This window comes from Amphibalanus amphitrite, unplaced genomic scaffold, assembly GCF_019059575.1.
Source record: "Amphibalanus amphitrite isolate SeventyFive unplaced genomic scaffold, NRLGWU_Aamphi_draft 000403F_arrow, whole genome shotgun sequence".
NCBI lineage: Eukaryota > Metazoa > Arthropoda > Thecostraca > Balanomorpha > Balanidae > Amphibalanus > Amphibalanus amphitrite.
This window is the reverse complement of record NW_024881897.1, coordinates 208,609-352,457: the sequence shown is the minus strand read 5'-3', so window position 1 is coordinate 352,457 and position 143,849 is coordinate 208,609. Positions and strand designations below refer to the sequence as shown.

General features: G+C 50.6%; 4 protein-coding genes and 2 long non-coding RNA genes across 6 annotated transcripts; 5 read left to right on the top strand and 1 right to left on the bottom strand.

Annotated features, from left to right (window-relative positions):
- Positions 1-16,546: 16,546 nt before the first annotated feature.
- On the top strand, positions 16,547-18,478 carry LOC122390623 (uncharacterized protein K02A2.6-like). Its single transcript, XM_043383770.1, has 2 exons — positions 16,547-18,181; positions 18,467-18,478. Exons 1-2 carry the CDS (start codon positions 16,547-16,549, stop codon positions 18,476-18,478), a joined length of 1,647 nt encoding a protein of 548 aa, XP_043239705.1.
- A 1,492-nt stretch (positions 18,479-19,970) lies between these two features.
- LOC122390633 lies at positions 19,971-23,061 on the top strand. Its single transcript, XR_006258189.1, has 2 exons — positions 19,971-20,328; positions 23,024-23,061. It is a non-coding gene; the product is annotated as an uncharacterized LOC122390633 (long non-coding RNA).
- A 5,997-nt stretch (positions 23,062-29,058) lies between these two features.
- On the top strand, positions 29,059-35,773 carry LOC122390634. The gene is made up of 2 exons (XR_006258190.1): positions 29,059-29,377; positions 35,368-35,773. It is a non-coding gene; the product is annotated as an uncharacterized LOC122390634 (long non-coding RNA).
- Positions 35,774-39,726: 3,953 nt separating this feature from the next.
- LOC122390622 (inhibitor of nuclear factor kappa-B kinase subunit beta-like) lies at positions 39,727-67,592 on the bottom strand. The gene is made up of 11 exons (XM_043383769.1): positions 67,392-67,592; positions 58,718-58,828; positions 58,111-58,225; positions 55,803-55,905; positions 53,252-53,410; positions 51,887-52,002; positions 47,482-47,580; positions 45,681-45,788; positions 43,002-43,197; positions 40,874-41,023; positions 39,727-39,783 (listed from the first exon to the last, which is right to left on the bottom strand). The coding sequence occupies exons 2-11, from the start codon at positions 58,818-58,820 to the stop codon at positions 39,727-39,729; spliced, it is 1,206 nt and encodes a 401-aa protein (XP_043239704.1). The 5' UTR covers positions 58,821-58,828; positions 67,392-67,592.
- LOC122390631 (F-box/LRR-repeat protein 15-like) lies at positions 67,253-98,145 on the top strand. The gene is made up of 7 exons (XM_043383776.1): positions 67,253-67,358; positions 68,097-68,528; positions 71,481-71,657; positions 94,216-94,373; positions 95,206-95,337; positions 96,632-96,788; positions 96,846-98,145. Exons 2-7 carry the CDS (start codon positions 68,340-68,342, stop codon positions 96,849-96,851), a joined length of 819 nt encoding a protein of 272 aa, XP_043239711.1. The 5' UTR covers positions 67,253-67,358; positions 68,097-68,339; the 3' UTR covers positions 96,852-98,145.
- Positions 98,146-140,544: 42,399 nt separating this feature from the next.
- On the top strand, positions 140,545-143,836 carry LOC122390621 (keratin-associated protein 19-2-like). Its single transcript, XM_043383768.1, has 4 exons — positions 140,545-140,555; positions 141,366-141,515; positions 143,068-143,208; positions 143,824-143,836. Exons 1-4 carry the CDS (start codon positions 140,545-140,547, stop codon positions 143,834-143,836), a joined length of 315 nt encoding a protein of 104 aa, XP_043239703.1.
- Positions 143,837-143,849: the final 13 nt, after the last annotated feature.

Sequence of the window (143,849 nt, the reverse complement as noted above, 5' to 3'; positions counted from 1 at the left end):
TGTAAAAACATGACCTTTTTCCTCGATAATTACCAAAACTAATGCTGTACAAATATATACTTTATTTGAAAGAATATAATATTTCGACCACAGAGGTCAAATATTTCACACTGTGGTTGAAATATTACATTCTTTCAAATATGTAAAGTACCCCGTCTCCGTCCCGTATATATTTGTACAGCATTAGCCCTCGCCCCGTTGGGGGGGCATTTTGGCCCCCCCCCTGTGGTTTTTCCTGAATAGCAAGAAAACGGCGGCGCGCAGCGCCGCCAAATTTTCAGTACCTTTCCGGGCATCAATTTGACACCTTCACACCAAATTTCAAGTCTTAGGTCACCTTAGGTCAGGAGTTATTGAGGTCAAACTGAGGTCATGTTCGAGCAAAAATGAGCAAAAAACATGCAATCTTGAAACGCTCACCAAATCTACAGTTATCAAGCAATTTCAAAGTTCTTTATATGGTCTAATAGACAAAAAGCGGCGCTACAAAACTGCTATCTCGGATTTTCAAAATTTTGGGTTTTTGACCCAAAAAATTTCAAAAAATTGATTTTTTTAGAAAAACTAAAAAAAAATCCAAAAATTTTCCGAATTTCGAAAAAACCGGAATATATGTGATAGTCCCTGCGCTCTTCTATATACATACCAATTTTCAGATCGATATCTTGTTTTTTGGCCAAGTTATAGCGAAAAAACTGTTCAAAAATGATGACGTCAAATTTTTGAACTCAATTTTTAGCGATTCTAGACCTCGTACGGCAAAACAAAGACCACCATTGAACTCCCCGTGACGAGCTGCATCGATTCGATACCCATTTTATGCAAAAATATCAACTTTGAAATTTGACCTTATTTGACCTGACCTTGACCTGACCTTGACCTGACCTTGACCAAAACGTGACCTAAGCTGGCCCCAAAGGCTGCCTGACCAACATAATCGCATTTGTCATGTAAAATGGACCATAAAACATGTATCACACGACACTTTCATATTGTGACCCCCCAGTGACCTGACCTCAGTGACCTGACCTGCCACCTGGTATCAGTGACCTCAACTAGCAAAATATGTGTTTGAAGAACATTTCCCCATCGATGATTTTCAATGAAATGCATTTTACTCGATTTTACAACGCATTTCTTGAAATGCCTGTAAACGGTGAAAATTCGACCTTTGACCTGACCTGTGACGTCATCGGTTTGACCTAGGTCAATAAAATTGGGTCACAAGGTAGTTCCCTGATAGGGCTATCCAACACCGTTTGCCGCTTGTCGCTACGTTGCGTGGTTCTCGAGATCTTAGGGGGGGGGCCAAAATGGCCCCCCCCCAACGGGGCGCGTTGCTCGGCAGAGCCCAACGGGGCGCGGGTTAGTTTTGGTAATTATCGAGGAAAAAAGGTCAAGTTTTTACATTTTCTACTTTGCATAAAAATGACTGTCAATCAATGAGTCATGCTGCCATTCAGTACGGTTATGTTTATGAACGAAATTACATTCTAATGATAATAAAAAACTAAGTGCCAATTCTAATATTCATTAGTTGTTGTACTCATCATCTCGCTTTTTCGTTGCCAGTGTCTGCAGCTGCTCAGCTGTGATGTGTTTTCTGTGGCTTCTTTTCTCACTCGGTTTTACTCTTTGTCCCCGTCTTCGTCATCCGTTTCTCATTTCCGTCCTCTTACCCTGTCATCTTCCCATAACCCACAATCTTTCACATCCATGTTGACGCCTTCGAATCCCCTTTACGTCCGCAGTTTACATCACTGGCGCGGCATTATCAAATCGGCCGTCTCTCGACAACACTTTATTCATACGAAATCTTCCAGATGTATTAACGTAAACGCGGCCCGACGCGGAAGCGGTGGCAAAAAGCCGTCGTCGACGGAGAGTTGCCGCACGATAGATGGCAGCTGCGGGCCGCCGAATGCCAATGAGGCGCGCCAGTCTGGTGTGCGCCACAAATGAATTCGGCGCGGCCGCCGGCCACCATCCGTCGCCGCTATCAGCGCGGCACCGACTCAATTGTCCGGCGGCTCGATGTTCCCCCAGGGAGGCAGCCCGTCGGCCGTCAGGGAGTGGGACCGCCGCCGCGCCGGCCGGCCGGCCGCTCTGACCCGCTGCCTCTGTTGCCCCGCTGACCATAGCGGCAGAGGGGCTGTGTCGGGTCGGCTTCAGTATGGTCACTGGTCATCATCATCAAGACTCGACTCGGGTTATCAGAGCGTTTACTTGTATCGACTTCTTGTTGACAAGTATCTGGAGAGGAGACTGTTTCCTTCACGGTTATGTATATATTTGCTGAAGGTTCGAGCCAATGCTCGATTTTTCGCTAGTAGGTAGGTATAAGTTCGGTATGCTACTTTAGATGCGTTTCATGAATATTCTCACCATTCAGTCAAAAAAAAAAAAAAAACGAATTGTGCAGAATGATGACAAAAGCTAAAAGGTTCATCCCATTTGCCGATCTCCGTAAGCAGTTTAACCAGAACATGACCGAGGATAATACCCGGCTCTGTTTCCGTTCATCCGATTGAGCCGTCTCCCCTCGCTGCCGCCACGTGCCCATCACGCGGCGGCGGCACGTGTCCGGCGGCGCTCAGCTGTCGGCACGTGGCGCGCCGTCCCCCGTGGTCGCCGACCGAGCTATCGCCGCCGGTCGGGATTGTCTCGTCAGCGAGCTCCATTCATCGGCGCGCTATCGGCTCACCGCTGCACGGCCGCCGGCCCGTCTCCGTCGACGGCACGTCATCGCGCATAATTACTCTAATGCGCCGCCTCCGCTCGCGCTGTGCTACCACAGCCACCTCCGCCGCCGCTGATCGACGGTGCCGACGATACCGATGATCGCCGATGCCGACGACGTGTCGGCTGTTATCGCGGCGCGGTGTCGACTGTGACGCGGTATCGGCTGCGTTTAGTGGGGCTATGAGCGTCTAATGACCCAGTATAGATGGCAACGTCGCCAGGACTGTAGAGATTGGAGTTCAAGTCTGCAAGGAACATGGACCAGCTTATTGCAATCACATTTAGGAAACTGCTTATAAATAAGAGACGTTAACCGTATATATTATAAGGTTGAAAGTAGTAACAGAGAAGCACGTCTTGTCTTACAGGCTGAACTATTGTTGGTTTCATGTCTACATATTCGTGGCTGACATCAGGCTCTAACCGGTGGCCATGGATGTGTGGAGCTGTCCAAATTTAAAGGTATGCAAATTATATACATGCATGCGTGCATATATCCGTCACGCACCCATATTGAACCAGCACATATCGAGGCGACATCCCGAGGCATCGTTGAAATTGAACGCCTGGCTAACGAGGGTCTGATTAAAATTTGCATATGAAGCATACTTTGGTATTTGCGTTGAGCCTGCTCCGGGCGGGAGACAGTGGAACCTGGCACTGTTCCACAGAGAAGCGTGTCTCTCACCATTCCACTCTTTCTATCCGTCTGCGGTTCATGCTGTAAATGAGGACGAATAAGTGCCACTATTCTTCTGCGGCATTAGAAACGGAATCTCGCCAGCACAGGCAATCTCACATGTAAATGAAGCAAACGAGAAAAATATGCAAAAGTAAACGACGCCCGGTAATAACGGGCCGGGACAATCGCGCGACGGGGATTTGGGATGCCAGATAGCGCCATCAAAATTAAAACCCAGAACAAATTCTGCATTTTATGGCGCGGACACAGAGCCCGGAAAGCTAGGAAATCCTCCGTTACAAATTGCCCCAGAGCGACTAATGTAAATAAGATGTGTTCTTCGAAATTGTCTCGTAAGTTGGACCGCCGGATTAGCTGAAAGAGACGCGCTCGGAAAAAGAATCCCTCAAAGAGAGACGGTGTGTTGTTGGCGTCTGGAAGAGAGCGTGTCTTGGTGTGCGGTGAAGCAGAGCTGGCCAATCTGGTCATTGGGGAGCTCTGCTACCACTGAACATACGAAGATAATGGGGACGTGCCCCACTGGCCCCTAGAAGAGCAAGCGAAAAGTGCCTTACCGAACAATAGCCGCGTTTACATAGGGCTAGTTGCCAGATAGTGGAATTTCCACTAACAGAGGGTTCACGAGAAATACGCCATGGCCAATATCCTGGACGCAATTCGGTGTGCAGACGAAAATATGCATGTGAGTGCTAGAAATTCGTAAATTGCATGATTTCATTGACTTTTTTTGTTAAAAACACGTGATGACAAGCTCAGCAAATCTATTCATGGTGGCTTACGTGGCAAATTGGCTTTCCTTCGTGGGATAATGCCATTCTCATTAGCTCTACTTTGATTAGCGTATGACTGGTGTTCGTGTAAAATAAGCAATTTTCCCTATTTCCTTCATCAATTTGGTAGCTGAAACAGCTACCAATTTACTTCCACTATGACAGTTTCCAGTAACATATGCTACTGATTGGCTAATATTAGCCAATCAGATCTCTGGAGATCCCCGTAGTGCGTTACAACTATGACGCGGCAAAGACATATTTGGATATATCATTTCTGTATTGATATGCCTATCTACATACATTGCATTGGCCTTGTGTGGATGTCATGAAGAGAAATATTTTGGCCTAAGGTCAGTGAGACGCTAGTTGCTACTCTTCTATACGCTATGCCCTTGATATGATTACGGTGTCGTGTTCTGACTGCAGACTCCTGGTAAGTTTGTGCAGGTCTCACGGAAGGGGCGAGGGCGCTCTTTCGCTGTTCGATCCAGCAGGCAACAACAATGATTTTTTGTAAGGGAGTATCAATGGAAGTCACAAATTTATTTAAAAGTTGGTAAAGTTGTTTTGGTTTAAAAGCTGGTGCATTTGCCTTGTCAAGGGTATGGAACCTCAATATATTGCTAAGTCTCATATTTCCAGGATGTTGATAGGTATGTTTGGAAAAAGATGTTTTGATAATGTCGAGAAATGTAGCAAGGACTTTTCTATCTTCAAATCAGTTGCTTGCTACAGTTTCATGATTTTAAGGTGTGCATGAAATTATGAGAAAAGGTAAAAAAATATGAACAAAAATTTCGTTAATTCATGATGCATGATAGAACAAATAATTTTCTTTTGTTGATTAAAGCAAGGCTTGCGACTGAACCATAATGTGCATTGACTGCTGCGCAGTGTCCCAAAATTTGTAGATGTGGGTGGGAAACGACATCCAAATGCAAATCATTTTCCACTCTCACCTCCAGTTTTCAAGCCCAATTTTCCACTCCCAATTCCACTGAGAAGGAGCAATTGCGGGAATGGTTGTTTTACATGTGCTTTGACACAGTTGCAAAATAGGTACCTTCATACGTATATCATAGAAGTAATTACTGGTTATTATTATTGGAGGTTTTTTTTTTTACAGCATTCTCGTCAAGTAAAATACATTATCTTCTTTAAAAGGACCATAGTGTGAGGTGTAAATACAGTCTGTAAGGTTGTCCAGACTAATTGTGCCCCTATTTGTACAGCCTCGGCTGGAGCCGCAGCAGGCGCGCTACGGGGTTCCGGCGCCGACGAGCAGCCGAGCGCAGCAGGCCCGCCACCGGACTCCAGCGCCGACGAGCCGCCGGCCGCAGCGGGCGGGCTCCAGGGTTCCAGCATCGATGAGCCGCCAGCCGCAGCAGGCGGGCTCCAGGGTTCCAGCATCGATGAGCCGCCAGCCGCAGCAGGCGCGCCACCGGGGTCCGGCGCCGACGAGTAGTCGAGCGTAGCAGGTGCGCCACCGGACTCCAGCGCCGACGAGCCGCCGGCCGCAGCGGGCGCGCCACGGGGGTCCGGTGCCGACGAGCGGCCGAGCGCAGCAGGCGGGCCCCGAGGTTCCAGCGCCGAGCCGCCGGCCGCGGCAGGCGCGCCCCGAGGCTCCAGCGCCGATGAGCCGCCGGCCGCAGCAGGCGCGCTACGGGGGTCCGGCGCCGACGAGCAGTCGAGCGTAGCAGGCGCGCCACTGGACTCAAGCGCCGACGAGCCGCCGGCCGCAGCGGGCGCGCCACGGGGATCCGGTGCCGACGAGTAGTCGAGCGTAGCAGGTGCGCCACTGGACCCCAACGCCGACGAGCCGCCGGCCGCAGCGGGCGGACTCCAGGGTTCCAGCATCGATGAGCCGCCGGCCGCAGCAGGCGCGCCACGGGGGTACGGCGCCGACGAGCAGCCGAGCGCAGCAGGCGCGCTTTTGGACTCCAGCGCCGACGAGCCGCCGGCCGCAGCGGGCGGACTCCAGGGTTCCAGCATCGATGAGCCGCCAGCCGCAGCAGGCGCGCCACCGGGGTCCGGCGCCGACGAGCGGCCGAGCGCAGCAGGACTCCAGCGCCGACGAGCCACCGGCCGCAGCGGGCGGACTCCAGGGTGCCAGCATTAGGGTGTCCCAAATTTCACGAAGTTTTCCAATTCACTTAGGATACACCGGGATCCCGTTCCTTGGTTCATTTGAACCTCACACACCAATTTATAGAGTAAACTACCGGTAAACAAGGTTGCCGCTAATACTCTGAAGTTTTATTTGCATTTTGGTGTTATATGATAGTGCAGCGTTGTAGTCTCCAAATACAAAATGGGAAATATGTGTAAGCAACGTAGCAATATTACCTTCTACGATGCTCAGTGATGCTCAGATCCCACGCACATTGCACAATGATGAAAATCCGGGTTTATGTACGCATGCATACGTGTGAAACTGTGTGTGTGCGTGCCCGTATATGCCTCTGTGCGTGTGTGTATGTGTGTGTGTGTGTGTGTGTGCGCGCGCGCGACTGCGTGCGTGCCTACCGGATATAAGGCAATGCCAGTTTTAATCTTGGTGTGGGTGATTTCATGTGCCGCTGATTTCGTTTAGGAGTAAGTGATCAAATAAAGGTCTCAGGTTAGTGCTTCAAATGTCTCGCTTCAGATCGAACCGTCTGCGGCAATGGCACACCACATAAACGCAGATTGAACAGAATCAAATTTACATTGCAGCTATGGGTATTAAGTTCACCGCACCCTGTCCTGAGACCGTCCACGCGTAACATCACCGTACCCTGCTCCGAGATCCGTCTAAACAAGCATCATGCTTTGCTCTGAAAACCGTCTGAAACATCGTACCCTATTCTGAGCTGCGTCTAAAACATCGTACCCCATTCTGAGATCCGTCTTAAACATCGTACACTGCTCTGAGGTCCATTTACACTCTACAGTCTACACGTAACGTCATCGCACCCTGTTTAATATCTGTCTACCACTACAGACCCATGTAACGTCTTTCTTCGTGTGACCGTAAAGCGACCTGTGCCATGCCACCACCTCACTGTAGGCCGGCAGCCTGAAAAAGCGCTAGAAATTCACCCAAACTGACTGTCCGCAATATGAACAAAATAGGTATCATTTAATCCCAAATTGATCGAAGAATACGATTCCGATGCTAGTTTTGCCCTAAGGTCAAAATTGAGGTCGTCAGTTGTCACCAAACACAAGACAATTTAGACTCTCTATAGGCCACCACATTTACCGATTTTAATGATGAACTTTAGTGGTAATTTATTAGTTGACCAATCGTCGTTTTGAACGAAATTTCCTGTCAGACTAGCTCAGGGCACTGTTGTTCACTGTGCCAACATCATTCTGACATATTGCATCGCTTTTCTGCAAGATAAGCTAGCTGTTTGCAAGCAGCTGCAAGACGTAATTTAAAATTATATCCAATTTTTTAATTAGACTTTTATAAAAACGTTATTTCGAGCGGCTAAAAATGAACATTTCATACTAGCCTCTGATTACTCATCTTTTGTTCCATATAGGTGCTTTGCTGCTTTTCCCTGCTACTTTTCGAGATATGCGCCAGTAAACCACATGATGTAGGGGCAATTGTCACCTCGCCGCTCTACTGAAGGCCCGGCGCTCTTTAAAACGCTGGAAGTTGTGAAAAACAAACGCTTATAATCTAAATGAAATATATGTCCCTGAGCTCAGAATTGATCAACGCACACAATGCTGTCAACATTTTTGGGCCAAACTCAAAAATTCAGTCATTATTAACCCCTAAACACAAGTTAGTGGTAATCAACAACAACTTGCTCTTTAGTTAGACTTTTTGAGAAATGTTATTTCGAGCCGTTAAAAATGGCCATGCCATACAAACCACCAATCATCTTTCTATCATACCCTACTCGCAATTTTTGCTAATGCCTGCTACTCTTCGAGGTCACGTGACCTCACCATTAAAAGTGAATGGGGAAATAAGGAAACTGTTGTTTTTGCGCATGGAATGATTTCAAACTATCTCAAGCACACGGAATCGTGATTTCGTGCACTCCTTGCAAGATCCGATGCTTTACTTTTGCATTTTTGACCTTCCGTGACGTCATTGATGACGTCACACCGGTCATAGGAGTTTCTCGTCAATAACTCATGATCAAATTGAGCTAGCGACTTGGGAAAGCCACCAATGGACTCGGGAAGACCTCCCGAATCGAATGATATGCGATACGACCTCCTTCGATTAAGTTCGTGGCCTGATGGGCTCTGAGCTGACCTTGACTCGAGGTCAATACCTTAAGTTGACCTCACCCGAACAAAAAGTATACCATTCGACGCGCCTGAGCCAGGCGAACACGATGGTGCCAAAATCGCTGCTCTGCGGCCATTTTTTGCGAAATTATTTGCCAAAAACCAAACCCTACCTTGGGCTTTTTGACTTCACCTCAGAGGTTACCGGTTGACCTGGGACCTTAAAATCGGGTATCAATCGTTCCGCCTTGAAACGGCGCACACGCTTGTTTTTTCCGCGAGGCTCTAGCTCCATTAGGGGCGAAACAGCAAAAAGGGGTCGTACCAACCCTCCCCCCTCGGCCGGCCGAGGGGGTGGGGGGTCCGACAATAGGTTCGGCGAGGGTTAAGCAGCCCCACTTCGTTTTTAGCATGTTTGCTTGTCACTGAGATCAACAACTCAATCACAAATAATTTCTAGCACTTTTCCGGACCCCCGGCCCAGTGTGCACCTGGGCCAGCGCCTGCAGCTGGTCCTCATCTTTCGTTATGTCCATCATCTCCTGTGCCAGCTTCACTCCGCGATCTGCTCCATCATTCACAACTGCCAGGCTGTTGACGTATTTGTGAACTGCGTTGTAACCTGAGATACTTTTCCATTTTTGACAGTCTCTTGCAACCATTTGAGGGCGCACTCATCCATATTATGGATGAGTGCCTATGATTCTCATAGCCGAGTGCCCGGTGCAACCATTCGAGGGCGCACTCATCCAGATTCTGGATGAGTGCGCCCTCGAATGGTTGCAAGAGCCTGTCAAAAAATGCAAAAGTATCTCAGGTTACAACGCAGTTCACAAATACGTCAACAGCCTGGCAGCTGTGAATGATGGAGCGGATCGCGGAGTGAAGCTGGCACAGGAGATGATGGACAGAACGAAAGATGAGGACCAGCTGCAGGCGCTGGCCCAGGTGGTGGCATGGCACAGGTCGCTTTACGGTCAAACGAAGAAGGACGTTACATGGGTCTGTAGTGGTAGACAGATATTAAACAGGGTGCGATGACGTTATGTGTAGACTGTAGAGTGTAGATGGGCCTTAGAACAGTGTAGGATGTTTTAGACGGACCTCAGAGCAGTGTACGATGTTTAAGACGGATCTCAGAAAAGGATACGATGTTTTAGACGAATCTCAGAGCAGGGTACGATATTTTAGACGGATCTCATAGCCGGGCACGATGCTGTTGACGGATCTCAGAGCAGTGTATGATGTTTAAGACGGATCTCAGAATGGGGTACGATGTTTCAGACGCATTTCAGAATAGAGTACAATGTTTCAGACGGTTTTTAGAGCAAGGCATGATGTTTGTTTAGACGGATCTCGGAGCAGGGTACGGTGATGTTGCTACGCGTGGACGGTCTCAGGACAGGGTACGGTGAACTTTATACCCATAGCTGCAATGTAAATTTGATTCTGTTCAATCTGCGTTTATGTGGTGTGCCATTGCCGCAGACGGTTCGATCTGAAGCGGGACATTTAAAGCACTAACCTGAGACCTTTATTTGATCGCTTACTCCTAAACGAAATCAGCGGCACATGAAATCACCCACACCAAGATTAAAACTGGCATTACCTTCTATCCGGCAGGCACGCACGCAGTCGTGCGCGCGCGCGCGCACACACACACACACACACACACATATACACACGCGCACAGAGGCATACGGGCACACACACACACAGTTTCACACGTATGTATGCGTACATAAACCCGGATTTTCATCATTGTGCAATGTGCGTGGGATCTGAGCATCACTGAGCATCGAAGAAGGTAATATTGCTACGTTGCTTACACATATTTCCAATTTTGCATTTGGAGACTACAACGCTGCACTATCATATAACACCAAAATGCAAATAAAACTTCAGAGCACTAGCGGCAACCTTGTTTACCGGTAGTTTACTCTATAAATTGGTGTGTGAGGTTCAAATGAACCAAGGAACGGGATCCCGGTGTATCCTAAGTGAATTGGAAAACTTCGTGAAATTTGGGACACCCTAGCCAGCATCGATGAGCCGCCAGCCGCAGCAGGCGCGCCACCGGGGTCCGGCGCCGACGAGCGGCCGAGCGCAGCAGGCGCGCTACTGGACTCCAGCGCCGATGAGCCGCCGGCCGCAGCAGGCGCGCCACGGGGGTCCGGTGCCGACGAGCAGCCGAGCGCAGCAGGCGGGCCCCGAGGTTCCAGCGCCGAGCCGCCGGCCGCGGCAGGCGCGCCCCGAGGCTCCAGCGCCGTTGAGCCGCCGGCCGCAGCAGGCGCGCTACGGGGGTCCGGCGCCGACGAGCAGTCGAGCGTAGCAGGCGCGCCACTGGACTCAAGCGCCGACGAGCCGCCGGCCGCAGCAGGCGGACTCCAGGGTTCCAGCATCGATGAGCCGCCAGCCGCAGCGGGCGGGCTCCAGGGTTCCAGCATCGATGAGCCGCCAGCCGCAGCAGGCGCGCCACCGGGGTCCGGCGCCGACGAGCAGCCGAGCGCAGCAGGCGCGCTTCTGGACTCCAGCGCGGACGAGCCGCCGGCCGCAGCGGGCGCGCCACGGGGGTCCGGTGCCGACGAGTAGTCGAGCGTAGCAGGTGCGCCACTGGACTCCAACGCCGACGAGCCGCCGGCCGCAGCGGGCGGACTCCAGGGTTCCAGCGCCGACGAGCTGACGGCCGTAGCGAGCGCGCTCCAGGATTCACGCACCGACGAGCCGCCGGCCGCAGCAGGCGCGCTACTGGACTCCAGCGCCGACGAGCCGCCGGCCGGAGCGGGCCGGCTCTAAGATCCACGCACCGACGAGCCGCGGGCCGCCGCGGCCGGCCTCCATACGGAGGACGACACAACATCACCGTTCAGGTAATCCGCGCTCCAGCTGCAAGGCGCGGCCGACTCGGGGTAAAGTGGACGTACAGAGGTACGAATCACTCTCCGCCCACCCCCGCCAGCCGCGCCTACTGAAAATGGGCCGCGCAACCCTTAGCAAAATGTCCAGGCGTATTGCATTTGAAGCAAATAACCTCTGCAGCACTTGTCTGCTGTCGATCCTTACTGGGCTTGGTACATTCCCTACGCCAGTGTCCCTCCAGGCCACAGTTCGGACACGGCCCCGGCGGTGAACGTCTGTGAGTCCTTTCCTGTCGTCCTGCCTGGAGTGCATCCACCTTCTTCTCCAGATTCGCCACAACCAGGGACAGCTTGCAGATACCTCATCCTCCAGGCGGTGCTCTTGAGACTGTTCCTCAATATGACGTACACGAGGTCCCATTACCTGCTCCAGCTGTCGAGCTCTTTGCAGTAGGTCCCTGTAACTTTCTGTTTCCTTCAGGGTCAGTAGTAACTGCACTCTCATAGCTTCATCAACATTGTTCAGAAATGTGGAGCGACAAACAGTTCCCAACTGTTCTTCACTGAAGGGAGCATATGCTTTCCTGCCAAGGCTCTTCAAAGCCTCGCCATACTGCATGACAGTTTCTCCAGGCATGCGTGAACGCTTGGACAGCATGATGGCATAATCTGTAGGGAGAGCTGGTGTATGATACTCAGCTTTGAGCGCCTTTTTCAGTGTGTGAATGTCAGTACACTCCATGGCAGGCAACTGGCGACAAAAATCAAAAGCTGGTCCAGTCAGGCAGGCAGGGAGCTGCAGGAACTGCTTTTGTTCTGACCACTCATTGGCTTTTGACACCACTTCAAAATGGGCCAAGAATCTTTCCACATCACCAGAACCATTAAATCTGTCTGGCTTAACAGGGGCACACGCCATGTCCTGTGTCCGTGGCTCCTTGGCCGCTACTTTAAAGAGAGTGCTTGAACTTTTTCATCCACGCTATCACAAAAACTCATTGACTTGCTGGAATTCTGCCACCTCAAGCGTCTTCGGAAGCAAGAGTGGGTTCCAGACTGGGTTGAATGGCTGCCTCCAAATGTGAGAAACTGTTCACTCAGAAATACAAGTATATTCAACCCAGTCGACGCTGTGGGCAAAGCGGGACAAACAGATAGTTAGAACACCTCCCAACAATGCCAACCACCGCATGCAAGCAATGCAAGGCGCTGCCATCGCATTCGCTTAGCATGCCAGATTAATCCAAAGTGGACGTGCAAACATGCCAACAGTACATGCTCCAGCCCAGACCGTACAAATAGGGGCACAATTAGTCTGGACAACCTTACAGACTGTATTTACACCTCACACTATGGTCCTTTTAAAGAAGATAATGTATTTTACTTGACGAGAATGCTGCAAAAAAATCCTCCAATAATAATAACCAGTAATTACTTCTATGATATACGTATGAAGGTACCTATTTTGCAACTGTGTCAAAGCACAAAAGAACAGCATTCTGACAGCTCACTGTGTTATGTTGAAATGGCAAGTTTGGTTAAACTTCGTCAGTGCTGAACTTTGATTTTAATGGCTAATTATTTTGTCATTTCAGAGTGTTAATGGAAACAGACGATACTGAACTGGGGCCGGACGCGGCAGACGACGTACGCTGTGTTGCGCTGGGCAAAACAGTCCAAGATGCTGGTAGCGGGTGAAATACGCAGCTGCTCGTCGTCTCCTAGAGCGCCGCGGACGCCGTGGACTGTGCCATCAAAGTCGACGGAAAGTCGGTTCCAGCAGCCGACCGTCTCAAACTACTCGGAGCCACCCCCTCAACCTGCTCCTTCACTTCGGGGCCCATTGCCGCAGTCTCCGCTCCCGAGTGCGCCCCGGATCCAGCAGCTTCGCAAGCTGACAGCGCGGCGCTGGGGACTAGAGGAACGACAGCTCTGCGCTGTAGCGTCTGGATACGTCCGTGGAGTGCTGGTGCACGCGGCCGCCACCTGGCTCCCGGTGACGCCACAATCCCACGTGGAACTCCTCCAAAGGGAGATGCAGGCGGTGACCCGTATATCACCGGCTGCCCCTTGTTTATCCCAGCCCACGCAGTGATGGTGAAGTCCGGACTGATGCCGGTGCCCGCTGGCCGCCCGGCGAGACGTGCTGGTAGCGAAGCTCTTCGCCAAGGCGCACGCGCTCCCCGAGGGCAAGCCCTCAGGACTATCGCGGAAGATGGGCCGCCCAGCCGACTGAAGTCGGTGACGGGCTGGCGTGGGGTGGGGCACGAAACCTGGCGAGCGGCTGGGATAATCTCTGATTCATGCTCGTGTCGCCAGTCGCGAGTGACATCTGTGTGCGGCGCGCGCGTCCAAGATGGCGGGCGGCGATGAGGCGCAGTCGGCCGCCGCCGCCGAGAAGCCGTCTGAGATGGAGCTACTTCGGGGCATGCTGCAGCAGCAATTGGAGCTGGCTGCAGCGGCAGCGCGACGTGAGGAGCGGATGGCGGCGCTGTTGGAGCGGGTGCTTCCCGGCCCGACGGCCGTGCAGGACGCCACGGCACCCGCCCAGGCAGCCGCGGGGCCCGATTCCGGCGCCCGGCCGCGTGCACGCATGACCGCCGCCGGCACGCCCACGCCCCGGCTGGCGGCTACCGCTACCCTCAAGGAGTTTGAGGCCTGGAAAGAGAAGTTCTCCGGCTACTGCCTCCTCACCGTCGTCCACGATCTCACCGAGGCTGAGCAGCGGGCCGCCCTGCTCGCTGTTCTCGACGACGACTGGGCCCGCGTGGTCCGGTTTGGCCTGCCCATCCCGGCCGAGGCGTCCATGGCCGATGTAATCACCGCCATGCACACCCACCTTCGGCGGCAGCGGAACGTGGTGATCGACCGCTGCGAGTTTAACATGCGGATGCTGGAGCCAGGCGAGTCAGTGGACGATTTTATCTGCGCCCTGAAGGAGATAGCGTCCTGCTGTGATTTTTGCCCGAACTGCACCGATGATAGGTTCCGAGACCATCTGGTGGTGGGCACCAGTGATGACGAGGCCAGACGCCGCATGCTGGAACTGCCCGATCTGACCTTCCAGATGGCCGCCGACCTGTGCCGGGCGTCCGAGAGCGCCCGTCTCAACAGCTCGGCGATCCGTGGCCCGGGCGAGCCGTCTCTGCGCCGGCTCTCCGAGTACCGGCGACAGCGCGGTCGGCCGAGCGGCGCGGACTCGCGCTCGGCCGACCAGACCCGGCGGTGTGACCGCTGCGGTGCCGCGCAGCACACGGACGGTCGTGCCTGCCCCGCCCTGGGTCGCACCTGCCACCGATGGCCACGAACGGGACCACTTTTCCTCGGTCTGTCGGCATGCCGCGGGCACTGAAGAGCGGCGCCGGCAGACGCCTAGTTCCGAGCGCAGCCACCAGGGACAGGACTGGCGCTTCCGTAGCGCGAGCAGCAGCCGCCAGGGGAGGGGCCGGCGCCACCGTAGCGCAATCAGCCGCCGCCGTGTCAGCACGGCTGCCGACGCGTCGCACCGGCAGGTTTCGGTGCTGGCAGCGAATGTAACCACGAGAGACACGGGGAACCGGCAGCAGTCAGCGCCGCCGGCAGCCCGGACGCCGGGCGCGCGCCTCAACAGTGTGACGGCCCACCGGTCGCCGCAGGTCCGGCTACAGCTGCACCTGCCAAACGGAGTCAGGCGGACGACCGTATGGACGCCCGACACAGGCGCCGAGATATCAGCCCTCTCACTGCAACAAGCCGAGTCCATGGGAGTGAGCAGAGCGGACCTCACGCCCTCCACGGCTGTGCTGTGGGCCGCCGACAGCCGCCGGCTGGACTGTGTGGGCACGTGCGCCCTCACCCTGCAGCTCGGTGACGTCATACAGACCGTGCAGGTGTCCGTTCTGCGAGCACTGCACTCACCACTGCTGTCGTGGCACGATTGTATCGGCCTGGGAATTCTACCGGCGAGCTTTCCCCGGCAGATTTGCCAGCGCGGCTCGGCAGCCGAGACTGGGACGGACGGTGGGGCACCGGAGCCGCCGCCGCCCGGCGAGCCGCCTGAGGCCCCCGCCGCCGGCAGACAGCCCGCACTACGGCGCTGCAGCGGCACGACGGCGGCACCTGAGGAGACCCGGGACATAAGCCGCGTCTCTGCCGCCGACCGGCCGGCCGCCAGCTCGGCCGGCGCCGACCCGACCGGGCGGGCGCCGCCGCCCGGCCCTACGCGCGCGCCGCCGCCCGGCCGCCGGTGGCACCCCCTCCGCACGGCAGCGGCGGGCAGATTTCGACAAATTGAAAGCCGAGTTCCCGAGGGTCTTCGATACGGAGTCGACCCTGCGGAAGATGACGGGGGAGCCGATGAAGATCGAGCTGACGGACGACGCCGTCCCTCACGCTGTGACCACCGCCCGGAATATCCCGTTCTGTTGGCGAGAGGACGTGCGACTGCAACTCGACGAGCTGATGGAAAAGGACATCATCGAGCCGGTGGAGCACCCCACAGACTGGTGTCATCCGATCGTTCCTGTGGCCAAGGGGTCGTCAGACGGCACAGTGTCCGGCTGTCGGCTGACCGTGGACTTCACGAAACTGAACCGGTTCGTGAAGCGACCGACGTACCCGGTCCGCTCGCCTCAAGACGCACTCGCCTTCGTCTCACCCGGCGCTGCGTACTTCACCAAGCTGGACAGCAAGGCGGGGTACCACCAGGTCCCCATCCGGCCAGAAGACAGAGACGAGACCTGACGTGTTTTATCACGCCGTGGGGCCGCTACCGGTACCTGAGGGCTCCAATGGGAATCGTCAGCTCTGGCGACGTGTACAACCAGCGCGGTGACGCCGCGCTCGGCGACATCCCGCGCACGTGTAAGGTCGTGGACGACGTCCTGGCCTATGACGCTGACTACGCCGCCCACCTGCAGCACGTGCGGCAGATTCTGCTAAGGTGTGACCAGCACGGTATCACACTCAACCCGGACAAATGTCAGTTCGCGGAAGACGAGGTCGAATTCTGCGGCTTTCGCATCAATTCGGCTGGCTATACCGCCGACGGCAAGAAAGTCCGTGCCATCCAGGCCTTCCCCAGGCCGGGCAACATCACCGACCTACGGTCGTTCCTCGGCCTGGTGACCCAGCTCGGCGCCTTCTCCCCAGAGGTCGCCGCCGCCGCCTAGCCGCTGAGACAGCTGCTGCGGCCGCGGAACGCGTGGCTGTGGACGCCAGCGCACGAGCAGGCGTTCAGCGCGGTGAAGATGGCACTCACGTCGCCTCCCGTGCTCGACTTCTTCGACCCTCGCCGCCGCACAGTCCTTGAGACTGACGCCGCTCGCTCCGGCGGCCTGGGCTACTTCCTGCTGCAGCAAGACGCCGCAGGCCGGTGGCGACTGATCCAGTGCGGCTCACGCTTCCTATCGGACGCCGAGTCGCGGTACGCCGTGATCGAGTTGGAGCTGCTGGCCCTGGCCTGGGCCTGCAAGAAATGCAGCATCTATCTCGGCGGGATGCAGCGGTTTGAAGTCCTGACCGATCACCGGCCGCTCATCCCGATCCTCAACAGTAAGAGCCTTGCGGAGATCGAAAATCCGCGGCTCCAGCGGCTACGAGAACGGCTGGCGCCGTTCAACCTGCTCGCCATCTGGCGGCAAGGCAAGCTGCACGCCATCCCGGACGCGCTGTCGCGCGCGCCGGTGGATGACCCGGCGCCTGAGGACGAGGAAGCCGAGAGGGACGCCAGCCATCAGCTCGCCAGCGTGCTCTCACGGCTGGCCACCGACGGGGCGGACGACGGTCCCAGCCCGTTCAAAGACGCGGCGCTGACAGAGGTGCGCGCCGCCGCCGCCGCCGATCCGGAGCTCATCGCAGTCACTGACCTGATCCTGAACGGGTTTCCAGAGCACCGGTCACAGCTGGACCCGCGCCTCCGACCGTACTGGGGAGTTCGGGACCGGCTGGCCGTGGACGACGGCCTGGTGGTGTGCGGCCAGCGGCTCGTGATACCGCCCAGTCTGCGGCGCGCCACGCTCGAGCGCTTGCACGCCAGTCACCAGGGCGTCGAGCGCACCAAACGCCGCGCGCGGCAGGTAGTCTACTGGCCGTTCCTGGACAGTGACATTGCGAACCATGTCGGAGCGTGCCCGGCCTGCCAGCAGTACCTGCCCAGTCAGCAGAAGGAGCCGCTGATGCCGGAAAAGACGCCATCACGAGTGCTTGAGGCTGTCTCCGCTGACTACTTCGCCTGGGCCGGCCGCACGTTCCTGGTATACGCGGACCGGCTGTCCGGGTGGCCGTTTGTGTCGCACGTGGCCGGCGAGGCGACTGCCAGAGACCTGGTCTGCAGCCTGCGCCAGATATTCGCGGCCACCGGTGTGCCCACCACCCTCCGGACAGACGGTGGACACCAGTTCACCGCCCGGCTCACCCGAGAGTTTCTGCGCCGCTGGGGAGTGGAGCACCAGATCTCTACACCGCACTACCCTCAGTCTAATGGGCACGCCGAGTCGGCGGTCAAGGCCGCCAAACGGCTCATCCAGAAGGCGACCAGCAGCGGCGAGCTCGACACGGACGCCTACGCGCAGGGGCTGCTGGAGCTGCGCAACACGCCGCGCGCCGACGGCCGCTCTCCGGCTCAGGTCCTGTTCGGCCACCCGCTGAGATCGGCAGTGCCGGCGCACCACCGGGCCTTCGCCGACTGCTGGCAGCGGGCGGCGGACGACTGTGACGCCAGGGCCGCCGCGCAGCAACAGGAAACAGCCGAGCGGTACGACACGACAGCCCGCCAGCACAGCGCGCTCACCATGGGTCAGCGTGTGCTCGTCCAAGACCCGCGGTCGGGGCTGTGGGACCGCGTCGGCGTCATCACGGCGGTCGGGCAGCGGCGCGACTACCTGGTCCGGCTGCCCAGTGGCCGAGTCTACTGGCGGAACCAGCGCTATCTGCGACCCCAGAGATCTCTCATCTCGGAGGGCGCCGCCACACCTGCACCCGGGCGCCGGCAGCAGCTCGCTCCGAGCTCGGCACCCGACGGCACGGAGGAGACCGCCGCCGCTGCGCCGGCGGGCGGACAGCCGGCACCACCGGTGCTGCGGAACAGCGCCGACGACCCCAGCTCAGTGCGCCGTGGGACGCGCCGCCGTCGCCGTCCGGCCCGACTGACCGTGCGCTGGGCGGACCAGACGTACGACTGAGTTCGTGCGTCCACACCGTGTGTGGTGTACATTTTTGTTTATGTGTTAGACGCAATGCGTATCTTGTACCGACGCATGCGTCTTGAGGGGGGGTGTTGTGATGGGGCACGTTTTCCTTTCCCTTCATTTGGTCTCACCCCCCGGTCATATGGAAGCACATAAAAAATAAACAGTTCCATGGTCGCCGCCATCGTGTTTCGGTCGTCCTGTGTCGCTCCAAGGATATCGCCGTGTTAATCGCCACTACCGACCATAACAGAACTGACGCATCGGCGGAAGCGGGAGTCCGCAGCGGAGAAGCCTTCGTGGAGTGTACACGGGTGTGGGAAATGAATGCTAAGTGTATCCAAATTGAAGGCACTGCTCTCGAATGATATAAATACTGAACAGCTTTGGATTGTTTATATTCCAAATGTTTACTTTCAGGACGAGTACTCGCTTGTCATTCGGTCGTCAACTCTCTCCGACCCCGGCTTAGCGCAGGCACGTATAACCTAGAATTTGGCCGAGGGGGGGGGGAGCGGAGGAATCCCGTAGAGAGAGCCTCCTACCTACAGAGGGCCCTCTACCCGAGGAGTCAGAGGGGTCCAGGGTCCTAGTGGTCAGACACAGACACTAGCGGTTATTCACAGGAGGCCCCACGCAGTAAATTGAAGGGCCCTAGGTGGCAGGCGAGTCGGAGAGCCTTGATTGTCCTGAGTCCTGACGTGATTTTTTGGGGGATTCCCATGAATTTCGTTCGTCTCCGACGTGATTTTGGCCAACGTTGGCCTTCTGCCAGCATGGGCCCTGAAAACCCCTAGGGGGAGGCGCACCCCGTCCGTCCCCCCTTGGGTACGTCCTCGGTCGGTCCAGCGACTCCACACGCGCCTACCGACACACAAGAAACTCTTGCCATTATGTTTGCTTCTGACGCAATCACGACAGAATTACGCTCTAATGATATGCATGCTGCCAATTGCCATTGCTTTGGAGTCGGTGTTTTGAATTTCTGCGTTTTTTGGATCGGCTCCACTCTCCAGACAGCTGGCTTAGCCTAATCGACCAGAGCAATGCGACACCTATACCAACTTGATACCAACCTACTTGGCGGGGTGGTGAATTCATGAAGTGCGAATGCGAAACATGGCAATAGATGGCGGAACAAACAGCATGGGGAACGCTGGGACACGCATTGAGGAATGAAATCCGTCACTTCCCAGATTTCGAACGCATCCTTAGAGTGCATTACTTTTATGTGCTTGCGTTCGGTCTTGGGATTTCTCAGCAGATGTCGCCAACAGTAGAGAGATTGATCTAGAATGTCTCGTTATCGGAAAAGTATGGTAGCCATACACCAAATGGTTTTTGCGTTTAGCTACCATATTACTTCCGATATGACTGTTGACATCACTGCCGATATGACGGAGCAGTGCATTTACAATATGCCAAGGGCAGTAACATGCCGTCAGTCACGTCAGTCATCGGTCTTGGCTATCTGTAAGAATCTTGGCAGGAATCTTGGCCTTTTCTTGGACCCATAGCCTCGGCCTTCGACCAATCATATCGCCGAATTCGCAAGCGGTGAGAGACAAATACGGCGTGCCAAAGACATATTGGGTGTCTCAAAATCACTGAGAACTCTGTAGCTCAAAACTTAAGCCCTGCACTCTTTTAGATCTACCCCGTTGAGTGGCATTCTTGTGAAAATTATGTAAAGATATTTATCAGAATAAGGTAGAAGTGTAGGGGGTGGCAGGTGAGGTGCAGAAGAAGAAGAAGAAGTTGTACCTATCCAGTAATTTTATCTTGATTTGTGGACTAGACGAAGACTAGATTTTGATGAAGAAATCGACAAACTTGAACTGCAGGTAAGGTGTTGGTTTGTCATGCCGATTGTCTTGAAACCCTTTCCCATAGGCGCGGGAGCCGGGGGGGGGGGGGCAGTGGGGGCAGCTTGCCCCCCCAACTCTGGGGCCGTGGGGGCGGTGCCCCCACATCTTTGAGACGGAATACCACACTTTTTTTGCAAATGTTTTCTTTTTTGTTGAAAAAGCCGAGGGGTGAAAAATAAGTGGCCTAAAACCGGTGAGAAAACTAGATTTGGGGGTACCCTAGGTTGATCTCTATTATGGTGTGCCCCCCCAGTCGGAAAGCAGTTCCCGCGCCCCTGCCATTTCCTTTTAATCTTTCAATTAAAATCATCAACTCCTATCCAAACCACCAAAGAGCCGACATCTCACTCAGTCAAAATTTTCGTTCAGAGGCCAGTTTTACTTTACCCGATTTACCAACAAAAATAGCTGCCTGGAATTTTTCTCCTCATATATCCATTCCACGTAGGTACAACATACAGAGGGTAAACGCGATAGGCATGTAAGCAGTGAGGGCTTCACCATTTACCTACACTCCATATGTGAATTAGCCTTTAGGCAAAATAATCCGGCAGGTGGCTATTTTCTGTTTGTAAAACTGGCCTCAGACGGAGTGCTATCATTTGATTTACCATCACACGATCAGGCAGCAACAAAGTTTGTGGTTTTAGAATCTTGAAAAACTTTCTTGGGAGTGGCACTTGGTAGACATCCGTTTGAGATTCTGCTAGAGCAATAGCATCGCGCTCAAGCCAGCCAAATTTTAGACTGCCAACACAAGAAAAAAATGTTTGGTTAATCAGATTTCAGGCTTCAAAATATTAGGTAAAGCATCAATAGGCATTTAATTCAATTCTGGTGGTAAAAATCATGACCATATGTTGGCATGACATCAATTTTTATTTTTTTTTGTGGTACAACTTGTAGATTGAGGCTTGAAGATGCTCAAATAGCTGATATTTTTGATGCGTGTGTTGATGAAGACTGAAGTCCAATGAAAATAAAAAGCAGAAATTATCCTGACCTTACCTTCCCTACTAACCTTCAACCTCCAACCTATCAGCCTACAAACCACCGTTCAGACTTTATCTACACGCAGGTTTAACCCGCGCACCGACGGGGGGGGGGCGGATATCCGCCCCCCCTGAGGTTTTTCGCGAATAGCGGGAAAACCGCGGCGCGTAGCGCCGCGAAATTTGGTATGACTATAACCTCATCAATTTTACACATGGTGTGCAAGTTTAAACCTCCTACCTTTTAAGGTCAGGTCACCAGGTCACTTTGAATGACCCAACCTCAAGTCACTTTTTTGCAACTTTGTCCCCGTGCCAGAGCTACAGTAGATGTCTGAGGCCTTTGAAAGTCGCAGGATATTATTAGGTCATTAGTATCTACAATTTGTATATCTCGGAATTTTGATATCGGTGACCTAAGGTCAGGTCATTTTCGCGACCTCCCCATTATAAGTCAATGAGGGAAAAATCAACTCCCTGTTTTTACCACTAAAACGGGTCGGAATGGCCCCATATACCATACATGACTTCATATACGATCAACCTTCACTACCTTGAGGTCTGTTTTGCTGTTGGGCAGCTGTGAGGTCATGTGACGTCATCAAAGGTCACCAAAGGTTTTTGGCCAATAACTCCGTACAGGAACAAGATACAGACGCGTGGATGGTCTCATTGTGTTCAGCTCGTCAAGACGCATCGAATGATATACATGATGACCTCGAGGTCACGTGACCTGAGGTCAACCTTTGACCTTGACCTTTCGAGGTCAACATATACATCATTCGATGCGGATTGACGAGAGGATCACGATGATGCCCTTAGTTTGTTCCTATCTTGACTAATTCGAAAGTTATTCGAGAAAAACTCTCTCCATATCTAGCGCCGCCATTTTGACTTTTTCGACCCCTGTGACGTCATCTTTGACCTGACCTGAAAATGACCTTAGTAAAAATTGTAGATCTTGGCCGTGCGTATCCGATGCCGTCTACCGCTTGTCGCTATCTTGCTTCGTTCTCGAGATCTCAGGGGGGGGGGCGGTCATCCGCCCCCCCCCCCCCCGTCGGTGCGAAGTTGGCGCAGACCCCCGTCGGTGCGCGGGTTAACATTTTATGATAAAGTAAAAAATTCTCAGCTTGTAATCCAATGTCTTTCAAAACCAATTGGCCTTTTTGGCCTTGCGAATGGTAAACGGAGAGAGAGGGAGAGAGTTGCCTAACTCTATCATGTAAAAACTGTTTTTAGAAAATAGCACTGTGTTTTATCCTGGCTTCATGACTCTCTAACGCTCCTTGAAACCGCTTGTTTTCTGACAATTGGTGATACAGAGAGGGTCTGCATTAATGTCCAAGTATGGTCATTTAGGATCAATTGTTGGTGCCCTCGTTTTATATTATTCCATCAGCCTTAGTTTGCCCAACTGACATGCGCTGAATTTGTCGCATGTGACGTTACACCTGACGTGCGCCGAAATTTTAGGTGGAACCCTGGTACTACGCCAAACATAAGTTATAGCATGATCACTGCTCAGTTGCGCAGGTTCACCAGAACAGCTTCATGGGTGCAAAATGACCACCGCAGCGCCCGTAAACCCTAATAAACAAACAAGCAAACATCAGTTGCGCAGTTAATGCCAATTTTTACAGTTTTGATTGTCTATTGATATTGTTTGGTCTTTTCAGGACTCGTGGCGCTGCTCGCCTCCTCGCCAATGCGAATGCGTTCTCTGAGGACAACCCGCCCAAGGCTACCATGGCGAAGCCACGCCACCGCGCCGGCTATAGACTCACGGCCTGAAGCGAGTTTGGGCGCGACGGCTGGCGAGCCAAGGCGGCGGAAAGTCGTCTGGCGGAGCTCCCGTCTGAGGCGAGCTTGATCTGGTCAGACAGCTCCGCCACCGATGGTGTGCTAGATGGAGGAGGGGGGGCCACCCCCCCCCGAACCGCGACATCCGAGAGGTGCGTGTCGCGGCAGGCGCCCTCTGCTCTAGCACGCGCGGCGAGCTATTCGCCCTAAGAGCGGTGTTGGAGGAGCTGGCCGGACGGATGGTACCGGTCGATATGGGTCGACCGCCGTCTATCCGGTCCATTCTGCTGTTCCAGCTCCAGGACCGGCCGCGCCGTCGCCACCCGTCCGGCGTCAGTGGAGGACCGCTCATCAGCTGTCGATTTTCATCAGTTTCGCTTGGACCACTGGTCGGGCTCCTGCCAGTGCCGACATTGGGTTGGGCGGAGTCCTACCGATGAATGCCGCGAGTGCTGCAACATTGGCTCGGTACATCTCGGTACATTTTCCCGAGTCTGGTGTGGCTACGGGGAGACGGATTTGGTGACCCTGGCTGCCGCCGTGAGAACCATCCAGAACCGTACGGCTCTGCTGCCGCAGCAGCTGAAAGGAACGCAACAACAATAACTACAACAGCAGCTGCTAATGAAAGGGGAAATCATGGAGCCGGATGACCCGGCACATGGCGCTCAGCCAGCTGAGAATGAGAGCAGCTATCAAATCGCCAGCAGGGTGCTGCGGCTGGTAACTGACGACCTTAACAGAGAGAGCGCCTCCGCTGATGCGGATGAAACTACCCCCTCTCGGGTTTGTTTGACGCCGTCTCCGTCGACTCTTTCGCCTGGGCCGGCTGGCGACCGCGACATTTCTTGTGCAGTGACTCGTAACTATGTTCACCAAACTTTTAAAACTCCTCACGTTAGCATCTTTAAAGAATGTTTCCCTTGTACACTGCTGCAATGTCTTATGTAGGCATATGGTAGGTACAGTCTAAACGAGTGTGGAATGCTTTGTTGTGCTTGCTTGTTCTGTATTTCGTTTGCTATTTATCACGGTGACTATAATTTATTTTGACCAACCCTTGCCTTGTTGCAATTTTAGTGGATGGTTTCTGAACTGCTGTTTGCATTATAGATGTTGCTAGTGCGTAGACGCCAAAGATTACTTTATACTTATTGACGCGCCAGATAAAGGAGGTGAAGTATTCCTCTGATCTCTACCTACGAAATTCCTTTATGTGTGTTTTGTAATCGATATTGGCGGTTTTCTTATGTGATGCGGTGTAGAGCGTGGCTGAGGAAGGCGATGTTTAAAGTTGCTAGTTATTTTTCAATACATCTATGATCGGACTGTCGTGCTTGCTGTAGGTCGGACTTCCGTTCTTGATGGTGATTGGACGCACGTGCCGGTAGTTCACAACAATGCGGCTTTCGATTATAGTATAGATTTAGATGATTTTAAAGTGTTTGTATACGTAGTCCTGAGTTTCGAGATATTATCCTTGCGGGCTCCTTGCCAACAGATTGTCCACTTCTGTGTCCAGTACTCATCCCACTCACGAGGCTCAGTTGTGTTTGCCAACCCCTATACGGAAACATTGGCCAGATAACTGACTACTACTGAAATGTTAAGAAGCGTGGGCAGTAGGGCATAACGAACGGTCATCAGGTTCAGTAGCCGCGTAGCACCTTCAATTAAGGGGGGGGGGGGCACCGCCGACTTTTGGTCCCATTTTTTCCATGCAGCGCCCATAGGGCTAATGTTAAAATGCCAAAATCAAAGGGGGGCACGGTGCCCCGGTGCCCTCCCCATTCCGCCGCCTATGCTCAGGTTATTTCTGACCTGACAGGCTCAGGGAGGATTGCTCTTTGTTGTTTTTCTCCGATGAACCCTCTTGCTGCACACTGGCTGATCCAAAGGATGGAAGGGACGGGGGGGTGCAGACGTAAGAAAAAAGAAGACAATGTTCTTTCCCTAGCGCACGAAATCAATTCTTAAATGAAAATAAAACGAATAAGCTTCCGTTAAGAAGCCCCCGTTCCGTATCTTCCGTTCCATTCCACGACTCGTACGTTCCAGTGACTTGCTGCAGAAGCGTCATCTATATCTCGCCCTTACTGCCGGGAAGGCCGCGAGTTGCGACATCTATACTATGTCTAGGCCTGAAGTACCTCTTTAGTGTTCATCCGCCACGATGTATTTATTTTTGTCAATCGGTTTGGTCCTTCTGGCCGGATAGGTCGTCAGAATTATCTGAAGGTGCCTGAAATGTCTCGTTAGTGGAAAAAATGTCTCGTTAGTGGAATTCCACTATCTGGCAACTAGCCCTATGTAAACGCGGCTAATGTTTGATGAATCAAGACAATAACTGTTTGTCCATCAAGTAGAATTTTCGGCTTATTTATTAAAGGCCGCTGAGACATAGGCCGTTATTGGTCGCCCTGCAGGACAGTTGGTAATACAGTTTCGTTGATGAACATATAAAAATGAAGAGAACAGCACACTTGAGAAAACTGTATCAGATATCTGCATGCAGTCATCATCTCTATGTAGTCATTTGCAAAACACAAATTTGCCACGATGCGGGCTATATATGTATATTTTATAGATTCATAAGGCACACTCTTTAGATACTGGTTACAAATGAAATCTAGCCGTGGTATCCGCCGTATCCGCCGTATCCACCGTGTCCGTAGCCTCCATGATGACCTCCGTAGCCTCCGCGGTGACCTCCGTAGCCTCCACGGTAACCTCCGTAGCCTCCACGGTGACCTCCGTAGCCTCCGCGGTGACCTCCGTAGCCTCCGCGGTGACCTCCGTAGCCCCCACGGTGACCTCCGTAGCCCCCGCGGTGACCTCCGTAGCCTCCACGGTGACCTCCGTAGCCTCCACGGTGACCTCCGTAGCCTCCACGGTGACCTCCATGGCCATAGCCTCCACCGGGGGCAGCCAGGGCGGCGGCCACCAGGGCAAAGAGCAGCACGATCAGAGAGAAGGTCCTCATGGTGTGTGTTAGCTGTCGGGGCGAGCCGGGGTGTGAATGACTGGCCGCTCGCTGACCGTCACTATATAGTCGGCAGGTGACCGTGGTGACGTCACAGGTCGTGCCGTGGCAAGAAACGGCACCCGGGGAGCATGCGCGCAGTCAAAAGGTCGACGCATTGAACCGATGAATGGTTATGAAACTGGAGACAGAACTCGTATTTTGCCCTTTGAACCCTGATTTTGTGCAAACCGTGTTTTTTTTTCTCATTGCCCATTTGAGCTGCTAGTCCGTTTTTAATATCAGCTGTCTTATCCCAAATATCTCGTCGTATTGTGCACAAAAACGACTGTAAAATCCAAAAGCAGTCAACTATTGCAGCGTTTCAATGGGGTATTGCTTAACCTATAACTACGAGTATGCTTCGCTCAGGTTGGTTGATTTGGGGATTTTCGGGCCACATTTTCTAGTTTTCCTTCTGTGTTTGTGGGAAACATCGTGGCACGTAGATCAACGAAAGTTGGCATTGCTTAAAATACATTCATATCACTTCCGTGCTAAAATGTTGACCCCAGGTCGCCTTAGGTCGGGTCACCACTCACCAGTTCAAGTTAACCTTCGCCCCAGTGGGGGGGGGGGGGGCATATGTTACCACCCTGTCGCGTTTCTTGCGTGTGAATAAAAAACCGGGCGCTACGCGCCGCGCCGCTTGGAGTATCTTTCTGTTCATCAATGTTGGACAATGTGTGAAATTTTTGACCCCAGGTCATGTCAGGTCAAGTCACCAGGTCAAGTTAACTGACCAAGTCTAAAAAAGTTTGCAATAATGTCCAGCCTGCAGTGCTTGTCAGAGACGTTTCAAACTTAGTGGATTGCATGATGTTATGGGCACCTATAAAGTATAATTTGTATACCTCGTTTTTTATATCCGTGACCTAAGGTCAGGAAAGTGGCGTGACCTTTCCATTATAAGTCATTGGAGAAAAATGAAAATGCCTCTAGATCCGTGTGTACGCATAGGAACAGTCCAAATATTTCAGAATCACAATGACATGGACCATCTGTGACGACCAGGTGTCTTTTTTGCTGATAGCCTCTACAAAGGTCATCCTAGGTCATTTGACGCTACAAAAAGATATTTGCCAATAACTCCCGATTGGAAAAAGATAGAACGCTGGGGATGGCTTCATTGTGTTTGTCTTGTCGAAACACATCGAAAAATATGCAAAAGTACCTATTTGGGTCACCACGTGACCTTGACCTTTCCAGGTAAAAAAATATATGTTTTGAAGCGGCTGAATGAGAGAAACACGATAGTGCCATCGCGAACTCTTCATCTTTGCTGGTTCAAAGGTTATTCGTGAAAAAAGTTTTATAAAAAACAGCTACTTTCACAATGTTTGACCTATGGAGCCTTAACCGTTGACCTGAGGTTAATTTTGATGATGACATTATCAAAAGAAAAGGTCAAAAGCTATCGATTTCTTTTCCATGCGTTTTTCTAGCTATCATAGTTCCTGAGATAACTGCATGTGTTCTGAAAAATGAAATTACATTTGGCAAATTTTGACCTTTGGTGACCTCTGGTGACCCCAATATTGCTCTAAGATGAAAAATGACTAACATACTTTCAAACGTATGCATCGAGAGCTATCGACTGCTTTTTACCGCGTCTTTCTAGCCCTCTTAGTTTTTGAGTTAGAGGAGGGTGGTAACATATGCCCCCCATAGATGCCCCCTCCCCCTCCCCCACTAGGGCGAAGCTGGCTGAGAGCGCCACTGGGGCGCGGTTTAAGTACTCTTGTCTCTTAAAATGCAATCCTGGCAATGCTAATTAGTTAATCTCATACTTTTGATGCATCGTTGGCTTAGATCAAATATGAAGAAACATTATGATTCATAAGTTACATATGTTCCGATTTATCCAAAAGTGGTGAACTCGGGAATATTTGATCTCTGATGATATATGTGGGTACATTGTACTCAGTATTGGCCTCAGCGAAAAATGATCTGTATACTTTCAAAACGGTTGTCAAGAGCAAACGATATTTTTCTCTGCGTCTTTTTTACTCTACTAGTTGTCGAGGTAGTTGGCTTTGGACCCCCCCCCCCCAACCATGCCAAAGTTGGCCAACACCCTCAAAATACAGTTGATGTGCACGTAAAAAGTCAGTCATCAGGCGCTTACAGGGCCCTAATAGATTTACTCTTCTTCAGTGATCATATAGTTGCTCACCATAGTTAATTGTAACACCTTTCCATTGAAATAAATATGCTAAACCATAACATAAACGAAACATAGACAATATATCGCGGCCAGTTCACAGCGATTTCGGATGACATTTACCTCAAGTACTCGTACACGAACTAAAATCAGGCGCGCAATAAACGGATTGTGGCTGATGTTGAAATACTCGTTTATATACTTGCCCAGGTATCTATGCACGGCTAATGGCAACTTATCAAACCTCTCCCACAAATACCATAAAATAACTAGAGCAAACACAATGAGGCAATATGACTATTGAAAATCTTTCTATTGGCATCCATAATTTATTAACCTCAAGTATACGTCATTAGGCAAATACAGCGCTATCGACAGCTCTGTCTGAAAACTTCTTACTATACAAATTTTCAATAGTTTTTTTGCTCGCTGTCCTAAAAAGGAATCTCGCAAAAGAAATAGGCTGGTAGCAAAAAAGTATCATTCAGGTTTCATCGAAAATCAATATTTCTACATGTTTTATAAATGGAGAATGAAGAGACATACGAACATTGCTCACCAGCGATAATTGCGTGTTCGGTTGTCGGGACTGTCCTAGGTAAAATGAGGGCGCGGCGGTCACCGCCAGCCCCCCATCTCACGAATTTCGGCCAAGTCCACGCTCCCCGGGTGTCGTGTCGTGTCACCGCACGACCTGTGACGTCACCACGGTCACCTGCCGACTATATAGTGACGGTCAGCGAGCGGCCAGTCATTCACACCCCGGCTCGCCCCGACAGCGAACACACACCATGAGGACCCTCTCTCTGATCGTGCTGCTCTGTGCCCTGGTGGCCGCCGCCCTGGCTGCCCCCGGTGGAGGCTATGGCTACGGAGGTCACCGCGGAGGCTACGGAGGTCACCGCGGAGGTTACGGAGGTCACCGCGGAGGCTACGGAGGTCACCGCGGAGGCTACGGAGGTCACCGCGGAGGCTACGGAGGTTACCGTGGAGGCTACGGAGGTCACCGTGGAGGCTACGGAGGTCACCGCGGAGGCTACGGAGGTCATCGCGGAGGCTACGGATACGGCGGATACCACGGCTAGAAAGGACTGTAACAGTCCGAAGTGCAACGTCGCTTATGATTGTCTTTCAACAGCATGAGGGCCCTGGCTACCTAGAGTCCCATGCTCTCTATTTGTCACAAGGTCTTGTGTGTACTGTGAATACAACAAATAAATATAGCGGATACAACTGCTTGGGACTGTAGTCTTGCATCCACTAGCAAGGGCGCCAGAACTACTTTCAGGCTGGGGTGGGGGAGGGGGTATCACTTGATCCTTCCCGGAACCCCGGGTATCCCTAAACCTATAGTTTTCTCACCGGTTTAAGGCCACTTATTTTTCACCCCTTGGCCTTTTACACGAAAAGAACAAAACGAAAACATTTGCAAAAAAGTGATATGTTTCCTCCCAGTTGAGTCAAGAAACTACCTTTTTGGTATCCAGCAATAAAGGTTCAAAGCTGCCACATAGCTGTTAAGCCAGGTGCAGATGGGGATTTTTTTTTAACTTATATGTTTTCTTCCATTAAGTTTTCTTTTGAGATCCAACCGCAAAGTCACTTAGCACAAGCTGCCCCGACGGTTCCAGCCCTATGAAAAGTTGCGAGGGCAGCGCCCCCACGGCCCCAAGGTTTAGGGGACAGACTGCCCCCACTGCCCCCCCCCCCCCGGCTCCCGCGCCCATGTCCACTGGCGACGAGGTCAAAACGGTAATGCGACGCGACCCGGCTCCCTGGCTGAGACGCCCAGCTAGCCTGTCGCGAACCGGCGCCGGCGGTGCCGGCCTTCCCAACGGACGCTGGCTTTGGTGCTTTGAACGTTTGGCAGAAATGTAACTGAAATCTGTTGAAGAGTTGTGAAGAGCTTCGTAAGCCCGTCTTCAAGCCGGTTGTTGACTTGCGTGTACTCTTGTAGATATCCAATGTGGACATTCGTCACGGTGTTGATGCTTCAAATGAAATAATGGTGAATGCCGAGGGACTGAAGGTGCACCTGTGTTATATGTGACATTAGTAAAATAATTATGAAACAGTTTCTTTCCATTCGCGCTAACTTATCGTAATTTTCTTTGAAATGCCGGACTGCATAAAATAAGCTCAACTAACCCTTCTTGGCTGGCACTTAAATCCCCACCCTACACACACACACTGGGCTGTTCATTATTCAGCCATACGCGTCTGGGTGGATACTGCCTCCTCCTCTCCCGTCTAATTTCCGAACAAATGGTCTGACATAGAAAGACGGGAAAAACGACAATCGAAAGTACCTATATCATTTTGCCTTAGTAGGTCACAGGTCAGGTCAAGGCCAGGTTAATTGTAAGAACTGCACGTCTCTACATAACTGGCTTCGGGGCGCAGTTGGTGAAGACTGAGATTGACCACTTAAAACACGTTCTTAGCCTACCAAAACAAGACGCGTTGCATGCAATCTCACGCAAAGGTCAAAGTAAGGGCTTGGTCAGATCGCCAAAGGCGAACTATAACGAATAGGATATGTGAGACACGTGTTTTATGGGTCATTTCACGCATAGAACTCAATGGCAAATACATCTAGTGATATGCACCATACTTGGATGAAGTTCATGTCAAGCTCAGGGCCAAGGTCAGGTCAAGTGAGTTCACATTTTGAAGTTGGTTGCTAAGACCAAAAAAGGTGCATCTGATGCATTTTTTCACGACGAATCGAATGGCGCTATTTCAGATTTCTATTGCTGTCCGAGGTCTATACTGTCTAGTCTATACTACTCCTTCAAGATAAAAACATGTTTTTAAATTTTGTGTGCCGTGATGTTAATAAAATATCAATAATTCCTACATTTTTCTGCCTTCATTCCTACTTTCCTACATTTGTCAGGATATTGCAATGAAGATTCTTAATAGTTCTCCGATATTTGTTCTGTTTTTTTTTTTCCGGGCTCAAAATTTTGGATTGCAAAAAAATCCTCCAAAATAAAGTTCTTTAAAGACTTTTGGGTCAAAATCCAAAATTTTCGCGAAAATCAGAAAGCCATTTGAAAGACAGAGCCAAATCACACACATGCCTTTTGTTACGTCTTGTGTGGTTAAAAACTGAAGATGCTAGACGCGCTTGCAATTTTCGGGTTTTTGAAGCGAAAAAGGCGTGGCATGATATATATATATGATGTAACTAAAATACATTTTTCATAAAACCTTCCAACAAATTTCGTTGAAATTTTTCAGTGATCACGTCCATTTCATGAATAAGGCAACGCAAGATTGACGTATGCTAGCTTAAAGCATGTACGTTTAAAAGATATTGGTGAAACACGGGAGGAAATACACGGGAGGAGGAATACACACGACACATTCTGCCCCCTCCCCCCCCCCCAGCGGGGCGCGGGTCAACTCACTTATGAAAAGTAGACGAAATTTGGAGTGTCATTCCTACCGAAGAAGTTCCATGCGTAAGTGAAAAGGTGTTTCATCAGTCCGCAGTTTTGCAGCTAACATAAAAGGAGGGCAAATTAACAGTACCTTTCTCAACTACTAATGGATATTTGCTGTTTAATCGCCGAGAACAAGTCTGATTTGTATATATTGGACTCGAAGTAACTGCAGGTGTGCGCCCATCATTGTTAAGCAGGGCTATAAGCATCAGACAATTATTCATTACTTTTGCTTCCAAGCATTCGATTGATTTCTAGGTAGGTACACACCGATGACGAAACATTATATATTCTATTTACAATTGATAGGTATCGTGAGGGATCATGCACGACCAATGAATATGGACACAGAGTATTGTGAACTATTGGTCCACATACTGAAAGGCGCTTCATGGGAGCCCCGAGCACTATTTTCTAGCCGTGGTATCCACCATATCCACCACCGTATCCGCCGTATCCGCCGCCGTATCCACCACCGTATCCGCCGTATCCGCCGCCGTATCCGCCGCCATATCCGCCGCCGTATCCGCCCCCGTGTCCGCCGTGTCCACCGTATCCACCGCCGTATCCGCCGTATCCACCACCGTATCCGCCGTGTCCACCACCGTATCCGCCGTGTCCGTAGCCTCCACGGTGACCTCCGTAGCCTCCACGGTGACCTCCATAGCCATAGCCTCCACCGGGGGCAGCCAGGGCGGCGGCCGCCAGGGCACAGAGCAGCACGATCAGAAAGAAGGTTCTCATGGTGTGTGTTCGCTGTTGGGGCGAGCCGGGGTGTGAATGACTGGCCGCTCGCTGACCGACACTATATAGTCGGCAGGTGACCGTGATGACGTCACGGGTCGTGCCGTGACACGACACGACAGCCGCGGAGAGCACGGATTTTCCAGAAGTTCGGGGGTGGACCGCCACACCCTGCTCTGAAGGACACCCAAACGCACAAATCTAATTCAGTGATAAAATACTCGGTCAGTGTCCAATGTCCAACGCCCCACTTCGAAAGCGGAACGCATGGCAGAGGAATGAAAGTTCCACATCCCAATTTTTATCCTGTGTTACTGTAATAGTTTCCATAGCTCCGTTTAAAAGCACGTCACATTCAGGTCTGTGCCAGAATACCCAGATCATTCTCCCCTTACCATCCAGTGATAGGATCTTTGTGGATCTTTATTTTGTTTAGAGATCCTGAAAACACCAGAAACTACGCTTGTATTTCATCGATTGCCACCATGTTTTTGCCTTTGGATCTTTCATTTAGACTTTTTAATGCAACTTTTGTCTCCGGGCGAAAGCCCCCGAACATTATTTTAACAATATACTGGTTATTAGATAACCTACCCCAATAATACGAACAGCAGAGAAAGCCACGCCAGTTGCGTACTTCTCAATTTGTCTCATTCACAGTCGGTTACATTCAGAAACAACTTCACGTCTTGCAATCAAAATAGGAAATAGTTAGCCGATTTCTAGGTTTGCATGAAGGTTTCTAGGCTAAGGACTGGAATGAGGGCATCGTAAATACAGTTGACAACTCCTAAATACTATTCTTCTATATTCACAAAGACCTGGCGTTTCATGCAAATGCCATCAAATATATAAACATGCTAAAACATCCTAGCCACAGGGTGATCAAAACATAAGTCATTACATGCTCTTCAACACTCTATAATGAATCAGGGCGCACCCAGTTTGGATTCGCTCAGTGTGTGTTCTTTCAGTACGGCCCTGAACTTGCTCCCAGCTTTTTACACTGACTGGAGCCGTGGTTAATGGTCAACGTCTGGCGCTGAGTTAGCGAAAGTGTTGTTGCCTATACCTCAGCTGGCACCGGTGCGTGACCGTCTAAATTAATCTGAGCTTTACGTAGGTTGTGACTGTGAATGCCAGAGTTGACTGTCACTTTTGAAAACAGAAGCATAGGTTGGCCAGTCGCTCCATATTGGGTCAACGTATTATAATAATACCCACTGAAGCGATCAGAAACTGAATGAAAATAACGGAGTCACTGGCGCGCTCCGCATTATCTCGGTAAGAATCGCCATCACATCAAAATTAATCGACTGTGAACTTGAAAAGGCACGGTCCACCATAAAGTTGAGAAACACCCACGGTCTTGGGTCTAATTTTTGTACATAATTTAACCCTCGCCGGCCGATGGGGGGTGCCGCCCCCCCCCCCCGGGGGTTGTTTCGCGATAGCTGCGAACACGCTAGAGATAGAGAGCTGAAACTTGGCATACCTGACCTTTGATTCAAGCCAGATCTTTTGACACCAACCGCATTTTTGGGTGAGGTCAGGTCACTGACCTATGACGTCATAAGTGAACCTCTGCACGGTCTTCAGATGTCGCAACTTCGCAACGCCCTCACTGCCAGAGGAGATGTTACAGGGAAATGAAACTTGCAGGATCTAGTATCCATTATGAGTCTCACAACTTGTATATCTCGGATTTTTTCTTAAGGTCATATGAGGTCAGGTCATTTTCGTGACCTCACCATTATAAGTCAATGGGGAAAAATGAAAACTGCTATTCTGGCGACGGGAACGATCCCCAACTATCTCAAGCACACAGAATCGTTGATGCACTCCGTGCAAGGTTAGATGCGTCACTTTTACAATTTTGACCTTGCGTGACATCATTTATGACGTCATCAAGGTCATACTAGTTTTTCGTCAATAAATCCCTATATCAAATTGAGCTAGCGAGTCGGGAAAGCCACCAATGTACTCAGGAAAGCCTGCCGAATCGAATGATATGCGACATGACCTCTTCCGACCAACTTCGTGACCTGGGGGCGCTGACCTGTCCGTGACCTGGAGTCAACACCCTAAGTTGACCTGACCCAAACAAAAAGTATAGGTATCATTCGACGCGCCTGAGCGAGGCAAACACCATGCTGCCCTTACCTCGATTATTAAACAAATCATTAAGCGACAAAAATGTAATAGAATTCCGAATGAAGTGTTGAGTGTAAATGGTTGACGAACAAAGGCTGGCAAGGCTCGTTCACTGCATATCTGTCTCCTGCCTATTCAGCGTTAAACACTCCTCAAAATCACACACATACTCAATACCTACACTCGCTATTGCTACTAAACAGCAATACAAACATAAGCTGCTTTATCTGGAACAAAAGAATTGCAGTCATTACCAAAATGGCTCTCTGCTAGATGTGTCCCAAAGGTATGCCGACTGCAGAAACCTGCAAAAGGAATTAGAACACCACCAGAAAATCTTCCATCAGTAGGATTCTGTGGAGAATAAAAGCTTAAAAAAGACATTTGTGGCTCAGGTAACCTATACATAATATGAGGGTGTGGCAGTCCCCACACGTGCCCCAAATCTCGGCAAAAATCACGCTCCCCGGTAGTTGTGTCGTGTCACGGCACGTTCCGTAACGTCACCGGTCACCACGGTCACCTGCCGACTATATAGTGTCGGGCAGCGAGCGGCCAGTCATTCACACCTCGGCTCGCCCCAACAGCGAACACACACCATGAGAACCTTCTCTCGGATCGTGCTGCTCTGTGCCCTGGTGGCCGCCGCCCTGGCTGCCCCCGGAGGAGGCTATGGCCATGGAGGTCACCGTGGAGGCTTCGGAGGTCACCGTGGAGGCTACGGAGGTCACCGTGGAGGCTACGGAGGTCACCGCGGAGGCTACGGACACGGCGGATACGGTGGTGGATACGGCGGTGGATACGGCGGTGGACACGGCGGATACGGCGGTGGATACGGCGGTGGACACGGTGGATACGGCGGATATGGCGGATACCGCGGCTGAAAAATAGTAGCTATGTCAGCACGATGTAAGGTGGTCTGCGTAATTCATATGTGCATTTTGCTACTCATGCAACTGTCCAAAACTTACTCCGGAACGCATTTTGACAGCGTCGCCTTCACCCATTCTAATTTATTTAAGCACTTGTCGATATGTGATACATAACATACCTATACCCGTTGAACGCTAAAATACAACAAAAACATTTACTTGCGTGTTTAATGCTGATGATTTATTCATAATATCAATGCGGCTTTGGCGAATAGAGCCATGAAACGACGAAATGGCCAAGAGGACTTACGTATAATTCGGATAAACGGTTTTATATTGAATGATTGAATATTGTCAATTGTGTTAATTATCAGAGTATTCACAGCTGGAACGAAACTCCTATCTCACCTTTCGCTCCATCCGTTTTGCTGCATCCAAAAATGATTATGGTTAACAGTGTCCTCGATTTTGTTTTCTCGAACGGATGTTCGGCTTTGCTAACAGGAAAAAAATAGCATGGTAGATTTAATTTACTTCGAGGTTAAAAAGTCCAATTCGAGTAAACAACTGACTGAGGTAGCGATGCAAATTCAAAGTACAAACCGGTTCGTCGCCCATTTCGTATAAGTTCTAGTTCTAGGCAGTCAGTAGATAAAAGACCAATTTTGCAGTCATTTGCACTTTGTAGACTAGTTTAGTATCATGCTTGAAAGATGATTACATCTACACTACGACACAATACTCGGATCACAACGACCCTTCTGTGGCTCATTGATTTAAAATAGTCACCAACATTTCAAAATACTTGGGATTTGGCATCGAAGTTGCAACTCACTCTGGCGGTTGGACGGTGGACCCATTGAATACTCCCCATAACACAAAGTTGAACTTATTTTTATCAGAAATAGTATGCAGTGCTCTAGCGAGGAACAGAACATCTTGATATATGTAGATATAATATTTACTTTTTATTGAATTTCCAATTAATTATCGAGGAAAAGGTTATTTAAAATCCTAACTACTTATTTTTATCAGAATGGGCCGCATAAAACAACTGAAGACATGCCATTGGACTCACCTGATGTTGAGCCGGATGAATTCAGCATAACCGTCGTTTTCATTTCCATATATTTCACTTCTCCATTTTTATCACCTTTTCTCACCCACGGTCAGTAAGGACTAAGGAGTCCATGACTTCGGCTGTACGAGGGTTGACATCGCTCTGCCGCTTGTTTTTTTTTTCACTCAAGGAAAGCTGGAACTCCATTACGCTTCACATATATCACACACTAATATCACATATATCACATATATCAGTTTGGAATACAGCAAAGAAACCCAGTTGCACGGTCAAGGTCTATGAGGGTCGCGCACAGTTCCCACCGTCCGTCCTCACTAAACGACTGCGTCCAGTGACTACAGTGACAAGGTGTCCCCCAGTGTCCCCACTCCCCAGCCCACACCACCTCAGGCCCCCAATGCCAGTCTCGGAACGCATCACATGATCTCTGACGTGATGCGTTCAGATTGCATTTCGCGTGTCACATGATCTCTAACCCCCCCAGATAGTTGACACTCCAGCGCGCGGATTGGTGGGGAGGGGTAGCGCGAGTTCATGTCCTCCTGTGACCTTTGCCCTCGGGCGATTGAAGCCGAGACAAGCTTGGCACTAAGCCAAAGGAGAAAGCTTCAACAGGAAACACACCACCACCAATGTGTAAAGCATGTGTCACGCGCGGTCGAGGTTTTCAATGAGATATAGGGAATGTTCAAGTCGGAATTCGAGTAAAGCCTGAAACAGACTCTTTCCGCAGTCAGCTGTCAGGAAATCGCATGCGAGAGCCTTTTCAAATACATGGAAGCACGCTCGCCTCAATCGCACGCATATCCCTCATGCGATTGATGCGGGAAGAATTATAGGGCATTTGAATAGGCTCTCGTATGCGATTTCCTGAATGTCGAAAGAGTCTTTCTACCTTAACCCTCGCCGGCACAGGGGGGGGGGGGGGTTGATGCAGCCCCCCTAAGGCTTTTCGCGAATAACTCGCGTAAAAAGCGGCCGATCGAGGCGAAACTTTCAGTACCCTCGCATCGATCAATTTTACACCTACCCTGAGAATTTCATGACCCTGACCTAAATGACCTTTGACCTGTGACCTCTTTTCCGAGACCATGTTTGGCCGGAATCGCGATTCGGCGTATGTCGGCTCGCATTAGCCGCGCGTTTGCAAGCTTTTCGTGGTTTCAAACGTTCAAACATGTGATTTGATGTTGCTCCCATACATAAGGGTGGGTGTCAAGGTCACCTGAAGGTCAGGTCAGGTCATTGACCTTTGGTGACCTCGGGTGACCTCGGCTCACTTTTTCGAGTTTTACATGTTGCTAGGCTAGTTTTTGGAGCTGAATTCGAATTTAGCAGCCATTTGAACATTTACGAAGTAGTTTTGGTGCCTTCGTAACATGTTACGAAGCTGTCAGAGTCGGTTGACACGTGTTACGAATACCCGTCACAACCCCTACCGGTTGACCTGACCTGACCTGACCCGACCTGGTCTAAATGCTTAAAGACATCATCTCTGATCAAAACTAACACGTTATTCGTGATCAGCACCCCGGAAAACCACATAGCAGCCACACTTTACGACTTTCTAACAGATCCCGATTTTCCCGGTTATCGGGTCATTGACCTGATCTGGAAGGTCACCCGATGATCTAGGACCTTAAAATTGGGTATCATCGGCTTCCTCTCGTGACGGGCAGCACGCTCGTTTTTTTCCGCGAAGCTCTAGCTCGATCAGGGGCCAAACGCGAGGGGGGTCGTACCCCCCCCCCCCCCACCTTGTGCCGTCGAAGGACGCGAAATGGCCTGTGCCGGCGAGGGTTAAAGTTAGTTAGGCGGGAATACAGCCGCAATTTTTAGAGAATTGTTTTCACCTGAGCCCTGATATATGAACCAACCCTACATGACAAAAATGGTACGATTTGAAATGTGATTTGTGATTGAGATTTGAAATGAGAAATGTGAACACAAAAGTGATTTCAGACCATCCAATCAAGGAAGAAAGAAAGAATTAAAAAAGAAACACAAATAATACAGCATCTAGTCACATGTTTCTTCCATCGATTGCCATTGATCTCCATATGGCGAGTGGCGACCGTAACATTTAAGAGGAAAACGCGCTTTAATTGGCGTAATAATTGAACTGACAAATGTAACAGGAACAAGATAAATCTGTTGCAGTTCCCAATTACATATCTGCATGGTTTCGATTTGGTGAACAAACAGAAACAATGTGATCTTTCCTTTCGCAGTGAGCCCTATTCCCTCGCAATTTTGTCGGCGCTTGACAGAAAACATTTGCAGCCAACTTCCAACAAAATGATGGCATCAATCTTGGTGAAACGGCTCGAGCCAAATGAGCATAGTCATACATTCTGCCGGAGCGTATGCAAAGTTTGAACGCAAAATGTTTGTTTTTGCATGCTGATGTCGTCGGCATCGATTCTGGCGGCGTTTGAGAGGCTTAAACGGTGCCGTAGAGGCACCTTTCTGAACAGCTTATTTACATGAAGTTTTCACATGATGACATCCTAAGACCCCAAATGATGCCAGAAGCCGCCTCGAACAATCGCCTAAGAACATCCTCATAAAAACGTCCCGCATAGGGCGTTCGAAAGAATGCCGATGGGCTGATCTGCATTCACACCCTTGCCTTGTTTCAGGATGGATATACAAGATGTGAGTGTCAAAGAATAATGACTGAACGCTCGGAACACCCATGTTCAGATTCTAAATCTATGTAGATATACATAGGTAGGCGACGGATCGCAAAGTGAGAAATGGAAATTTAATCTGTTGATAAACGATTCCAAGGAAGGAGAAACAGATTGGGGCGCCTTGACTCTTCAAGACTTCACATCTAAGTTATTCTTTATATCTTCTTTAGATATAAGACACGTTGCACTGCATGTCCATGTAATGAAAATCAATACCAATAGCATATTTGAACGTAAAAATGGTTGGGGCGCTGTTTTATCTTTGTTACCCGGGGGGTAGGACGGAAAGAGATGAGCCAATGGGGGAGAGGGAGGTAGAAGAGAGGGTGAGCCTGGGGTGAGCCAGCCATCAAGGCCAGTGTCGCTCTTTTCTCTAAATTAACTTGACGGCGGCTCAGATGTGGTTCAGGGGTGGATTAGTTTCGGACCATCGCACAGGATGGCAGTGACACTGACGACCGCCGGCGCAAACGACGGACATCGCAAACGAGGAGACGGCAGAGCTCGGCGGTATTACAGGTGGCCGACCCGCCGGCCAGCCAAGGTCTCCGTCTGTCTGTCTGTCTGTCTGTCTGTCTGTCTGTCTGTCTGTCTGTCTGTCTGTCTGTCTGTCTGTCTGTCTGTCTGTCTGTCTGTCTGTCTGTCTGTCTGTCTGTCTGTCTGTCTGTCTGTCTGTCTGTCTGTCTGTCTGTCTGTCTGTCTGTCTGTCTGTCTGTCTGTCTGTCTGTCTGTCTGTCTGTCTGTCTGTCTGTCTGTCTGTCTGTCTGTCTGTCTGTCTGTCTGTCTGTCTGTCTGTCTGTCTGTCTGTCTGTCTGTCTGTCTGTCTGTCTGTCTGTCTGTCTGTCTGTCTGTCTGTCTGTCTGTCTGTCTGTCTGTCTGTCTGTCTGTCTGTCTGTCTGTCTGTCTGTCTGTCTGTCTGTCTGTCTGTCTGTCTGTCTGTCTGTCTGTCTGTCTGTCTGTCTGTCTGTCTGTCTGTCTGTCTGTCTGTCTGTCTGTCTGTCTGTCTGTCTGTCTGTCTGTCTGTCTGTCTGTCTGTCTGTCTGTCTGTCTGTCTGTCTGTCTGTCTGTCTGTCTGTCTGTCTGTCTGTCTGTCTGTCTGTCTGTCTGTCTGTCTGTCTGTCTGTCTGTCTGTCTGTCTGTCTGTCTGTCTGTCTGTCTGTCTGTCTGTCTGTCTGTCTGTCTGTCTGTCTGTCTGTCTGTCTGTCTGTCTGTCTGTCTGTCTGTCTGTCTGTCTGTCTGTCTGTCTGTCTGTCTGTCTGTCTGTCTGTCTGTCTGTCTGTCTGTCTGTCTGTCTGTCTGTCTGTCTGTCTGTCTGTCTGTCTGTCTGTCTGTCTGTCTGTCTGTCTGTCTGTCTGTCTGTCTGTCTGTCTGTCTGTCTGTCTGTCTGTCTGTCTGTCTGTCTGTCTGTCTGTCTGTCTGTCTGTCTGTCTGTCTGTCTGTCTGTCTGTCTGTCTGTCTGTCTGTCTGTCTGTCTGTCTGTCTGTCTGTCTGTCTGTCTGTCTGTCTGTCTGTCTGTCTGTCTGTCTGTCTGTCTGACTGACCTGCAGCTGTCCCATGGTAGTGCTCTCCGATATCTCGGCGTGTAACAGCTGGCAGGAGTGTTCACAGAATACCGCTACCACCCTGCGCTGTAGCAGTTCCTGCAGCTGACTGAACACTATCACAGGGCCTGGGGCCGACTCCGACCCGGCCTGCGGAGCGGAAACAGAGGCGTCACAGATCTGACTGGGCAGTGTCCCAGAATAATATTTTGGTTTGGGTGTCGGAGGGGTAAAGTAATCAGTTACCAGGGAGATAAAAGTGGAAAATTGCCGGTCAGGTTAAGCTAAAAACCAGGGATGCGGAGCCGTGGAAATTTCAGACGGCTCCGGCTCCGGCTCCGGCTCCGGAGAAAAAAACGGCTCCGGCTCCGGCTCCGGCTCCGGGTGAAATGTTGTGGCGGCTCCGGCTCCGGCTCCGGCTCCGAGTAAAATGGTCCGGCTCCGGCGGCTCCGGCTCCGGCGGCTCCGGCTCCGACTCAGTACATCCCCTATGCAATCAATTAAATACGGGTGGAATAAAAATTGGATTGGTTATACGCGTCACTCTTTGCCATGACCGGCTCACCGCGTCCCCGCGCAAACACACCTCGGAGAGAACTGGCAGAACAAAGGACTAGGAAGCGATGGCATTGGAAACGCAGTCGCCGCGAATTGGAGTTCACTGAACCATCGTAAGCTGACACCAGTCTCGGGTGCATTGGGGGGTGGGAGTGGGGGGGGGTGGGGGGTGGGGGGAGGGGAAGAGACGGTGCTGGGAGTCGCAGTCCACTGCACCTGGCTTGAAAACAATGGCCGTCACCTGATGACCGGTCCTCATGCTCTGGGGATGCAGTAGACGTGGGGGGGGGGGGGAGGAGCAGACAAGAAGTTGATTGCGTTCGGCTTTTTTCATTCACTTGATGGCCCATGACGTAAGTAAAGTACCATATGTTTTACTGCCTTGTACTGTCAAACCGAACTAGGTCAATTATTTTTTTTCCTCTTCAAAAAATAAAAAGGAGCCGGAGTCGCCCCCTTTTTTTGGCGGCTCCGGCTCCGGCTCCGGCTCCGGGCTATATTGTTTCACGGCTCCGGCTCCGGCTCCGGCTCCGGGCAAAATATGCCGGCTCCGGCGGCTCCGGCTCCGACTCCGGCTCCGGCTCCGCATCCCTGCTAAAAACAGGTGGAAGTGGTAAGAATGAAGGGAAGCATGGATCACCACACATGTGGTAGAATGTAGCTTGTATTTCATGCATCAATATTATGTTTACGACCATGCACGCAGATACTCCTCGTTTTTTTTTTTTTTTAGGTTGGGAGTGGAAAATCGCTCTCGAAGATTTGAAACAAGAGTGGAAAATTGTCATCATTTGGATGTTGTTTCCCACCCAAATCTAGGACACTGTGACTGGGAAGCAGCAGAGAGGATCAGAACAGTAAATACAATAGGTAATTGTATTCTAGGAGTTGTTATTGTCATTTTCTGTCAGAAAAAAAACAACCTCTTCTTCAATATACATATAACATCGGTGACCTAAATAGCGGATGAGATGTCTTTCTTTTTAAAGCCGAGAAAAGTCTGTTAGGGGGAGTATGTTCTTACGCCGCTTACTCCTATCAATGAAATACAACCTTGCAATAAAGGCAAAATCAGGCATGGCTCAACATATGCCCTCTAATTTCATGTGGTCATTCATGTCACCTTTGTACTCAATAAATTTCGACAGAAAACTTTCGCTATAACAGATAACTATTCTATCTTCTACTAATCACCGGTACTGCAATAACGCGTTTCGGGCCGCAGCGCTAACAGAATCAGACTATTGAAAGTTAGTCAGACTACGCAATATGCATGAACTGTGCGTTCCACTCTCATTAGTGTCCCATTGTGTTCCACTCTGTGTGTGTCCCACTGTGTCCCACTATGTGTGTCCCACTGTGTTCCACACTGTGTGTGTTTCACTGCGTTCCACTCTGTGTGTCCCATAGTGTTCCACTATGTATATTTCACTGTGTTCCACTATGTGTGTCTCACTGTGTTCCACTCTGTGTGTTTAACTGCGTTCCACTCCGTGTGTCCCACTGTGTTCCACTCTGTGTGTCCCACTGTGTTCCACTCTGTGTGCTCCAGCACGTGTTTCGGACTGACCTGCGCCGCCCCCTGTGCCGGTGTCGACACCGCCAGTCCAGCCAGTTCCCCCGCCAGCCCCGGCTCCCGCTGTCCTCCCGCTCCGTGAGTGGGCTGCGGGGGGCCGGCGGCGGTGGGAGGCAGCGGCCGGCCGCGCCGCCGCGGCTCCCAGTCCAGCAGACGGCGCAGCCACCCCTCCAGGTGGTAGCGTAGCGGGCTGCGGAGGGGACGGGGGGGGGAGAGAGTCAGTCAGTCAGGGCCTGCGGGGCGGGGGCGGGGGGGTCAGTCCGGGGGCTGCGGAGGAGGGGGGGAGTCAGTCAGGGCCTGCGGGGAGGGCGGGGGGGGGGGGGGTCAGTCAGGGCCTGCGGGGAGGGGGGGGGGGGAGTCAGTGAGGTGGGCTGTGGAGGGGGGGGGAGTCAGACTGACTCCCCTTCCGAAGGGGAGTCAGGGGCTGTGGAGGGGATGGGGGCAGTAAGGGGGCTTTGGAGGGGGCAGTTAGGGGCTGAGACTGCAAAATAGACTAAAAACAGCATACATTCAAATATCTTACAGCCGTACAATGTCGTATGCACCGACGGCGAATATTTTACCCTCAGTCGTATTGGTATAGTCTCCGTTAAACCGGCAGTTGCTGGGGTATTTCGCCACCCGCCGTTGCTGGGGGGGGGGGGGGGCGTTAAACGCCCCCAGCCGATAACTCGAGAACCAATAGGCGCAGCGAAACGCACGAGGCGGCAAACGAAAGAACGCGACGAGACGCTTCAGATGAGTACTTTAAAGTTGAATTTCAAGGTCACAGATCGGGTCAAGGTCAGGTCAAGCTCCTGAAATCGGGCTTTCGGTAGCATATTGGACCTCAGAACCTCGTAATGGGCGCCTCTCGTCATAAACTCTGTCAAAACGGTGCACAATCCTTCATATAAGTGATACAAGAGTGTCAGATCCATATAAGGGTCGGTCAAACATGGGTCAGGGTCAAGGTCAGGTCAATCAGGGAAGAGCATACCCCCGAAAATCAAAACTGGTATTCGCAGTCTATGACACATGCTTTATGGGTAATTTTGGGCGTAGAACACGATGGTGTCATTTATTTTATCATATGTGTACGTGTTTGATTACAAAATATCAATTTAGGAAATAAATGTATCATGGTCGTGAAGTGTCATGAGGTAGCCAAGACTTAGACCAAGATTTTGGAAAATGTGGAACGGTAATAAAAAATCAATGATAACCAGCTGATTGTACATAACATTGGCAGTCTAATGGCGTTTACGGCACGTCTGTATGTCTATTCTGTAATTTTATATGATTTTTCGAGCATATTCCGTTTTTGGTAGAAAACTCATAATTCATGACGTCACTAAAACCTAAATATCTCAAAATCGTTAAGACCGATTCTTTTGAAACTTTGGCACAATATACTTTAATCAATTCCCTACAGGTACCCAAAATTTGGCGCCCCTGCGGCGCGCCGTTTTTAAGCTACAGCGTGGCGAAAAAAGTGGGGGCGTTTAACGCCCCTCCCCAGCAACTCGCGGGTTAAAGGTATCGCTACTCGAAAGTATCGGTATCGCTCCGTGGTTTGACAGCTCCTGGCTTTTGAGGGTTGACTTCAATTAAAGCCAGGGGATTTTCCAACCAGCAAAAGTCAAAGGCTCTCAAACCAGGAAGTGATAGCGGTACCTCGAGTAGCGGTACTTTCAAGGGAGACTACACATATAATTCCGTGTATGTACTACCTACCCCACATCTTCCAGTTCGTACGTTAGTCTGTGTCCATCCCATCAGCAGATACTTTGGCCAGCACCCCATCATGGTCATTTGCGCTGATAGTTATCATATCACCCTCCCTGCTTATTCACGTTCTGTGACCTCTCGTCAGTGTCCCAAAATTTGTAGATGTGGGTGGGAAACGACATCCAAATGAAAATCATTTCCACTCTCACCTCCAGTTTTCAAGCCCAATTTTCCACTCCCAATTCCACCGAGAAGGAGCAATTGCGTGAATGGTTGTTTTGCATCTGTCACAATTGTAGATAGATTAATGTTTTTGATCATTTTCCCACTCTTTTGGGCCTTACCTGACCGACAATTTTTCACTCTCATCTTTTTTTTTGGTTAGCAATTTTCCCCTCTGACACCCAAGCAAAAATATAATTTTGGGACACTGCCTCTCGTGGCCTCCAAGAAACTTCCCGTGATCTCTAAGTACCCTCCCGCGACCTCCAAGCAGCCTTCAGTGCCCTTTCATGACCACTCGCGACCTCTTGTCAGCTTCTGTGACCTCCCATGACCTTCTGTGATCTTTCGTGACCTCCTGTGACCTCTATATGACCTTCTGTGATCTTTCGTGACCTCCTGTGACCTCTATATGACCTCCTGTGACCTCTATATGACCTCCTGTGACCTCTATATGACCTCCTGTGACCTCTATATGACCTCCTGTGACCTCTATATGACCTCCTGTGACCTCTATATGACCTCCTGTGACCTCTATATGACCTCCTGTGACCTCTATATGACCTCCTGTGACCTCTATATGACCTTCTGTGACCTCTATATGACCTTCTGTGACCTCTATATGACCTCCTGTGACCTATATATGACCTCCTGTGACCTCTATAGGACCTCCTGTGACCTCTATATGACCTCCTGTGACCTCAGTTTGACATCCTGTGACCTCTCGTGACCTCCACTCACGGCGAGATGTGGTTACAGACGGATATCTCCGAGCGGAACTGGATCGAACCGTCCTCCATCCTCTCGGCCGCTATATGAGACGGGTCCTTCCGAGATACGTGCTGCATCCTGGCGGCGGAGAATGGAAACACTTACAGTCACTGAGCCGTCCTCCCGGGACAAGTGCTGGCGGTCAAAAATGGAAACACTGAAAACACAAGTACAACTTACGCCATATGACGTGAACAACTGCCACTGCAGTGCTGCAGTGCATTATTAAGTGATGCATGCATATTACCCGATAGTGCAGCATAGTGCAGCTTAGATGAATTCAGGGCAAAAGGCCTCGCAAACTCGGCAAGCTCGTAGGCGCCTACGGACTTTGGCACTGAAAACCTACAATGACAACGGAAAATTAATTACACATGGCTCGTTCATTGGGGTTTACGGGCGCGTCGACTGCGGTGGCCATATACCGGGTGATCATTTGGGAATGAGATAAAGTAAGTGGCACGTGCAGATGTGTATTCAATAGCACACCAGACAAAAGACACGTCATTAGACTCGTCATCGTGGGACATTTTGTACTGCACACTAAGTATACACCTGCAAGCCACTGTTCATCTACAGCAGGTGCTCAAAGTGGCCACCCCCTTCTGAGCGGCACAGCTCAGCCCGACGGCGTGTGTGACGCGCCATCTTTCGCAGCTGCTCTTCGTCCATGTTGCTGGCGAAGTCCTCAACCAGTTCCTTCAGCTGTTCCAGCGTTTGGGGCTCGCTGCGCACGATCTGAGCCGTCACCAATGACCAGAAACAAAAGTCCAGACAAGACAGGTCGGGACTGTACGGCGGCCATCGGTGTTCACTGTTCCGGGAGATGACGCGGCCGCCGAACTTCGAGTGGAGGAAGTCCATCACGGGAGCAGTGACGTGCGGCGGCTTGCCGTCCTGCTGGAACCAGTACTGGTGGCGCGTCGCCCGAGCCTTCACCGCAGGCCACACCACCGTCTGCAGCATCTCCAGGTAGGCGTCGCTGTTGACGGAGCCAGTGAACCAGTGAACTGGCAGGCACTTCCCATCCACCACGCCCACCCACGCCATCACCTTCTACCCCTGGGCCTTCTTGCATGGCACGAGCTTGTTCGGATTCTCTGGCGACCAGCACACGGTGTTCTTCTTGTTTGGAGACGGATGCAGAACAAACCACTTTTCGTCACTCCAGAGTACACGCTCAAACCACTCCTCATCATGGGTTAGCCAGAATTCACAGGAGGCCATCCGCGTCATCTCCCGGAACAGTGAACGCCGATGGCCGCCGTACAGTCCCGACCTGTCTTGTCTGGACTTTAAAGTCCTTGGTGACGGCTCAGATCGTGCGCAGCGAGCCCCAAACGCTGGAACAGCTGAAGGAACTGGTTGAGGACTTCGCCCGTAACATGGACGAAGAGCAGCTGCGAAAGATGGCGCGTCACACATGCCGTCGGGCTGAGCTGTGCCGCTCAGAAGGGGGTGGCCACTTTGAGCACCTGCTGTAGATGAACAGTGGCTTGCAGGTGTATAATAGTGTGCAGTACAAAATGTCCCACGATGACGAGTCTAATGACGTGTCTTTTGTCTGGTGTGCTATTGAATACACATCTGCACGTGCCACTTACTTTATCTCATTCCCAAATGATCACCCGGTATTACACATGGCTAAAATGCACTAACAACAATTTCCTACAATCTAACTGACCATGAAATTAACCTTATGATCTAATCCTCAACACGCGCCAATTGATGTTCCAACTCCTCACAGTGCTAGAGTTTCTCTGTAACTCACCACATGGCTGGAGGCATGTTAGGCAGGAAGGGCCGCACTCCAGTGACTACCTCGTAGGCAACCAGGCCCAGGCTCCAGTAGTCGGCCGTGCAGGTGTACCTGAGATGGGCCGGGGAGGGAGGATAGAATCAGACCGAGATAAGACTCCAGTAGTCGGCATTACAGGTGTACCTGAGATGGAGCAGGACGGTGGTTAGACACAGGCTCCAATAGTCGGCCCGGTACGGGTGTACCTGAGATGGAGCAGGACGGTGGTTAGACACAGGCTCCAATAGTCGGCCCGGTACGGGTGTACCTGAGATGGAGCAGGACGGTGGTTAGACACAGGCTCCAATAGTCGGCCCGGTACGGGTGTACCTGAGATGGAGCAGGACGGTGGTTAGACACAGGCTCCAATAGTCGGCCCGGTACGGGTGTACCTGAGATGGAGCAGGACGGTGGTTAGACACAGGCTCCAATAGTCGGCCCGGTACGGGTGCACCTGAGATGGCCCGGGGAGGGTGACAGAGGTCAGACCCAGACCACTGGGAGTACAGGTGTACCTGATATAGGGCGGGGTGGAGGTTTAGGGTTAGACCGAGGTTAGACACAGGCTCCAATAGTCGGCCCGGTAAAGGTGTACCTGAGATAGGCCGGGAGGGTGACAGGGGTCACATTCAGACCACACTGAGTGTACTGAGTCGAGGGTGTACCTGGGATAGAGCGGGACGGATGTTAGAATCAGACCGAGGTTAGACTCAGACTCCATGTAGTCGGCAGTACAGGTGTACCTAAAGTAGGATAGGGTAAAGTAGTAGGGAAGAGAGCACTATGGCATACTGAAGGGGTTATTAAAGTGACCTGGAGAAATCTATATATTATAAATCCTAAAAAGTCCGCCGCCGTCGGGGTAACTCCCAAAATGGCTTACTACGGCGCCGTCGATTGACGCAGGAGGGTGAAACTTTTGCCACTCGTGGGTCGCGTCATTCAACAGGTCGTATTAAATTTTGGGCACGATGCGGCCGGGGGTGCGCCCGTGGCGCGTGCTCACGTGGTGTGCCATAGGGTTTACACTAGAATCGGCAACAGGCTATTGCTCGGGAACGGTAAGGGCTACGGGGGTGAAATTTTCGCTGTAAGTCGGACGCGTGCACTCAATTGTCGTATAAAATTTTCGAGGGTGTGGGTTCAGCGGTGTGCACGTGGTGCGGCCGCGACCGGCGCCGAGCAGAAGGCACGTGCTTTAGGCTCAGTTGTTCGCTTAGAAAACTGAGTGAAAAGCATCAGAGCCGGGAGGTCGTTGACCTTTGACAACGAAGGCCGACACAAGGCACCCCTCGCCAAGGGGATTCGTCAGTAAATACGATAAATTTGTTTTTGCAATATCTCAGCCGTTTCTGGGCCGATTTAGCTGAAACTTGGACTGTCGGTGGTAGTGTAGGGCAGTGTAGTGTTGGGTAGGGTAGGGTAGGGTAGGGTAGTGTAGGGGTAGGGTAGGGTAATGTAGGGGTAGGGTAGGGTATGGTAGGGTAGGGTAGGGTAGGGTAGGGTAGGGTAGGGTAATGTAGGGGTAGGGTAGGGTATGGTAGGGTAGGGTAGGGTAGGTTAGGGTAGGGTAGGGTAGGGTAGGTTAGGGTAGTGTAGGGTAGGGTAGGGTAGGGTAGGGTAGGGTAGGGTAGAGTTAGGTAGGGTAGGTAGGGCAGGTAGGGTAGGGTAGGGAAGGGTAGGGTAGGGAAGGGTAGGGTAGGGGAGGGGTTAGGGTAGGGCAGGGCAGGGTAGGGTAGTGTAGGAGAAGGGTAGGGTAGGGTAGGGTAGGGTAGGGTAGGGTAGTGTAGTGTAGGGGTAGGGTAGGGTAGGGTAGTGTAGGGGTAGGGTAGGGTAGGGTAGGGTTAGGGTAGTGTAAGGGTAGGATAGGGTAGGGTAGGGACTAGGGTAGGGTAGGATAGGGTAGGGTAGGGTAGTAGGGTAGGGTAGGGTAAGGTAGGGTAGTAGGGTAGGGTAGGATAGTAGGGTAGGGTAGAGTAGGGTAGGGTAGTAGGGTAGGGTAGGGTTAGGGTTGTGTTCAAAAAGGGCCCAACATACAAAACACTTGAACACTCCGCAACTATCACCATCCCTTACAGTTCAATTAAAAACAGCTACCCAAATCTACCCAAATAATACAGCTAAAAATACAAGTCAATCACCCAAACGAATGCACCCGTAACATAACATAACTCAAAACATACAGTTATCGCGTAAACCTGTACCTCTAGTCTATATTATAAATCCTAAAAAATCCGCCGCCGTCGGGGTAACTCCCAAAATGGCTTATAACGGCGCCGTCGATTGACGCAGGAGGGTGAAATTTTTGCCACTCGTGGGTCGCGTCATTCAACAGGTCGTGTCAAATTTTGGGCACGATGCGGCCGGGGGTGCGCCCGTGGCGCGTGCTCACGTGGTGTGCCATAGGGTTTACACTAGAATCGGCAACAGGCTATTGCTCGGGAACGGTAAGGGCTACGGGGGTGAAATTTTCACGCCAAGTCGGTCGCGTGCACTCATTTGTCGTATTAAATTTTCGAGAGGGTGGGTTCAGCGGTGTGCACGTGGTGGGGCTGCGACCGGTGCCGAGCAGAAGGCACGTGCTTTAGGCTCAGTTGTTCGCTTGCCAAACTGAGTGGAAATAATCAGAGCCGGCAGGTCATTGACCTTTGACAACGAAGGCCGGCACAAGGCACCGCTCGCCAAGGAGATTCGCCAGTAAATACAAATTAATTTGATTTTGCAATATCTCAGCCGTTTCTGGGCCGATTTAGCTGAAACTTGGACTATCGGTGGTAGTGTAGGGTAGGGTAGGGTAGGGTAAGGTAGGGTAGGGTAGGGTAGGGTAGGGTAGGGTAGGGTAGGGTAGGGTAGGGTAGTTAAGTGTAGTGTAGTGTAGTGCAGTGTAGGGGTAGGTTAGGGTAGGGTAGGGTAGAGTAGGGTAGGGTAGGGTAGGGTAGTGTAGGGTAGGGTAGGGTAGTGTAGGGGTAGGATAGGGTAGGGTAGGGTAGGGTATGTCATAGGGTAGGGTAGTGTAGGGTAGGGAAGGGGAGGGTGAGGGTAGGGCAGGGTAGTGTATGGGTAGGGTAGGGTAGGGTAGGGTAAGGTAGGGTAGGGTAGGGTAAGGTAGGGTAGGGTAGGGACTAGGGTAGGGTAGGGTAGGGACTAGGGTAGGGTAGGGTAGTGTAAGGGTAGGGTAGGGTAAGGTAGGGTAAGGTAGGGTAGGGTAGGGTAGGGTAGGGTAGTAGGGTAGGGTATGGTAGGGCAGGGTAGGGTAGGGTAGGGTAGAGTTAGGTAGGGTAGGGTAGGGTAGGGTAGGGTAGGGGTAGGGGTAGGGTAGGGTAGTAGGGAAGGGTAGGGTAGGGTAGGGTAGGGGTAGGGTAGGGTAGGGTAGGGTTAGGGTAGGGATAGGATAGGGGTAGGGTTGAGTTCAAAAAGGGCCCAACATACAAAACACTTAACACCCCGCAACTATCACCATCCCTTACAGTTCAATTAAAAACAGCTACCCAAATCTACCCAAATAATACAGCTAAAAATACAAGTCAATCACCCAAACTAATGCACCCGTAACATAACATAAATCAAAACATACAGTTATCGCGTAAACCTGTACCTCTAGTATTTATGTAAAACATCACAGCTTTATAACAAGCTCGTTACATGAACCCGCAATTAACGTTTTAATTATTGTTCTAGACTCGGCTAGAACGAATTATCGTTCAAGACTCGGCTAGAACGAAACTCTCCCCATCCACGTAATGCTACCCATCAATGCTCGCAGGTCTCGGGTTCTTCCAACAGGGAGTACTCAGCTCCCTGCCCAACTCGCTATCGCTGCTGCTGATTAATCCCACTCACAAGTCTCCGATAAAAAGATCCACTCCAATTTACTTCCGTACTTTTTTGGAGAAAGAGTTCGGGGATTAGGTACTGCCAGTGTCCCTGCCACCTTCTCCTTCCCTTTTCCCTAACCTAACGAGCTCCTGCCTTTTCATCCTCTCTTACTACTACTGTATAATATTGCCCAATCCTCATCCCTCCCGAACTTGTCAGTGAGTTCCGGCACCAGCTAATCTTGTCCAATGATTTCGATAGCGTGAATGATAATGAACGTTGCCCGAACGAATGAATAAATGGATGTTAAATAGTTTTGAATGTTACCAAATGCCGCGAGCCGACTGCGCATTCACGGCATTTGGTAAGATTGGGCCCTGGTACTGTAACGAAACTCTACCCTCCCATCCCCTCCCTTCCATTTTTATCCCTTCCCTTCCTTACTTGTTAGTCAGGAACAGCTCCGGTGCCAGGTACTGCCAGTGTCCCCTAACCTCCCCTCCCTTCCTTACTTGTGCTCCGGTGCTGCGGCCCTACCCTGTCCTCCCCTCCCTTTCCTTACTTGTTAGTCAGGAACAGCTCCGGTGCCAGGTACTGCAGCGTCCCCACGAACGAAGTACAGACGCTCGACTGGTCCAGCTCCTTGGCGTACCCCAGGTCGATCAGCTTATACAGGGGCTGCGGCATCGTGGGAGGCATGTTCAGACACTTAATCAGCTGGTACAGGGGCTGCGGCAGCGGGGGAAGCGTGCTCAGACATTGGTCAATGAGTGGCCCGACAGAAGAATATATGGATGCATAACAGATACATAAAGATATATCAAACGACGGTTTAACCCGGCGGCCGCTGGGCCTCCGCGCCACCCGCCGGCCGCTGGGGGGGGGGGGCATATAGTTGCCCCCCCTTCACTTCCGCGACGATATCGTCGCAACGCGAAGGGATAGAAAAGCGAAACTTTGCACACATCTTCCTGAATACCTAGCGAAGGTTGTGTCCGAATTTGGTGTCGATCCCATTTGAAATGACGTCACAGTGACGTCATAAGTCAAATTATAGATTTGCGACTCTCAGTTTCCTCACGATACATCAGATATATGGGACCGAATATAAAGGGCCGATTATTGGTTAGGAACTAGATGGAAGTGTACTTAGATGTTTTAGGATGACAGCAGGTGCTGTCTAGTTCATTTACAGTTGAGTTTCATGCTCAGCGTCATCAGAAACGGTCCATATCGGAAAACGACAAAACTTTATGACGTCACTGTGACGTCATCTTAGGTGCTACAACCACCAAAATTTCTACAAACATTGCCTAGGTATTCATTTGAAACTATGCCAAGTTTCACGTTCGTAGCTCATCAGGTTTCGGAGATATTCCACAAAACGTAAAGGGGGGGGGCAACTTTATGCCCCCCCCCCAGCGGCTCGTGGGTTAAGACTAAATAATCGTTGAAATTTTAGATATTAAGTATCGATAAACTTTACCCAACACATCTTTCGCAAATAGCACTCTTTAATTAACGACATGTCCCACCTTGCTAACGGACGCTTATGGACAACTGGATGCTTATGGACATAATCATTCACCCTCAATAGCAATACACCTTAACACATCAGCTGCGGCATAATCAACAACATTACTAGTCAAAGAGTCTAACGTCATTTGTCGCAGCATCACAAAAGATCTGCAGTACGACGTCCTCTGTTCCACTGACGTCATATGACGCGCCTCACCTTGCCATGCATCGTCTGCAGTACGACGTTCTTGGATCCACTGACGTCATATGACGCGCCTCACCTTGCCGTGCACAGTATGTAATACGACGTCCTTGGATTCACTGACGTCATATGACGCGCCTCACCTTTCCATGCACAGTATGTAATACGGCGTTCTTGGATCCACCGACGTCATATGACGCGCCTCACCTTGCCATGCACCGTCTGCAGGACGACGTTCTCAGGTTTCAGGTCCCGGTGGATGATCCGCAGACCGTGGAGGTAGCAGAGTGCGTCCGTGATATCACTGAGAAACTGGCGGACCTCCAGCTCCGGCAGGCCGCAGCAGTTCTCCGGCCGCAGCAGCACCTAGAGCGTGTCAAATGACGTCAGTGGGGAAACAAGCCGCAGCTGCAGTACCTACACACGCGTCAAAGGACGTCAGTGAGAGCATCAGTTAAAAAGGCGCAGCAGTAATTAATTCAACTTCGGAAGCAAGTTGTTATCGTCACAGTAGCGGCGGAACACCTTCGATTAAGGGGGGGGGGGCACTACCGACTTTTGGTCCCATTATTTCCATGCAACGCCATAGGGCTAATGTTAAAATGCCAAAATCAAAGGGGGGCACGGTGCCTCGGTGCCCTCCCCGTCCCGCCGCATATGGTTATCGATGCAGATATCTGGTTAAATGTAACGGCAGCCCTTGTCATGATTATGCTGCTGTTATCCTAAAATGATGCTGTCATATTTAAGAAAAATCTGCATCAAGTACTACCCTAGTAAAATTCTATCAAACATGAACGAGGGCACATGCTGACGACAAATGACCATTGTGGTAACCAAAAAGCGACGACAGGTCCACGGTTACAGCAGCAGCTGCTGCTCCAATAACGTCACTGGTCAAGCATTAAAATGAAGACGGCCGGGTAAACAGCTCAGAAAAGAGCAGCGCCTTAAAAATCTTCCGTCGAAAGATGACTTCTGCCGGTCAGCTATGCAGTGGCACGAAAACCGGCATCAACAATGTGTGGTGCGTTTGATTTACAGCTGCGCTACCACGTAAGTCTTCGTGAGTCATAGGATATTGCGGGTCATCAAAAAATAACGCGCGTTTGTCAGACGATAAATATGTAACGACGAATTAATTCCCGCACGGGTTCCCAACACAGGACATATATAAGTACAAGTGCTCCTCGACGTCCACGTTGTATTTAGTGGTAAGTTTTTATCACGCAGCTACCTGGCAATCTCAGTAATTGGGTCGAAAGTTTGAAACCATCCCATTCACACAGAACACTTGGCAGCACTCATGTCTTCACTCCCCCCCCCCCCCCACTCATGTGAGTCACACAGGGGTGTCAGACAGAGGGGGGTGCCGGGTGAATCACAATCCCGGTTCATTGTCCTCGGGGGTAGCACAGAGCATTCCGCTTCAGGTCCCCAACGCCACACGTGCAGCCAGTACCTACGACTAAACCTCACACAGTGCGTTGGCCTGACCGTCTCACCGATCATATCATTCACCTACAGACATCAGCAAGGCATGACGTCAAACGGCCTCTAACCCACTCCGCCCTCCGCGCGTCTCTGAACGCTGAGTCCGCGGCTACTCCTCAAACAGAACTATGCTGCTGCTGACCCACAGACGCACAGAAAACGGCACACAGTCACCGCTCCACTCCGCCTCCGAGCGTCTCTGAGTCTGACGCCGGCCCTCTAGTAAAACCACAATTCTGGGCAACCAGCCTCTCTGCTCCCAAATATGGAGAATGGAGCTATCCAAACAGACTGTCTAACTACTTCTGTGCACTAATAACTTCGCTTGGCTGATGATATTTCAATTTTCAAATAGCAATTGTCTCACCTTAAAAAAGCATGCCTTTGGCAACTCCAACCTGACGAACTATTCTGACCTATTACCCATAGGTGTGTCAGACAATGTCAGCTCCGATGGAACTGGCGTCCCCAAAACGACACACGACTGTCCCTCAGACTATCCCTGACGTACCCGTCTGAGGTCTCCTCCCTCGCAGTACTCCATACAGAGCCGTACATACAGATACTATCCCTGACGTACCCGTCTGAGGTCTCCTCCCTCGCAGTACTCCATACAGAGCCGTACATACAGAGAATATCCCTGTCGTACCCGTCTGAAGTCTCCTCCCTCGCAGTACTCCGTACAGAGCCGTACATACAGAGACTATCCCTGACGTACCCGTCTGAGGTCCCCTCCCTCGCAGTACTCCGTACAGAGCCGTACATACAGAGACTATCCCTGACGTACCCGTCTGAGGTCTCCTCCCTCGCAGTACTCCATACAGAGCCGTACATACAGAGACTATCCCTGACGTATCCGTCTGAGGTCTCCTCCCTCGCAGTACTCCGCACAGAGCCGTACATACAGAGACTATCCCTGACGTACCCGTCTGAGGTCTCCTCCCTCGCAGTACTCCAGAACCATAATACAGAGACTATCCCTGACGTACCCTCTGAGGTCTCCTCCCTCGCAGTACTCCATACAGAGCCGTACATACAGAGACTATCCCTGACGTACCCGTCTGAGGTCTCCTCCCTCACAGTACTCCATACAGAGCCGTACATACAGAGACTATCCCTGACGTACCCGTCTGAGGTCTCCTCCCTCGCAGTTCTCCATACAGAGCCGTACATACAGAGACTATCCCTGACGTACCCGCCTGAGGTCTCCTCCCTCACAGTACTCCATACAGAGCCGTACATACAGATACTATCCCTGACGTACCCGTCTGAGGTCTCCTCCCTCGCAGTACTCCATACAGAGTCGTGGCAGGGCGGCTGGGTCCAGCTGAAAGTCACCAGGTAGTGGCATGCAGCTGACGATGCCCCTGGAAACACAGCGGGCAGCGTCACAGAACAGCATTATTGAGCAGCATACAACCGGAATTATCTCTTAACCCGCGCCCCACTGGGGGGGGGCTATTTATAGCCCCCCTCCCGTTTTTCTGCAATAACTTCCAAACCGCTTGACGGATCGACGCCAAACTTACAGTACCTTCGGCTGCATCAATTTGACACCTTGTGTCAAAATTTACACTTCGTAGCTACCATAGGTCGGCCGGAAATGACGTCAGAGTGACGTCATGTTCGTCCGATTTCGACGCAAAACATTGAACCACGGCAATCGCTCCCAAGAGCTCAGTTTTTAAGCTAGATCCAATTTCTTTGCATGAAAGGACTCAGAATCGACCGCGCTATCAAACTGCTATCTCGAATTTTCAAAATTTTGAAAATTTCGAAAATTTGATATAATAATATTCAAAATTTGTATTTTTATATTTTTTTCAAAAAGTTTTTGACTTTTCGACAAAACCGGAATATATGTGACAGAACGCATGATTATGACTAACTCTAGCAAGTTTTAGCTAAATATTTTCAAAAATGGCCAAGTTATACGCATTATTGCAAAAAATTCACAATTATTAGTTTTTCAAATCAATTTTTCAGTACGTATTTGACATCGTACACCAATATAAATGGCACCATCGTGTTCCTGAGCTCAAACTGCATCCAATAGACACCTTTTTTGTTGAAAAATTTTAACTTCAAAATTTGACCTTTTTTGACCTGAAAGTGACCTGACCTAAGCTAAATTCGACTCAAAATGACCTCGAATGACACAGACGACATCAAATTCGAAATCTATGGCCTAAATGGACCATAAAACATGTGTCACGTGACCGACGCATGATAAAATATTTTCGTGACCTGTGATGACCTGACCTTGACCTGAAAAACAAAGTAAAAGCTTGGTACCCTCAGGGTATCTAGAGCATCTGTTTAAGAGTGTGTGTACCAAAAATGAGCCTGATCTGACTTGTAAGACGGCGGCCAGAGCCCAAAATGTGAACAAGCCAAAATGCTAATAATTTTTACTTTGACCTGACCTGTGACGTCATCGGTGACCTCGAGGTCAATGAAATTAGGTTTCGCTGGACAGTTTTTCCGGGGCTATCAGACGCCGTTTGAATTTTGACGATCGGCCCAGTAGTTTCGGAGTTAGGAGGGGGGCTATGAATAGCCCCCCCCCCCCCCCAGTAGGGCGTGTTTTACACATGAGACCCCAGTGGGGCGCGGGTTAAATACTTCTCCAAGGGACGGTGTTAGTCACACAGCTCATAGCACCAGTAAAACACAAAATACAACTTACAAGACTCTGCCAAAGACAAGCCCTCGCGAGACATGCAGACTATCGTGCTCTGGGAAAACGGTGGGAGCCCCTGCATCCCCTCGCTTCACGTTCAATGAATAATTGATTATGGCGTGGACAGCATTCGCTCATAGTGCACGTAGCGGCACCTGCTGGCGAAGTTCAAACAGAATATCGCCGCGTAACTCAAACTAATCCGATCTCGCATTTCAATATAAATCAGGGTAGCTGTTAACTTTACTATTTCGAGGCACTTCTATTAGAGTTCCAGATTAGTTAATTAATGAATAATTGAAGGCAATGAAATCAACTGACATAAAACGGGATCGTATGACCTTCTATTGTGTCCCTCCACCACAATTTACCTTTCCCTTTCCATCCCTTCCACTCCCTCCCCCACAGACAGCCAGGGAGCTTTAGATACCTTGCAGAGCCCACAGTACCCACCTGTGGTTCACAGGCCCTGTAGAGCCCCAAGTACCCTCCCCCGCCCCACACACCTGTGGTTCCCACAGAGCCCCGAGTACGCACCTGTGTTTTACACAGAGCCCTGCAGAGCCCCGGGTTCACAGGCCCCCCACCTGTGATTCACAGCCCCCCCCCCTCGGTCACCTGCGGTTCACACAGAGCCCTGATTACCCACCTGTGGTTCACACACAGCCCTGATTACCCACCTGTGGTTCACACACAGCCCTGATTACCCACCTGTGGTTCACACACAGCCCTGATTACCCACCTGTGGTTCACACAGAGCCCTGAACCCGCCTGTGGTGGTTCACACAGAGTCCAGATTACCCACCTGTGGTTCACAGAGTCCCACAGAGCCCCGGGTTCACAGCTCCCCCCCCCCCCCGGTGATTCACACGGAGCCCAGAGTACGCACCTGTGGTTCAGTTTGAGCATGATCTCCACCTCCTTTCTCCATCTGTCGCGGACTTTGGGCTGTATCAGCGCCTCCGTTCCGGAGCCGGGCTCCCCCCACCTGCACTGCTTGATGGCTGGAGAGGGGGTGGGAGGGTCAGAGTCGAGAGAGGGTCAGAGAGAGAGAGAGAGAGAGAGAGAGAGAGAGAGAGAGGAGAGAGAGAGAGAGAGAGAGAGAGAGAGAGAGAGAGAGAGAGAGAGAGAGAGAGAGCGAGAGAGAGAGAGAGAGAGAGAGAGAGAGAGAGAGAGAGAGAGAGAGAGAGAGAAGCGTGCACTCGGGAGTCCTGGACAGAGGGGAGAGAGAGGAGCACAGACTCTGGGCTGGACAGAGAAAGAGACTATACAGACTTCAATTGCCATGGTCATTGTTCACAATTATGACTTGTGTGTCATCCTGTCACTATTATTTTCTTCTTCTTTAACTAGAAGCAGGCTCACGATACTGGCATGAACGAAGTTCACAATGGTATTTATGGACACTCCAGATGTATCTTGCCTACCTATCTACAAGTGTAAGACATTAAGGAGTGAGCCGTACAGACTCCAAACTGTGAGCCGTGTGGACTGACCGATTTTCTGGTCGGTGGTGACATTTCTCCAAAGTACCACCATGCCGAAGCCGCCGGAGCCGATGTCCTTGACGCGCTCCCACAGTCCCACCATCTCCGGCATCCTGACGGCTGGGCCGCAGAGCTCAGGTCAGGTCAGGTCAGAGAGGTCAGGTCAGGTCAGTAGGTACTCCCATAGACCCGTTCAGGGCAGCGGAGTCGGAGTCGGTCGGAGTTCTGACCGGAGTCGGAGTCAGAGTCGATTTTGGTCGCCGGAGCCAGGGTGGGAAGCACCATGGCATATAGGTAATGAGTTAAATTTTTTTTTGAAGTTCGACCCTCACTGTAAACATCCTTTGAACACAGCACGATTATTGCTTGCTGAATTAGGTACCTACTGAGAAAACTGGTTGGCGCACATTGTATTACATGCATGATTCATGTTTTAAAAATAAGTTTTGAACACCGATGATGTACCGTTATATAATACACCGTTCGATGCATTAATTAGTTCAGTTAGGTATAATTCCTGGCAAGCATAAGAGGCGGAACGGGGAGGGCACTGGGGCACCGTGCCCCCTTTGATTTTGGCATTTTAACATTAGCCCTATGGGCGTTGCATGGAAAGAATGGGACCAAAAGTCGGCAGTGCCCCCCTTAATTGAAGGTGTTCCGCCGCTACTGCTGGCAAGTTGTGTATACCCGTGAAGTTGCAAACATTGGCAAATACGAGCTGAGACTTGAGGGTCTGGGGAATGGGAGCCAGGTAGTAATAATTTTGATAAAAGTTGATCGTCTGTCAAATCAATGTGCGCCAAACAGTTGTCTCAGTGATTCAGGTAGCAATCCTCGTGCTGTGTTCAACGAGACGTTTAGAATGATGGTCAAACTAAAAAAAAAAAACGAACTAAGTACACTGCATACACGACAGCAGCACGAAACGTTTCGGCACCCACCAAGCGGGACAGCCTTGACCGCACGCTTCGCGGCTTCATGTCACGCACCCCAGGTGACACCGCACTGGTGCGCACGCTGGGGCTATCCAGATTTCTCGGGCCCGGCAGGTCAGAGGGCTGCTCCGGGACATGAAGCGAGGCCGTGCCCTCGGGACATGCCACCGGACCGAAGGATCTGTTTATAGGCGGATCAGGCCCGTGTACCCACTGTTGTGAGCTGGCCCAGTCGGTGCGGCGGCACAGTATCCTGCCCCTGTCGGGTCGCGGTGCGGGCCGCAGCCGAGCCGTGCGGGCCGCGGCCGGGCCGTCCGGCCTGCCGCCGCGGGGCAGGCCGATCACGTGATCAGGTGTAAGCGGCACCTGATTGGTTGTTCGTTGTATGTGTGTGTGTGTGAGGTCGATGTCGTGTGTTACTGGCATGGTGGGGTCAGTGTGCTTTCGGACTCGTTCCAATACAGTCTACAGACCGCAGCTCGCCTCTCAAGAGATCACCAGGGCAGGATCGACGACGACATCACATGGCTCAGCCGACAGGATTGTGGTCGAACGGTGTTGTGCAGTGAAGTGTCGCCCTTACATGCAACGAGCGGTGGTGCATAATCCTGCACCCATCCCACTCGTCCTTACCTGGGAAGTCATCTTTTCATTCCTCCTCTTGGGGTGATTGAGAGTGGCGGCCGAGGGTCTCACCATCGAGACAGTCGGTTCGAACTCGCTTCCCGTGTCTCGCCCTCGAGACGCGGGTGCGGGACTCCTCTCATTCAAGGGGTGCGACCAGTCGGCTCCGGCTAACCTTGCCATCAAGGCGCCGGAGTATCACTGATCTGTCCGCATTCAGTGGCCTCGCCATCGAGGGGCTGAATTGGGCAGTGGCTGGCGCCTTCCTCGCCATCCTTATTTATTCCCATTACTCATTTTTGTCGGTCCTCCTGCCCAAACACTTCAGAGGACATCGCGGCGACATTTCTGGTACTTCCTGATACTTCTGCTCTGCATGGCCTACAGCCTACGCTCTAGCTGCAAGATGGATCAGACGGACAGCACTGGAGAAGAAGGCGCACCACCATGGCTGACCAAGCTCGTAACCGGACTGCAGGAACAGCATCGTCAAGACCTTCAACTTTCAAGCACAAAGGGAACAACACCAGCAAGACTTAAATCTACTGAGGGCTGAGATGCAAGGTTTGCGTTTGCAAGACGAGGCTACGGCATCGGACGCGACCGGGGCGGCTCCTGGAGATGCTTCTTCGCCTTTTGCTGCTCACAACTCTGAAGAGACCCGAGTGCCAGTCGTACCACAGAATTCACAGAGTTCTGCATCATCTGATGTGGCTGTGGTGCCACCTACAGTGAGACCGCCTGCCGTATCAGCGCCTAGCAAGTTGTCAGAGTCCATCAGCCTCGGAGACTTCAGAGCTTGGAGATCATCTTGGAATGACTACAGCAGACTCTGTCAGCTTCAATCCTTCAGCCGTGAGGATCAACTAGCGTACCTGAGGGCGTGCTTTACCGAAGACATGCGTGCAACCTCCGAGCACGCCATCGGCATCAGAGACAGCGACTCCGTCCAGTCAGCACTAGACAAGATTGAGTACCATCTGCGCCAGCAGCGCAGCATTGCTATCGACCGAGTGAAGTTCGAAGAGCGACGACAAGAACAGGATGAGTCCTTTGATTCATTCTTGGTTTCGGTGAAAGAGCTCGCCGCTGACGCGGAGCTGTGCTCTTCATGTACAGATCAGCGGCTCACCACCAAGATCATGTCAGGGCTGTACAATCAGGAAACACGACGGAAGCTCCTGGCCCTTCGCCCGTTCCCAACGCTAGATCAAGTCACAGATATCTGCCGTTCAGAGGAAGCCGCCCAGGTAAACGACCAAGCCTTACAAGACGTCATGAGCAGAGGCCAAAACGTCTTCAGCATTTCTCGTCGACCTGAGCCAGGCCAGCGAAGTCCTTCACGTGGACGTGCAAGTCAGTCATGCGGACGCTGTGGTCGGGTCAATCACCCACAAGGGAACTGTCCTGCAGCAGGTCAACCCTGTTTCTTCTGTGAAGCCATCGGACACTTCGCTTCGGTTTGCCGCAAAAAGCGAGCGTCTCAGCAAGCGCAGGCTGCCACAGAAAGTTCCACGAGATCACGCAGCAGACATCGCCGTGATACCAGCCGTGCTGGTGTGCCACAAGTATTCGTCAGTAGTCTGCACCACAGTCTGCAGGCTCCTAAGATCGCCATCAAGGTGGAGACATCAGACGGTACATTCATTGGTGACATCACTGCAACTCCAGACTCAGGTGCTGACATCACGGTCATGAGCTCAGCCTCTGCACACAACCTAGGGATCGACGACAAGGAGCTGTCCAAGCCACCAAGTCTCAACATCACAGCTGCCAATGGACAGTCCATGCAATGTATTGGCACCTTCAAGGCCATCCTTCGTTTGAATGAGAGAGCAGCTGAAGACACAGTTCACGTCTTCAAAGAGACGAGAGGGCTTCTGCTCGCATGGTACACAGCCAAGAATCTCGGAATCCTACCGGACCACTACCCACAGCCTATCCCGCTGCCTCGTGAACCCTCTGGGACAAGGACGACCGATGTTTCTCCAGTCGAGTCAAAGAAGTCCAGCGAGAAAAAGAAGCGACAGAAGCAGCTCCGAGATGAGCTGCTCAAGGAATTTACAGACGTCTTCACATCCGACAGCAACCCGTCGCCGCTGAAGCCCATGACTGGCCCTCCGATGGTCATACACGTCAGGGAGGACGCCACACCGTTCGCGGTGCGCACGGCCCGACCTGTGCCGTTCGCATGGAGAGACAACGTGAAGAGCCAACTGGATGATATGGCTGCCCAAGGAATCATCGCACCGGTGGGCGAAGAGTCCTCAGAGTGGTGTCATCCACTCGTTTTGGTAGCGAAGTCTGACGGTGGTGTAAGGATATGCGTCGATTACACCAAACTCAATCAGTTCGTGAAGAGACCGCTACATCCACTCCAGACTCCAAAAGAAGCTGTTTCGAGCATCCCCGCGCGATCAAAGATTTTCTCAACGCTGGATGCCAAATCCGGCTACTGGCAGCTCCCCTTGTCCGAGGATAGCCAGCATCTCACAACCTTCATCACTCCCTGGGGGCGCTTCAAATTCCTGAGAGCGCCTATGGGATTGGTATCGACAGGCGATGAGTACTGTAGACGCGGAGATGCTGCCCTTCAAGGACTGGATCACATCGTTAAGGTGGTGGATGACATCCTCGTGTACGACGAGACGTTTGAAGAGCACGCAAACCGTCTACGTGCTGTCCTGGGCAAGTGTCGACGGCACAACATCACTCTCAACGAAAAGAAGTTTTGTTGTGCGATGGAGGAAGTCCAGTACTGTGGCTTCAAACTGTCATCTGCTGGAAGAGAAGTCGACCCTGGGCAAGTCACAGCGATCTTTCCCAGCCCCACTAACATCACGGAGCTGAGATCGTTCATGGGTCTGGTGCAGCAGTTCGGCGACTTCTCCAGCGAAATCTCCTCGGCAGCTGATGCACTTCGGGGCCTCCTGAAGCCGAGCAACGCGTTCGTATGGACACCAGATCACCAAGTGGCATTCAACAACGTCAAGAAGGCGCTTTCATCACCGCCCGTTCTGGCTCATTACGACCCGCTACTTCCAACTGTCCTGCAAACTGATGCTGCTCGATTGAAGGGACTTGGGTATGCCCTTCTCCAGCAGCATGGTGACCACTGGCGTCTGGTCCAATGCGGTTCCAGGTTCATTTCGGATACAGAGTCTCGATATGCCATGGTGGAACTGGAGCTGCTGGCGGTGGTGTGGGCCCTCAAGAAGTGTCACATCTTCTTGCGGGGGCTGCCACACTTCACTGTCGTCACTGACCATCGGCCACTGATAACGATCATGAACGACTACACCCTGGACGTAGTCGAGAACCCGAGGCTACAACGGCTGAAAGAGAAGACCAGTCTCTACAACTTCACAGCAGTGTGGCAAAGAGGAAAGGAGCACGTCATTCCCGATGCGCTGTCACGTGCTCCTGTTGAAGAACCAACGCCTGAAGATCGACTGCTCATCCACTCTATAGAGCACCACGTCCACTGCATGTCTATCGCTGTCATCAGTGAGGTCTCCAGCCAGCCTCCACATCTCCCAGACCCTCGACTCGACGAGCTGAGAAGGACAGCACAGCAAGATGAAGTCTACCAGCAGCTCCTGCTCGCTGTCTCTCAGGGCTTCCCTTCTTCGAAAGACATGCTTCCCCGCCCTCTCCTTCCTTTTAGGAATGTTCGCCACGAACTTTCCTCGCATGATGGACTGGTCCTGAAAGGTTGTCGCATCCTCATCCCCAACGCCTCTCGGAAGAGTACCCTCGAGGCTCTCCACGATGCTCACCAGGGCATCGAGCGCTCCAAGAGACGAGCTCGCCAAACAGTCTGGTGGCCTGGCATAACCAGCGACATCGTCAACACAGTCGGCAACTGCGCCGCCTGTCAAGAACGCCGGCCCAGTCTTCCTCAAGAGCCGATGGCAACTGAACCTCTCCCATCAAGGATTTTCGAGGATGTCTCGTCCGACCTCTTCTCCCATGCTGACAGAGACTACTTCGTCTACGTAGACAGGCTTTCTGGCTGGCCGATCATCCATCAACTCCCACGGGGCGACACGACAAGCCATCAAATCATCAAGGCTCTCCGAGAAGCCTTCGTCTCGCTGGGGGTTCCCGTCAGGCTGCGAACAGACGGTGGTCCTCAGTACAAGAGCCGAGAAGTAGCCAACTTCCTCAAACGATGGGGTGTGCAACATGTCATCTCGACTCCCTACTAGCCCCAGTCCAACGGTCACGCGGAGTCAGCAGTGAAACTGCTAAAGCACCTGGTCTCCAAGACAACTGAGGGTGGCTCGTTCAATGACATGTTCTATCGAGGACTACTAGAACTGAGGAACACGTCTCGAGCCGATGGACGCTCGCCAGCACAGATGGTCTTCGGTCACCCTATTCGCTCCTGAGTTCCGGCTCATCACAGCACATTTGCTGCTCAGTGGCAGCAGCATGCCGACGAGTGTGACTCCAAAGCGGCCAAAGTCCTCAACAAGGCACAGAGACACTACAACTCTTCGGCACATACGTTGCCATCGATGAAGATTGGGGTGCACGTCAGGATACAAGATCCGATCAGCAGACGCTGGGACAAGCTCGGTACCATCGTCGGTGTCGGGGACCACAGGGACTACTTGGTCAAAACTCCGAGCGGCAGAGTCCTCTGGCGTAACAGGCGTTTCATCCGGTCATCGCTCCAGCCGCCACTGGAGGCGGCTGGAACGCCGTCAGCAGACCACCAGAGTCGCGGAGGACCACTGAGGACGCCATCAGAGGAACAGGCCACTGCACCGCGACGCCGAGTCCGGTTTCAGCTGCAACCGGAGTCGGTTCTGCGCAGAGGCGGTCGTCAGAGACGGCCGCCAAACCGCCTGGGCTTCGACGACCACTGATGGGACTGCCTCGCCGGCAGTCCTGAAGAGGGAGGAGATGTTGTGAGCTGGCCCAGTCGGTGCGGCGGCACAGTATCCTGCCCCTGTCGGGTCGCGGTGCGGGCCGCAGCCGAGCCGTGCGGGCCGCGGCCGGGCCGTCCGGCCTGCCGCCGCGGGGCAGGCCGATCACGTGATCAGGTGTAAGTGGCACCTGATTGGTTGTTCGTTGTATGTGTGTGTGTGAGGTCGATGTCGTGTGTTACTGGCATGGTGGGGTCAGTGTGCTTTCGGACTCACTCCAATACAGTCTACAGACCGCAGCTCGCCTCTCAAGAGATCACCAGGGCAGGATCGACGACGACATCCCACCCACGGCCTGGGATGCTGGCTGGCACAGCGTTAACCCACGCACTACTGGGGGAGGAGGGGGCGGGGTGGGTGTTGAGTCCGTGGTTTTCGTGAATGTTTCAAAACTCGGCGCTGCCGCTTTGAGCACACCTTACCATACATCTGTTCAGCATATATGCTAAAATTTCAGACCAAGGTCAATGAAGGTCAGGTCAATAGACCATGTCAAGTGACCTCACCTCATAACAAGTGACCTCACCTCATAACAACACACTCCAGAGCGAGCCAAGAAAGAAGCCTTCATCTTTGGTACGTCAGACAAGTGCCTGAGACAAGAAGCCCTGGCCAGAGACCCCGACTTGCAGACGCTCATCAAGTCGGCCTTGGGATATGACAAGGCCAGGAAATCCAGCGACGCAATTCAGTCAGAAGTGGGAGAGTCTATGGCACGGGTAGCCACCAGAGGGCGCCACAGCATCAAACAGCCAACGACAACACCCAGTGGTCAGGGAGGCTGAGGTGCTGGCCCACGTGTCAGGTGTAAGAACTGCCCACCGCACTACCGACCGCACCCGCCGGGCCGCTGTCCGGCTAGGGGTAAGACGTGCGCTCTCTGTGGTGCGAAGAATCACTTCATAGGAGCTACAGCGCAGCCATTAAGTGATGTGGAGCTTGAGGCTCAACACTACAGGTGTGGATAGATAGTGGACAATTTCTTTGCAGTCACGTGAATAAATATGGGCATTCTTATAGCAGGCGTCTCACATGCTGCCACCCTTTTATGAAAAGTCTCTAGACTCTTCATTTCTTGAGATATTTACATGAATTTCTCTTTAAGTTGTAGGTTTGTAGGTCGTAGGTTTGTAGGTTGTAGGTTGTAGGTTGTAGGTTTGTAGGTTGTAGGTTTGTAGGTTGTAGGTCAGGTTAGGTCAGGTTAGGTTATGTTTAGAGATCTTAAAGGAAAAGGGCCACCTTTAACATGGGGATTGAAACTGAGATAGCCATCTTGTAGCCCGTGTCCGAAAACCTACCTGTCTTCCTCCTCACGGCCGATTTCGGCCTCCATTCGTAGTTATCGGCAATTTTAAAAGAAAATACGCCAGGAATGCGTCCTTATCCCAGGAATGCGTTCTTATCCGACAATAAAGCCACCCGCGGCGAGGCTTTGGTTTTTTACCAATCAGCTCCAACCAGCTCAGCTTTAACCAATCAGCTTATCTGACACAATCCGACGAGTCTGTCTTCTGAACGCTGATTGGCTTGAGTGTGACGTCATCGCTATGCCATCATACAGTAGGTGCCGTAGAGAGTATCAACATAGTACCAATATGTTAAATAGTTTTAAATACTTTTTCGCGAATTGTGCACTTCTGGCACCAGTTTTAAAAAGAAAATGAAAAATAATAATGTCAAAATGAAAAACAACGATATCTTCATATTTCACGAAGGTGGCCCTTTTCCTTTAATAGCGAAATTTGAGGAAATTTCTCAAGAGCAGGAGAGTCTAGCGACTTTTCACGAATGGTGGCAGCATGTGAGACGCCTGCTATAATAATACCTAAATATGCCCTTTGCTGCCCTATTTTCAGATTCCACGGGATGTGTCACCGACTGAAGGTCGCCAAGAAGCCAGCAGTCAGCCGTGTCCGGCGCAACCACTTCACCACCCGGGTTGTGTCAGACTGGAACGCTCTACCAGAGGAAATCGCCTGCTCGCCATCGACCAATGTTTTCAAGAACCGGCTGGACAAACACTGGAGGAATTATGCCTTCGTCGTTCCACACCAGTGAAGACTGTTGACGCTACCCGAGCTCTCTACGACGGATCCACCGGGCAATCCTAGTGCCTTCAATGATCCCCAAATATCAGGTATCAGGTATCAGGTAAATGAATTTTATTAAAGTTTCACAGCTCACCTGCAGTCTGCACTTAAACTTCCGCAATCTGTAAAATCAAATTTCACAGCTCAATGTTGACAGTGTAGGTAGCAGACCATTACGTATGGATTGAATCCCCAGTAAACTACAGGCTTATTCAAATTCAGAAGTTCTTGAACTAATTTACAAACATTGAATGCACACAAATTGTTGCAAGTGCAATGAAGCGCTGATGCAAAAGCAATGCAAAAGTACACGGAACAAAATTGTTATCGAATTCCCAACGACATGTTCAGTTCAAATGCGGTCAGATTAGTTCTTCGAAGCCACTTCATTTTTGATTCGCGAACAGCTGCGTTTTCAGTTTGGATTCGCTATTTTTCTTAATAAAATGCAGTTGATAGTACAAATGAATAGGGTTACACAAAAGAGATAGAATTGGCGCATTAGTTTCAAAGTATTTCACAGGTACGGCCACTAAATTATGTAATGATGGAAACAATTAGTGTTTTTATTTACCAATGATCAATTGCAATGAGCCGATTGTTGATTTATGATAGAGAAGGCCATGTAACTGGTATTGAGCTCAATTTCCCCAACTGAGTTGATAGAGTAAGGAGTAAAATTTGTGAGAGTCAAAGACATAGGGGCTAGTTGGTGAGGCATGCATGGAATTAATCAACACAGCCCTTATCAATGTTTTCTACTGACTACTGCTTCCTGTACTGTTGCCTCTGATTGCAGATTTTGGGAGTTAGGTACCTATAAGATCCCAAGAGCGAAGAGTTACACATCTAGCAGCTCCAAGGCAACAGCACAGACTTCATATTATTCTGGAAATTCAGGAATTTTGCAGTTCAGAAGATTGAGATCCTGCAGCTCAAGACTGAGACACCATCCCAAACTGAAACCTGTGTCTACCTTGTCCAGGTTGAGGTGGTGACTGTTGTCTGTCCCGTCCCCCTGCCCATCCTGAGCACCCCAGCTATGCACCTCCTGGCCTTGCCTCAGGAGGACGTCCTCTTCCCCCATGTCCTCAGCTGTCTGTCCGTGCAGAGTCTGTTCCTGCTGCGTGGGACGTGCCGCGACCTCAGGGACGCCGTGGACCGCTACCTGGGCCGGCTGAGGGTCCTCGACCTGGCCGGCAACAACTGCATCACTCGGGAGGCCATCCAGGTGGGAGGACATTTTGGGACAGGTGGGAGGACATTTTGGGACAGGTGGGAGGACATTTTGGGACAGGTGGGAGGGCATTGTGGGACAGGTGGGAGGATATTGTGGGACAGGTGGGAGGGCATTGTGGGACAGGTGGGAGCACATTTTGGGACAGGTGGGAGGACATTGTGGGACAGGTGGGAGGGCATTTTGGGACAGGTGGGAGGACATTTTGGGACAGGTGAGAGGTGAGGGACATGTCAGGTGATGGTTGATACATGCAGGTGTTATGTAAATTATCAATGGAATCCAAATGACAGGCAGGAGAGCTGTTGTGTCACTTGTGTCAGATGGGGAGGCTAGGGTGAAAGGTGGGGAATGATGAGGGACAACTGCAGGGAATCCTGGTGAAAGGTGGGGAAACATGGGGACAACTGCAGGGAATCCTGCCCTGGTGGGTCAGGAAATTGCATTGCATGGGAAGGACATCAGATGGCAGGAAGGACATTTGGGACAGGGACAGGAGGGACAAGAGGGACATTTTGGGACAGGAGGGACATTGGAGACAGAAGGAGACAGAGGGACATTTGGGATAGGAGGCACATTTGGGACAGGAGGGACATTTGGGACAGGAGGGACATTTGGGACAGGAGGGACATTTGGGACAGGATGGAAACATTTGGGACAGGAGGGATAGGATGGAGGCAGAGGGATATTTGGGACAGGAGTGATAGGATGGAGACAGAGGGACACATGAAGGTCAGATGGAATGACAGGTGGAATATGTGGGTGACAGATGCGAACCATAGCATTGGTGTGGGACAGGTGGGATGGGTGAGGGGACATTTGGGATGGGAGTGGGACAGGCTGGGTGACAACATGGACAGGTGGGAGCCACCTTAGATTGGGGACTGTGGTACAGTTGTGGGTACAGCTTTATCCATATGGAGTAGCTGGAATAGTTGAAACAAGGGGGACAGTTTGAATGACAGGTGGAACAGACATGGGGTTATGCTAGATAGGCAGGACAGGGGGATGAAAATGGGACAGCCTGGGACAGTCAGGGTGGGATAAGACAGCCGGGATACAGTGGCACAGCCAGGGTGGCGGGAGGGGTAGCCACGTCTGGGACAGTCAGGGTGGGATAAGACAGCCGGGATATAGTGGCACAGCCAGGGTGGCGGGAGGGGCGGCCGCGCCTGGGACAGTCAGGGTGGGATAAGACAGCCGGGATATAGTGGCACAGCCAGGGTGGCGGGAGGGGCGGCCGCGCCTGGGACAGTCAGGGTGGGATAAGACAGCCGGGATATAGTGGCACAGCCAGGGTGGCGGGAGGGGCGGCCGCGCCTGGGACAGTCAGGGTGGGATAAGACAGCCGGGATATAGTGGCACAGCCAGGGTGGCGGGAGGGGCGGCCGCGCCTGGGACAGTCAGGGTGGGATAAGACAGCCGGGATATAGTGGCACAGCCAGGGTGGCGGGAGGGGCGGCCACGTCTGGGACAGTCAGGGTGGGATAAGACAGCCGGGATATAGTGGCACAGCCAGGGTGGCGGGAGGGGCGGCCACGCCTGGGACAGTCAGGGTGGGATAAGACAGCCGGGATATAGTGGCACAGCCAGGGTGGCGGGAGGGGCGGCCGCGCCTGGGACAGTCAGGGTGGGATAAGACAGCCGGGATATAGTGGCACAGCCAGGGTGGCGGGAGGGGCGGCCACGTCTGGGACAGTCAGGGTGGGATAAGACAGCCGGGATATAGTGGCACAGCCAGGGTGGCGGGAGGGGCGGCCACGCCTGGGACAGTCAGGGTGGGATAAGACAGCCGGGATATAGTGGCACAGCCAGGGTGGCGGGAGGGGCGGCCGCGCCTGGGACAGTCAGGGTGGGATAAGACAGCCGGGATATAGTGGCACAGCCAGGGTGGCGGGAGGGGCGGCCGCGCCTGGGACAGTCAGGGTGGGATAAGACAGCCGGGATATAGTGGCACAGCCAGGGTGGCGGGAGGGGCGGCCGCGCCTGGGACAGTCAGGGTGGGATAAGACAGCCGGGATATAGTGGCACAGCCAGGGTGGCGGGAGGGGCGGCCACGTCTGGGACAGTCGGGGTGGGATAAGACAGCCGGGATATAGTGGCACAGCCAGGGTGGCGGGAGGGGCGGCCGCGCCTGGGACAGTCAGGGTGGGATAAGACAGCCGGGATATAGTGGCACAGCCAGGGTGGCGGGAGGGGCGGCCACGTCTGGGACAGTCAGGGTGGGATAAGACAGCCGGGATATAGTGGCACAGCCAGGGTGGCGGGAGGGGCGGCCACGTCTGGGACAGTCAGGGTGGGATAAGACAGCCGGGATACAGTGGCACAGCCAGGGTGGCGGGAGGGGCGGCCACGCCTGGGACAGTCAGGGTGGGATAAGACAGCCGGGATATAGTGGCACAGCCAGGGTGGCGGGAGGGGCGGCCACGTCTGGGACAGTCGGGGTGGGATAAGACAGCCGGGATACAGTGGCACAGCCAGGGTGGCGGGAGGGGCGGCCACGCCTGGGACAGTCAGGGTGGGATAAGACAGCCGGGATATAGTGGCACAGCCAGGGTGGCGGGAGGGGCGGCCACGCCTGGGACACCAGAGGTGACTGGAGTAGGACAGAACGGGATGTGTTTGGTATCCTGTCTGCGTCTGGGTTCACAGTTTATGTCACTTTATGCGACTATGGACTATGTAGACGCAAAGCCTGTGCATATCCTAGTGTATTGCTGTTGTAATGTCTCTAACATTCCCTCAACCCTAATCGATCATTGCCGCATTGTTTGGTGTTTCAGCAGGGTTTATTGACTCCCTGTGGCGTTCAACAGGTGTTATCCCATCACCTTGGAGAACTCATTCCCCCTGTTCCCCAGCTGTTAATATTGATTCCGTGTGCCATTCGACGGGCTCAGTAACTCAGTGAGCCAGTGTTGATTCCACACGCCGTCGTTTGTACAGGTGCTGTCGGACCACGCCGGCGGCCTGGCAGAGCTGGACCTGTCCCAGTGTAAATGGACAGAAGATTCCACCGTCCGACCAATCATCGCCGCCAGCCCGCGCATGCGCCGTGTGAGCCTGGCCGGCTGCCAGAGTCTGGGAAACCCCGTCATACAGACACTGGCAGTCACATGTAAGGTAAGCGACAGCACGGTTTCTGGCTAAAATATTTAGGTGTTGCAAAAGCACGTGTGACAAAAGTACGTACATAAATGTTCCTACGGGAAGCCACGTAAACCATAAAACACGTAAAGATAAGTAATAACTTACCTTACAATTTGCTGACCAATTTGTCCAATGCCCACCTAGACCTAACCCAACCGAACCTTGCCTTACCTCCGTGCTTTTGACTACACGGACTTCAGACTTGATAGGTGTCCTATGGACGTTTGCGATGCGTACTTGATACCTTTGCCTTCGTGCATCCGCAGCAGTACCTCTGGCTTACGAACGTTTGCAATGCGAACATTTTGTCGGCATCCCTACCAGTACGCGTCTGTCCGCCCTGGCTGTGACCTCTACTGTCCTGTGACCGCCCTGGCTGTGACCTCTACTGTCCTGTCTGCCCAGGCTGTGACCTCTACTGTCCTGTCCGCCCTGGCTGTGACCTCTACTGTCCTGTCTGCCCTGGCTGTGGCCTCTGCTGTCCTGTCCGCCCTGGCTGTGACCTCTGCTGTCCTGTCCGCCCTGGCTGTGACCTCTACTGTCCTGTCCGCCCTGGCTGTGACCTCTACTGTCCTGTCTGCCCTGGCTGTAACCTCTGCTGTCCTGTCCGCCCTGGCTGTGACCTCTGCTGTCCTGTCCGCCCTGGCTGTGACCTCTACTGTCCTGTCCGCCCTGGCTGTGACCTCTACTGTCCTGGCCGCCCTGGCTGTGACCTCTACTGTCCTGTGCGCCCTGGCTGTGACCTCTACTGTCCTGTCCGCCCTGGCTGTGACCTCTACTGTCCTGTCTGCCCTGGCTGTGACCTCTGCTGTCCTGTCCGCCCTGGCTGTGACCTCTGCTGTCCTGTCCGCCCTGGCTGTGACCTCTACTGTCCTGTCCGCCCTGGCTGTGACCTCTACTGTCCTGTCTGCCCTGGCTGTAACCTCTGCTGTCCTGTCCGCCCTGGCTGTGACCTCTGCTGTCCTGTCCGCCCTGGCTGTGACCTCTACTGTCCTGTCCGCCCTGGCTGTGACCTCTACTGTCCTGGCCGCCCTGGCTGTGACCTCTACTGTCCTGTGCGCCCTGGCTGTGACCTCTACTGTCCTGTCCGCCCTGGCTGTGACCTCTACTGTCCTGGCCGCCCTGGCTGTGGCCACTACTGTCCTGTCCGCCCTGGCTGTGACCTCTACTGTCCTGGCCGCCCTGGCTGTGACCTCTACTGTCATGTCCGCCCTGGCTGTGACCTCTACTGTCCTGTCTGCCCTGGCTGTGACCTCTACTGTCCTGTCCGCCCTGGCTGTGACCTCTACTGTCCTGTCCGCCCTGGCTGTGACCTCTACTGTCCTGTCTGCCCTGGCTGTAACCTCTGCTGTCCTGTCCGCCCTGGCTGTTACCTCTGCTGTCCTGTCCGCCCTGGCTGTGACCTCTACTGTCCTGTCCGCCCTGGCTGTGACCTCTACTGTCCTGGCCGCCCTGGCTGTGACCTCTACTGTCCTGTGCGCCCTGGCTGTGACCTCTACTGTCCTGTCCGCCCTGGCTGTGACCTCTACTGTCCTGGCCGCCCTGGCTGTGGCCACTACTGTCCTGTCCGCCCTGGCTGTGACCTCTACTGTCCTGTCCGCCCTGGCTGTGACCTCTACTGTCATGTCCGCCCTGGCTGTGACCTCTACTGTCCTGTCTGCCCTGGCTGTGACCTCTACTGTCCTGTCTGCCCTGGCTGTGGCCACTACTGTCCTGTCCGCCCTGGCTGTGACCTCTACTGTCCTGTCCGCCCTGGCTGTGACCTCTACTGTCCTGTCCGCCCTGGCTGTGACCTCTACTGTCCTGTCCGCCCTGGCTGTGACCTCTACTGTCCTGTCCGCCCTGAATGTCTGTGGCTGCCGCTGCCCTCTATTGCTATCGGCCGTAGCTGTTGCCTTTGCTGCCCTCTGTCGGCCATAGCCAAACTACCGTTGCCGCCGTGACTGTGTGTCTCGCTGACCGGTTGATGACGCCATTTTCTGTCTGTCTGGTGGGGCCGCCCCGCCGCCGCCGGTGGACACGCAGGGGCTGGCTCCCTGCAGCAGATCCCCTGCTCCACTGTCAGAGCGTCTCTGTCGTTATGGGATCACTGGCGAATGTAATGTGTGCAAGTATCTATGACATCATATGGACATCTCTCTGACAGACAACATAGGCCCGGCCGAGATCGTCGAAAAGAAATTTTACCCTGGCGTTGACTACCCGAGGGTTCGTCTGACCCAGATGGTTCTTGCAGTACAAAGTTTAGGAGAAAGGTTTTGAGCTGTTACAGAACCGCCTGAATCGGCGCACCATGTGGTGATTGGTTTGACTGTACCCCACAGGGTCTGGCTGTATCCCACAGGGTCTGACTGTACCCCACAGGGTTTCACTGTGTATCTGGATCAGTGTCAGAAAAGTGGTTTGGGGATCTAAGTTCGCAGACTAAAATTTTGAAAAGGTCGCAGAACAAAGTTGGAACTCAACTATGGTTCCAAATTTTTAACGCAGCTACCGCATTATATCAGTTTCTTTTTAGCATAATGGGCAGACATTGTTGAAATGCAGCATATATCAAAGTGAAACACTTGCACATGACCAACATGCAATGGTTATCATTAAGCAGGCATCTCACGAGATGCCAGATCTGTCTACGATAGCAATGTAGGTTGTAGGTTTGTAGGTTGTAGGTTTGTAGATTGTAGGTTGTAGGTTGTAGGTGTTAGGCTTGTAGGTTGTAGGTTAGTAGGCAAGGTTAGGTCAGGTTAGATTATGTTTCAAATCTGGCATCTCGTGAGACGCCTGCTTAATGAATACCCATGCAATCTCGTATCTACTTAATAAGCAGGTAGGCTACATTGCCATTGCTCAAGTATAATGATGCATACCTATATAAATATTAATACTCACATTTGCCTAATTTAAACAAGGGAAATCCAAGAACATATCATAACTAAATGGAAGAAAACAATCTGAACCCACCAGAAGGCTACTAGTGTGATAGCAGCTACCCTTGAATATCAGTTTCTTAGCCTAAGTAGAAGTGAAGGTATAATCAAGAAGGAGAGAAGTTAAGACAAAACACATGGTTTATGTTAAGTATTACCATTACCTGAGCTTGTTACAAAAATTGACATGAACAATCCCACCTCAGATTCCTTGAACGAAGATGGTCGAAGTCGAATGAGTCTCAGTATCTCAGCCTTTAAACAAAAATCATATTGTTTAGTATGAAAAAACGAGAAAAATTGCACATGAACATTTAACTCTTAAATTACCCCACGAAATTATACTTCTTTTCAATAACACGCAAATCTCGAGACTAACCCGGCGCGGTTGCGTAAAAGCGCGCGAGACGCGCGAGACAGCGTTGCCTAGTCTGAGAATGTATTTATTTTTAAAAAAATGTATTTGTTGCTGGTTAAGTTCATTGCCGAATGACAAAAACGATTTTGATGTTCAATTTATTTTAATACAAAATTTAATGAACCATATGCAGCTCAAAATAATGCCTTCGGTCGATTTATTACAAGTAAAGATATCTTACTGCCATGAGTTCGAGTAAAATAAAAAAATCATTTTTTGTGTAATTCAGATGGGAAAAAGGCATCAAAAAGACAATAACTCTTTATTTTGTTCATTTTAATATTATTCAAAAAGATTTTGCCATAAATTCGTCCAAGTTCTCTTATGCCGGCACCAAAAAGGTGATACCTCAAAAGACGCTGTCACTTATTATCCCCATACGCATTTTTTGCTCATTTTTACGAAACAAAAACTATTCTATAACTTTTTGCAATCAATTTCCATTCTAGCCATACCTTGTTTTGTAATGAATGATGTCTAGGTGTCTTAAACGATCCAAGTGAAGCTGACCTTAGCAGGCCCGGAACGACCCCGCAGACTATCGTAAAATATGGGCAGCACACGTTATAAAATTGCTAAATTTTGACATTTTTGAAAAGAAAAATCTTTTTTACATCTACTCATATCATTTTTTCGTACTTTACTGCAATTGGGAACTTTTACCAGGGGATAGTCTGCCACCACGGAAACACCAAATATAGTCTGCGAGAATCCAGAACAAGTTTGCGCCCGGTTGCATTATGAAGGGAGCCGGGCGGGGAGCGAACTTGTTGGTGCGGCGATGGCAGTGTTTTAGACGTCAAAAGGCCAAGGCTCATGACTTGTCTCCTATGACTCGCGTGTTGTTATTTTTGTGATTTGGTACCTATATTGATATAGGGCCTTGGTTTGATTTGTGTGAGAATGTGATTTTAAAGGTAGGATTGGTTGTGCTGATATAGGTATTATGGGTAATATGCTTATCCAGTACCCATAATTTTCTGATAGCATTTACTACTCACTATAGCTTGGTATACCTACGTGTCATTTCTCAGAACAGTGTACATGTAAATTAATCAAGCTGAGCTTTTCAGGCATAGGCGTAGGAACGTTTTCGAAAGTGGGGGGGCCAGGGTCCCAGAGGTCCAAAACCTAACCTACCCCCAAAATCCCATTTCTCCTCGGATTTCGGCCACTTTGTTTTCGCAAACATGCTCAGAGATAAAAAAAAAAATCGAGACAAAAACAAAAACAAAATTGGTTAAAATTTCAGGGAGACTCCCGTCCATAAACTCAAACTGATGGACGCGTTCCCCTGTCCTCCGCAGCCGTTGGCACCCATACAAATTCCAGAGGCATCCAGCAACTTTTCATTACGAGCAAGCGTGAAACGTGCAAAGCGAGTCTTTTCAATATACCTATAAAAATCAGCATGAACGGCCCAGCTAGGCTCAGCCAGACCTTTAACGTTTTTAGAGGTCTTATATCAGCGACCACTGCAACTGGGCTGATTGACTGTCAGAGGCCGGTGTGGGACTTTTAGAGGTCGGTCTGGGCCCTCAGAGGCCAGTTTAACACTCGACGGCCCGGATCTATAGGTTTTCTACATACGCGCCGGCCGAGGGGGCGGGGAGCGGGTACGACCCCCCTCGCCGTTTCGCCCCAGGTGGAGCTAGCGCGTCGCGGAAAAACGAGCGTGTGCGCCGTTACAAGACGCAGAGATCGATACCCGATTTTAAGGTCCTAGGTCAACCGGTGACCTCTGAGGTCAGGTCAAGTGCCTCAAGGCACGGTTCCGTTTTTGGTGAATAACTTCGAAAAACGGCCGCAGAGCCGCGATTTTGCCAGCATCGTGTTCGCCTCTCTCAGGCGCGTCGAATGATATATACTTTTTGTTTAGGTGAGGTAAACTGAGGGTGTTGACCTCGGGTCACGGTCAGGTCAGCGCCCCCAGGTCACGAAATTGGTCGAAGGAGGTCATATCGCATATCATTCGATTCGGAAGGTCTTCCTGAGTCCATTGATGGCTTTCCCGACTCGCTAGCTCAATTTGATCGGTAGTTATTGACGACAAACTAATATGAACCTTATAACTTCATAAATGACGTCGCGCAAAGTCAACATTGCAAAAGTGACGCATCGAACCTTGCAAGGAGTGCATGAAATCACGATTCGGTGTGCTTGAGATAGTTGGAGATCGTTTCCGGCGCCAGAAAAAGTTTTCAGTTTATCCCCATTGACTTAGGTATACAGGGTGTCCCATAAGTTCCTTCTCACCTAAATTTTTCTTTTAGAGGCTCTCTTATTTAAAGCCATGCTTAATTTATTTTGTAACTGAGCTTTTGGGGTTGCCATGGCAACTGTGAATGTGCTCCACGGTAACTAATTCGTCTAGACAAAATATTTTTTGCCAGAGAGTTCACTTCCTGTGGAGACGGCTTACGCCGCAACATAGAGGTCTCCGATACGGGAACGTCTCGGTATTTAGTCCGCACTGGGCCATTCACGACGGTTGAGGGTGATTGAGGCCATCCAGTATGTAGCCAATGTCTGTCGCTAACTGCGACGCACAGTCAACAAGTGACGCCGATGATTTGTCGGGAGTCAATCGCTGCAAGTTTATGCTCTTTTTTGTCAGCTTTCACGAGTGAGCCATGTGGCCAAAACTGTGTGGCGCCAAAATGGCCGTCAAAAAGGTCTTAGCGTTAGAAAGTTGGTAAACAGGCTTTTCAGGATGCATTACCAGCTGTCTAAGAGTATCATTTCGGGGTACCTAACTCAAGGTGACTTAAGCTCTACTTACCGGAGGGCTCAAAACAGTCAAAAACGTCTTAAAATGGCCAAACATGTGTTTCGTAATGCCTGAGGCTAAAAAAACTGGAGGGCCGATGACATCAATGTGGTCACCTGGACTACCTAGTCCGTGCTCGAGATAAAACACCGGTCCAAACCCCAAAACGGTCCCATATGGGCGACGGAAAAGGCTTTTATGTCATCCCGCTTTATTCCTATGCAAAAGGCCAGGGTCACGGTAATGTGGGGTAATATGCGTCCAGACACTGATCACGTTGCGATTGATACTCCAGAAACAGTCTTGGGACGCAGAATGCTTCTCCAAGAAGATCTAGTAGGAGTTTCAGCTTTCTAGCTTAACTCGAACCGCAAGTATGACCACATTTTTTTAGGAGAAAATGGCATCCGGGAGGTCGTAGGCCCATCTTCAAGCAAGACAGTGCATCAGTGCACAGGTCAAGCAAAGCTTAGAAGCAGTGCCAGGAGACTGTGATAGGCGTGTGTGGTAAGATCACATCCCAGCCAACTCATCGGCTCCATATTTCATAAAAATGTGTTGGGAATATTGAAATCGAGGCTCGTCGAAGCGAAGCGGTGTTCCAGCATTGAGAAGCTCACGGCGCATGCCAAGTCAGTCTGGGCTAGCTTCAAGCCTGCTATGCTGCCAAACATGCCGGTTGGCATGTCGTAGCATGTATTCATGTGTTTGCCTATGAAATGGGGAGCACATTGAGGGGTTATAAACATATCAAAACGCAATGTACTCTGTTTTACATGCAAATATAAGGTGAGAACGAACTTATGGGACACCCTGTACCTACCTAATGGTGAGGTCACGAAAATGACCTGACCTCATATGACCTTAAGGAAAAATCCGAGATGTACAAGTTGTGAGACTCCTAATGGATACTAGGTCCTCCAAGGCTCATTTTCCTGTGAAATCTCCTCTGGCAGTGAGAGTGTTGCGAAGTTGCGACATCTAAAGACCGTGCAGAGGTTCACTTATGACCTCATGGGTCAGTGACCTGATCTGACCCGAAAATGCGGTTGGTGTCAAAAGATCCGGCTTGATTCAAAGGTCAGGTATGCAAAGATTCAGCTCTCTATCGCCGGCGTGTTTGGAGCTATCGTGAAAAAACTATGGAGGGGCGGCACCCGCCCCCCCCCCCATCGACCGGCGAGGGTTAAGGCCCTCAGAGACCAGTACAGGGCGTGCAAAGGGCAGGATGAGACCTTTAGATGCCAACTTAGGACATCAGAGGCTAATGTGGGTCCTTACAGGCCAGCATGGGCCCTCAGAGGTCAGTGTGGGATCCTAAAATGCCGGCATAGGCCGGTGTTGGACCCCAGAGGCCAGCAGAAGGCCCTCAAAAACCAAAATGGGCCTCAGAGGCCAGCATCGGATCTTAAGAATCCAGTGCAAGGCCCTCAGAGGCCAATGCGGGTCCTTACAGGCCAGCATGGGCCTTTAGAGGTCAGTGTGGGGCCGTAACAGACCGGCATGGGCGGGACCTGGAACCTAGAGACCAGCGGAGGGCCATCATAGGCCAAGATAGGCCCTCAGAGGCCGATGCGGACCCTTAGAGACCGGCATAGGGTCTTCAGAATCCAGTGCGTGTACCGCGAGTAGCTTAGTTGCAGCAGTTTAGTAGGGATACGCCCCTCGTATACGCCCCTCGACTTTTCGGCCGACCTTGTTTCTAGGCTGTTGGGTGTGGCCGCTACGCAACGCAATACAAGAAAACTTGGCTAATCTAACTTCTCTGCAAGATATCGATACATGGTGCCCCCGGTGAGGATCGAACTCCCGACCCCTGGTTTACGAAGAACTGCTGCCAGCAGCCGAACCGCCGCCACCGCCTGCTCAGCCTGCCCAGAGAACGGGTACAGCACCACCACCAGCAGCAGCTCCAGCAGGAGCAACAGCAGCAGCTCCAGCAGGAGCAACAGCAGCACCGGGCGAGCTTCCGCGATTCACGCGCAGTGGCCGTCGTGTGAAGCCCACAAAACGTGCGGACTATCATTATTACTAAAGTGGTGCGACATGTAAAAGTTTGGGGAACCTGACATTTATTGTTCCCGCTTAATTTGCATTACGCTTAGCAAGCTTGTATATTCCATTGTGCGCTCTCGCCTGACCTGCGCGTCTATTGAAAGGGGGGAGGTGTACCGCGAGTAGCTTAGTTGCAGCAGTTTAGTAGGGATACGCCCCTCGTATACGCCCCTCGACTTTTCGGCCGACCTTGTTTCTATGCTGTTGGGTGTGGCCGCTACGCAACGCAATACAAGAAAACTTGGCTAATCTAACTTCTCTGCAAGATATCGATACATGGTGCCCCGAGTGAGGAAAACACAGAGAAATGATCAGCAAATTCATTGTCGATAAGCTAGAGAAGTGCCAAGGATATTCAGAGTGAAACTACGCAGCAAAACGATTGGATATTTTTGTGACGAAAGTGACGCAGAGCATCAAAGCAATTCAAGCCGATATTGAAGGTTATTTTAAAAGCAATTCAAGACGAAAGCAAGCTCAAAAGCAAGAGGTAAGCAAAAAAAAAAAAAAAAAAAGATTGAAATACTTTCCATGTGATAATGCCTCTCTATCCACCACCTGAGAAATTTGATTGTAGAGCACCAGAGGATTGGCCAAAATGGAAGGAAAGCTACAAAATGTTTAGAACTCTACATCGATTGGATAGGGAATCTCAGGAATATCAGGTTACCTCACTGCTGTATCTCATGGGAATGCCAGACAGTGGTGAAATTCTCGATTCGTTTGGACTAACTGAAGCTGAAAGGGCCAACTTCGAAGTAGTGATGGACAAATTCACTGCATACTTTCTGCCAAAATCCAACAGTTCAGTGAAAAGGTCACAGTTTCATCAACGAAACCAGCATGAAGGCGAGACAATCGATGAATATGTCCGAGCGCTGTACTCAATGGCCCAGAGCTGCGGCTTTCAGCAGAAACGCGACCAGATCAGGGACAGATTCCTTGTTGGGGTCAAGGACACTGGTCTAATCGAACGACTTGCCCTTGAAACAGACCAGGAGCTGGATCACCTGATCAACTACGCAAAGAAATATGAAGCAGTGAAAAAGGCTGTGAAGGAGAAATCAGAAGAAACAAAGCAAGCTGATGCTGTGCAATGGTCAAAGCCCAATCTGCAAAGCAACAAAAGGACCTACCATCCAGATAACATGAGAAACAACCAAGAAAGCAGAAACCAAAGACAGCAAGGTGTTGGCACTCGTCCAAATCTTCAGACAAACCAGCCAATGACTAGGAACATGCAGGGAGCACACGACGCAGGCAACAGAAACCGGTACCAAGCTCCCCACTGGGAAACCAGTGGCAGAATGTGCAACTTCTGTGGCAGGAGTCATCGTCTCGGCAGAAACAACTGTCCTGCGTACGGAAAAACATGTGCAAGATGCAACAAGAGAAATCACTTCCCAGAAGTCTGCCGAAGCGCAGTACCTCATCAAGTGGCAGAAGTTCAAGCTGGAGAAGCAGAAGCTGGACATGCTGAGTCTGATGCATATTTGGGGCTCATTGAAGAAATGACTGGCTGCACAGAAATGAAGAAAGAGATGGACAAAGCAGAGGTCAGTGCAGTGGAACATGAACAGAACTCGGGAATGGTCATGCTGAAGATAGGCAAAGCGGAAGAAGAACTCCTGATGAAAATAGACACTGGAGCAGACGTCTCTGTCGTCAGCTATGACACGCTCAAAAAGCTGAATCTGGCTCACAGAATGCAAAAAGCGAACATCAAGTTGAACAGTCCCGGTGGCCAAGTGGACGTGCTAGGCAAAGTTGTCACGAAACTGAAGTCTCCAAATGAGAAAGTCGCAGACGTCGTGCTGTATGCTACACACAGCCTCGTCCGCCCGCTGCTAGGCAGAGAAGACTCACTGAAGCTAGGACTGGTAAAGCTTCTCAATGAAGTGAACATTCCTAAGGAGCTGTTTGCCAAAGAAGTTGGACTGTGGAAAACAACGCCGGTCAGCATCACGTTGAAAGACGGAGCTGTGCCCTACGCCGTGGTGACAGCACGCAGAGTGTCACTACCGCTGCAGCAACCCGTCAAAGAAGAGCTTGCGCGCCTGGAAAGCAGCGGTGTCATCGAAAAGGTCAGCGAACCCAGCGACTGGTGTGCGCCGATCGTACCTGTGCCGAAACCAAATGGCAAAGTCAGACTGACTGTTGACTTCAAAAAGCTGAATGCCTCTGTGAAGAGAGAACGCTACGAGCTGCCAACCTTCGTGGAGCTGAGCAATGCCGTTCGAGGATCTGACACCTTCAGCAAGCTGGATGCCACCAGTGGTTTCTTTCATCTCCCACTGGCAGAGAAGTCAAAGCACCTCACGACGTTCCTGACGCCGTTCGGACGGTACCGCTTCAACCGCCTACCGATGGGAATCACCCTGGCTCCGGAAGTGTACCAACGCAAGATGGCAGAGATGTTGGACGACCTACCGGGAGTCGTATTCTTCCAGGACGACATCATCGTGCACGGCAAAGGCAAAGAGCATGACAAGCGCCTCTCTGCAGTCCTGCAGCGCATCAAAGAGACTGGCATCAAGCTCAACGAATCGAAATGCGAATTTCGCCGAAGAAGTGTGGCGTTCCTGGGTCACCGCCTATCCGCAGCTGGTGTCCAACCCGACAAAGAGAAGCTCAAAGCTGTGCAAGACATGCCACCGCCAGAAAACGTTCAGGAATTGAGATCGATGCTGGGTGCCATTAACTTCCTGACGCGCTTCGTGCCCAACGCTCAAAGCATCATGGGACCTATGCATGACCTCCTGAAAAAGGACGCCGAGTGGATCTGGGATCACCCTCAGCAAAAAGCTTTCAAAGACATCAAAAAGAAGATATCCGAAGCAGGAGTCCTGGCGTATTTCGACCCGAAGTTGGAGACTGTGGTGTCTGCAGATGCAAGCTCCTATGGCATTGGAGGCTGCCTCATGCAAAAGAAAGATGGTGAGCTACGACCAGTTGCATTCTGTTCACGCCGACTGACCAGTGCCGAAAGCAAATACGCACAGATCGAGAAAGAGTGCCTGGCAGGAGCGTGGGCGTGCGAAAAGTTCCACGGATATCTGTACGGTCTTCAACGATTCTCACTGCTTACAGATCACAAGCCGCTAGTGCCGCTCATCAACGCCAGAGACATCGCTGATACGCCACTCCGCTGTCAACGTCTACTGATGAGACTGGCAGCCTACGCTGGAGAAGCTGTCTACACGCCAGGCAAGCAGCTGCTCATTGCTGATCTCCTCTCACGCAAACCCGTCAGTGAACAACACTCGTCCGACGAGGACGTGGCGGAAATCGAAGCCCATGTCAACGCCATCATGTCAGCCTTGCCCGCAAGCCACGGCAAGCTTGAAGACATCGCGCAGCAACAACATCAAGATCGAAAGATCCGTCAGGTCATCAACTTCACTGAAATCGGATGGTCATCTCCTGTCCATCCTGACCTGCTGGAATTCTATTCAGCTCGTGGATACTTCAGCGTGTCCTACGATCAAACCAGCAAACCTCTCCTGATGTACGGGAGCCGAATTGTCATCCCTGAAGACATGCAACGTGAAATGCTACGAAAGATTCACGACGACGGACATCTGAGTCTGGTCAAGTGCCGACAAAGGATCGCCGAGTCAGTCTGGTGGCCTGGTATCAACGGCCAACTGAAAGCATGGATCGACCGCTGTGGGTTCTGTCAAGCACACAGACGGCGGCAGCATGCAGAGCCACTCCAGCCCACCGAGCTCGCCGATGGCCCGTGGAATACAGTGGGGGCAGACTTCGCTACCTATGAGGGCCGGACCTTCCTCATCGTCGTTGATTACTTCAGTCGCTGGCTGGAAATTCTTCACATGACGTCAACCACCAGCGTAAGCACGATCGACCGACTCAGGGGTCTCTTCGGACGCTTCGGAATCCCAGAGATTCTTCGTTCCGACGGTGGACCGCAATTCTCTTCTCAAGCCTTCGCCGACTTCTCCAAAACGTACGGCTTCAAGCACATCATGAGTAGCCCTCACAACCCGAGAAGCAATGGAGCTGTCGAGCGTGCTGTTCAGACAGCCAAACGTATCATTCAGCAACCGGATCCGACGCTGGCGCTTTTGGCCTACCGGAATACTCCACTGGAAGTCACTGGACACAGTCCAGCACGCCTGCTCATGGGACGCAATCTGAGAACCCGACTACCAATTCATCCGGTGCACATGAAGCCGCAATGGCCTGACTTCATCGAACTTCAGCATCATCATGATCTGCAAAAGCTTCGTCAAAAGGAGGGATATGACAAGAGGCATGGCGCAGCGCTCCTCGACCCTCCATCAGTGGGTGATGACGTTCGTGTGCGTCATGACGGCGAGAAACACTGGAACGGACCAGTGCGCATCATCGGACCAGCTGCGCAGCCAAACTCATTCATCATTCCGTCAGCTACCACGCAAACGCCTGTCGTCCGTAACCGACGTTTCATCCTTCCGATTCCACCCGATTCTCGCCCGAGTCCAGATGCTGCTCTTCCGCCAGTTACCCGACCAGCATCCTGGGACATCGCTGCTCCACAACCGTCTCGGAGCTCACCGCTGAGTGCATCACCGCAAAGTGCACCGTCGTCCTCGCCGCAATCGCCTCCGGCATCGTCACAAGCACCCGAGGAACCCGAAGAACTGCTGCCAGCAGCCGAACCGCCGCCACCGCCTGCTCAGCCTGCCCAGAGAACGGGTACAGCACCACCACCAGCAGCAGCTCCAGCAGGAGCAACAGCAGCACCGGGCGAGCTTCCGCGATTCACGCGCAGTGGCCGTCGTGTGAAGCCCACAAAACGTGCGGACTATCATTATTACTAAAGTGGTGCGACATGTAAAAGTTTGGGAACCTGACATTTATTGTTCCCGCTTAATTTGCATTACGCTTAGCAAGCTTGTATATTCCATTGTGCGCTCTCGCCTGACCTGCGCGTCTATTGAAAGGGGGGAGGTGTACCGCGAGTAGCTTAGTTGCAGCAGTTTAGTAGGGATACGCCCCTCGTATACGCCCCTCGACTTTTCGGCCGACCTTGTTTCTAGGCTGTTGGGTGTGGCCGCTACGCAACGCAATACAAGAAAACTTGGCTAATCTAACTTCTCTGCAAGATATCGATACAGTGCGGGGCCCTCAGAGGTCAACGTGGGACCCTAAAATACCGGCATGGGCCGGTGTTGGACCCCAGAGACCAGCAGAAGACCCTCAAAAACCAAGATGGGCCTCAGAGGCCGGCATCAGGTCTTCAGAATCCCGTGCAAGGCCCTCATAGGCTAATGTGGGTCCTTACAGGCCAGCATGGGCCCTTAGAGGTCAGTGTGGGGCCCTTAAAGACCGGCATGGGCCGGCGTTGGACCCCTAAGGCCAATATGGACCCTCAGAGGCCGATGCGGACCCTTAGAGGCCGGCAGCGGGTCTTCAGAATTCAGTGCGGGAACCTCAGAGGCACCTAAAGGTTAGTCTTGGGACCCCAGAGACAGAAATGAAGCCACCAGAGGCCGGTGTGAGGCCCTCAGACGCCGGCTGGGCCCTTGAGGCCGGTTTAGGGGCCCTCAACTGAGGTCAATGTGGGTTCTCAGCGGTCAATGTGGGCGCTTGACCGCCACTGAAGGGCCCTCCGAGATCAGTGTAGGACCCTCAAAGACTGGTTTGGGAGCTGTTAATAGCTAGCGTGGGATTCTTGAGCCTCGTGACGATTGAATAAGGGCCAGAGCCCCATACGCCCATGGGGGCCCATTGGTTGTTTGGTGGGCCAAATGATATGATGGCCCCCTGGCCCCTGATTAGCCTTTGGAGGGGGGAAGAGCATGGCCCTGATCCCCCCTCTGCGACCGCCACTGCACTGAAAGTGGAAGGGGGAGGGGCAGATACAGACATTGCTGGCCCCCAGCCTGTTTGAGCCGAGGCGGGGGCACGGTCACCCTGGCCCCCAGCTAGAACGCCTTTGACGAACTATGCCGACCCCAAGCAGATCCGGTCAAGCGTTGGTCGTTTGTATACGCATTCTCCTGCACCGTGCTAGTATTGTCTTATACCTTTTCAGTGCTCGCTGTCCCGCGCCTCGTATTCACCAAAATGTTGTCACAAGGACCCACAGTCGTGTCTCTGATATGGTTTCCTTCATTGAGTGAAGGAAATTGCGGTCAAAAACGCTGTAGAAACAAAAGGGAATCTTCATTAAAGGGCAAGCTGAATAGTTGTCAAGTTACCGGGTGGTAGGTAGGTACAGACAGACACTTGAGTCAGCAAAAAGTGGGGGGGGCCAGTTAACATTGCTGGCCCCCCCCCCACCTCCGAAAGTGGGGGGGCCATGGCCCCCCCGGCCCCCCCTGTTCCTACGCCTATGTTTTCAGGTTTATCTCACCTGACTACCAGGGGCGTAATCACTCCTTAAAAAATGGGCTGGAAATAACTCCCTCCGGGGGCGGCATCAAATGCGAAGGGAAGGGCGGCACTTATATTTTGGGAGCCAGAGGTGAGTGTTTGAGGGCCGATGTGTTTGTGTATTAACCTCGCCCGTATCGGGGGGGGGGGGGGTCGAACGGACCACCCCTCGGTTTTTCGCGGATAACTCGCGTAAAAAGCGGCCGATCGCGACGAAACTTTCAGTACCCTCGCGTTAATCAAGTTTATACCTGCCCTGAAAATTTCATGACCCTGACCCTAATGACCTTTGACCCACTTTTCGACACAATGTTTGGCAGGAATCGCGATTCGGCGTATGTCGGCTCGCATAAGCCGCGCGTTTGCGGTCTTTTCGCGGTTTCATGCGTTCAGACATGGGATATGATGGTGCTCCCATGCATAAGGGTGGGTGTCAAGGTCACCGGAAGGTCAGGTCAGGTCATTGGCCTTTGATGACCTCGGTTCACTTTTTCGAGCTTTACATGTTTCTAGGTTAGTTTTTGGAGCTAAATTCCAATTTAGCAGCCATTTGAACATTTACGAAGTAGTTTTGGTGCCTTCGAAACATGTTACGAAGCTGTCAGAGGCGGTTGCCACCCATTACGAATACCCGACAAAACCCTTACTGGTTGACCTGACCTGACCTGACCCGACCTGGCCAAATGCGTGAAGACATCATCTATGATTATAATTAACATAATATGCGTGATCAGCACCCCGAAAACTCCATAGCAGCCACCCTTTACGACGTTCTAACAGGTCCCGATTTTCCCGACATTTGGGTCATTGACCTGACCTGGAAGGTCAACCGATGACCTAAGACCTTAAAATTGGGTATCATCGGCTTCTTCTCGTCACGGGCAACACGGTCATTTCTCCGCGAAGCTCTAGCTCGATCAGGGGCCAAACGGCAAGGTCCCCCCCCCCCCCCTATACGTTCGCGGCTGAAAAAAACACCAATACGGGCGAGGGTTAATATACTTTCGCTTTGGGAAATTAAAGCAATAATCAGCAGTCAACTGACTACACGTTATAAGGGGCAGACGTAGATAACCCGCCAAGGCTCTGGTGTATGAGATATTGATACTTTATGAGGTAGATATGCATGCGTAAGATTGGCGGTCAGCCCGTTGCTAGCAGTTTGACTTTGCCCTACTACGCACCGGATTGATAAATGATAGGTACACTCTTAAATAGTTCACTTCATTCAGGGTAGTTCAATTGCAATGGGATCTGAGTTCTGACTGGTTGGCGTCAAACCTAGCCGGCAATTTTAGGGCAGCCACAGGAAGTAAGCTATCCTGGTTAAAAGTTTACATAACAGAAAGCGGCGTATTTAGAAAATCGCGAAGGGGGGCAAGGGTTAGGAGGGCGCCACCTCACCCAAGGAGGGCGCCATACGGTGACGAGATAGAAATCCGTAACGATCGCTCAGGAGGGGGGGGGGCGTTTTTTACCACGCCACCAGTTTTTTTTTGCGTGTGTAAGGAAAGCTGCGACGCACAGTGCTGCGAAACTTGATAGGTATTGGGTTAATCTCACAGTGGCTAAAAGGTTGCAAGTGATTGGCACAGGCACTAAGTTCCTATTGCCAAAGTGTTCTTGAAATGCTGCGCCGAGGGCGCGCGAAATTTTCGAAAACAAACACTTTCTCCGCTTTTTAAGCACATCTGATTTGTTCTTTGTTCAAAGCTCTTCTCACTCTTTCAGCAAAGTTGGTGGGGCAAAAATAAAGGTTGGTGGGACCTGCCACACCAACTGTGCAGGAAGCTCCGCCCAGGGGTGACGGTGTAGAAAAAGTTAATTGGTGGCGGCATCCACACCATATCACCGTATCGGATTGATACCGGAGCACGAGATGCGTTAGTACAAGCTCACAACAAGAAGCAGCAGCGCAGCAACAAGCATCAGAAACATAAACCGAAACAGGACTGCTCCTCATGAGAGCGGGTTAGCCTCTTCGGGCTTCTCACCTAAATTACCTCAGACCAGCCCCTATAGCCTTCTAGTTCTCACAGACCCATGCAGTGCTTAGCACATAACACATAACCAATTTCAATCGCCGAAACTTCAAATGCTTGTTGTTGCGGCCGTGCCCATTAAAGGGACTATCCCACCTTCTAAAATGTTGTTAAAACCAGTTAAATTGTGCCCGACTTTATAGATTGGATGACCAGGAACACGGTTCTGGCATTTATTTTTCATTAAACATCTTAGGCTTCCCATATTCCAAACACAAACTTTCAAATATGTGACGTCACAGCCCAAAATTACCTCCTTCCCCAGGCCACATTACTGTCATAAAGCTGATTCTTTTTACTCTGTAGGCACCACAACAAAGTTCAGACCAAGTTTTAAGCGATTTTTCAACGAACAAACCCATTTAAATCAGAATGACTAAACGAGGTGACGTCACACTAACGGTCGCTCCATGTTGAAGATAGGGCCTTGCGCAAGGCCCATTTTCAAATGAAGGGAACGAATTTCTTCAACACCAAGAGGCCGCGGGGGTTGCAACCTAGATACAGGGTGTTTCACAATAAACGTTACTTTTGATAAGCTTTTAAAATGACCTCAACTATTCGTATGCCCATAAATTCTATACTCATTTTGTTGCAAATTCTTTCGGGTTTTTTATCCTTACAAAAACTATGACGAATCATCAACCGCATTCTTTATGTACGTGCAACGTCCACACCATCAAAACGGGTCAATTCGCTGTTAGCCTTCAGGGTCCTTCACAATGAATGTTGCTTTTCAAACGACGATGTTTCAGTAACATGTATAACATATGGCTCATGAGTATTACCTACCACATGAGACAGCAGAACAGTAGGACTGATGAACATATAGCTTTCAGTTCAGCACCCTTCACGGGTTCTCCACTGTGCCACCCTTCCGTGTGACTTTTTCAACCAGATTTTCTGGGATCGCCGTCCGGCCAGGAGGCGGGGCTGGTCTCGTGTTTCCAGTCTTCTGGAACCTTTCTTCCACCCTTTTGAAATACATTTTTGATGGAATATCCTTCCTCCTTTTAAAATGGCTACCGAAACTCCGTCGCACTGCGGTCAGACTCCGCAAAGCGCCGTAATGCATAACCACCCATACCGCCTCATCATCTGTACACGGCGAATTGACCCGTTTTGACGGTGTTGGCATTGCACGTCCATACAGATGGAACCGCTGACAGTTTGTAAAAAAAAACATATAAGGACTAAAAACCGCAACAAATTTGCAGCAAAATGCATATAAAATTTACGCGCTTACGAACAAGTAAGATCTTCATTTAAGCTACTCAAAAGTAACATTTATTGTGAAACACCCTGTAGATAGTGGTTTCTGAACCTCGCCGCAAACTTGGCTATCTCAACTCAAACCCCATGTTAAAGGTGGGATAGTCCCTTTAACTTCTTTATCATACCTAATCCCTGTACCTAAATGTCATAATTGTAAGATCAATCTGCTAAGACCAAGACGGGTTTCATGCATAGAGCGTAGAGTTTTGGTTTACTTCATTCATTGTGCTGAATGCACGCTCATCTGTGGGAGTTTCGACAGGCAAGGCATCAAATATGTGAAAGAGAGCGGCACGCTGGGAAACGTAGATAAATGAAGGGCAGCGATCAACAGCGGTCGCCAATGGGTAGAAGGGCTGCGATCGACAGGAAGGCACCAATGACTGAGAGGGCGGCGATCATCAGGTCCAGGAGAGCGCCAAATAGGAGGACCCCCGATCAGCATTAAAGGAAGGCGCCAAAAGATAGGAGAGCCCTGATAGACATTCGACAGGAGAGCACCAATAGGTAGGCTAGTAGCAAGCAGCAGCAGGGTGCCAATGGGTAGAAGGGCGGCAATTAACAGGAGGGCGCCAATAGGAAGGAGGGCCCCGGCCAACATTCACCTGGAAGGCGCCAGTAGGTGGGGGAGCACCGAAAAACAGAAGAATGTTTATTATCTGGAGGGCGGTGATCAGCAAGAGGGCACCAATGAGTAGGATGATGGCAATCAACAAAAGGTCACGAATGGGTAGAAGGGCGGCGATCAACAGGAGGGCGCCAAAAGGTAGGAGGGCGGCGATTAACAGGAGTTCACCAATGGGTAGAAGGGCGGCGATCAACAGGAGGGCGCCAATAGGACGGAGGGGCCCGATCGACAATCAACAAGTAGGTGCCACCAGGTAAGAGGGCGGCGAGGAACAGGAGAGCGCCAATAGATAGGAAGGTGGCGATCAACAAGAGGTCGCCAATAGGCAGAATGACTGCAATCAACAGCAGGTCGTCAATAGGTAGGAGGGCGATCATTAACAGGAAGTCGCCAATGGGCGCAAGGTTGACGATCAACAGGAGGGCGGCAATGGTGAGGAGGGCGCCTTCGCCCAAGAGGGTGACATTGAACAGGAGGGCGCCTGCATGAGTAGGGCTGCGATCAACAGGAAGGTACCAGTGGGTAGGATGGCGCGGTGATCAACAGAAGGGCGCCAGTGGGTAGGAGGGAACACGAGGGTGCCAAAAGGTAGGAGGGTTCCGATCAACACTCAACAAGAGGGAGCCACGGAGGGCGCCACATGGGTAGGAGGGCGGCGATCAACAAGAGGATGCCAGAACGGAGGACGGCGGCAATCAAAATTCTACAGGAGGGCGCAGTAGGTAGGAGGGTGCCGACCAGCCGAAAGGCGCCAACGGATAGCGGGGCGGCGACCTACAGGAGGGCGCCTTTGGGTAAGGGCGCCGATTTATAGGAGGCCGCCAATAGGTAGGGGTATTCCGATCAAAATGAGGGCGCCAGTAGGTAGGACGGCTGCGATCAACAGGCTTAAATTGGCGACTACCACTACGATTAGAGCGCTACAGCCTACAAAGCGGTTGGAGGGCGCCCTCCGGCGCCCTCCAACCGCATTTTCCCTGTAAACATATTCGCGATTGGAGGGCGCCTTCGGCGCCTTCAATCGCAAATGGTGCTGGGCATGGTCCAGTGGCCCCCCTGTCTACGCCCCTGGATAATAGATAGGTACGTACGTGAAATAATACAGCGTTATAGGGAGGGACGGATCATAAAACGTTCTGGGAAAGGGAGGCGTGTAAGAGCAGAAAGGTGTCTGGGGAGGGGCGCCACGTAGCGGTGCAGCAAGGTGCCTTGGGAGCGCGGCGTCGACTGCTAGATAGAGCATTGTGGGGAGGGGCGGCTTATTGAGGGCGGCGGGAAGTTGTGGCGAGGGCAGCACATAGAGAGCGCCGAGGTACTCTGGGAAGGGGCGGCAAGTCATCTGGGGAGGGTGGCACAGACGGCGATAGAGCATTATGCGGAAGGGCGGCACATTGAGGACGGTGGGGTTCTGTAAGGGGCGACACAGAGAGCTCCGAGGAAATTGAGGAAGAGTCGGTGCGAAGGGGCGGCAGGGCATCTGGGAGGGGCGGCATGTATAGAGGTTAGGTATTTTAGTGAGGAACGGCACGTTGAGGTCAGGCGTATAGTGGACCGAGCAGTGCCGTTTCTTTTGTTTCGTTTTGAAGTCCCTAAACTAAACCCCCCAATTGCAGACTTCCTCTACCAGGGGCGGCATTTCAGCATCCCAAAAATGGGCTGGAATTTCCAGCGTTCCAGCGCGGTGGTTACGCCCATGCTGACTACGTAAAGTTTGCATATCCATTTGGGGCATTGCCCATTTACTACTGACTAGCTTGGTAGTGTTGTTTCTCAGACCAGTGTATGTGTAAATTAATCAAGCTTTTCAGGTTTATCTCACCTGACTACGTTATTAACTTGAACTGCTGTTGCCTGTCAGCTAATTTTTTTTAAAGCATTCACTACTTTGTAGGCACTGCATGCCAATATGGATATGAAATCGAGCTTTTCAGGTTTATCTCACCTGATTACGTTAAGTCTGCATATCCATTGGGGCATTGCCCATTTCCAGCTCCTGCATGCTGTGTAGTCCTTCATTCATATCATACATGTTGAACCAGATGTTGAAAGAGTGACAAAATTTTCAACATTTGCATTAAAAAATGCAGGATTAATTTTTAATGCACACACTGTGTGATAACCATTCACAGATCACCTGTTCATAACACATCACAGTTTATGGGCTTCAGGCTGCCAATCTAATACCAGTTATTGTGAGGGACAAGGTTACCAGTGAAAGTTTTGCCAACAGCTGTCAGCTGGTGAACTTAGAGTAGCAGGTGGTGCTGGTTCTTGGGAGTAGGTCAGTAGTTTGTACTGCATTCTATTCAGGAGTCCAGGTCTTCATTCAGTAGCCATGGAGACTGGAGAGAGATGGCTTAATCTGCTGAAGAAGAAAAATCAGTCAAAGTGGGCAGGCAGTTGGGTTTTTGTTAAGTAACCCATTGTGAAATGCTCCATCAAGCCTGATAGTGCCTAAGTGCTGACATAGATGGGTAGAGGTACTTTGTTACACAAAAATCATTGGCCATCTGTTTAGGGAACGTTTGCTCACAGAACAAAAATTGCTTTACTTTAGTCAAGACTTTTCGCAGAACAAATCTTCCGAGTTCAAGAAAACTTAGAAACGGGCCACTTTTCTGACACTGATCTGGATGCCCCACAGGGTCTGACTGTATCCCATGCCCCACAGGGTCTGACTGACCTGGTGCTGCCCACAGGGTCTGACTGTATCTGCTGCCCGCAGGGTCTGACTGACCTGGTGCTGCCCGCAGGGTCTGACTGAGCTGGTGCCGCCCGCAGGGTCTGACTGACCTGGTGCTGCCCGCAGGGTCTGACTGTATCTGCTTCCCCGCACAGGGTCTGACTGTATCTACTGCCCCGCAGGGTCTGACTGTATCTGCTGCCCACAGGGTCTGACTGTATCTGCTGCCACCAGGGTCTGACTGTATCTGCTGCCCCCAGGGTCTGACTGACCTGGTGCTGCCCGCAGGGTCTGACTGTATCTGCTGCCCGCAGGGTCTGACTGTATCTGCTGCCCACAGGGTCTGACTGTATCTGCTGCCCGCAGGGTCTGACTGACCTGGTGCTGCCCGCAGGGTCTGACTGACCTGGTGCTGCCCGCAGGGTCTGACTGTATCTGCTGCCCGCAGGGTCTGACTGACCTGGTGCTGCCCGCAGGGTCTGACTGTATCTGTATACCCCACAGGGTCTGACTGTATCTGTATACCCCGCAGGGTCTGACTGTATCTGCTGCCCGCAGGGTCTGACTGTATCTGCTGCCCGCAGGGTCTGACTGTATCTGCTGCCCGCAGGGTCTGACTGTATCTGCTGCCCGCAGGGTCTGACTGTATCTGCTGCCCGCAGGGTCTGACTGTATCTGCTGCCCGCAGGGTCTGACTGACCTGGTGCTGCCCGCAGGGTCTGACTGTATCTGCTGCCCGCAGGGTCTGACTGACCTGGTGCTGCCCGCAGGGTCTGACTGACCTGGTGCTGCCCGCAGGGTCTGACTGTATCTGCTGCCCGCAGGGTCTGACTGACCTGGTGCTGCCCGCAGGGTCTGACTGTATCTGCTGCCCGCAGGGTTTGACTGACCTGAGGCCAGTTTCACCAATAAAAACAGACGGCTGCGATTATTTTTTGACAAAACGATAGTCTATAAATCCTATTTACCGGTGGAAAAAGTAATTGCTGACCAATTAATATAGCCCTCTGGTGCTGCCCGCAGGGTCTGACTGACCTGGTGCTGCCCGCAGGGTCTGACTGTATCTGCTGCCCGCAGGGTCTGACTGACCTGGTGCTGCCCGCAGGGTCTGACTGTATCTGTATACCCCACAGGGTCTGACTGTATCTGTATACCCCGCAGGGTCTGACTGTATCTGCTGCCCGCAGGGTCTGACTGTATCTGCTGCCCGCAGGGTCTGACTGTATCTGCTGCCCGCAGGGTCTGACTGTATCTGCTGCCCGCAGGGTCTGACTGACCTGGTGCTGCCCGCAGGGTCTGACTGTATCTGTATACCCCACAGGGTCTGACTGTATCTGTATACCCCGCAGGGTCTGACTGAGCTGGTGCTGCGCGACTGCTGCTGGCTCTCTCCGTCCGCTCTCCAGGTACTGAATCTCCACCTCCGGCACCTGGTGCGGCTGGACCTGGCCGGCTGCTGGGGAGTCAACGACGCCACGCTGGCCGAGCTGTTCTCGGAACAACCCAGGTGAGTGACTTCCTAAGGAGTAGGTACCCTAGGAGACTGGGGTTTAGGATAGCTGCTGGGGAGTCAACGACGCCACGCTGGCCGAGCTGTTCTCAGAACAACCCAAGTGAGTGACTTCCTAAGGAGTAGGTATCCCAGGAGACTGGGGTTTAGGATAGCTGTTGGGGAGTCAACGACGCCACGCTGGCCGAGCTGTTCTCGGAACAGCCCAAGTGAGTGCCACACCGGACCGTCCGCAGGACAAGCAACCTTCGTAAAACAGATTCATTCAGTTACCGGACGGTCCAAGTGAGTACAGGAAGCCGACAGACTGAGTTACTGTTCTACGGATGACGTGTCGAATAGAAAATATCTGTATTAGGTATGTCTGGTTCCAGTTTGGAGGATGTAGGGAAAATATCTTGCATTAACCGGCGGTTTCACGGTGGCGTCGCATTGTTGCAGTCTACATAGTGGAGTTTATATACACCGGTATTATCCCCCTTTCAATACCGATGAATCACTATGTAGTAGGTGAATATATCCCGTATTTACGCCACCACCGACCCTATCTCTGTTGCAGGGTAGTATTACCCCGGTATTATACCCATATTATCCTGGTATTACCGCTTTTCCCAGTCTTGAGGTAGTCATTTGTCGTATAATCCCGGTTTTATCCTTACATTATCCCGGTACGGTATTATCGTTATATGGTCCGGTTATTATCCCTTTATTCCAGTCTGGAGGAGGTGAGCATAATATGTTCAACTTATCTCGTATACACGCCACCACGAGCCGTACCTCTGTTCCAGTATCAGCTGTCCTAACTGCCTGCTGTTTCGTTGTATTCCAGTCTGGAGGAGGTGGACATATCCCGAATATACGCCACTACGGACCGGACCGTGGCCATACTCTCCTGTCAGTGTCCGCGTGTCCGGCGGCTGGGGCTGCGCGGCTGCTGGAGGATCACCGACCACGCCATCACGTGAGTGCGAACCGATGGACATACATATTACATACAGACCACGTTAGTGCGAACCGACGGACATATATACAGACCGTGTGAGTACGAACCGACGAACATTGATACAGACCACGCGAGTACGAACCGACGGACATACAAACCACGTGGGTGCGAGCCGACGGACATACATACAGACCGCGTGAGTACGAACCGACGGACATACATACATACCACGTTAATATGAACCGACGGACATCCATACAGACCGCGTGAGTACGAACCGACGGACCCGCCGACCACGCCATCACGTGAGTGCGAACCGACGGACATACATACAGACCACGTGAGTACGAACCGACGGACATACAGACCACGCGAGTACGAACAGACGGACATTGATACAGAGCACGTGAGTACGAACCGAATGACAAACGTACAGACCACGTGAGTACGAACCGACAGACATACATACAACAGACCACGTGAGTACGAACCGAATGACATACGTACAGACCACGTGAGTACGAACCGACAGACATACACACAACAGACCACGTTAATACGAATCGAATGACATACGTACAGACCACGTGAGTACGAACCGACGGACATTCATACAGACCACGTGAGTACGAACCGACGGGCATACGTATAGACCACGTGAGTACGAACCGACGGACATTCATACAGACCACGGTGAGTACGAACCGACGGACCCACCGACCCCGCCAGCACGTGAGTAGGCGCCGCAGGGAGCCCACGGCCCAGGGAGGTCCTTAGACACTTCCAGCGTGTTTGCCTTCCAGTGCGTGATCTCATCAGACAGTCTAGAAACGTGTAGCTTTGTGTTGACGTGGCTGAGGAGAGTCATCTTTGGTAGAAATGTGAACGTTGTTTGAACAACGTGCATGTATACAATAGGTTAGTATTCACGTTCTGTCTTGAAGAACCATGCCTACATGGATAGACGCACGATTAGATGAATATCTAAATAAGATAGACTCGGCAGTGATTAATGGACGTCAGCTGCTGATGTGAGGGTACCAGAGGTAGTCCGTCGCGATATTTTGAGGAGCTGTAGAGACGTCATAACTCAGAACGTTGTGATGTCCGATGTCTGTATCGCCAGCCGGGTGTGTGTTGTGTTGGCTGATGTTCAGGGTGTCTTGACGTCAGCTGATGCTAATGGATATGTTCATATTGAGTGATGTTGATGTCAGTTGTCAGATCCCACCGCGATCACACTGATAGTGCTTTGTCCACGCCCCAGAATCGAACTCCCGACCCTCACCTCGCTGTACTCTCTGCCGGGCAGATACGTGGCTGAATACCTGCGCCAGCTGACCCACCTGGAGGTCATTGACTGCCGTGACGTCACGGAGCGCACACTGCGTGCTCTGCGCGCGCGCTGTGCAGTAGACCGGCCTGAGCCGCGGGCACACCCCTGGGAGATGGATTACCCCCTGTACCAGATATGAGAAGGCCGCCTCATATCCATACCCTCATAGATGGAGTATTCCCTGTACCAGATATGAGAAGGCCGCCTCATATCCATACCCTCATAGATGGAGTATTCCCTGTACCAGATATGAGAAGGCCGCCTCATATCCATACCCTCATAGATGGAGTATTCCCTGTACCAGATATGAGAAGGCCGCCTCATATCCATACCCTCATAGATGGAGTATTCCCTGTACCAGATATGAGAAGGCCGCCTCATATCCATACCCTCATAGATGGAGTATTCCCTGTACCAGATATGAGAAGGCCGCCTCATATCCATACCCTCATAGATGGATTACCCCCTGTACCAGATATGAGTAGGCCGCCTCATATCCATACCCTCATAGATGGATTACCCCCTGTACCAGATATGAGTAGGCCGCCTCATATCCATACCCTCATAGATGGATTATTCCCTGCACCAGATAAGAGGACTCGTTATAAGAGCTACTACAGCTGACTGGAGCGGGATCACCCGCTCTACCGGGTTGGAGAGGTGCTGTATTATGGCGTCATAGAGTGATCACTGTTAGGGATGCAACGTCATAAGGTGGCTCCGTATAGTTGGACTTGTGACGTCGTAAATTGAATCTACATAGTTGGAGTTGTGACGTCATAGATTGAATTCTGGTAGTGAGACCAGTGGCGTCCCATTATCCAGCGTTGGTGGTTCGTACTAGTGACGTCATGAACTTGCCGGTGATAGACTATTTGACGTCATATACGACGCCGCAAAGTGGCGAAATGTTGACGTCACAATGTGGCTTCCTGTGATGATCGCTGGCAGACTATTTTATCACATTTTTGACGCTGAAGTTGTGATAGAGAACTACGGTTTGATACCCCGTGACGTCACACGGGTGTGAATCTGTGTCCTGTGACGTCATAGGTGCGTCTTTAGCCGGCGGGTGGCCTGTTGTGTGTGGGTGTTGATTCTACGGTGAACTGATCTTATCGTGCAATTGTTGGAGGACAAACGTATTCAGGGGCTGAATATACGAGTAGGTACTTATGCACATAATCCTTGTAGGTTACTATTTAACAAATGAATAGGTATTTAATGCCAATGTGCATATATTGTTTTATGTTTCGCTTATTCGTACATTAAATTTCCATCACTATGCCTATCGCTGAATGATGTGCGTGATATATTTTGGATTTTCAAGTGTAAATGAATTATGTGCAATCAACGTTCAGTCATTGAATGCACACTTATATTGTACATTTTTGCATTACAATGTATTCAATATTAATTGAATATGCATGCATGCTTTGATTTGTGTTAGTGTTGAATCATGTCGAATTAATGTCTCGGTCAAAATATCATTCGTTGTCTAAATCGTGTTACCATGCTCCCTTTTCATTTTTTTTTCACTGTGATAACTATATTTGGTAGGAAACCATGACAACGCCGCTATCAACAGCTACGGACGCAGTCTCGAAGCTAACCGAACTGTATCGTTCGATTCGACGATCTTTGTTTTTAATTCCTTCCTTCGTATGGCTTAGGCACTCGGAGCAATTTTCTGGTTTCAGGCTTTCAAATGGTTGCTTTTCTCAATAACTATAGCCTGACAAACCTAAGAAAGAATGGATTTAAAGCGCAGCCGCCGTAGATGCACGTGCCTTTATATTCCGTTAAATATTTCAGAGAACATTTCTCTCGCGGCTTTTCACACAAGTTTTCTCCGAACCGTACATTTCCAGTGATCAAAACACGTGCGGAGTAGGTAATTCAGGCGCTTTTGAACTCCGTTATGTTATTACCTTAGGTTTATTTTATCAGACTACTAGATGGCCATGTTTGCGCGATAACTGTATAGATTCGATAGATATTGTTAATGGGGGCATTTGTTTGGGTGTATGAGGTTATATTTTTATTTGTATGAGCTAGGTGAAGTTTGACATTTGGTTTTAATTGAACTGTATGGTATGCTGGTGCTGATTACCCGGGGTTGTTTGAGTCTTTCGGATGTTGGGCCCTTATGTACTCAAACTTAACATACACTACAATACCCTACCCTACCCAGGATTGATGGATGGATACACGCAATAACTGTACGTTTCGATGGCTATTGTTCATGGGACCATTAGTTTGGTGCATGAGGTTATATTTTTATTTGTATGAAAAATATAACCTCAAAAAAAAAGAAAACCGCCCGCATCGCACGCCCAACCACCGCCAATCGGAAACGCCGTAAACGCCACCGGAAACGCCGCTAAAAACCCTACCCTAACCTACAAATATACATACCCTACCTCTACCCTACCCTACTCTACCCTACCCTACCCTACCCTACCCTACCCTACCCTACCCTACCCTACCCTACCCTACCCTACCCAACCCACACCCTACCTTACTCATAACCTACACGTAGTTACCCTTCTCATACTCGATTAAAGTAATGTACCAAATTTGAGCGCAATCGGCCCAGCCGTTCTTGAGCTATAAAAGCGGCCCGCTGCACGTGCGCACGCGCTAACTGAGACTCTAGATGACTTGTGCCAGCCACCCTTCTAAATTGTTCCTAACGGTGTACAAAATTTGAGCGAAATCGGCCCAGCCGTTCTTGAGATGTATAAGTGGGCCCCTCACGTGCGCACGTGCAATCGATCCACCCTACCTGTCACACATGACCATGCATCGCCAGATGAGTGCCCCCTCCACCCACAGTCCAAGTTTCAGCGCAATCGGCCCAGTAGTAGCTGAGTTATTCCTAGTACAAAAATGTGCTGTTTACTGGTAGGCGTTTATTTTCAGTGTTTGGAATTCCCCTTTGCTGGCGGTGCATTGCAGCCCATGCTCTGATAGCTATTGTCAAAAGTTGTATGGCCTGCCGGCCATAAGCCATCGATCGGATTTTGTCGAAAAATACCTGTAACGTTAACAAAACACGGTCGTATGCTTGAGTCATTTTCACAAAAGTTTATTGACTTTTCGATAATATTTTGGGTGGATATTTGTCAGAAAAGAATGCTCTTTCCGAAAATGTAGGTTTCATAGCGATTGATCAGCGTTTTCAATACGTTTTGATGTTGTTCACGTCCCCCCTCTAACTCGGCTCCTGGGCCACGTAGCGACACGCGATAAGGGGCAATCGAAAGAGCGTCAAAAATAATGACGGAAGGACTTCGTTCAATTCTTAGGTCAGGTCAAAGGTCAGGTAACCAGGGGTCATCAAAGGTCAAATTTAGTCCATTTCAATAATTTTTGAAACTGCCAACGGGCTTACTCAGAAACCAATAGAGCTACAGCGCCGCGGAAAAGCGCATTCGATAACCCTTTTACAGACCTCTCTGTGTATTGCTCTCAGATTTGATCTCAGGTCAACGGTTTAGCCTCCGGAGGGCAAAAACTAAAAAAATAGCAGTTTTTATGAAAAACGTTTTTCTGCAATAACGTTTAGCTCAAGACAGTGACGATATTTATTTTGCCTGTATCGTGTTCCTCTCGTCGAGACGCGTCGAATGAACTATACGTTGACCTTGAAAGGCCATTTTGAAAATTTGACCTCAGGTCAAGGTCGTGACCTGACCAGAAAGGGTCATGCTGCATATCAGTCGATCTGTATCGTCGAGCTGACCACATCTGACGTGTTTTCACAGCTTTAGCACGTCTCATCAAAAGCTATAGCCAAAAAACTACTGGTGACCGTTTATGACCTGAGATGACCTCAGGGGCACAGGGGCACATAGAAGGGTCACAGGTGCATCTTCCCGATTCAGTGTGTTAGGCCTGACCTTAGGTCACAGAAATCAAAAGTCCGAGATAAACATTTTATACATATTGTTAGTCTTATCAATCTCTGAAAGTTTCAAAAGTGATCGTTCAGGCGGTGTAGCTATAGCGAGCCTTAAAACTTTTTTTTTAGGTTAAGTCACTTGACATGCCCTGGTGACCTGAGTTAAACGGCCCTGATCTGAATTTTTCACATGATGTGTAGAAAAGATTATGAACAGGTGTACCAAAAACAGCTAAGATGACCTTCACCTTAGGTCAAATTCTCAAAATGCCCTTTTAATGTCAAATTCTAGTTCATTTGACTCGTCTGTCTCGAAAAATGGAACACGATGCCGGTTAAACTAATCTCGTGCAGGTTTGAGCCAAAAGGTATTACAGATGAACGTCCTGCGCGAAAACGTATATTTTGAGGCTAAAACGTTTACCTTAGGTCAATCTGAGATAATTACGGAGCGAGCGAAGCGAGCGGAGTCTCATACTGAATTAAGGGAAAATCCTGAGTATGAGCGGCCGGCCGGCCGGCCGGCCGGCCGTGGGGACGCTCTTCAAAAGCTAATATCTTAGGAACGGGACATCCGATTGACAAGCGGTCTTCTTTACTGAATGTCACTTGGACGTAAAAGTTCTGTGGTGTGATGGCCACCATGCGTTCTTGCCAACCACCGCACGTGGCGCGTGGTAAAGTTGGACATTTTTTAAGAACCCCCAAAATTGCAACCTCAATAACGGCACAACGGTTGGGCCGATTGAATTGAAACTCGGTACACAGTTAGGTCTCCATCAGATAATTCATCTGCATGTGTTAACCCGCGCCCTGATGGGGGGGGCCATTTTGGCCCCCCCCCTGTGGTTTTTCTTTAATAGCGAGAAAACGGCGGCGCGCAGCGCCGCCAAATTTTGGGTACCTTACCGGGCATCAATTTGACACCTTCACACAAAATTTCAAGTCACAGGTCACCTCAGGTCAGGAGTTATTGAGGTCAAACTGAGGTCATGTTCGAGTAAAAATGAGCAAAAAACATGACATCTTGAAACGCTCACCAATTCTACAGTTAACAAGCAATTTTAAAGTTCTTTATGTGGTTGTGTAGACAAAAGACGGCGCTATAAAACTGCTATCTCGGATTTTCGAAATTTTTGGATTTTGACCCCAAAAAATCAAAAAAATTGATTTTTTTAGAAAAACTCAAAAATTTTCCAAAAATTTTTCGAATTTCGAAAAAAACCGGAATATATGTGATAGTCCCTGCGCTCTTCGATATACATACCAAATTTTAGCTCGATACCTCTTTTTTTGGCCAAGTTATAGCGAAAAAACTGTTAAAAATTGATGACGTCAAATTTTTGAACTCAATTTTTAGCAATTCTAGACCTCGTAGCGCAAAACGGAGACCACCATTGAACTCCCCGTGACGAGCTGCATCGAATCGATACCCATTTTATGCAAAAATATCAACTTTGAAATTTGACCTAATTTGACCTGACCTTGACCTGACCTTGACCTGACCTTGACCAAAACGTGACCTAAGCTGGCCCTAAAGTCTGTCTGACCCACATTATCGCATTTGTCATGTAAAATGGACCATAAAACATGTATCACATGACACTTTCATATTGTGACCCCCCAGTGACCTGACCTCTGTGACCTGACCTGGTATCAGTGACCTCAAATAGCAAAATATGTGTTTGAAGAACATTTCCCCATCGATGATTTTCAATGAAATGCATTTTACACGATTTTACAACGCATTTCTTGAAATGCCTGTAAACGGTGAAAATTCGACCTTTGACCTGACCTGTGACGTCATCGGTTTGACCGAGGTCAATGAAATTGGGTCACAAGGTAGTTCCCCGTTGGGGCTATCCAACACCGTTTACCGCTTGTCGCTATGTTGCGTGGTTCTCGAGATCTGAGGGGGGGGGCCAAAATGGCCCCCCCCATCAGACCGCGTTGCTCGGCAGACCCCATCTGGGCGCGGGTTAAGGTTGGGGTGCTACAGCACGTGCGCACGTGCAGGGGGCGCTCCCAGATCTCGAGAACGGCTGGGCCGATTGCGCTCAAATTTGGTACACGGTTGGGGACCAGTTAGTACGGTGCCGTGCAAAAGTCAGTTTGGACCCCGCTTGCACGTGCGCACGTGCAGTGTGCCGCTTCCAGATCTCGAGAACGGCTAGGCCGATTGCGCTGAAATTTGGCACATCGCTAAAGACCGGTTAGTAGGGTGCAGTGCACAAGTTAGTTGGAGGTACCCCCTCGCAATTTCGCACGTGCAAGGCCCATCCTCTCGCTCGCTCCGTTGGTCGCCCAAAAGGCGTTTTACTGGTCAATAAGAGAGAGCATAAAAAGAGTTATCGAAAATACGCTTTGCTGCGGCGCTGTAATTAGCTCAATCTCTTTCTGAATCCTGACTTATGCGCCGCTTTGTCGAAAAATGTCAACATCGGCGAAATATGATTTTCGTTTGTCTCTGGTGACCTGACCTTCGGCCAGTTCGACCTAACCTTAAAAATGATCTAAGTAGTTTTGTAATAGTTTTTGACACTCTTTCGAACGCCGCCTACTGCGTGTCTCGACGTGGCCCACAAGCTGAGTTGGAAGTGGGTGTTCAAACATCCCCAGCACTCAGAAGGTTCAATTAAAAAAAAAACGCTTACGCTGGGGGCGGCACCGCACTGCTAGGCGCTGGCGTCATCGCAATAATGGACGGCACTGCGCTGAGGGCACCACTTGCAATGAGGGGTGGCATTGTACGGTGAAGGGGCAGCGTCGCATTGAGGGGCGGTATCACAACGAGGGGTATCGAGGCTGCCTTATAAGAAACGCTTGGCACATCCTAGCTCAGCTTGGCGTCGCCTGGCTGCTGCATCTTGAAATGTCGATGAGATGAGAAAGTCCCATTGTCAAATAATTGCCTAGCGTCAGTGGTTTCGGAGGGGGGGGGGGCGCTATCGATCTTGAATGGGGCGGGGCGACTGAAGCCTCCATTCAGATTGGCGTCAGTAACTACTGGAGGGCGTCAACGACAGGGCAAATGTGATCTTCAGAAGCCGGGGTGCTCTAGAGGGTACAATGCTTGGATGGGGTCACTGCTACATTCAGTAGGGCGTCGGACGCTCTGAAGGGGCGCCATTGATCTCGGATGGTCCGACTGTGATTTTCAGAGGGGCACCAGTGGTTTCAGAGGGGCGCCATTGATCAAGGATGGGCCGACTGAAGTCCCGGTTCAGGTGGGCGCCGGTGGCTCTTGACCTCGGATTGATGGGGCGACTGTGATCTTTAGAACGGCGTTGAGGGGCGCCATTGGGCATAGATGGGGCCACTGTTGCCTTCAGGAGGGCGCCGGAGGCTCTGGAGGGGCGCCTTGAGCTTGGGTGGGGCGACTGTAGCCTCAAGGGGCGTTGTCTCGGAGGATGGGGCGAACGTGATTTTCAGAGGGATGCCGGGTACTTTGGCAGGGCGCCATTGGTTTCAGAGGGTTGCCATCGATCTTAACCCGCGAGTTGCTGGGGGGGGGCGTTAAACGCCCCCACTTTTTTCGCCGGGCCATAGCATAAAAACGGCGCGCCGCAGGCGCGCCAAATTTTGGGTACCTTTAGGGAATTGATTGAGGTTTGTTGTGACAAAGTTTCAAAAAAATCGGTCGGAAAATTTTTGAGATATCGAGGTTTTAGTGACGTCATGATTTCTGAGTTTTCGACCAAAAACGGCATATGTTCAAAAAATCATATAAAATCACAGAATAGACATATAGACATGCCGTAAACGCCATTAGACTGCCAATACCATGAACAATCAAATGGCTATCTTCGATTATTGATTATGGATCCGCATTGTCCAAAATCTTGAACTGAATCTTGGCAATTTCTCGTGACTACTTCACGACCATGATACATTAATTTCTTAAATTGAACTTTTTTAGCCAAACACGTACACATATGATAAAATGAATGTCACCATCGTGTTCTACGCCCCAAATTACCCATAAAACATGTGTCACAGGCTGCGTATATCAGTTTTTATTTTCGGGGATATGTGCCTGCCCGGTTGACCTGACCTTGACCCTGACCTATACTTGACTGACCCCTGCATGGAGCTGACACTCTTGTAGGCCTTATATGATGGATTGTGCACCGTTTTGACAGAGTTTATGACGAGAGGCGCCAATTGCGAAGTCCTGAAGTCCATGCTACTGTAAGCCCGATTTCAGGTGTTTGACCTGACCTTGACCTGACCTGTGACCTCGAAATTCAACTTTAAAGTACTCATCTGAAGCGTCTCGTCGCGTTCTCTCGTTTGCCGCCCCGTGCGTTTCCCTGCGCCTATTGGTTCTCGAGTTATCGGCTGGGGGCGTTTAACGCCCCCCCCCCCCCCCAGCAAACGGTGGGTGGCGAAATACCCCAGCAACTGCCGGGTTAAGATGGGGCAGCTGTAATCTCCGTTTAGATGGGCGCCAGTGACTTTTGAGGGGCGCCAGCGACCTCGGATAAGGACAACTGTGATCTTCAGAAGCGCGCCGGACGCTCTGGAGGGGCGTCATTGGGCTTGAATGGGGCGACTTTAGTCTCAAGCGAGACGACTTCAGTCTCAAGGGGGTGGCGCTAGTGGCTCTCGAGGGCGCTACTGATCTCGGATGGGGCGACTGTGATCTTGAGAAGAATGCGGGTGCTTTAGAGGGGCGCCAGTGGTTTCAGGGGGCGCCATCTATCTTGGATGGGGCCGATTGGGGCAGCTGTGAACTTCAGAGGGGCGCCGGGTGCTCTAGAGGGGCGCCATCAAGCTTAACTGGGCGACTGTTCCGTTCATGTGGGTGCCAGCGGCTCTTCAGGGGCGCCATCGACCCTGGGGGTTCGGAATATTCTGGTTTCCGGAGGGGCGCCCTTCAACATTTGGGGGCTCAGGTCGTATTTGGGGGTGCCCTGGAGAACATTCAGGTGTCCAGGCACCCCCAAAGAGATATTGAGTTCGATCCCTGCCTGCACATCACTTTTTCATGTTCTCTCTGTAAAACGGCATCAGCCTAGTCGGCGCTAATTGGGGCGCCATTTGGGCGGCTGGGCGGAAAGGGGGGGGCCATGGCCCCCATGGCCCCCCCTGTCTACGCCACTGACACCAACTGCATTTTCGGGTCAGGTCAGGTCACTGACCTATGACGTCATAAGTGAACCTCTGCACGGTCTTCAGATGTCGCATCGCAACTTCGCAACGCCCTCACTGCCAGAGGAGCTTTCACAGGAAATTGAAACTTGCAGGATCTAGTACCTATATCCATTACGAGTCTCACAACTTGTATATCTCGGATTTTTCCTAAACGTCATATGAGGTCAAGTCATTTTCGTGACCTCACCATTTATAGGTAGGTCTATGGGGAAAAAATAAAAACTGCTATTCTGGCGCCGGGAACGATCTCCAACTATCTCAAGCACACAGAATCGTGATTTTATGCACTCCTTGCAAGGTTAGTTGCGTCACTTTTGCAATGTTGACCTTGCGTGACGTCATTTATGACGTCATCAAGGTCATATTAGTTTTTCGTCAATAACTCCCGATTAACCCGCGCCCGGCTGGGGGTCCTGGATTTCCACGCCCTGCTGGGGGGGGGGGGGTGTTTGAACACCCCCCCCCCCTTGTAACTCGGCTCCTGGGCCACGAAGCGGTACGCGGAAGGCGGCGTTCGAAAGAGCGTCAAAAATAATGACGACATCACTTCGGTCAATTTTTTGGTCAGGTCAAAGGTCAGGTCACCAGAGGTCATTTAACCCGGCAGGCGGTGGGCCTACCAGCCACCTTCCGCGCGGTGGGGGGGGCACTTTTTTGCCCCCCCCCCCGTATCTCCGAAAATACTGGACGGATCCGGAAAATTCAAACGGCGTTCGATAGCCCTGTCAAATTTGTCGAAGGAAACCAAATTTCATTGACCTCGGGGTCACCGATGACGTCACAGGTCAGGTCAAAGATAAAATGTTTCACCGTTCACGGGCTTCTAGGGAAAGCGCTATAACACCGAGTAAAACGCATTTTGTCGAAAATCAGCGATAAGGCGTCAGTTGTCTAGTACATATGTTGCTATTAGAGGTCACTGGTCATACCAGGTCAGGTCACAGGTCAGGTCACCAAAGGTCACCAAGGGTCACCACATGAGCCCAACTTTACTAAGGTTATGCGATGCATGTTTTATGGCCAGTTTTTCATTTCCAACTCAATTGTGTTGGTTATAAGACCATCAGGTACGGTTTAGGTCAGTTTCTGGTGGAGGTCAGGTCAAGGTCAGGTCAAAAAAGGTCAAATTTCAAAGTTGATATTTTTGCATAAAATGGGTATCGATTCGATGCAGCTCGTCACGGGGAGTCTAATGGTGGTCTTTGTTTTGCGCTACGAGGTCTAGAATTGCTAAAAATTGAGTTTGAAAATTTGACGTCATCAATTTTGAACAGTTTTTTCGCTATGACTTGACCAAAAAAAGAGGTATCGATCTCAAATTTAGTATGTAGATAGAAGGCGGTAGGGGCTATCACATATATTCCGGTTTTTTCGAAATTCAAAAAACTTTTTGGATTTTTTGGCTATTATATTCAAAAAATCTATTTTTTTATTTTTGGGTGTCAAAATCCAAAAAATTCGAAAAACCGAAATAGCAGTTTTGTAGCCCTTTTAATTTGACACCTTTTATGTCTGAAACATTTTTCTGTATCTCTAAAGCTGTAGGCCTCACAGCTCTTCCCGCGAAACCTTTTTTTGGGTCGAAAATGGCAAAAATGACGTCACTCTGACGTCATTAGCGGCCAACCTATCATAGCCTTTGGAAAAATTTTTGGTCACCATGTGCGCTAGCTGCTCCCGAGAGGGTACTGAAAGTTTGGTGACGATCGGCGCAGCGGTTCTCGAGATATATTGAAAAAAAACTAAAGGGGGGGGGGGGCAAAAAAATGCCCCCCCCCCCACCGCCTGGAAGGTTAAGGCAAAATTTCGCCGATTTCCAGGTCGAATATCGAAAATTTCCAAGAAGCCAACGCATAACTCGGGAACCAATAGAGCTACAGCGCCGCGAAAAAGCGCATTCGATAGCCCTATTAACGCCCTCTCTGAGTAATTCTCTCAGATTTGACCTAACGTCAACGGTTTTGCCTGCAGGGGGCAAAAACTGCAAAAAAAGCCGATTTTTTCGGAAACAGTTTTTCGGCAATAACTTTTTGACCCAAGCCTTGTACGAGCTTACTTTTACCGGCATCGTGTTCCTCTCGTCAAGATCCATCGAATGAACTATAACTTGACCTTGAAAGGTCAACTTGAAAATTTGACCTCAGGTCAAGGTCATGGCCTGACCGGAAAGGGTCATGTTGGATATCAGTCGATCCGTATCGTCGAGCTGAACACGTATAAGGCGTTTTCATCGCTCTAGCATGCCTCTATCAAAAGTTATTTGCGAAAAACTGTTAGATACCATTCGTGACCTAAGATGACCTCAGGGCATAAACAAGGGTCACGGACACCATTTTCATGTTCAGTGTGTCTAAACCACTTGTAATTCGGTGTTTGGGAGTGTTTATAATGTCTTTCGTCAAAGAGGCGCATTAAAATTTTCTCCCTTTGACTTATAATGGGGAGGTCGCAAAATTGACCTGACCTTAGGTCATCGATATCAAAATTCTGAGATATACATTTTGTACATGCTGCTGCTCTTAGCAATCGCTGAGAGTTTCAAAGCGATCGGTCACTCGGTGTAGCTATGACAGACATTGAAACTTTTTTATGAGGTGAGGTCACTTCAAGTGACCTGGTGACCTGACCTTATATGACCTTGGTCTAAAATTTTCACAACATGTGTAGAATTGATGTATTATAAGGTGTACCAAAAACGGTTCGCGAAAAACCACAAGGGGGGAGTGTTCAAACACCCCCCCCCCCCCCCCCAGCAGGGCGCGGGTTAAATTGAGCTAGCGAGTCGGGAAAGCCACCAATGGACTCAGGAAGACCTGCCAAATCGAATGATATGCGACATGACCGTCTTTGACCAACTTCGTGACCTGGGGGCGCTGACCTGACCGTGGCCTGATGTCAACACCGTAAGTTGACCTGACTCAAACAAAAAGTATATCATTCGACGCGCCTGAGCGAGGCGAATACGATGCTGCTGAAATCGCGGCTCTGTGGCCGTTTTTTTGCGAAGTTATTCACCAAAAACTGAACCGTACCTTGGGGCACTTGAACTGACCTTAGAGGTCACCGGTTGACCTAGGACCTCAAAATCGGGTACCAATCTCTGCGTCTTGTAGCGGCGCACACGCTCGTTTTTTCCGCGACGCGCTAGCTCCACCAGGGGCGAAACGGCGAGGGGGGTCGTACCCCCCTCGGCCGGCGCGTATGTAGAAACTAGAAAACCAATAGGTCCGGCGAGGGTTAATTGAAAGTGTTCCGCTGTTACTGATACCTACCTATCACATCCCTGATTACCCACAATGCGCCAGACACCGCAGTAAATTCAATCACAAACGACATGGGCGGTTAGGTACTAATGTAGGTACATTGTCCACATCAGGGGCGGATCCAGGAATTTTCGGGAGGGGGGGCGGCAAGTCGAAATAGGGGCGACCTGGCAATCCGGGGGCGTTCAATACAAAGGGGGCGCCAAACCGTCAAAATCGGGAGCTAAAAGCCCGCGCCGTGCTAGGGGGGGGGGGGTTATCGCGCTCCCCCCCCCAGGTTTTTCGCATATATCTGAAAAACGGCTGCGCGCAGCGCCGCCATTTTTAGCATACCTTATCATGCATCTTTTTTGCACATGTTGTAAAAATGTCTGACGCGGGTGATGGAAGGTCAGGTCACCAGGTTATGCCAGGTGACCTAGCCTAAGAAAAAGTTCAAATGCTTACCATTGCTATACCGACTGAACGATTGCTTTGAACCTTTCAGCGATTGATGAAAGCAACACTATTCATGAAATGTATATCTCGGAATTTCGATATCTGTGACCTAAGGTCAGGTCAGTTGTGCGACGTCTCCATTAGGTAGGTAGGTATAATTAAGTCTTTGGGAGAAAACGGAAAGGCATCTCTTTTGGACGAGCGCCATTCTAGACAATATCAAGCATTGGGATACATATAAAATTAACACACTGAATAAGAACATTGCACCTAGTGTGACCACTCATTATGTCCTAGAGGTCATCCCATGTCATGAAAGGTCCGCAGCAGTTTTTTTTTTAAAATAACTTTTGATAGATTCAAGCTAGAGCGATAAAAACACCTCAGCTGTGTTCAGCTCGACGATACGCATCGACTGCTATGCAGCATGACCTTTCCCGGTCAGGTCATGACCTTAACCTGAGGTCAAATTCTCAAAATTACCTTTCATAAGGTCAACCTTTAGTTTGTTCGACGTGTCTCGACGACAGAAACGCAATGCTGACGTCGTAATGTCGAGACTCTCTTGAGTCAAAAGTTATTGCAGGTAAACATTGTTCGTAAAAAGGCTATTTTTAGAGTCTTTTGCCCTCTGAAGGCTAAACCGTTGACCTGAGGTCAAATCTGAGCGCAGCTTGCAGAAACACCTTTAAAAGGGCTATCGAATGCGCTTTTCTGCGGCGCTATAGCTCTGTTGGTTTCCGAGTTATGTGCCGCTGCTTCGAAAACGGAAAAATGTTGAAACAGGCAACATTTTACCTTTGATGACCTCTGGTGACCTGACATTCGACCTGACCTAAAAAATGACCGTTTTGTTTTCGTCCTGTTTTTTGACGATCTTTCGAATGCCGCTTATTGCGTGTCACTACGCGGCCCAGGAGCCGAGTTAGACGAGGGAGTTTGCCCCCCCCCCTCCCCAGCAGGACACGGAAAACTCAGACCACCAGCACGGCACGGGTTTAAAGTCGTAGATGGGCACCGCTACCCTAGCAAAAGATATTAGCAAAAAGGTGGCCTCCATTTACTGCTGCAGTCCTTCTTCTCCCGGTGATGCCCCCTCCTTTTTCTGGAAGCGTCTCACTTATGCTGGTATGCCTCACTTCCCGGGGGCGCCCAACCTCTGCTTGGATCGCCTAATCCATTATGGAGAGACCCAGTTTGCTTAAGTCGCCTCATTTCTTCCTTCTAAGAACGACCAATTTGCTGCAGGCGGCCCGCTTATCTGGGACGCCCATCTTCTGCTAGAAGTGCCCCTCTTCTTCCTGATGCGTCCCACTTCTACTACGAGTGCACCTTTTCTGTTAGGGCGCCCCTTTGCTGCTGAGGAGTCTTTTTTTCTACTGTGAATAGGGCGGCCCTCTCCTGTTGGGCGACCCCAAATTCTGCTGAAGGCGCCCCACTTCTGCCCAACTTTTGGTGGGGTGCCCCTCTCTTGCAGGGGCACTTCTCTTTTGCTGGAGATGCCACTCTTGTGGGGGGCCCTTCCACTGCGGGGAACGTCTCTCTTCTGCCAGAGGCACCCCTTTTCTTCTTATGGGGCTCCAGTTTTTTTCTGGGGCGAGGCGACCCTCTGCTGCTCGGAACGGGGCACACCTCTCCTTTTACTGGGGCACCGCCCCTCTGCTGGGGTTGCCCTTCCGCTGTCGTCAGGGGCGCCCCTTTTGGTAGAATATGCTCCTTTTCTTTTTGTAATGGGGCGCCCCTCTTCTACCGGGGGCGCCCATCTGCTGCTGGGGCGTCTGTCTTCTGCCGGATATTGTCAATGGGGCGCCCATATCCTGTTTGGCGGGCCCAACCTCTGCTGGAGGCTCCCTATTTCTGATTAACTTTTGCTGTGGCGCCTCTCTTCTGCTGGGGCGCCCCTCTTCTGCTTGGGGCGCCCGTCTCCTGCTGGAGACCCCTCTCTTCTGCTGGGGCGCTCCTCTTCTACCAGTGGCACCCATTTTCTTATTATGGGGCTCCTTTTTTGCTGGGGCGCCCAGCTGCTGTCAGGGCGCCCCTCTTCTCGGAATGGGGGCGCCTCTCTCCTTTTGCTGGGGCGTCGCTCCTCTTCAGGGGGACACGTCTCCTGCTAAGGGTGCCCTTCCGCTGCCAGGGGCGCCCCTCGTGAACAGAAGGTATTTTATATTCTTGTAACGAGACGCCCTCTTCTGCTGGGGGCGCCCATCTGCTGCTGGGGCGACTCTCATCTGCTGGGAATAGGCAATTGGGCGTCACTCTCCTGCTTGTTGAGCCCAACTTCTGCTGGAGGCGCCCTATTTCTGCTGAACCTTTGCTGTGTCGCCGCTCTTCTGCTCGGGGCGCCCTCTCTGCCGCGGGATATGGGCGCCTTTTTCGGATGGCGGGGGGGGGCGGCCGCCCCCGTCGCCCCCCCTGGATCCGCGCCTGGTCCACATGCATCCACACGTATCAGTCCACCCGTCACGCCGAGCGCCGTCGGTCCTGTCTGCTCCATTATTTCCAGACCTACCCCGTCTCCCGTCTCAGACCTACCCCGTCTCCCTGTTGTCCGAAAGTCAGTCTGACACTCACAGATATACATATACCAGTAAAACGCCTTTTGGGCGAAGAACGAGCGAGCGAGATAGTGAGCCCTGCACGTGCGGAAGGGCGAGAGGGTACTTCCAACGGGCTTGTGCAAAGCACCCTTCTACCCGGTCGCTAGCGGTGTGCCAAATTTGAACGCAATCGGCCCAGCCGTTCCTGAGATCTGGAAGCGGCATTCTGCACGTGCGCACGTGCAAACGGGGTCCAAACTGACTTTTGCACGGCACCCTACTAACCTGTCCCCAACCGTGTACCAAATTTGAGCGCAATCGGCCCAGCCGTTCTCGAGATCTGGAAACGCCCCCTGCACGTGCGCACGTGCAGTAGCACCCTAACCGCAACACATGGGAATGCATTGTCTGGTGGGTGCCTACCTGTACGCCAAGTTTCAGCGAAATCGCCCCAGTAATTACCGAGTTACTGAAATGGGAACAAATTTGGCACCTCTTCTTTTTGTATTTTGCACGTGCAGTGGGGGTCACTCACATAGATCAAGAGTATCCGACCTTTGGAGTTTGGTAGATGGGATGCAGCTACCCTATACAAATTACCGCAAGACAATCGCTCAAGCCGCTGCTGAGATATGGGCCTCTCAAAATCACTGCTTTTGCAAAACTGCTTGAACACCCTTGACTTTTCACGTGACACGTGCCACGACGGTCACTGAGATGTATCAGAAGTAGTCAATTACGGGGTAGAAGGGATGGGGCTACCCAGCAAAAAAGACCGCAGGCCAATCGGTCCAGCGGTTGCTGAGATATAAGCCTCTCAAAAGCGTTACAGGCCGGGCCGGGCCGGGCCGCTCATACTGAGATTTTTCCGTTATATTGAAAAGACTTCGCTTCGCTCGCTGCGCTCGCTCGCTCGTAATCACACAGGACACACATGACCGCGCTGACATATCCACTGAGCCGATCTGTAATGCCCCGGCCGACGGTTTAGCTGCTCTCCGGCGTATCCCCTGACGAGGGTTTAGCTTCTTTCCATGGAGACATCTCTATCGGTGATTCGCCGAGCTGGTCGATATGCGGCGCCCTGCCGGCTGGCCGGTGGCGATCGGCCGCTGTGGCATTCGTCTCTCTCGCGGCGTCGAGGACGGACGGACGGGTCTGTGTGACTGAGCTGACGCTGAACGGAGTCCTGAGGACGTCTGGCTGTCAACAGGGTGCTGTCAGAGGATAGGTACCGGCTGTCAGAGGATACCGGCTGTCAACTGGGTACTGTCAGGATACTGTCTGTCAACAGGGTACTGCCAGGATACTGTCTGTCAGAGGACGTCTGGCTGTCAACAGGGTGCTGTCAGGATACTGTCTGTCAGAGGACGTCTGGCTGTCAACAGGGCACTGTCAGGATACTGTCTGTCAGAGGACGTCTGGCTGTCAACAGGGTACTGTCAGGATACGGTCTGTCAGAGGACGTCTGGCTGTCAACAGGGCACTGTCAGGATACTGTCTGTCAGAGGACGTCTGGCTGTCAACGGGGTACTGTCAGGATACTGTCTGTCAGAGGACGTCTGGCTGTCAACAGGGCACTGTCAGGATACTGTCTGTCAGAGGACGTCTGGCTGTCAACAGGGTACTGTCAGGATACGGTCTGTCAGAGGATCCTGGCTGTCAACATGATACTGCCAGGATAGGACAGTGTATGTCAACAGGCTGCTGTCAGGATACTGTTTGTCCTTAGGATACAGGATACGGTCTTTCACAGGATAATGGCTGTCAACTAAGATTTTTATTGAGGAGGAAGGTAAAGAAACTGCCCATTCCTGTAGAGGATCTTAGCGACATTCATATTACAGACCTGGAACAATGTCTGCGTCAGGTTCTGATCACCAGCTGAAGCACGTGCCGGCTGTGCTGGTGGACCTCCTCCCGGAGGATTTCTCGGAGATGTGTCTGCTGAAGCTGACAGAGCGGCTGCGGTGTGAAGTCGAGGAGGAGGAGGAGGGATCCAACTCCTCCCGGCTGGTCTGTGGTCCGAGGGACGGCGGCACTACCGCCGCGGACGTCGCTCGCGCTCACGCTGTCCTGCTGACGGTGATCGCCGTCACCGTGCTGCTCGCGCTGACGCTGAACAGCATCGTGATCGTCACCATCGCGCTGAACCGAACCCTCCACACGGTGATCAACTACCTGATCGCCCTGCTCAGCGGCAACCAGCTCCTCTGGACCGTGTTCCCCATGATCGAGGCCGATGTCGACGCCCACCTCACCCCGTTCCTCTGCGCGGTTCGGGTGAACGTCATCCGCACGACGGCCACCTTCAACTTTGGCCTGCTGGTGACCATCACGTTCCTGCGCTATCTGATCGTGGTGCGGAGACACAGTTATCCGCCGCACAGACGTAACCTGGCGCTGTTCACCGTCATCGCCTTACTGCCCTGTCTGGTGCGCACGGTGATCTTCTACGACGCCATCTCCGGGACGTGCGGTACCTTTCTGGCCTGGTCACGAGACAACTACATCATCAACCGACTCTCGGAGAAAGACAACCGACTCAGGATGGCTGTAGTGGGACTGGAGTACGTCTTTGGAATTGTCGTCATCGTCTTCTGCTACGCCAACATCCTTGCCGAGGCGGTGGCGAGCAGAAGGCGTCTGAAGACGCACGCCACGCGAGCTTCTGGACCTGCGGTATCCTCCTCATCGGGCCCTGCCGCACTGCAGGCACCTTCGGCGACGAGGAGTCATCCGCCCTACGGCCTGGCTGCTAACTCCAGCTCTGCTCTGACTGTGCCCCCGCCTGACCCCACTGCTTCGGCTGTTCCCAGGGCTGATGATGTCTCTTCAGCAGCGACAGGGAGAGAGACGCCTCCTGATAAAGTCATCGCATCGACCTCTTCGGTAAAGTCTTCGCAGGTTACTGATAGCACCTCAGCACCGACATCCGAACGTGACGATTCTTCCACGGCTGCCCCCTCTTCCACACCAGCGTCGTCATGCTCCTCCAGCTCTGCAAATGTGATTGGCATTTCCTCTAGAGTTCCGTGCATTACCACGTCTACAGCTTCCATTACTGCTGTGAGTGCTACTGCTTCAAAAACGTCCATCCGTGCCTCCACCACCGTGTTGTCTTCATCTGCATCTGCAGCCTCCTCATCGTCGTCCTCTCCGTCGTCGTCTTCGTCTTCTTCGTTCTCTTCTTCTGCCTCCCGTTCGTCCGTGTCTCGCGTTCGCATCGACATGATCACGGCAGCTGCAGCTGTAGCATCTCCACGCCGGGACAGTCTGGCCGCCAGCGAATCCAACCAGTCTCCGCCCGAATCCAACCAGTCTCTACCTGAATCCAGCCAGTCTCCACCCGAATCCAGCCAGTCTCTACCCGAATCCAGCCAGTCTCCACCCGAATCCAACCAGTCCCTGCCCGAATCAAAACAGCCTTTGGGTGAATTCAACCACTCTCCGCCCGAATCCAACCAGTCTCTGTCCGAATCCAAGCAGTCTCTGCCTGAGTCCAACCAGTCTCTGCCCGAAGCCAGTCAGCCTCCGCCTGAATCCAACCAGTCTGCATGTGATTCAAACCAGTCTGTGTCCGACTCTATTTCCCATGATTCGCCCACTGTCGCTGACCGGTACGGTGATGATGGCGGCGCTCTAACGCACCACTCGGACACCGTCTCGATCCAGGAGGCCTCCTGCGTCGCGTGCTCGTCTTCAGCTCAGCCCGAAGCATCCGTCAGTCACAGCAGACAGCTATCGGAGCAGGCATGGTCCAAACAACGTGAAACATCAACAGGAAAAATGGTATTGCCTTCCATTAGCGGCAGGTCTGTCTCAAAAAGCGAATCGGCGACTAGGCGGGTGACATCGGAAGGCTGTCCAGAAAGGTTGTCCATCGCAGAGCCCGAAGCTCCTCAGAAGTCCAGGCGTGGCCCAGCTAGAAGGGAACGCACCTCCTGGAAGAAGTCCCTGGTGTCCAGAGCGAGGGCCCCGAATCCTGCTCCAGCAACTGCTCCTGAAATGGAAACAACGATACTGTGTGCCCCTGCCGGTTTTGATGTACAGGTGAGTGGTTCGTCTGCTGAGTGTGGAAACCCGTGTGGAAACCCCACACCCGCTTCTTCTGGTGTTGGGACTGATGCAACAGAGTCGAATCCGTCGCAGCTAGCATCCCGGCATCCCAATCGTCCACAGATGGTGCTCCTCTCTGTGCCATCTCTCATGACTCCCAGAGCCCTGCAGAGAACGCGAGGTACAACATCTCCAACGCCCACAGCCTCATCCAGTCCTACAGCGGCTTCCTCTCCAGCACCGCCATCATCAACGTCATCGGGATCCACTTCTGCGTCGACCTCGGCTGGGCCCTCCGCGCCGCCCCCCTCTGCGCCCTCCGCGCCGCCCCGCTCCGCGCCCCCGCAGTCTCGGTCGCCCGCTCCGCCGCGCCGGCCGCGACCGGAGCTGCGCGGAGCCAGGGTGGACATAGCCGCCACGCTGGTACTGGTCGCCTTCCTGATCACCTTCCTCGTCTCCTTCACGCCCTACCTGGCCATGATCCGGTTCCAGGCCGACCTCAAGTGCTTCGTCATGCCGACGATGAGGCTGGAGACGTTCACGCTTGTGACGCTGAGCGGCGGAATTACCGCCGTGTTCAACCCGCTGGTCTGTGTCGTGTTCAGCACGGAGTTCCGGCGCGCCTGCCGACAGACGCTCGCCAGGATCCGGAGGAAGCTCAGGCGGTAGCAGTAGATGGAGGCGATGTAGAGACGCGCGTCTGAATTGACGGGTGCAATGCTCAGGCAATGGCTGCTGTGTTTGGTGATGCTGTATGGATCGTTTGGTATCGACCAATCAGCACTCTATCGAAATGTTAGGTTTTTGTTCCAATGCACTTAGCGCTACCCTGGTCGAAAGGGCTGCGAAAGAAACGTGACGAAGTGTGTCCAGTGACTGCCGAACAAACGTTCGCTTTGTTGTGTCGGTGTAGTAATAAAGTTTGTTTGAAAACGTCTTTCCCACCAGATTGTTTGACTGAAGATGGATGTTGTCAGACTCGGTTGAGGCTGCAACGAATTACAAACGAATAAGCGAGGGAGAAAACCATATCAGCATTCATCACACTTTATCGTTGGCGGGTCCTCAGATAGGTCAAGCAGCTTCTCACACACGTGAGCTTCTTTCCAACGTGTCTTCACCCGGGAGCCCGGGAGCCTCTCACTGACCGAGACCATGAAAACAGACCGCAGTGTTGCCCAACAGCGCTGGTCTGTGACCGCCCCCAGAACTATGAAAACTCGCCCTCAGAACTATAAAAACTCGGCGCCAGAGACCTGGATAATGCAGAAGTGTCGCCGACCCAGCGCGCAGCGTTCTGACCCTGATACTCGCCATAACTGACCCGGCCGGCGGCCCGTGACGTCATCAGGCACGCGCGTGACGTCAGCAGCTGCGGGCGTGATGTAATGGGATTTAGAACCTTGAAACGGGCCTGCACCGCGCCGGTGGATCCAAGGGGACATCAGAGACACACATAAATTGCCGCAGCTACCCGAATTTGATAACTTGTCCAATTCATCCCAAAAAAGAAAAATCGATCATCAACTTGAATCGCAAAGGGTTCTCTTCAATTTATTTACTGCAACAATAACCCGCGCCGTGCTGGTGGTGGTGGTGGTGGGGAGGGGGGGGGGGTCATACCGGGCTTCTAAAAAAAGGTAGACGATTTTATAACTAAAGTATTGAAGGGTGTATCAGTGTAACAAAACATAATTGGGTATCACCTAAAAGCCTCATCAAAGACATTTCGTTTGAGGGGATTTCGATCCTCGGTAGTCGCCTTTCTAAGCCGCGCCGAGGTCATGTTCGAGATGATTCCCTTTTTGCTCGATGCACAGTTTAGCCCGGCGCAGCGCGACCTACGGAAAGCTGCAGACGGCACACCGCTGACTTCACTGCATCCTTATGATCTTCGGAACTTTTTGGGTGGTTTCGGTACACCTGAGACTTGAGGTGGTCGTATAGGAAAAAGTCCGGTGGGGTTACGTTCGGAGAATTCGCCGACCACGGGCGTGTCTCGAACCCCGAGATCACGCGCTACCCGAAGCGCTCCCACAGCCCCTTCCGGTTTTCTTTAGCGGTATTGGCGTGGCATCGTCTTGCTGGAACCATTGGATTTTAACCCGTGACCTGGTGGGGGGGGGCTATTTTTTGCCCCCCCCTCCAGATTTTTCGATATATCTCCAGAACCGCTGCGCCGATCGTCACCAAACTTTCAGTACCCTCCCGGACATCAATTTTACACATTGTGACCAAAATTGTTACCAAAGGCTATGATAGGCTGGCCGGAAATGACGTCAGAGTGACGTCATGTTCTGCCGTTTTCGACACAAAAAAGGGTTTTGCGGGAAGAGCTGTCAGGCCTATAGCTTTGCAAATACAGAAAAATGATATTGACATAAAAGCTGAAGATTGGACAGGGCTACAAAACTGCTATCTCGGATTTTTGAAATTTTTGGATTTTGACCCCCAAAAATAAAAAAAGATTTTTTGGATAAAATAATTGAAAAATCCGAAAAGTTTTTTGAATTTACCAAAAACCGGAATATATGTGATAGTCCTTACCGCCTTCCATCCACATACCAGATTTGAGATTGATATCTCTTTTTTTGGCGAAGTTATAGCGAAAAAAACTTCAAAATTGATGACGTCAAATTTTCAAACTCAATTTTTAGCGATTCTAGACCCCTTAGCGCAAAACAAAGACCACCATTAGACTCCCCGTGACGAGCTGCATCGAATCAATACCCATTTTATGCAAAACTATCAACTTTAAAATTTGACCTTTTGGCCTGAACTTGACCTGACCTTGACCTGAACTTCACCAGAAAGTGACCTAAGCCGTACCTGATAGTCTTATAACCAACACCATTGAGTTGGAAATGAAAAATTGGCCATAAAACATGTATCACACAACCTTAGTAAAGTTGGGCTCATGTGACCTGACCTGTGACCCTTGGTGACCTGACCTGTGACCTGACCTGGTATTGCCAGTGACCTCTAATAGCAACATATCTACTAGGCAACTGACGCCCTACCGCTGATTCTCGACAAAATGCGTTTTCCTCGGTGTTATAGCGCATTCCCTAGAAGACCCGTGAACGGTGAAACATTTCATCTTTGACCTGACCTGTGACGTCATCGGTGACCCCGAGGTCAATGAAATTTGGTTTCCTTGGACAAATTTGATAGGCCTTTCGAACGCCTTTTGAATTTTGCGGATCCGTCCAGTAGTTTCGGAGATACGAGGGGGGGGGGGGTCAAAAAATAGCCCCCCCACCAGGTCGCGTTATAAACAGACCCCATCAGGGCGCGGGTTAAGCGTTTCCGGATCTCTGCTCATCCTGATATTGTAGATATTGTAGAACCCTCCAAAACGTCGCCAGAGCCACCCGATATCGCTGACCATTGACAGTCTGAGTAGCGCATCTCTCGCACGAGTGGTGTTCGCCGTGAGCCTTTGATTGTGTTTATGGCCGCCGCTGTGTTCCTTGAATTGCGTGAACCTATTGTTAACACTTCCTCGAACCAGAAACTTGTCAATAATGTGGAAAGTTTTGTTTCAAGTGTTGCTGTCTTTGCCCTTAAGTGTTTGTGGATCTTCCGTGTTGTCGAACCGACCGACTTAGTCTGCAGGAAAGCATAATTTTACGAGTTTTGCTTTTACTTCCTAAGACCACGGCTTCATTTTTTAAGCTCAAACCATGGTGTCATATAAATATACGAAAAATTCTCCGTTTTTCTACGTGCATTGATTTTGCTTAAATGTTGTTAGGGGTCCTCTATTCGCAAAAGAAATCCGCCTAACTTTTTTGAGAAGCCCGGTACATCTTTTCCGCATATATTGTGAAACTTTCAAACCCAGGTCACGTAAGGGTAGGTCGCCAGATCACCTCAGTGACCTTACCTCAGAAAAAGTTCCAGGGCTCGCTATAGCTACACCGACTGAACAATCACTTTGAAACTTTCAGTGATTTATAAGAATAGCAGTATGTATAACATGTACGTCACGTATATCTCGGATTTTCGATGTCTGTGACCTAAGGTGAAAGGTCAGGTCAATTTTGCGGCCTCTACATTAGGTACATAAAAGTCAATGGGAGAAAATTGAAATGCGTCTCTTTTGGTCGAATGTCGTTCTAAACCCTCTAAAACATCGGTTCATATGTAAATATGACACACTTAACCCGCGCCCCGCTGGGCTATTCAGCCATACGCGCCCTGCTGGGGGGGGGGGGGCAGATTCTGCCCCCCTGTCTAACTTCCGAACCGATGGTCGTAGAAAGACGGGGAAAACGGCAATCGAAAGCTCTCAACAAGGCGGATCTTAAGAGCCTAAATGTTTTTGCTTAAGTAGGTCAGAGGTCAGGTCAAGGTCAGGTCAAGGGTACAAAATGCAAGTTTCTACAGTATCGGCCTTGCACCATAGTTGCCGAAGAATGGACCGAGACTGATTGCCTAAAACGTGTTCTTAGACTACCAAGACAATATTCGTTGCACACAATGTCATTCAAAGGTCAAGGTCAAGGTCAGGTCAGGTCAGGTCAGGTCACCAAAAACAAAATATAGAAAAGGGCATGTGCGACACATGTTTTATGGGTCATTTTACTCATGGAATTCAATAGGCACACTCAATAAGTGATATGGACCACCTCTGGATGAATTTCAGGTCGAGGTCAGGTCAAGGTCAGGTCATGTGAGGTCAAATTTTGAAGTTGGTTGTTAAGGCCTAAAAAGGTGTCTATCCGATGCAGTTTTTCACGGCGAATCGAATGGTGCTATTTTTGTTTCCGTACGAGGTCTAGAACTTCCAAAAAAAATCATTTTTCAAAATTTTTGTGTGTCGTGACGTCATAAAATTTTGAATAACTCCCACATTTTTGAACCGATTCTTCTAAAAATTGGTATGTAGGTGCACATAGACCACTTCTTTAACATATATTCCGGTTTTTTCGATAAACTCAAAATTTTGGATTTTATAAATATTTTCCCCAAAAAGTCAGTTTTTTGGAAAAATTTTGGCCAAAATCCAAAATTTTCAAAAAACCGAGATAGCCATTTGATAGACAAAGTAGAATCACGTATAACCTTTTTTGTTACGTCTTGATTCCTTTAAAAATGAAGATATTAGCAGCGTTTGAAATTTTGCCGTTTTTGAGGCGAAAATGGCGAACATGACGTCACTAAAACGTCAATTTCTCAAAAATTTTCCGACGGATTTCGCTCAAATTTTCAGGGAACGTGTCAAATTGATGTATGATAAGGTACTAAAAGTTTGACGTCGCTGGCGTAACGCGTTTAGAAGTTATTGGCGATAAACGGGAGGGGGGGCAGATTCTGCCCCCCCCCCAGCGGGGCGTGGGTTAACCCGCGCCCCACTGGGGTCTGCGTATAACACGCCCTACTGGGGGGAAGGGGGGAAGGGCTATTCATAGCCCCCTCCTAACTCCGAAACTACTGGGCCGATCGTCAAAATTCAAACGGCATCTGATAGCCCCGGAAAAACTGTCGAGGGAAGCTTAATTTCATTGACCTGGAGGTCACTGATGACGTCACAGGTCAGGTCAAAGTAAAAATTATTAGCATTTTGGCTTGTTCACGTTTTGGGCTCTCTCTGGCCGCCGTCTTACAAGTCAGATCAGGCTCATTTTTGGTTCACACACTCGTGAACAGATGCTCTAGATACCCTGAGGGTACTAAACTTGTACTTTGATTTTCAGGTCAAGGTCAGGTCATCACAGGTCACGAAAATATTATATCATGCTCGGTTACGTGACACATGTTTTATGGTCCATTTAGGCCAAAGATTTCAAATTTGATGTCGTCTGTGTCATTCGAGGTCATGTTGAGTCGAATTTAGCCTAGGTCAGGTCACTTTCAGGTCAAAAAAGGTCAAATTTTAAAGTTATAATTTTTCAACAGAAAAGGTGTCTATTGGATGCAGTTTGAGCTCAGGAACACGATAGTGCTATTTATTTTGGCGTACGATGTCAAATACATGGTGAAAAATTGATTTGAAAAATTAATAATTGTGAACTTTTTGCAATAATGCGTATAACTTGGCCATTTTTGAAGATATTTAGCTAAAACTCGCTAGAATTAGTCATAATAACGCGTTCTATCACATATATTCCTTTTTTTCTCGAAAAGTCAAAAAAAATTGAAAAAATGTAAAAATATTAATTTTGAATTTTATTATATACAATTTTCGAAATTTTCAAAATTTCGAAAATCCGAGATAGCAGTTTGATAGCGCAGTCTATTCTGAGTCCTCTCATGCAAAAAAAAAATGGATCTAGCTTAACCCGCGCCCTGCTGGGGGGGGGTGTTTGAACACCCCCCCTTGTGGTTTTTCGCGAATATCTCAAAAACGGCGGCGCGGAGCGCCGCCGTTTTTGGTACACCTTATCATACATCAATTCTACACATGTTGTGAAAATTTCAGACCAAGGTCATTCAAGGTCAGGTCACCAGGTCACTTGAAGTGACCTCACCTCATAAAAAGTTTCAATGTCTGTCATAGCTACACCGAGTGACCGATCGCTTTGAAACTTTCAGCGATTGCTAAGAGCAATAGCATGTACAAAATGTATATCTCAGAATTTTGATATCGATGACCTAAGGTCAGGTCAATTTTGCGACCTCCCCATTATAAGTCAATGGGAGAAAATTGAAATGCGCCTCTTTTGGATGAAAGACATTATAAACACTCCCAAACACCGAATTACAAGTGGTTTAGACACACTGAACTTGAAAATGGCGTCCGTGACCCTTGTTTATGCCCTGAGGTCATCTTAGGTCACGAATGGTATCGAACAGTTTTTCGCAAATAACTTTTGATAGAGGCATGCTAGAGCGATGAAAACGCCTTAGATGTGTTCAGCTCGACGATACGGATCGACTGATATGCAACATGACCCTTTCCGGTCAGGTCATGACCTTGACCTGAGGTCAAATTTTCAAGTTGACCTTTCAAGGTCAAGTCATAGTTCATTCGATGCGTCTTGACGAGAGGAACACGATGCCGGTAAAAGTAAGCTCGTACAAGGCTTGGGTCAAAAGTTATTGCAGAAAAACTGTTTTCGAAAAAATCGGCTATTTTTGCAGTTTTTGCCCCCTGCAGGCAAAACCGTTGACGTTAGGTCAAATCTGAGAGAATTACTCAGAAAGGGCGTTAATAGGGCTATCGAATGCGCTTTTCCGCGGCGCTGTAGCTCTATTGGTTCCCGAGTTATGCGTTGGCTTCTTGGAAATTTTCGACATTCGACCTGGAAATCGGCGAAATTTTGCCTTCAATGACCTCTGGTGACCTGACCTTTGACCTGACCAAAAAATTGACCGAAGTGATTTCGTCATTATTTTTGACGCTCTTTCGAACGCCGCCTTCCGCGTATCGCTACGTGGCCCAGGAGCCGAGTTACAAGGGGGGGTGTTCAAACACCCCCCCCCAGCAGGGCGTGGAAATCCAGGACCCCCAGCAGGGCGCGGGTTAAAAACTGAGCCCTTGGGAGCGATTGCCGTGGTTCGATGTTTTGCGTCGAAATCGGCCGAACATGACGTCATTCTGACGTCATTTCCGGCCGACCTATGGTAGCTACGAAGTTTAAATTTTGACACAAGGTGTCAAATTGATGCAGCCGAAGGTACTAAAAGTTTGGCGTCGATAGGTCAAGTGGTTTGGAAGTTATTGCAGAAAAACAGGAGGGGGGCTATAAATAGTCCCCCCCCCCCCAGTGGGGCGCGGGCTAATCATAAAAACGCTTTTGTGATCCCCTGTGTGCCCCTGAAGCCATATCAGATCATGAAAGGTCACCAACAGTTTTTGTTTACTAAAACTTTTGATAGAGACGTGCTAGAGCGGTGAAGACACGCCAGATGTGCTCAGGTCGACGATGCGGATCGACTGACATGCAGCATGACCCTTTCCGACCAGGTCATGACCTTGACCTGAGGTCATTTTTTTTTGAAAATGACCTTTTAAGTTCAACGTATAGTTCACTCGACACGTCTCGACGAGAGTAGCACGATGTTGGCAAATTTATTGTCGTGGCTCTCTTGAGTCAAATGTTATTACCGAAAAACATGTTTTGTGAAAATGGTTATTTTTAGAGTTTTAGCCCTCTGGACTCTGGAGGCTAAACCGTTGACCTGAGGTGAAATCTGAGAACAATATTCAAAAAGGTCTTTAAAAGGGCTATCGAAGGCGCTTTTCCGTGGCGCTGTAGGTAGCCCTATTCAGTGGCGGCGGAATAGGGGGTGCAGGGGGTGCAGCTGCACCCCCATCGAAAAACATGGGGGTGCAAACATATCTTTTGCACCCCCAAAATCCGTACAAGGGGCCCGTTGCACCATCCAATACATTTTCTCCTGAAAACCAGTGATCGAGAAACGAACACTGATGTGGAATCATCCGGGATGTCCAATTATAGTCAGGAGCGCCCCATGCTAGTCTTTGGGGCCCCCACACCGACTAGAAGTGTTCCGAGCCGCGTTTGGTGCTCCATGCGGCATCTGAGGGCCCACGACGGCCTCAGAGGGCCCTTTTATGACAATCTCTGAGGGCTCCCACGACGACCTCTGTCCCCTGGGGCCCTACAATGGCCACTAAGGGCCCTCATGACGACCGCTGAGGGTCCCACAGATACTCCAGGGCCCCAAGGAGACTCCAGAGCCCACGCTGGCCTCTGAGGGCCCTATGAAGGCCTCTGGGGGCCCTATGACGGCCTCTGAGGGCCCTTACGATCTCCGAGGGCTCTCACGACGACCTCTGTCCCCTGGGGCCCTATAACGACCACTAAGGGCCCTCATGACGACTGCTGAGGGTCCCACAGGACTTCAGGGGCCCCGCTGGCCTCTGAGGGCCCTCGTGACGGCCCTAGACCCAACTCAAGTCTGAGGGCCCATTTGGCTTCAGACGGCCCAGCGACGGCCTCCGAGGGCCCCAACATAACCAGACTGCAGGGGGCTATGCTGGCATCTGAGGGCCCTGCAACGGTCTATTGAGGGCCCTAACGATGGCCTCTAGCGGTCTTACCAAGGCCTCTGAGAGCCCTGCAAAGGTATCTGGGGGCCCATGGAGACCCTCACAATGGCCAAGGACCCTCATGACGACCTCTGATGATCCTCTCGAAGGCTTCTAAGGGCCCTCACAACAACTTCTGAGGACCCAAGGATGGTCTCTGAGGGCTGAGGGCCCTGACGACGACCTCTCTGGGCCCTCACAATGGTCTCTAAGACCCAACGCAAGCTCTCCAAAGGCCCTCGCTGGCGTCTGAGGGTTCCACGACGGCCTCTGAGGGCCTCGACGCAGGCAGGCTCCAGGGGCCATGATGACCTCTGAGGGCCCTCTTGACGGCTTCTAGGGCCTAACGAAGGCTTCAAGGGCCAACGCTGGCCTCTGAAGAACCCTACGACGGCCTCGGAGGGTCTCACCTCAACGCAGGCAGGTGCCAGGGGACATGCTGGCCTCTGAGGGCCCCGCCGAGTTCAGATTCAGAGGACCCAACGACCTTTGTGGACCTTACAAAATACGAAGGTCTCCGAGAGCTCACGCAGGCTCCTGGAATTCCAGCAATCCAGCAATTCCACACTGATTCTCAGGCCCCATGTCGGCTTGTTGAGGCACCTGCTCTTGGTGCCCCGTCGCCGGCCTCTGAGAGTCTCAATGTCGGAACTTATGGGGCCATGGGCCCTACACCGGCTTTTATGGCCCCTGCATCGACTCTTGGGATTCATGACCCATGAAATGTGGGTCTAAGCGGCTTCTAAGAATCCCCATGCTGGTTCTAGTAGCCGCCAGCCAAATATTTGGGCTCACATGCGAGCTCCTGGGACCCCTTGCATATCCCAGTGGTCTACCTGCCTCTAAGATCCCACACATACTTTTGGGGCTCAAACGCTTGTCCCTGAAGGCCCCACTGAGACCCCTTTCCTCTATTCAGTCCTCCATACCGGCTCCTTAGGCTAAACATCGGTTCCTGTGGCCTCCATCCCGGCTTTGGAGCGCCTCCATACAGGCTTTTTTGGGTCCGATGCCGGTTTCTGAGAGCTCTCAAAAGACTCGAGCCTATCCTACTGCCTTCTGAAACCTTTCAGCAACTTTCAAGGGACCGACCCTGATCGGAGGGCTCATCCAGTCTGGGGAGTTATGTAGGTCTCTGGAGGAGTCTATGTGGTCGGTTTCCAAGGGGCTTCTAAACACGGTCTTCTTGGAACGGTCTCGTAGGGCCCTCAATGGTTCACTGCGGATCCAGAAAAGTGGTTTGAGGCGCTGTGGTGATGGCTAGACTAAAAGATGAGCCGATAAAAATACTAGCTGCATTTGCTTCTTTATGCTTTCATTATTTGAGATAGGTATGTACACTGCAATTTCAAACCTTTTACAGAACTTATGAGTATGGGGATAGTTTTCCAAAATCTTCGTTTTTCATAAATCAATAATAATCACAAAAAAAATTGAAGGGGGCCCAAAACTTCCAGAGGGGCCCCTTGAGAAAACTTTGCACCCCCATCCAAAATTACCTTCCGCCGCCACTGGCCCTATTGGTTCTCGAGTTAGCCGTTGACAGTTTCCAAAATTATTGAAATGGACTAAATTTGACCTATGATAACTTCTTGCGACCTGACCTTTTATGTACCTGACCTAAAAATGACTGAAGTGTTTCCATCATTCTTTTGAGGCTCTTTCGAGTGCCGCTTACCGCGTGTCGCTACGTGACCTAGGAGCCGAATTAGACGGGGAGGGGCGTTTTCACCCACCCCCCCGCACAACACGGAAAACTCAGGCCATCAGCACGGCTTGGGATAAAGAGGCGAAATCTGAGAATCTTTCTTTAATTTACAGCATCTTTTAGAAGAGTAGAAAACGTGCTCCCAATGTGTCTGAGCCCGCCTTCTAGATCCGCAAAAGCCCGTTTTTTTTTTTGCGTAGGCTTTTGCGATTGAAGATACGGTTTGAAATGCCTCGTTAGCCTCCCACGGTAACGACTCGTCGGGGAGTGCTCCGCGACTTCCGCGCCGGGCCGGCGCACACTGGTCGGAAACGCCCTCAGGAGAGGCCACGGGCGATTCCGGAGTTTCGGATTATTTTTTATATAGATCGATTTGAAATTGATCAAATTATGATACTTAGGCCAAAAAAACTAATCCGGGTGACCAAAAATAGCTGTAATCAGCCCCCGAAGATGGGGTATCCCAGAACTCGGAAACTGACGCGGAGCAAGAGGTTTCTTGAGCCGGATATTCAGAGTCTTATTGCTGATAGACACCAAATTGAAATCCCACATATTATGCATCAAAATGTTCGTTATGAAGTTGCCGACTGGTCAGTGCAAAATTTTTGGTACACTTTTTCCCTAACTAAGATGTACTATAGCTTTTTGGCTCTCCTTCAGTGATTCTGGAATATAACTGCAAAGTTTAGGTAAGGAAACAACAGGTAGTCCCATCTAGTTCCACTCTGATTTTTTGTGAGATGAAGTAGGATTTAAATTTACACCAGGGCAACATGAAAGCTAACTGCGCATATTTGCGCAAAATTTGCAGGAGCCGCTCTTCCTACCCAACTACCGCCCGCCCCGCCCCAGTTTCGGCTCGGCCGCCGCGCCCGGCTTACGCTGACCTACGTGGCCTGCACGCATCCATGCGTAGTTGACTGGTCATTAAAAACAGATGCGCTTGAGTTTATGAATTTTGTGAAAAGCGCGTTTTATGTATGCATTTATGTATGTATTGACATCAAAAGCCTTCCACATATTGCGTGGCGATTACGGCTTGCATTTAGAGAGTCTTGCTATTGACAACCATCACTCTGCTGAAGAAAGTGGAAATTGAAACCTTCGTGAATATAAGACGCTGCAAATATAGGACACCTGTCACTGACGTCGGGTTACCTTGGGCCTTTTTTTTACATTATATCACAATCCCGGTATTTAACCCTGGCCGGACCGATTGGTTTTCTACATTGACCGGGGAGGGTTGGTACAACTCCCTCGCCGTTTCGCCTCTAATTGAGCTAAAGCCTCGCGGAAAAAACAAGCTTGTGTGCCGTTATAAGACGCAAAAATTAGGTACAACCGGATTTTAAGGTCTTAGGTCAGCCAGTGACCTCTTAGGTCAGGTAAGTGCCACAAGGCACGGGCTCGGTTTTAGGTTAATTACTTTGCCAAAAATGGTCGCACTGCCGCGTTTTTGGCATAATCGTGTTTGTCTAGCTCAGGCGCGTTGAATGCTATACTGGTGTTCGGGTGAAGTCATCTTAACCCTCGCACGACCAGGCCATTTCTCATAACACGAACGACCAGGGGGGGGGGGTTGTTACGACCCCCCCCCTGGCGTTTCGAAACGGAAGGTCGTAGAGCTTAGCGGAAAAAACCAACGGATTGCTCTCAACGAGATCTCGCGATTGGTGGTATATTTTTTGGTCCTAGGTCAACATTTGACCTACTTTTGACCGGTCAAAGGTCAAATTTTCGGAAAAATAGACTTTTTTCAACTTTCGGCGGCGATTGCGGCAAAACGGTGGGAGATATCGACTTGAAACCTTCACTATCGTGTTCCTTGATCAATTCTCTATCGTTTGGTATGTATTTCGTTTCCCTAGCTCTAAAAATGGCGCGTTGGGAGCGCCGGAAGTCGGCAAGGTCACAGTCGGCGGCAGAAATTCGAAAAATCAAAATTTAAATTTTTGAAATCTGATTGTATTTTTGGATTTGGGAGGTCCATTTGCTCTCTATAGAAGCTAATATTGCTGCATATTCCCATTGAGGTGACAAGAATTAGCAAAATAGTGGTTCGGGCGCTTTTCAAAAATAGTACCGGACGCTGCTCCTCTTGTGACGTCATAGCTCCGTGACCTGACCTGACCCGGTCAAATTTCTTACACCATATGATAGCCAATACTTGCTCCAACATGCATGGGAAGTTTCATCACGATCCATCAACCGATGTCCGTACCACCGGCAGGAAACCTCGGGCGTTGGCACTCAGTTTGTGAAAATCCGGCCGGAGGCTGTACCTCTTATGACGTCATAACTCCGTGACCTGACATGACCCGATCAATTTTTTTTCGGCAAAAGATTATTATTGTTTATTGTCACAGTAGCAAACCAGATCCGCATAAAATGGGCTATTCCCTGGTCGTTGTCAGTAAACACTTCATAACGAACAACACACAACACTGTTCGTACCGGGACGGCTGGGACCACTTCTGCGCCTGCCATCTATCGGGCAGTGTTTGAAACTACAGCGGGCGCCGGCCGGCCGCGCCGCGCGGCGCCGTTACCGGGCTATGGAGGCGAATGAAGTGGTGTAAAACCAGACGAATTTTACGCTTGTAAAGCAAAAAACGAAAAATGTACACTCACCACAGTGTTCAGCAAAGTACTGGGAACAATATGGATATAATTTAAAGCTAGTACGATGCGAACTGTTGGTTCCCTAGAGCAGTATTTACATACTTGTAGGAGATAGGACTTTAACATTACGGGAGCTTCTAAACTGAGCTCGCAAAGTACTTGATTGTAAATATTTTCATTTAGAGGCAAAAATCTAAAAATGTACAGTCAGAGCGTTGTTCCCAATGCTTCTAGGTACACAATGAGCATAAATTTAGCTCGAAATGTCATCACACATTGGTTCCCAGTCCAGTTTAAAACGACACTTTATGCCGCAGAGCCTATCTCTTCCAATGGATGGCGGCTGGGTGGCGGTTGTAGTGGTGGACAATACAATTCTTGAGTGAAATGAAATCATTTGCTTTCAAAGAAGAATTTTGAAGAACTTGTAATAATTGACAAATGATCGTTAATTACAGTGTATAATTTCAAGTTCATGGCAAATGAAAATATTTTAAACAATGCTAGTGAACCCCAGTACCGCCACGCGAGAAAGCAAGTACTCGACGCACGGTCTGCCCGCCACTTCTGAAAATGGTCCGCGGCCGGCCGGCCGCGACCCGACACGTACGAGGGGCGTTCAAAAAGTTCTCGGCCCGACCATGAAGGAGCAGAGATACGATGTCGACTTATAAGACCAAAAATGTTCATTTAGTCAAATAACCAGCGTTAAGACAAACATATTTCGCGCAGCGCTTCGCGAGAGGCCCCTGGGCCTCCATAGCCAAGTGGGTTTTGGACGCATCTGGCACGTCCAAGACGGCTGCTTTTATCTCCTTGCTGTCAGCGAAGTTGCCACTGCTAAGCAATTTCCTTATGTTGCTGAAGAGGTGGCAACCTGAGGGTGCAAGGTACGGAGAAAAAAGTGGCTGTGGCAACAACTCGAGGCCAGAGCTCACTGCTTCGCTGATCGTCACCCTGCTCATGTGTGCTGGTGCGTGGTCCTGGATCAGGCGCACACTTTTAGTCAGCTTCCCTAGTCTCTCCTTGATATCTGCTGCTCGCTACTGTTATCGAAGGAAGGTGTAGTATTCATCATTAATTGTGCGCCCCTGTTTTAGAAAGTTGACGAGCAGAGCCCCGCCAGGCTCCCAAAATGCAACCACTGTCACCCTGCCGTCTGACTTAAACACGTCGCACACATTTGGTGGCCTTTACTCAGTGTGCTTCCACTTGTGCAACTCGGTCACGCCCTTGGGGTCAACGTGTGACACCCACAATCCCTCCACGGTAACAAGTAGTTCAATGAGCTCTTTTGGATCTTCGATATAGGGACCAAAATTTTCGCGTTACGCCTCCTTTCGAGCTTGCCTTTCCTCTGGAGTCAGCAAACGGGGGATGCATCTTGCAGAGATCTTAAACATATTAATACGCTGTCGGAGAATGGCTTTGAGGAACCTTATAGACACCTCCACTTCTGCTGCGTTGTTCCAGACCAGAGCATTTGTCATTTTTCACAAAGAAGTGCCTATTTTTCATATTTTCTTGAGTCAATGCTGTTGATGGCTGGCCACTGCGGGGGTGACCATTAATGATCCGTTGACCAAAATTGAACAGAGATGCCCACTTTTTGACGCTACTGTAAGAAAGACAAACCTCAACATGTGTTGGCACTAGCTTTTCGTGAATAACGTTTAGTGCATTTTTCTGCAATGCATGAACCAATTCACTGTTTTCTTCTGGGCGTCGCCCATTCTGACCGGGAATGGCAAACTATGTTACGATTAATTAGCAGCCTGAACCAATCACAGGGCAGATTGGTTAATGGCTACGTAAGTGGACATCCCAATAACACATCATTGAACACACCGCGTTGCAGGCCGAAATTCCAACTCCTTCATGGTTGGGCCGGGAACTTTTTGAACGCCCCTCGTAAAATCAAATACTGCGACACCTGATAAAACAGCTAAAAATCACCTTCTCCGAGCTATGATCATTGTAATCTAGAAAGCTTTAGGTGCTTTTTGAATTGGCTCAGCGTAAGTCTGTCTGCACCCTCGGCTACAACAAGCTTATTGTACAGTGTAACAGATCGGTAAATAAAAGTACGCTTTCCATGATTCGTTTTTACACGTGGCAAGCTAAGATAGTTCGATGTGCGCGTGTCACGTAACGTTCTGTCGCGATTAGTGTGAAGGTACTGAGCTATTGAATCCGGCTGTCCTGTTCCCCAGATCTTGTGCAGAAGGCACAGGTCCGAGTAATTGACGAGCTTTTGGGCCGGTAGCCAGCCCAATGAATCGATACAATCAGAAATGTGGTCATATTTTCGTCTTCCTGATACTACTCTTGCTGCGAAATTTATAACTTTTTGCAACTTGGCAATTCGCCCAGCGTTGGCACTCCCATAAACCTGAATGCAATAGCGCACGTGTGACAGAACTATTGCATCAACAATTCGAGGCAAGAGATGATGCGGAAGAAGGTGGCGGGCGCTGGCTAGACCTATTAAAATACCGGTACATTTGCTGACAACTTGCTCGACATGCGGTTCCCACGACAAGTTACAGTCCATTTTAACACCGAGGTTTCGAACACACTTGGCCGGCTGTAAAGTTTCGCCTAAAAACTGCACATTAACTTGCCCTTCCCCTACGTACTGCAGCTGACGCCTATCACCTATCAGTATCATCTCGGTTTTCGCTGCGTTTACTTTCATTCCATTCTGAGCGAACCAGGTGCCCATAATTTCGAGCAGCTGACTAAGGGCAGTTTGTAGCTCTCCGAGACGGGTGCGGGGCCCCGTGACACCGATTTGTGTATCGTCAGCGAATCTGGTCATTATAACCTTAAACCCATTGACCGAATTTGGCAGATGCAATGCTAAATCATGAGTGGCAATATTAAACAACAACGGGCCGAGACAAGATCCCTGGAACGTACCAATATTTATGTCTTTAGATGACGACAACACATTTCCCAAGCGTACCTGTTGCTTATGACCTTCCAGGTAGCTTCTAAACCATCCCGAACTGATCTGGAGCTGCTCTATTTTTGTAAGCAATGTACAATGGTCAATCACGTCGAATCCCTTAGATAAATCAATCAAAGCCAAAAGTGTGATTTCCGAGTTGTCCATCCCGCACAAAATGTGCTCTGTCACAGTTAAAAGTGCAGTACTAGTGGACCGATTCTCAGTAAATCCATGCTGATCTGCGCTACATAAACCGTTTCTGCTAAGGTATGAGGTTACTTGCCGATGTAATGTACAATTTTTTCAACAATTTTACATATCACTGGTATGTTTGTAACCGGTCGAAAATTTGATGCATCCGCTGGGTCCCCCTTTTTGTACAATGGTATGACCAACGCTCGTTTCCATGACTCGGGCACTGTCTCTGACACCAGGCTGCAGTTAACAATCTGGAGCAGGACTCGTCCAGTAACGCCAAAACTCTGCTTCAGAACGGATACCGGTATGTCACCTTCGATACATGTTGCACGATTCGGCATCGAGTAAATAACCGCTCGCAGCTCGTCTCTAGTAATCGGCATAAGATTCAACACATCAGTGTGGACGCGATTCAGACGGGTGTGGAGCGGCGCCCGACCGGACTGTACAAACTCCTTCACCACAGATTCTCTAGTACAGGAACCCACACTAGTAAAGAACGTATTTAGTTCTTCAGCAGAGAGGTTCTCTGGTTCCGTCGGTGCCGTCTTTCTGGAAGCGATAACTGGCCGAATTTGTTGCCACATCCTATTTGGCGGAGCTTCGGCGACTCGCTGCTCCACGCTGCTGCGGTAGTCAGCGCGTATCGCCCGTTTGACCTCTGCATTGAGCTGGCGGTACACTTCTCCGTCATTGGTGGCCTTGGCGTCTCTCCGTCGTTCTATCAGCTGTCGGGTGTCTTCGCTGATGGGCGGTGGTCGAGGATTGTACACTCGGTAACGCCTAACTGGGACATTCCGGTCGAGTATGCCGTTAACAGCCGTGCTGAATGCATCCCACTGGTCTCCGAGTGTGTCGGCTCGCCTGACGACTGTGTGCCAATCTACGTCCGCCAGGTCCCTCAGCAGGCTGTTTGTGTCGAGTGCTTTCCAGTTTCTGCGCAAAGGTTGCGCAAAGGTTGCCCCATAGGGTATTGAAAATTTCAGCCCGCTACGACAAGCCGTTTAGCGTGCATTTCGAAAAAACCTCAGGGGGGGGGGGGTTGATACAACCCCCCCCCCCCTAGGCGTTCTAGGGTTAACCCTCGCCGGCACAGGCCATTTTGCGTCCTTCGACGGCACAAGGGTACGACCCCCCTCGCGTTTGGCCCCTGATCGAGCTAGAGCCTCGCAGAAAAAACGAGCGTGTTGCCCGTCACGAGAGGAAGCCAATGATACCCAGGTCCTAGGTCATCGGGTGACCTTCCAGGTCAGGTCAATGACCCGAAAACCGGGAAAATCGGGACCTGTTAGAAAGTCGTATATTGTGGCTGCTATGTGGTTTTCCGGGGTGCTGATCATGAATATCGTATTAGTTTTGATCAGAGATGATGTCTTTAAGCATTTAGACCAGGTCGGGTCTGGTCAGGTCAGGTCAACCGGTAGGGGTTGTGACGGGTATTCATAATACATGTCAACCGCCTCTGACAGCTTCGTAACATGTTACGAAGGCGCCAAAACTACTTCGTAAATGTTCAAATGGTTGCTAAATTAGAATTCAGCTCAAAAAACTAGCCTAGAAACATGTAAAACTCGAAAAAGTGAACCGAGGTCACCCGAGGTCACCAAAGGTCAATGACCTGACCTGACCTTCAGGTGACCTTGACACCCATCCTAATGTATGGGAGCAACATCAAATCACATGTTTGAACGTTTGAAACCACGAAAAGCTTGTAAACGCGCGGCTAATGCGAGCCGACATACGCCGAATCGCGATTTCGGCCAAACATGGTCACGGAAAAGAGGTCACAGGTCAAAGGTCATTGGAGTCAGGGTCATGAAATTTTCAGGGTAGGTGTAAAATTGATCAATGCGAGGGTACTGAAAGTTTCGTCGCGATCGGCCGCTTTTTACGCGAGTTATTCGCGAAAAACCTTAGGGGGGTTGCATCAACCCCCCCCCCTGTGCCGGCGAGGGTTAAAAGGTGTTAACCTCTGGTCAAGGTCAGGTCGGAGCCCCTCAGGTCACGAAAATGGTTGAAGGAGGTCATATCGCATATCATTCGATTCGGCAGGTCTTCCTGAGTCCAATGGTGGCTTTCCCGACTCTCTAGCTCCATGTGATCAGGAGTTATTGACGAAAAACTTACATGGCCTTAGTGACGTCATAAATGACGTCACGCAAAGTCAACAATGCTAAAGTCAAGCACTGGACCTTGCAAGGAGTGCATGAAACCATTCCCGGTGCCCGAATAGCAGCTCCCAATTTCCCTTGTTGACTTAAAGTTGTGCTAGATCCTGTATTATACTCAATTATGACGTCATAACTTAACAGATTCACGTCATATATTTAGTGCTTGACATCCAAATGATAGCTTACATATGACAGAGAAGGTATGCAAAGTTTTATGAAGTTTGCTTCACTAGTTGTGGAATAACAAGCAAAAAACTTTTGCGGAAAGGCCGCTGGCCTCTCGCTGGAGCGTTTCCGACCAGTGTGCGGCGGGGGGGGGTCTGAACACTCCCCTTCTAACTCGGCTCCTATGGGCCACGTAGCGACACGCGGTAAGCGGCGTTGGAAAGAGCGTGGAAAATAATGACGGAAACACTTCGGTCATTTTTTGGGTCAGGTCAAAGGTCAGGTCGCCAGAGGTTATCAAAGGTCAAGTGTAGTCCATTTCAATAATTTGGAAACTGCCAACGGCTAACTCGGGCACCAATAGAGCTACAGCGCCGCGGAAAATCGCATTCGATAGCCCATTTACATATTTCTTTCTAGACATTGTTGTCATATTTGACCTCAGGTCAACGGTTTAGCCTCCAGGGGGCAAAAACTTTAAAAATAGCAGTTTTCACGAAAAATGTTTTTTTCGTCAATAACTTTTGACTCAAGAGAGCGACGACATTAGTTTTGGCAGCACCGTGTTCCTCTCGTCGAGACGCGTCGAATGAACTATTTATTAGTACCTTGAAAGGTCATTTGGAAAATTTGACCTCAGGTCAAGGTCATGACCTTACTGGAAAGGGTAAAGTTCCATATCAGTCGATCCGTATCGTCGAGCTGAATACATCTGACGTGTTTTCATCGCTCTAGCACGTCTTTATCAAAAGTTATAGCCAAAAAAACTGCTGGTGACCGTCCATGACCTGAGATGACCTCAGGGGCACACAGAGGGGTCAGAGGTGCATTTTTTCCGATTCAGTGTGTCATGTTTACCTATGAACCGATGTTTGAGAGGGTTTTGAACATCATTCGTCCAAAAGAGGCGCATTTCAATTTTCTCCCGTTGATTTGTAGTGGAGAGACCGCAAAATTGACCTGACCTTAGGTCACTGATATCAAAATTCTGAGATAAACATTTTATAGATACTGTTACACTTATCAATCGCTGAAGGATGCAAGGTAATCGTTCACTCAGTGTAGCTATGGCGAGCATTCTAATTTTTCTGAGGTGAGGTCACTTGACATGACCTGATGACCTGACCTTGAGCGACCTGGGTCTGAAATTTTCACTGTGCGGAAAAGATGCACAAACAGGTGTGCCAAAAAAAGGCGGCACTCCGCGCCGCCGTTTTTGAGATATCTGCGAAAAACCGCAGGGGGATGTTCAATTATCGGCCCGGCCCGGCGCGGGATAAGTACAGTGATATATCAAAAGAAAAAAAATGCAGGGTCTTGATAATAATTTTGGTTACCCGAAGCATCCACTCTGGTGTGTTGTCTTACCTATCATTATGCTGTATAGAATGTTATGTTACATAGAACATTATCAAATTATATCATTAGGAACAAGATGTGAAAAGCAAACAAACCCGTTAAAAACATGCAGGCTTTTGTCATAAGGTATTTCTCAATACTATTGAAACATGCACTTTTATTTGAAAGTAAGTGATAGGTAAGTACGTTTGAAATTTCACAACAAGGTTATCTATGTTTTTATGTATTCTATGCTGTGTTCTATGTATTCTATTTATTCTCAATATGTTTTCCAAATGGTCAGATAACTTTCGTAAGTACTTTCCCATTTTCTGCGGGGTATGGACCGCGGGAGGTATTCATGTTTTTGATGCTGCACAGCATATATCCAGTAACAGCGAGTCACTGATGCGGTCTCTGACCGTCAACTGCGCGCCACGATTGGCTCCGATGTGTTTTTCTGTTTCTTTTTGCACACGTCAAATACCTGAGGCGTTCTATCCGTTAATGTCAGAGTACCTACCATTTTCCAATGACTGAGTGAGTATAACGCTTTTACCTGCCTATCACTCGCTCCACTACCGTCCAATATAGAAACGGCTCGACCGCAGCATATATAAAACATAAGGATATTTCCAACACTGAATCCAAAGGGGCTGATGACCTCATGCTGGCAAGGTCGTAGTTTTAGCGTATTGGAAGACACCTGCTCACGCATTCAAGATTGGTGATCGGGTTACATTATTGAGAGGGAGAAGAGCGACTGACACATAATTTGCACCTAATTTGACCAAATCTGCACCAACTCTCTTTGAAAATAAACGTCATGAATTTGTTTCAGTGTTTTAATCGAAAATAATGTCCGGTAATTTGAAAAATGGGGTATAAGGAACCCAAACTGATAACTTTTAACAAACACATTGAACCTAATTTGACCAAATATGCACCAAATCTGCACCAAATCTACACCAAATGTGTACCAGATGGCCGTCGTGAGAACGGCTGTTGTTACGCACTTGTTTGTCGCTAGATGTCAGAAATAATCTCTTACAGGAGAGCAACTAGCATGCCGCGAGGCGGTATACAATATACAGGGTAGCCCGTTCATAGAGATCCCGAGGAATGGGACATTACTTTATTTGATCTCGACTTTGGCGGCCGCTCCGCAGGAGGCGCTATTGATCAGCGCATACATAGAGCTCGACCGCAGCAGAATTCAGTCAGCGCATACATAGAGCTCGACCGTAGCAGAATTAAGAAGAATGCAAGAACTATTGGAAGGGGAAAACGCCTATTTAGATAGTAGAAGGTTTATAAGCATATTCGAATATATGACGCCCATTCTCCCATTTTAGCAGCTTATTTTGGCCCGGTGAGGCTTTTTTTTTATTTATTTAGACCTCTCTCCAACGGGTTCAGTACGTCCCAATTACAGGAGAGCTCCTGCTCCTCCTTGTCCTGTCCCCATCCCCCCAGGCTACGGCTGAAGTGGGAGCCTACCCCACACCTGGTGACGCAGCCGGGGACGACGCCCCGCGGGACGGGAGGAACCGGGATTCGAACCCGAATCCGGCACCCCCCCCCCCCGCACCGCGGGACGACGCCTTAACCGACTGCGCCACCAGGGCCGCTTCAAGGAGCATAAAGATTAAAGACGGTTGGAAAAGCCCTCTGATTTTACCGGTTGCCGCGCCAGCCGCAGCCTGCAGGACTGACTCGAAGGGCCCTCTGGGTGTCGGTAGCGGTGGATGCTGGATAGGTATATATATACAGCAGGTCGCCCCGAATTGTCCTTTGGTAGCCCGTCCACACTCCGGACCTCGTCGTGCCGTCCCGACGCCGTACAGCAGGCAGACCGCCCTGGAGCTGATCTCGGGTAACCCGTCCATTTCGTACAGCAGGCGGGCCGCCCTGAAGCTGATCCCGGGTAACCCGTCCACTCCGTACAGCAGATCGCCCTGAACATGTCCTGAAGCTGATCTCGGGTAACCCACCTACCCCCCGGATCTGGTCGTGCCGCGTCTGTACCGGTGAAAGTCTGCGTGCGCTCCATGCTGTCTCCTCGGTACAGTGTGCAGTGGCGGGTCGGTCCGGTCAGGGTCAATGTCAACTACTACAGGTCAGGGTATAAATACCCGCCCGGTCCGGTGGGGCCGGATACTGGACCTGACTGAGGTCGGGAGAGCCACGCAGAGACTCAGGGACGTCACGATGACCAGGGTGAGTGAACAGGGGGCAGCTCTGACCACGCACTGGCAGATGCGGGGGATATGGACATTTCACCTCTCCTGGAATTGATGAAATTTTGGTGATATCTTGGCGTAGAAATTACTTATCTAACAGACTTTATATAAAAATTGTTAAATATTTGATCCAATGATTAAGGAAAGTGAAAGAAAGCGAGACCCGACCCTTCTTCGTTCCAACATGTTTGCTGAGTGTATCCCCGCCCAGTATCCCGGTGCTGGATCCGATAGTGACCCGTTCAAATTATTCTTTTTTATGGAGATCATTGTCCATGATTGGTTCCAAAATGCAATAACAATGCAAAATAAATGTTTTGATCAGAATAACACAAAATAATTAACCATGGCCCCAGTGGGGGGGGGCATATGTTACCACCCTCTCGCGTTTTTTGCGTGTGAATAAAAAACCGCGGCGCGTAGCGCCGCGCCGCTTGGAGTACCTTTCTGTACATCAATTTTGGACAATGTGTGAAATATTTGACCCCAGGTCATGTCAGGTCAGGTCACCAGATCAAGTTTAATGACCAAGCCAAAAAAAGTTTGCAATCATGTCCAGCCTGCAATGTTTGTCACTTGTCAGAAAGGTTTTAAACTTGGTAGATTGCATGATGTTATGGGCGCCTGTAATTTGTATATCTATCGGCAGCTGCTCACGCTCGCTGTTTTCTGTCGACAGCTGCTCACGCTCGCTGTTTTCTGTCGACAGCTGCTCACGCTCGCCGTGCTCTGTGAACGGCTGTTCACGCCCGCCGTGTTCTGTCGACAGCTGCTCACGCTCGCTGTTTTCTGTCGACAGCTGCTCACGCTCGCCGTGCTGCTGTGCCTGTCGGCACTGTCAGCTGCTGACGACAAGTCCGGAGAACAGACTGGAGACCTGGCTACCTCCGCGTCCTCCTACGGAAAGCCGTACGTAGACGTCCCGCCTACACACTACACAGTGTCCGTGAACAAACAATCGTCCCGGTGTACTGAAGCCCAACACTGTAAAAAAAACTTACAAGCCCCTCGTAGAGGAATTCTCAGCGCAAAAATAACATTGCAGGAGCGTGTAAATTTGGCTAATTTTAGGCTAGTTGCCGAGTAACAAGCTTGTTCGACAAGGCTGTGCCTCGTATGCATACGACCACCGTGCTCCACCTAGTTTGACAACACGCACGTAAATAGCGTGGGTAGTGCGTCTACTAGGTGTCATAACAGCCCCTGCCTGGTAAGGTAACTAGCCACTGCCTACTAATCCATACCCAGTAATTGTACTAGCCCCCAAGGCTAGTAGTGGTACTAGCTCAAGGCCAGTAGTGGCACTAGTTAACTAGTACCACTACTGGCCTTCGGGGTCGAGGCACGGAATTCCGTCGACGGAATTCCGTCAACCAGTGCCCCCGACCCTCGACCGCCACCCGCAAGTAAACAGACTGAGTAGCGCTGCAGCACATTTATTCGGGCACGAGAACGAGAACGAGAACGAGAACAATAACAACGCCAGGACAATAACTATAACTTTAACAATAACAACAAAAACAACAACAACAACAACAACAACAACAACTAACTGAATAATTTGCAATCAGGTTTCTTAAATAACCACCATCAAACATTTGTGATTTTTCATTAGCTCTGCACCATGGCGGCAGTCGCGGGGTGAAGGTAGGCCAGGACATATGTGCATGGCCCCATTCTTTACCAGAGAAGTCTGTAATGGGTGAAAAAAAACGAATATTAACATTATTATTATCATAAGGCACACCAATCTGGAAATGATTAAATTAAAGTTGAATAAAGTGATATATTCCTGCCACAAGCTAGCTTACGTCCCAAACATATAGCTATTCTGACTTGGATAGACGATACCGGCGCACTTGCCAACGACGGCAACATTATGCGATACTTACATATACATCTTCTAAGAAGCTCAATAACATAATAACTTTTGTTTACAAATGGACAACCTTTTTGTTGAGCACACAGCAAATGATACAAGATGCCTCACCTTCAATCAAGCCAAAGAGCAGTTGGGCAGACACACACAGTAATGGCGACGCAACACAAAATGGACGCCGGCTCCCGGATGCGGGGGGGGGGGGACTCCTTCTGAAAGCAGCCACAGACTTCTAGGCTGTAACATGCGACGAGGGTAGGTATGAGGCACATCCTCATAGCCATCCGAAGCCGCTTACCACGCAAGCTTACCAGCACGTTTACCAGCTGCAGGCGTTCGTGACAACAAGTGGGGTTGCACGCAAGGTTATCCGTTTATAGTAGGTGCCAGCCGGGGCCTCGTCAGCTGAGCTAATAGCAAAATGACCTAATTGAGGGACACGCCAAAAACTGGCCGAGAACAAGCCAACGGCGGGTAACACTGTGAGGCTGTGCGTAGTTCATTAACATTGCGCAAAATTAGGTTCCTGAACATGCTCTCGCTCGTAGGCATTTGTTCCACAAAGGGCATTGTTAACGTGCATGGCTCTGACTACTAATGTCCATATATGTTGTAACGAGGTGCAAGGGAGGCACTCGTAAAAAATGCCTAATTTCAAAATTAGCTAGTGAATTTTTTTTACAGTGAACACCCTATTTGTTCACTAAATTAGTGCCTCAAATTTGCTTGGTCTGATTGAAATTAACCTTTAAACGAGACGAGTGCTCCTCTTTTTATTCAAAGTCACAAAGTGTTTCGCATCTCCAGAATTTCTGAATCTGCTCATCATGCTGTAAAGTGTAAACCATACCTCGTCGAATATTTTGCAAATTTCAAAATGCAACATTTCACATTTCTGACGTTAAAAAAAACATTTCCTAATATTTTTACCAGGGTGAGATTGATTTAAAAATTGTCGAGGCGACTGATGTTTGGCGGGTTTTATCGCTCCAAATGGCCTGTTATTGCCTCCTTAGATTCATCGGCGAAACCACCCATGATCTGCTGTTTCGCTTTATGTTCCAGGACATACGTTGGAATTGGTCACGTTTCCACCCATGCCCACGGTACTGGGTATGGGGGATACGGCCATAGCGGATACGGACACGGTGGATACGGTGGATACGGCGGATACGGCGGATACGGTGGATACAGCGGATACGGCGGTCATGGAGGGTAAGTGAACACATTTATCAGTAGGTATTGGTAATATGATGTCTCCTTAACCCTCGCCGGCCGAGGGGGGGGGGCGGGTGCCGCCCCCCATAGGGTTTTTTCGCGATAGCTCCGAACACGCTGGCGATAGAGAGCTGAAACTTGGCATACCTGACCTTTGATCCAAGCCGCACCTTTTGACACCAACTGCATTTTTGGGTCAGGTCAGGTCACTGACCTATGACGTCATAAGTGAACCTCTGCACGGTCTTCAGATGTCGCAACTTCGCAACGCCCTCACTGCCAGAGGAGATGTCACAGGGAAATGAAACTTGCAGGATCTAGTATCCATTATGAGTCTCACAACTTGTATATCTCGGATTTTTCCTAAAGGTCATATGAGGTCAGGTCATTTTCGTGACCTCACCATTAAGGTAAGTCAATGGGGAAAAATGAAAACTGCTATTCAGGCGCCGGGAACGATCTCCAACTATCTCAAGCACACAGAATCGTGATTTGATGCACTCCTTGCAAGGTTAGATGCATCACTTTTGCAATGTTGACCTTGCGTGACGTCATTTATGACGTCATCAAGGTCATATTAGTTTTTCGTCAATAACTCCCGATCAAATTGAGCTAGCGAGTCGAGAAAGTCACCAATGGACTCAGGAAGACCTGCCGAATCGAATGATATGCGACATAACCTCTTTTGACCAACTTCGTGACCTGGGGGTGCTGACCTGACCTTGACCTGAGGTCAACACCCCAAGTTGACCTGACCCGAACAAAAAGTATATCATTCGACGTGCCTGAGCGAGGCGAACACGATGCTGCCAAAATCGCGGCTCTGCGGCCGTTTTTTTGCCGAAGTTATTCACCAAAAACTGAACCGTACCTTGGGGCACTTGACCTGACCTCAGAGGTCACCTGTTGACCTAGGACCTTAAAATCGGGTACCACCTCTGCGTCTCGTAACGGCGCACACGCTCGTTTTTTCCGCGACGCGCTAGCTCCACCAGGGGCGAAACGGCGAGGGGGGGTCGTACCCGCCCCCCCCCGGCCGGCGCGTATGTAGAAAACCAATAGGTCCGGCGAGGGTTAAACGGCCAGAGGGTTGAAGCGTCTCAGACGACATACCTACGGCCGGTATGATTTTATATTTCGATGTAAAGTTTTGATATGAACTGCTATTTCCACTGTTTGTTGTTCACGTCTTGAGGCTCAATGTGCTAATGGTTAACTGATAATTTTTATCAACGTTTTGATTTATAAAATAGTTATGTATAAATAACTATGTAAATGTCGTTATTTATGTATAAATAATTCCATATGTATATAAAGCATATACAAGTACACAAATACAAATGTTGCAAAATGCTACAGCGGCTTCAACGTTCGTGATATCACGAACGTTGCAGCCGCTGTAGCATTTAACAATATTTGTATAGAAAACAATCTGCCTCTGAAGTACACTGAAGGACACAAATATATACAAATTCAAATGTGTACAAATTTGTAAAAAAAGGTTAAATATAATTTTTGAGACACGTTTTCTTGTTATTCTTTTTTTCAGCTACGGCGCGTACGTGGAGCCGGCGTACGGACACGTGTGGGGACGCAGCTACGGATACACCGTGCCCATTTACGGATACGGATACGGCGGAGGATACGGCGGAGGATACGGAGGATACGCCGGCGGGTATGGCTACGGCGGGTAAGTGCTGCCATCTATCACTGGGTTAATGCTGCCCTCTATCAGTACGTCAACGTCAGTGCTGCCATCTTAGTGGCTGATGAGTGGTGTCATCTGTATATAGATAAGTGCTGCCATCTATCGGCCAATTCTGTCACTTGACAGAATGGAAAACGCTGGTGTTTTGAGGTTTCTTCGTCGATCCATCGCTCAAAGTCTGTGTTCTCCTTTCGAGTGACCGTGTAGTGGGCTGTGCTGCCGGACTTACTGAGGAGAGCCACTGACAGCGACACTTTTACTCGGCTGAGGGGTGCCCCATCAGCTAGGTGGGGTCGAGGTCGACTCAGTGCCCTAGATCTCTAATTCGTCAGCCAGCTCACAAGATCTTCCGAGTCCTACCAAATAAAACAAAAACTGCATATGTGTCTTTATCAGTGTGTTTTATTTATAGATGGACGGTTACGCGATTCCAAAGCCTCGATCAACTGATGTCTGACTTTCAATAAGCATTGAGCGACCGTAGGCCAAACTGTAGGCGAGCTAGACCAGCTGGGGCGACCATGCCTTCTACAAACCTACCTATACTCACCTCCGTTATCCAGTGAATTATAGCTGATACCGTTTCTCTTTTCCCAGGTACGGCCACTGAAACTGTCATCAGG

Coding starts and splice junctions, on each gene's coding strand:
- LOC122390623 (XM_043383770.1), top strand. CDS start 16,547: ATGGCACTCACGTCGCCTCCCGTGCTCGACTTCTTCGACCCTCGCCGC.
- LOC122390622 (XM_043383769.1), bottom strand. CDS start 58,820: ATGCCGGAGATGGTGGGACTGTGGGAGCGCGTCAAGGACATCGGCTCC. Junction 55,906..58,110: donor ATGCTCAAACTGAACCACAG/GTGCGTACTCTG, acceptor CTGTGTTTCCAG/GGGCATCGTCAGCTGCATGC. Junction 52,003..53,251: donor TGCAGACGGTGCATGGCAAG/GTGAGGCGCGTC, acceptor ACGATGCCGCAG/CCCCTGTATAAGCTGATCGA.
- LOC122390631 (XM_043383776.1), top strand. CDS start 68,340: ATGCACCTCCTGGCCTTGCCTCAGGAGGACGTCCTCTTCCCCCATGTC. Junction 71,658..94,215: donor CACTGGCAGTCACATGTAAG/GTAAGCGACAGC, acceptor TATACCCCGCAG/GGTCTGACTGAGCTGGTGCT. Junction 94,374..95,205: donor CTGTTCTCGGAACAACCCAG/GTGAGTGACTTC, acceptor GTTGTATTCCAG/TCTGGAGGAGGTGGACATAT.
- LOC122390621 (XM_043383768.1), top strand. Junction 141,516..143,067: donor GGATACGGCGGTCATGGAGG/GTAAGTGAACAC, acceptor TCTTTTTTTCAG/CTACGGCGCGTACGTGGAGC.